We start from the raw sequence: 144,179 nt of genomic DNA on the forward strand, positions 1-144,179 counted from the left end.
TCTGAAGTGATATGCGGAACTTCTTCCTGGTGTTTAAGCATGCCATGCACTTGGACATTGAGAGTGGTGCCGTTGTATTTTTTATCGTGCCAGCGTATATGCTGCGCTGGCACGAGTAAGCCTATGTATACCTGCTCGTCGACGTCATGGTGTTTATGATGTCAGCCATATACTCATTCTTTTTCTATGACGCTCTGATCAGTCTTGCCTGTCCGTTTAGGATGACGTTCCTTTCCCTTTGGAGAGGTGCACTGTTTGAAGTGCTTTGCGCCAGAAGTTTGTTTCATGTTCCTTTTGGATGTTGTGAGCATATGCACAGAAGCGCGCACCTGCTCCGTTTCACAGAATGGCTACGTAGACATTGACGGCGCCCAGATACATTTTGTCCAAGTGCGGTGACTACTTCTCGTGAAAGGACGCTGAGAAAACGTCATCTTGGAGGCGTACGTGAGTGCCTGTCACAGCATCTTCTGTTGCTTTTATTGCCGTCCTTCAGGCTTCACCGCCTTTTTCCCTACCTCTTCATTGTCCGCTTTTTTGTTTAAAATATACGGGCTGTTCGTATGCCGGCGGCAGTGTCAATGCATGCAGCTCAAGGTTAGCTAATTGAGCCATGCCTGTGTTACAGTGTGAGCGCTTTGAGAGCTGCGCAGCCTGCACGTAATATTTCGACAGTGCGGAAGCGTACTGTTGGAGTGGCGTTTAGATGCAGCGAATGGCAGTCATCGCTGGCGTGCTTGGACTGCCACTGAATACAATTTAAATGTTCCTCGTTATCCTGCCTTAACGCCTCTTTAGCTACCCCTATGGCTTTGTTAAAGTGGCGTGAAGTAAAATAAAACATCGCGTATGTTCTTCGGAAGGCTGTATTTATTGGCAGTTTCGAATGAGCTTTTTAGTAACCTTTTTGTTTCTTCATTTAATAGGTGAAACCTTGCGGCAGAAATGAGGTGCTCCATGGAGGAGGGGTATATGGACCGGCGTTTCTTCCATCTGGGTTGGGTGGTCCCGAGAACGGGGCTGGAAAAAAGAATTTCATGCCTCCTTTTTTTTTTTTTTCTGAAGTATAGCAATGCATCCCAAAGCCGGAGTGAGTCGGTGGGTCTAATGTGGGATCGATGGCGAATCGATCCACTTCTGCAGGATGCCAGGTCTGCGCCCACGCAAGGAGTGAAGTGAATTCTCTTCCGGATCGTGCCGAACGCAGAGCAGCTCCACAGATAATGATCGACAGTGCCTTTGGCCGGGCGTGCCTAATTTCTGGTGACAGAAGCTGATCATTCTGAGCTCAGCCAAAAAGACCACCTCTATCCATCGCGGGATGTATCGGGTGGGCGGCTACCCAGATGCTGGAGAACGTTGCGGCAATACTGCGCGATGCCATGAGGCCCTGTCTACGGGGCGACGTTGTATGTGCATTTCATGGAGTTAAAATGCATAAAAAGGTGGCAGGAGGCCAGGATGCGGAAACTGCACTGAATCCAGGCAAAGAGGCGGAAAGAGCTGCTGCGCGCTCGACTTGTTGGGCCTTTTCGTTTACACTGGTCGTTTCTACTAGGGGCGAAAGCTGCTTGCTATTCAGAGCAGTAGGCGCAAAGGGCCGGACCCTTTCTTTCATCTATGCAGGTGATGGCAATATGTATGGCTATGTGCAGCTAGTAGAATCGGACGACTCCTTCATGGGCTAGCTTGGATGACGTTTTCGTGTGACGTTTGGAGGCAGCGGCTTTGTGTAATAATGACACTCAAGGTTTTCTGGTAATAATCGTCTACTTTTCTCATAGCGGTGAAGAAGATGACAGCGGCTGTAGATTTGCGACATTGTGACTGTCACGCGCTCGGTAATCACCGGAGGTCATCACCGAGACATGACAAAAGGGGGGGGGGGGGGGGTCGTTCTATGCCCGGCGTAGCCGGTAAGCAAACGTGGAGAATGAGACGAAGACGCGTTGACTTCAAGCAACAATAAGAAGAGGTTTATAGGCTCAGAATGAGAAATACACACAACGTTTAGAGGGCAGCAATTAACATTCTAAAAGGCAACGACATTAGTGAAGAAACAATCTAATTAAATACTTCGAATTACGTATACAGAGTCATGCTTTTCCGGGATGGAAGTAACGATTCAAGTAATAGTAAGGGAAAGAAAGTTCAGAGCAGTTTCGAACATACAATTGACCGGGGAGCGCGGTAGCAGTCCATCACTGAGACGACGTAGACGGGCGACACTCGAAGGCGACGGTCCTTCCGGTGCAGCGTGCGGTCTCGGAGAGATCTCGGAGAGCTATATCTAGGCGAAATCAAAGTGGGAGTGAACACGCCGTGGAGGATTACTGCTACCGTGAACAACTTGCCTTTTACCTTCAAGGTCGACACCGGCGCGGATGTGACTGCAATCGCACACGACCAGTACGACAGAACCGTCATGGGACCCATCAAGTCAACGCAATAGCTGTTGATAGGCCCAGGCCAGACAGCGATAGTCACTGTTGGCTACATCGATGCAACAGTCACCTGACGCAACACTGAAGTTCAAGAAGCAGTCTTCATCATCAAATGATTAAAAAACCGCTGCTCAGTCGACCAGCTATATAATCACTTGGGATTCTACATCGCCCTCTTGAGCTAGACGAAACCCTCGCACAATCAACTGATGTCCTCAACTTCTTGGCGTGATACCCAAAGCTAACGTCTGGGCTTGGAGTCATGAAGACTGAGTACCGCATCAAAGTCAAAAAGGATGCTGAGCCATAGGCAGTCAGTTATCCTAGGCGCGTGCCTCTTCCACTGCTTCCACTTGTGAAGAAAGAACTAGAAAGGATGGAAGACTTGGGAGTCATCCACAATAAGCTCGAGCGAGCAACCGAGTGGTGTTTTCTAATGGTTGTCGCACGAAAAAAGAACAATGAGCTGCGCATCTGCGTAGACTATGGTCAACTCAACCAAGAAATAATACGCGAACGTGTGCTCACGCCTACGGTGGATGAGTGTCTTGCAAAATTAGCAGGTGCAACAGTTTTCAGCTGCCTAGATGCACGAGCAGGGTACTGGCAGGTGCCACTGTCCAAGGACTCTCGCGAATACACAACCTTCATCACACCAGTTGGCAGGTTACAGTTCCTGAGGCTTCCCTCCGGAATCTCCACAGCGCCAGAGTTCTACCAACGAGAAATGCTCCGTGTGCTCGAAGGACTAGATGGTGTGAGTTGTCTACAAGATGACATCATTGTCTCAGGGAAGACAATGAACACGACACCAACCTACTGCTGGTGCTGAGGAAGCTGGAAGATGCAGGTGTTACCCTCAACATCGACAAGTGCTCCTTTCGACAAACAGAAGTAACATTCTTAGGACACGTCGTAAACTCAACAGGAGTCAGCGCCGACCCGGAAAAGGTCAGTGCCATATAGTCCAGCTCGACCCACCATGTGATGTGTCAGAAGTCAGGTCTTTGTTGGGCTCTGCAAACTATCTAGCGAAATTTCTTCCGGAGCTAGCAGACTTTACGAAGCCTCTCAGAGATTTGCTCCACCAATTAAGACGCCGACTGGCACTGGGGCCCAGCTCAGCAGCAGAGTTTTGACAAACTCAAGCAAGCTTTAAGCAGGACGCCGATTCTCACTCACTACGATGCTCAGTCGCCTCACATAGTGTCTGTGGATGCTTCCTCATACGGTCTTGGGGCTGTACTTCTACAGCAGTCGCACGAAAAGCTCCTACTTGTGGCATATGCATCACACTCCCTTACGGATACAGAACAAATTTGATATGCCCAAATCGAAAAGGAGGCACTGGCAATCACATGGGCTTGCGAAAATTTTCGCAAATACCTGCTGGGATCAACCTTTCACGTGGAAACGGACCACAAGCTGTTAATACCGCTGCTGACGACTAAGCGACTTGACAAGCTGAGTCCTCGCCTTCAACGTTTCAGGATGCGCCTTTTGGAGTACGACTACACCATGTCCCACACTCCCGGCAAAAAGCTGTACACAGCGGACCTTCTGTCCCGGAAGCCATCTGGGAAACCAGCAGACAAAGAAAGAACTCTCGACAGTGCAGTGCGCGAGTTTGAAGAATTAACACTTGAACAGCTCCATGCTTCAAACCAAATGCTGGACAGAATCCGGGCAAGCATTCAGTCAGACGAAACACATTCCAGGGTGGCTACCTTCTGCACTACATCATGGCCAACTGTGCATGGGCTGTCACCTGACCTGAAAAGGTATGTCGAGGTGGCTAGTGAGATTTCGCTCGTTGATGGTCTGCTATTCAAAGGCGACAGAATAATCATCCCGCCACACATCAGAGTAAAGGTTCTGGAAAAACTCCATGCAGGCCACTTGGGCACAACGAGGTGCCGAGCGAGGGCAAGAGAATGCATATGGTGGCCAGGCATAGGCAAGCACATTGAAGACTACGTGGAAAAGTGTCCAACTTGCAGAGAGCACAGAAAGCCAAAAACAGAACCCCTGCTTCTAACCCCATTGCCAGCACATCCTTGGGACACAGTCGGCATGGATCTCTTCACGCTGGAGGGGAAAGAGTATGTTGTAGTAGTAAACTACTACTACCGATTCTTCGAGCTAGAACAGCTGCCGAGGACAGCTCTAGCCTTGAAGCCAATGTTCCCACGGTACGGTGTTTCACGGACAATACGCACAGACAACGGCCCGCAGTTCACTTCCATAGAGTTCAAAGAACTAGTGCATCACTGGGGAGCCTCACACATAACCTCAAGCCTTTACTACCCACAGAGCAACGGTATGGCTGAGAGGGCTGTGCAGACAGCAAAACAGCTTTTGAGGAAGTCTTCCAACACGAAGCGCTGCTTGCCTACAGGGCCACATCCAGCGTGGAAGGGTTTTCACCAGGGGAACTCTTAATGGGTCGTCGTCTGAACACCACAGTACCAACCATTTCGAAGCTGATAGCCCCGAAGTGGGACGACATCGAATTCAGACAGAATAATGAAGCCTACATAGCTCGTGCAAAGCGATCATACGACACCCGGCACAAGGTACGGAGCAGAGAGCGCTTACCACCAGGCACAGCGGGGCGCATCCTCGCTGGAGCTGCATCACACGGCGTGGTAACGCAGCCAACATCAAAACCGAGGTCCTACGTTGTACAAACCGACAGAGGACAAGCAAGACGTACAGCAAGACACCTGCAACCGTTGCAGGACACGAGCACCACAAGAAGTGGACGTGTTTGTAAGCGACCAGAACGCCTGGCCCTGTGAGATCAAACCTTTCAAGAAAGGGGGGTGTTGTAGGCGCCACTGACGACAGCGCCCCAAGTGGCAAGCTAACCAGGCGGACCGCCGGGAGACCCTGGCATGGGCGACCGCGCCAAGGAGAGTGAAAACGGGTGCCATTACCTGACGTATAAATAAACAGTTTTGCTCGTTATACCGGCTACGTCTACCACACACGCACCATTATCCGCTGATAGCGAGCCGGTGGTGGTGGTGGTGGTGAAAACCTTAATGCAATGTTAGGAGCCTTAAGTGATTACATATTAATGACGGGTCGGCTTTTGGCTGCGTGTTGTGGCCGGAAGCTGGTGCTTCCCAGCGACACCCAAAGCCCAGTCCGTGCTCTTCATATGCTTTTGTAAGATTCCCAACATCCAGAACTTCATCAATTCTTCTATGAGAACTCGTCACCTTTGCGCTAGAAGCATAAAGAAGGTTCTTTCTAAGTCCCGAAGAGACATTGCTTCAAGTTTTTAAAGCTTAGCGTATTCACAGACGTTAAATCCCACAACCCACAGCCTACCCGCTTTTCAACGGCCGGGTCAGAGCTGGACACCGCAGCCTCCCATCGCTCGAGGTCGGAGAGTTGCCAAGTGGCATGGAGGGTGGAATTTCGAGCATTTGATCATGATGTGTTCAAAATCAGCTTTAGGTGCCCCACACAGGGTGCACTGCGGCGAGAACAGTCCTGGATAGATAAAAGCTAAGAAAGCAGGGGATGGGAATGTACCGGACTGAAGCTGGCGCCACGTCACCTGTTGTAGCTTAGTCAGATATTTATGAGGAGGAAGGTAGATGGTTCGTTGATCACGGTAATGGAGAGAGATTTCGTGATAGGATACCATGCGCTCGCGAGAATCTTCCAAGGCGGTGGCAGTCCCTGCTCGGCTGACGTATCGACTCGAACAAAAGAGCTGTTTCGTTGCCTGGGTGACCCTTATGAGCGGGCACTCATATTAATTGAATAGGGTGTTCGGGTGGGGGGAGGGAGGTTAGGAACCGGAAGGCTGGGCCAGAGATCCGACCGCGAGCGAAGTTCCGTACGGCGGATTTAGAGTCGCTAAATATGGTGGTGGCTCGGGTAGCAGCTATGGCGAGGGTAACCGCGCTGCCTCCTCCGCCTCCAGGAAAGTGAAGGCGAAAGTTGTACCGGCCGCGACCAGTCGCAAAGAGTTGGAGACAGCGTTGAAGGCGAGCGCAGGGCGGGAGGGGTATGAGGCAGCGTCTACGTAAACGGTCTCTGGCTGGAAGCCATAGTGTTTGTGAAGAGCCTCTGCGCGTGCCTTGCGGGGAGCGACATGGTGCTCTGGGTGCATATTACAGGGGAAGTGTAAGTTGTGTAGAACAGTGACCGGGAGGTGAGAGAAAAAAAAAACTGATTGATTGATTTATAGGAAGAGAAAGGCGCAATAACTGTCTCACTTGTTTGCTGTGGACACCTCAACCGCGCCGTAAGGGAAGAGAGGAAGGTGGGAGTGGAAAGAGAAAGAGGAGCCGTAGTGGAGGGATACGGAGCAATTTCGACCACCTGGGGATCTTTTATGTATGCTGAAATCATACAGACGGATGCGAGCAAGGATGTTCCGGCCGGTGAGGGTAGATGATAGTCGCTCCGCCGGTGAGGGTAGATGATAGTCGCTCCAACTGGGTGGGCTTCCGTGAGCTCAGCCAGGGAGAGCCCCCTCGCCGCCGCACAGGAAGAGGGGGGACCCCCTCCTCCTCTTTTTTGCATGGCGGCGACGGTGTCTCCAGTTTGCGCATTTTGCGGTGAACAGGAATCATTAGATCACTTTTTGTTTTGCCGCCGCTTCACTATGTTGAGAAGACAGTTAATGAATAGGCCACTGCAACAGCTTGGCCTCAGTTTAAGTAGCCCGATATTGTTATCATTTGGCGCCACCTTCCTTGGACACAGTCACAAGCAACGCTAATAGAACTAAGTTCTATTAACGTTGGTCACAAGTCTGTTTTCACCGCCATGCAAAATTTTTACTAGAATCAAATCGTTTGCCTTGCTAAATATTTAAACATCACTTGTTCTACAATTGCAGTGTTAAACTCCCTTGTGTGTTACCACTTTTCATTTTATATTGTTACTGAGCGGTGTTCGCTGGTCGTGCTGAGGATAAAGAAGTGCGACAGACTCCCAGAAGAAGACGTAGAAGAGTGCTGATCTGTGCTGTGCTGTGCGAGTCAGCGGAGGTGGCTCAGCCACAGAGCCAGTAGCAGGCCCGTGCATTTTCTTTTCCTTCTTCCTACAGCCACAACTACAACAACAACAAACATTACATGATGGAGCTTTCCGCTGAAAAAAAAAAAAACAAAAAAGAACAAAAAACACAGTCACATTTATCTGATCTCACGAACTTTCAGGCTCCGTTCCATACAACGCGCAGGCTGCCAGGTTTCGTGGCAGGACGAAGCTCAGCGACGCACGAAAATCCTGCTGTTTATCCTCTCAAGTGCTTGTGTGTTCTAAGGCAAGGGGCAATAATGGCTACAGTGCTGTCTTGTGTTGTAAATTTGTATGGACATCACCTGCCCGCAATGTTTTTTTTAAAGCGAAAACCTTTGCTACTCCCCTCTATAGCTCCTTTGCCGTGTGCGTGTTTGTCCTCGACAATTTAATTAACGGCAGCAGTCGTCATGTGTTGAAAAATAAACCAAAAGCAAAGCAAAGAAAGCCGCTACTCGTGCATGTCGTCTGGTAGAAGGCCGCCGGCGCTTGGGGCGCAGCGCATCGTCGGCGCGCGAGTGTTCTGCCGGCGGCTCTTCGTTTTTTTTTTTTTTTTCTTTTTGAAGTAGGAATTTGGAATCCGCGCAATTTGGCAGTTTGAAAGTAAGTAGATAAATAAAACAAAAACTAAGCCAGTGTGCAAAGCGCACCACTGGCTTTTCCCCTCGATCGGTGGCAGTGCATGTTTAGACGGCATATGTTCGACCCCCCAGAACCGAGAGCCGAGTACAGCTGGGCACCGTCAGTCAATGGAATCGCTCTTAAAAAAAAAAAAAAAAAAAAAAAAAAAAAAAAAAAAAGCTCTTTCGCAGGACAGGACGAGCCCACGTTGTATCTGGAGATGTGCCCTAAGGCGCCGGGCCATGTGTGCACGTGCTTTTCCGCCACTGCAGTTCTGCCGCAGTTTTTATTTTCTACTCGGTGCGTCGAAACGAGAGGTGACTTGTGACAGTGCAGTGCGCAGAAAAACAGGCATAGCTGAGCAAGCTCCGCAGCGCGTGCTGTTCTGAGCTGGCGATCCTAGAATGTTGAGACTTATTTTAAAAATAACTGCTTGGTGCGCGGTCAGAAACTGTACGAAGCCAGCACGTGTATGGAGTGCGCGAGGAACTAGAGGGGCCCTCGGATATCTTCGGAAAATGCGCGCCTTATACGATGTCAGCTTGGAGGTTAGTGTTATTCGGCCCTTTCGGCGTCTCTTCAGCACATGTCTAATTCTTTTTTTTTTTTTTTTTTTTATGTAGTTCTTGGCAAATTAACCCACGCAATATCACCAAGGCCAGTTGCATCTGCAAGGTCGGGGGCCACTGTTAACGAAGGGTCGCATCGCTCTCGTATGACTTCCAAGGAAACCGAAAACACTTTGATTTTCGGTTGCTTCCCGGCGGTTTTTTGATAACTATTAAGGCACCCATAAACACAGCAGTAAATCGAGCTGTAAGTCTTAAAGGTTTTCTCTTTGCGGAGAGCCGTGAACGCGTGGCAAGAGCGCGCACCCCTGCAATGTGCTTCGCTCTCGATGTCGCACTTCTTCAGGCTAGTCTTCCCAAAAACGAGCGCCGATAACAGCTGGAAACTATCATTACGAAGTCATTAAAAAAAAAAAAGAAAAAAACATCCCGCTGGGCAGGAAGACGTGCTGAGCACTGGTTCCAAGCATGCACGCATAGTACAACTCTTAGGGCTTCAGCTGAGTCCAGAAGAAAAAAAAAAAAATACTACCCTGTTTTTTTTTTTTGTTTTGTTTTTTGCATGCCGCGCGCTCGATGCAACCAAGGGATCGGTCGTGCGCATGCTTGAAAGAAACCTAGCGTGCAGTCCTGGGGAAAAAAAAAAAGAAAAAAAAAAGGGAAATGCCCAGCCGAAACGAAAAAATGGGTGCGATATCAGGTTGGAAATGACCATAATGACAACAGTAAGTAAAGGCTCTTGCTTCAGTCGGCGTTTATTTTTTATTCTTACGGGGAACCAGGAACAAATCGGAACACAGCGTAAGCGCTACCCACGGCTGCGGATACAGACAGCCGCCTTTCGCGACGGCGCCTCCCAGATGGCGCCACATGTACCTTTTACACTAATCGAGACACGGTAGTTCTCTTCCCAGCAATCTGCTTTGGAGCACTCGAGGTCAACTTAAATGCCCATTGGGGATGAAAGATGTCTTTGCACTTGTGAATTATGCACTTATGCAAGAAAAAAAGCTTAGGACAGGCCCTCACTATCCGAGCTGCACAGCAAAAATGTGGCAGAAGTCTCATGCTTTTCCTTGGTCAAGTGTCATCTGCGTCATCGATATCTACTTTGTTGATGACAAAACCAGCCGGGTAGAATTGGAAATTTACCTTTTTATGCAATCATTACATTTCGAAGAATATGCAAGGTTCTTGAGTGCCTGCCACGAGTGCTAGGTCCTCGTTATTATATGTTTAATTCCTTTGGCATGCTGTTGCAAGCGGTTTTGGAAGCCCCCGGGAGCTGTCGGTGGCCCAGTGCAATGCGAGATCGGTCGTGTACTTGCCCCCAACCTTTGCTACGCTAGATGCATGCCGAAACGCCATAGACATATGACCAACTGGCAAGCCCTAAAATCTGGGTTCAAAAAATGTGACGCAATGGTCTCTCCTAAATTCTTTCCTTCCTACATGACCCTCCCTGCATGTCTATCATTCAGTCGTATTCGCTGCAGCTACTTATCGAAAGTAATATCGTACACTCGTTCCTGCAAAGAGGTGCAAAGCCTGCCACACCACATACTGACCATGCAGGCCTGTTTAAAGCCATTCTCAACTTTGGCATAGGGACCACTGCTGCATCATCCAACTTCCCAGGCCTGCCAAGACACAGAACAGGCTACTGTAAAGTGAGGAGGTCTAATCGCCCAACTATATTTGCTACAAAAATGCAAGAACTAAGCATATACTTCATTACAATCTTTGAAAAAAACACCTACACACCAGGAGGCAACTGCAATGATTCTCTGCAACAAGCTTTAAATGAGACACAAGGAAAGGACAAGTTACCACCAGAAAACAAAACTTTTATTAAGCCACATACAGTACAGTACAATTTTTTTTTCATAAATTACTTTAACGCCTGACTTCCCATGGACACATTGCAAAAAAAAAAAAAAAAAGAGGATAAGACAAAAGGTGGTTTTAAGTGCAGACACATTCCCGCCTGCAAGAACCATTACAAGCAAACCGCCCCACAAAAAGCCCCAAGTGTGTGTGTGTGTGTGTTTGCTGCATGCACTAATTGCACTAGCCCACCATGATGCTGCGCAAAACGCCAATAATGAGCCTATACTGTGGTTTCTGAAGAGGGCAATCCCCACCTTTCCCAGCATGCACCAGATGAAGTGCTATTCGTGGGCCAAAGTAAACGCAAAACCACGCAACTTGAAAGAGCAATGAGGAAGGCAACAATAAGCCCAGAGCATATACGCCCAAGAAGAAAACAAACACACACTTTGAGGGCTACAGTTCCCCTCGCGGCTGAGAACAAAGGCTGCATATAGATTGTGTACATCTTTTCTTGTTTGTTTCTTAAGCTGTAGTGCATTGCATCGAAACAATAAAAAATAGTACAGCTATTCGACTCTATTATAATAACAACCGCCTCAAAACACATGGTATATAAATAATTGTTACGAGCTACAAAATAGGAAGGGAAAAATATCCGGAGAGGTCATCACTATTGCAAGCTGCTGTCTACAGCCACTTAAACGTCAGTTGTACCCCCCTCCTCCCATACTATGCCAAGCTCACAGCAGCTAAAAGCAAGAGATGTATAAATCTAAAGAAAAAAGAAAAACGGAACACCACCCATCAAACTCAAAAGCAATCACAACAAAGAACTCGATGCATACTTTCCAGATGTCAGGTGGATAACAGACAATTTTTTTTTTGGTCCGACAGCGACATAAAATGCACGCCAAAAAAAAGTTCCAAGTGGAAGAGGGGAAAAAAATAATAAAAAAAGACAAGTACTAGGGGCTCCCAAGGACGTATCACACCAACGCTCTCTCTCTCTCTCTCGTACAACGGCATTCACACCCCAAATTCAAGGTTTCCGCGCCTCAGTCCACATCTGTCTGTCAAGTCTGTGTATTGTTGTATGTCCACATGTGTGTTGAGTGCACGTGTCTGTTGTGCGCAGCAAGTGTTGGTCATCACCATGAGAAAGGCACAACAAACCTCAAGGACGTCACCTGCAGCACTGCTTCAAAAATATATAGTACGCAACTCTCCCATTTCCCTCCTTTCCATTCCAGCTGAGGGGAAGGACTGTGGGAAGGTGGGTTCGGGAGGGCCCAACAACTATGCCCCAAAAGGAACACTGCAGACACTGCACTGAGGAGGATTAATGACCGACACAAAAGGATGGACAGGCATCTAGCTAAAAATCTGTAGAACTACGTTAGGACGAAGAATTCGCAGCTGCACCGTCAGAAACAGCGCACGCAAAAGCGAGATGCAAATCAACTACACAATAGAGGCTTTCGTAGACAGAGAAACTGTCAATCCAACGAGAGTCAGAGGCAGCTTGCTCACGTGACATCTGGCACGAGCATTCCTTTTGGCAATTTATGTACAGGCCATGGGAATGGAGGGGCCGTGCTAGAGAGAGGATGATGGGAAAGTTAGAGAAGTTAAAAAATAAACAGAGAAAGAGTGTCTCTGCTTCACGAGGAGCAGGTTTGATCTCTTCAAAGAGGTTGACACCGCACTTGTTCGGTAGCATCTGCATGGCGCAGATGATTGCCTGTGTACCGCAACAGTGGGCACTCCCTCTAAATCAAAACCCAGGAATTAAAAATGGCGGAAGGAACAAAAAGGAAACCGAGAAAAGATATTTCCCGAGAGAGGCAAGCAAAATGTGGAACCAGTGCAGTTACAATGGGACTTAAATGAATATGAAGGAGAAAAGCAAGAAACAGACCAGATGCCACATCAGTATGCTTTCTTAGTCACTTTGATGTCTTTTAAACACCGGCAGAGCGAGCACAGTGCTCACAGTCGACTCTCCCACTATCCCACCTGTGTGTGAGTACAGGCCATACATATACATGCACAAAAAAGAAGAAGGGGGAAATCAATTTGTCAGTGCAACTAGCTTGATACAACATGCCTGAATTCTGCCGGAGAAATGTGTTCGCATCAATTTCATAGCACCTGCGTGTAGAGCTTGTCTTGTACTCCAGACGTGCAGATTCAAAAAGAAGACTTATTCATCCACACACTCGCATGTTGCAACCACACAGCGTTTCATCGAATAACATGCAATCATCGCTGTTGCAACCTTGGTACACTAAAGGTAACAGACAAACACAGAGGAACACCACGTAATTAAAACGACACAATGAGGAAAAAGGAAGGGCACTATAACGTGCAATGTATTTAAAGGCCTTTTCCAAGCTGTAAGAGTACATCATAAAAACAAGCTGCTGCCTTCGAACCCAAACTTTTTTTTTTACTTGCTTGCTTAGAGTGTATAAAGAAAAGAAAAACGTGATACTTGATAGAATTAACAGTCTAGAACAAACTTCATCGGAAGCAGCAAGCTGCAGGAACTCTCATAAAGCAATGATAAAAATGAATAAAGAGGCAGTTCCTACCCCATTTCAACAAAGCAACAAGTGGGCTAAACTAAATATGTATGCGTACTGAGCAACATTTTGGTGCAGAGACTTGACAGTTATCACCAGTCTGATAGGAAGGGGCAAGAGTGAGCTTAGGACAGAGAGAGAGGGGGAAGAGCAGACCAGAATGCAGTTTGATCCTCTAACGCGATTTGTTTTTTTGTTTTTTTTTTTTTTTTTTTTCACTGCTGCCATCTTTGGAAAGAAGCTGCATGCCATTTGCTGCACTACAAACTGCTGTCCACTGCTGCTGATATTTGGAAAGGACACAGTATGCACGTAGACGACGAAGAAGGTCCACGAGAATCGGAATACGAAGGCAAGGTGGGGAGAGACATAAAGTAGAAGCATAAGAAAATGAAGCACTGGAGGGACGAAGTGCGTGTAAACCCAGAAAGGAACACGATGCAAGCCCAATGCCTGGAGGCACATGACACTAAACAAGCAAGGCCCAGCGTCTCTGCTTTCTTCCTCTTCCTCCTCCTCTTGCCTCCCGCCTCTCCTCGATTTCTTGTGAGTGCTGGCAGCTGCAGTTGCGTGCACTTTGCGGCTGTGTGTTGTGTGTGTCCATGATCTGGGAAAGAAGGAGTGGGGGATGACAGGAGAAAGACATATGGAGCAGAGCAATTAACCAGCTGAATGTTGTGAACAAATGCTAACACCCAGACTAAAACGATTGTTTGGGCACAGGAGGAACGTTTGACGCGAGCAACATCCATTATGAAATGAAAAATTTAAATCTTTTTGGGTGCGCGCGTCCAGTCTCAATACATCAACATGTGCTGCAAACATGACTCCCAAGTACCATGTATGCACAGCAAGCATTCGACAATGGCACACATACAATATCCTCAGAACAAAACAAAATAAGAGAGGGAGGGGACACACAGCACCCCTAGAACCGGTGCAGTTTTGTATAGGGAAGTCCTCTGCAGTTATTAGACTAAATCTAGGCACAGTGCCCAGAGTGAGGGGTAGTGACACGAAATTGGTCTCGACCATGACCCCTAACTGGATGATGGACTGGGGGATTTAAGAACGTAGACTCACCTAAGCCTTTTCCACGGCTGCATTGGGAGGTTGGTAGACCATGCCACCGCCTCTGATAGCAGCTCCCACAGGTGCATGGGGAGCATGGGGCTGGCCGGCTCGGATTGGCTTGGCTGTGCAAAGAACACAGTGAAGCAACAATCAGTATAACCAGCAACAAACAAGAAGCAACCAAAGTTTTCATTATAAGGCCCTTCACACAAACTGTGAAGGCATTACATAAAACTGCTCACCACTGGCCTTGGGTTGAAATTTTAGGGGGCACTTTGGACCACTAAACTAAGATGAGGCAAAAGCCGCTATTGCGTGGTGGTCCGAAGCCCTCCACTACGGCACTTCTTGCTTATTTCACTCCCACCTTCCTCCTTTTCCTTCCGGCTCTGTTAAGGTGTCCGCAGAGAATTGTGACAGATACCGCGCCTTTTATTTCTTGTAAACCAATTTAAAATGCTGATACCTGCTGTACTGAGTCTGCTTCTGTATGCTGTGTGGTGTGAAGTTCGAAGAAAAGGCGTCGCACGGAAGCTTGGCATGCGCAGTGCGAGACCACTGCAAATGTGACTACTGGCTACTAGTGACTTGGCTACTGGCTAAAGTTTGCTACAGATACTGCACCTTTTCTTTCCCGTAAACCAATCTGAAACGCAGATGATGCCTGCTGTACTGAGTCTGCTTTTGTATGCTGTGTGGTGTGGTGTTCGAGGAAGCGCCAAATGAAAGGCGCCGCACTGACGCCTGGATCCGACGCCCGGGGGGGATCAGCTATGTTTATGCGTGAATCGCCTGGTGACGTCACGACCGGATGTGGCGTCATCATGACGTCAGTTCCGGTTATTAGACATGACCGGGTGTGACATCATGACGAGGTGACATCCAGTCAAGAGAACAAGTCTTGTCATGACGTCACCATGTGATGTCACAGTCAGTCATCTGTCATTATCATCATCACTGTCACTATCACTAACTACCACTGACCATCATTATCGATCACTATTTACCACTAACTAGAAGTGGCGGTCTCCATGGCAACCGCTCTGGCATGACGCTAGACAAGGAGAACTAAGATACATTTCTCATATGCCCGGCGTGGCTGTCAGGATGATTGACAGTTATAGTGGGGCAGGATGGATGACAGACATTGCATGATGCATTAAAGGCTTTAGCCTTAAAACATTGAGAGCACGTTGAAAGCTGCGCAGAAACTCCCGTTAATTGCAGGCAGCCCTTACCACTGATCAACACGACAACATCTTTCTCAGCTCCCTGACACTATTCATCTCTTGAAGATGCGAAGGTGGTCATTTTTATAGTGCTACATTTTCTCACCTATCCTCCTAGTTTTACAGTGTTGTACACAAGTACCAACTTGTTAGCGCCAATGCACAAAAACAGTGCCACCAACAGTGTTGCTGCACATGGTGCTGCAAAACTATGCTGCATAAGAAGTGGCGAGCATGGTCGTTTTCTATGCTTTTTGCAGATGAATTTAATGTACCTTGACAAATGAATTTAAACCTGAATGATGCAGGAGGCTCTCCCTTTTAAGACGAATTCGAAGGGACCATGAAAATGTGCCCCTTATATCAGAAGCCCATCGTGATAAATACATGCCCCAAGAAGAAGGTTGTGAGGATACTACGTGTGTCCAAAAAATGCTGCATGAAAAGAGTGAATCAAATTGCTTTACACAAGAGGATGACGGCAAATAAACCATATATGCCACTATGCATGAAATGGGCAGAAGAGTGAGGGCACGAAACAAGCTCACATAATAATGCTTGAAAATAACATTGCTGCGGTTTGTTTTTGCCCGCTCCCTCTCTTCAGCAGTGACTGCTATCAGAGGTTCTTTTTATTTGATTTTCATATATCTCCAGTCTAAGCATACCAGAGATGCCCTGTTTACTAGCCATGTGTGCATCGTTTTGGTAGCTATTACCTATACTAGCAGGTGGGTTGCATACCTTTTGTCTGACGCAGACAATGCGCATGTGGCATCAAGATGGGTGTCACCATGGCTTACATGCTTCTCAAGTGTAGTGCATCCCAAGTGACGTCCCTCCCCAGCGCATCTCGTGTTGGAGTTAGGCTCCAAGTGTTTACCCACAGGGAGGAGCTTGACATTACATGGAATACTGAACGTGGGAAGAAGAAATCTATGGTGCATGTTGGAAGGACCCTCCCCCTAACAGCAGAGCATTGGGTATGAAAAGGAGAGTGTACAAGCCCTGTTCACATCTCAGACACTGCTAGTCAGCGCAGCCTTCAAGGCTGCCTGCAATAGCAGCTACAAGGCAGCCTCGGCAGCAGACAAAAACCAATTATTGTACGTAGTCCATTCTGAAGAACAGGTTCCATGCATGCCTTTCTTCATGAAAATATGATGCTTTGCATGTGGTTTTTTCCATGGTGCCTTTAAGAATGCTTTAACGAAGTATTGCTCACAAAAATTCCTGCGCAAACTACTGTGCTGGTGACTATCGCCGAGAGGGATGGGAGGAACCGGGCTTTCAGATCAAAAAGCGGTATAGCGTGCTGAGGACTGTAAGTAAAAACTCGCCCATCAAAATCCCCTTTTACACGGCGCCAAATTAGAAACGAAGAGAAGACAAGATGTCAAAGTTTATGAATGTGAACAAGGCAGTCAATTACTACCTTAACACTTTCCTGCCCATGCCTATTCTTATTAAAAGTCCCCTGATGATAGTAAAAAATAATTCAAATTTTCCCGCTTTCAAACTGCCCCTGGACAACTAAAGCCATCGAGTGAGTAGTAGGGGGACTAATCTCTCAGTTTAATTTTCAGTTTCATCTTCCTGCTGCACAGCGGGATTTAAGACTTCTCCGGAGCCAGGTCAGGTAACACGCGTGTTATTTACATCATGGCGGCGGCACCGTGCACTGCTGCCCCGCAGAAACGACATGTTTGTTCCAAGTCTCATACCTCTAAGGACAAGTTTCCAGCGATGATAGCAACAGCCACACGGAAGACTGGGCACCTACCCCAACATTTCTAGTCTTGCCTCGTCTCGCCCTAGTGTTGCTGGCCTTACCGACGTTCGCGAAGTCATTTGTGAAGTCGTGCGCGAAGAGCTCAGGAGGCTGACAGCCTTGGTTCATCAGACAATCAAACCGGCCGAGAGCACCAACAAGTATCCGTCGATAAGTTTTCTTCTCTGAATCGTTTTGCAGCTGCTGCGCACTCATTTACAGATATCCTGCATGTTTAAGGTCAAAGTTCTTATCTGCAGAGGGTCAACATTTTCACGCACCATCAGAAGGGATTGTAGGCATAATGTCACCAATCAGAATACGCATTTGGGCTAGTGCTACCACCCGAGATCCTTGACAGCTAACTTGCAGTGTGATAAGGTTTGACAAATGGAGGAGATGGGAAGGTTTCTACTGGCATCTCTTACACAATTAAGAAAAAGCTTTTTGACGAAACAACTGCTTACATGGCTCTGGGCCAAAAGTGAAAGGACTACTAGCCCATGTGCCCCAGTCATTTTAGTCGTGTGCACAACAACCAATGGCTTTGCAATTTCCATAAACGCAATTTCAGTAGCACTGAGGGCTTGCCAGGTGCCTCTGCCCTTTAGAGTTTACTGAGTGAGAGTAGCTGTTGTAGCACTATACAGTGCGGCCATTAACAGCACGTCGGTGTGCTCTCCTGTAAAGCATTGCCAAGGCTCAGCAAAGAGCACTACATGATAAATTTCAGTGCAACAAAAGCAGTTTAGCATGTAAAAGCTTCATGGTCAGCTCACATTTGTGGTCTTCGATTGCTTAGCAGAATGGCACACATATACATAAGCTCACAGTCCCCTTAAAAGGTTCATGGAATGGTGGATTCAAAAGCATGCACACCTGAAAATCCCCCCCCTTTGTTTTCCGCTGAACTAGGTATATGTGCTGACTACTTGTATATTTGATGGCTGAGAAAGGACAGGCAGCACTGACGTTAACAAAAACAAAAAGAAAAAAAGAGAAAAGCAGCAATCAGTGCCAGAACATTTTCACATGCATGCAAATTGAATGCACTTCTGCTCAAAGTCAGCCCGACGTTTTATGCAAAGTGTAGTCATTAAAAACTTCAAGAGAAAAAGAATCAGTAAATGACTAATGCAGGTCTGATTCGTTAAAAAGTGGGTTTGACTGCTGCCAGCATACCACGAATGGCCCACTTCAGATTTCATACGAAACCACAGTGCATTGCAACGTCACAGGGAAGCAGGGAATTCGGTTGCACCCACCTATCTGTGCCATGTGAGTCCTCCTGGCGAGGTTCTTCTGCCTGACAGCCTCCTTGATGCGATCCACCTCATACTGGTAGCTGAAAAATTGATACACACACACACTTACACTTAGCCACCTTGCAAATGAACCTTGCAGGATCAGGGAAACACAAGGGTTGGTGGGGTTTTTCATAGTTGAAAAAGTTTCTTCAAGTAAAACTTAACCCAGTGCCTAAGGCAGCATTTCAGTACTCCTGTTCATATTCAGAAAAAAGCTAAGCTATATCCTCACCAGACCTGAGCAAAACTTTGAATAGAAATACTATTCTCCAGCTTGGGCAATTCCAAGACTTCAAACACAATTTTTGCATCCATAGGTCCAACAAGTTCTTTCCATAAGAGTTTTCTCCACGGTACCTGCTATGGGCCTCAGTGGCTTTAAAAATAAACAAAATGTTGTCTTGGCACATCTTTAGCATCATCATCATCAGCCAGACTATACCCACTGCAGGATGAAGGCCTCTCCCATTTTCCTCCAACTAACCCTGCCCTGTGCTAGCTGCATCCACTCAACCCCTGCAAATTTCCTAATCTCATCCACAGTGCTAATTTTCTGCCGCCCCCTGTTACCTTTACCTTCCCTTGGAATCTAATTGGTTACTCTTGAGATCCTCAGTTATCCATTTTGGAGCTGCTTTGGAGCAATGAAACCAGAATTTTGGAGTACTTGAACTATATTTTGGAGCAGGTTTCTAAGGTCAAACGCCTCTGATGATTGCAGTTTTCGCTTTCTGAAATACAAAACCTGCAACCTGCTTCCTTTTTATGCAAGTTCAATACCTTTCTAACTTCGCACTCACCTGACAGGACAAATGGCCAACAGTTAACTTGGAACAGACTAGCAGCAAAAGGAACGCTTCCTGGTGCACTTCATAACTGAACACCTAGCGTGACCTAAAGCATTTGCCTATTTTAACTTGACAGATTCTAATGTCGAGTTTAGCACTTTGATGTGCTTAAGCAGTGCTACTAATCTGGAGCTCAGATTAATGGGCACGACATTTCTGCTCCATCTTGTGCATATCCATTTTGATCCTATGCCTGTGCTGATAAATTCCTGAGCACTGGTCAGTAGTGCTTTCAGGAAAGATAGATAACACTGAAGGGTGGCCTTTTCATCCTTTAGCTTTTTTCACTTCACTGTCTCCTGCCAACAGTTCATCATTCTTTACTTAAGCAATGCTGGGGCTCATTTTTAACACCTTGACATAGGCCCTGTATGGCTTTCCAACACTCTTGAGAAGCTTTCTGGTGACTGACATCTTGGCGTACCAACCCATAAAGATTCAGGTATGGTTTTGTCTGCCGTAGGCCTGACAAGCTTGTCATTGCCAAAGAGGCTCGATGGCGAAGTCTTGTTTTCACACCAGAATCATTAGAACAACTCATGCAGTTATTGCAGTCGGACAAGTTTCCTAATGACTCACAGTAGTTTGCGCTATCTGCTCTGCTTGCTGCTCTCGCTTCTATCTCCACAGGGATTTCAGAAGCCTGGGAAGATGTGCTACATCACATGTACAGTGCAATTCTTTTTTTTTGGGAATTGTCAATCGCCGATGGCTCATACTAAATTTACTTGCAAGCAAATATATGCTCCATGCTTCCTTCCCTTACAAAAATTTCATTTGTATTAAGCCCAGTGCAAGATGTGTTATATCTTTGCTGTGCTGTGACATTGTTCCCCAGTCCGCTAAATTTGATGGCAGAACATCGAGGCAGCCAGTTTGGAATAGTTTTGGAGCAATATTTCATTTTGGAGCAGGATGAAGCAGGGAAAGCAGTTTGGAGCAGAATGGAGCCCATGGAGTAGCACTTCCACCTCTGCTTCTTGTTTACCCATTTTAGTCTTTGGTACTTTCAAATTGCTCGCCAATCCCTTCCTATGCCCTTTTTTGGCTCTACTTCCGGTTACGTGACGTCACATCCTGGACGTCACATTAATTCAGTTCTTGTTTACCCATTTTAGTCTTTGGTACTTTCAAATTGCTCGCCAATCCCTTTCTATGCCCTTTTTCGGCTCTACTTCCAGTTGCGTGACGTCACATCCTCTACGTCACATTAATTCACTTCTTCTTTACTCATTTTAGTCTTTGGTACTTTCAAATTGCGCTCCAATCCCTTCCTCTGCCTTTTTTTTTCTACTTCCGGTTGCGTGATGTCACATTAATTCAGCCTAATTATTTTTTTGGACACAACATTATGTCACCCTCCATCGATTGACACCACTCATTAACCTCGAACACTTCTCAATTACTCACAACTGCTGCGGACACGATTTTGCGGATGTGGTCTGCAGACAGAAATCTGTGAACATAGCGAAGTAATGCTTTTGCATTAAAATAATGCCGTTTTAATGTAGTTAAACTGAGTAGGACATGCAGAAAATGCAGAAAGAAAAGAGTCTATTGGCCCGTGATCTCAACAACTTGTTTTATAGTGCTAAGAGGTCAGTCTGCCTTTGTGTATTCCACTGCACGTATCAAACTTTGCAAAACGACTGGTCTGTCGGCGGTGACATGATGAGAGAGGCCAGGATCTCTTCTTCCCCATTTTTGGATGCTTTTTTGTGGTGGCTGACTTAGACTGTCATAGTTTCTTGCTTTACACGCTGTTTTTCAGACCCAACCCGCTCAAATGTAAGCGCACCATTGTAGTTTCCAGGTGCTTTATGCCCTTGCCCTAAAAAGCACTGCGAAAAAGCTGCTGCATTTTTCCTCTTTAGCTGCCTCCTTAAGGGGGGACACTGGTCTTAAAGCCATTTTCTTTAATTTTTGAACTAAAGTGATGAAACTTGGCACACGTGTGCAATTCCTGGTGCTGATTCCAAAAATATAATTAGTTTTTCTGTGGACCAATTAGGCGTTGAGATAATTAAGAACAATGGTGCACTTGCTGTGAAAACAATAGGAAAAAAACCACTTCACAAAAACTTCTTATTAGCATATAGCTATATACTAGAATGAATAAGGAACACAATGTTGCAAGCAGATTTTTGATTTAATGATTATTTTTCATTTTATTGCACATTGAAGTTTAGTAGTCGTAACATGGAAACACAGTGGTCACAAAAAGTGCCATTTTAAAAAAATTTTAAAGCAATAATTAAGAAATCTGCTTGCAACATTGTGTGCTCCACATATTTGGCTTAATGCTGAAACAAAAATCATTGCTGTATCTGCATTGGGTGTTGAGATATCGCATTCACCAACTTGACAGGAGACCAAAATTCACATCTTGAGAAAATGAGAAAAACAAACGGAAGTCATTTTTAATCACTAAAAGTAAAAAATATGTACATGTCAACTACCAGGCATTGTTAGTATGCCCCAGGGGCATAGTCATTTTGAGCACTACCACCTTTGTGGCGCTCTTTCAGAGCACGCTGCAAATTTTCTGCCGATGCACGCTTGCTTGTAGATGCAATGGACCGAAGCTTGTCCTTTTCTACCATACGCCGCACACTTCTCTGGCCAGGATTCAAACACAGTTCGTTCAAAATTCCTACCGAGGTCCTTTGGTACCCTATATTAAACTTCAAGACTGCTTCTGCAACTGCGGCCTCAACACTGAAGAGGGATGCGTGCCTTTCTTTTGATGCCAGTGCGCATATGAGAGAGTGCAGGCTCTCATTATTATTTTGGGTTTTTCCCCTTGCACATCGCTCAAGGAGCTTCTTGTCAGAGAGGCGCTCATAAATTGGTAGCAATGCCTTGCATACATGACTAGGAAGGCTGTAGCGGTGCCTTGGGGCTGGCTCTCCTTTGGCACTAGCAGCATTTTGCCGGCACCAGGAACTTGAACCTGTTGGGCAAAGGCTGTGATCCGACTCCTGATCATTTGATGTCACATGATAATAGGTAGCCATCACCGCTTTTGCCATTTCTTCTATGTTGCCACTATGGGACTTGAGTGCCCAGCCATAGTAAGAACTTAGCTTGTTGACTAGATCACCAGTTAGTCTGCCTCTACCACCAAGTGGTTCCGAGCCTGACCCTTTTTGTTTTGACAGCAGATTGCGGAGAGCTGTCCCCATCCGCTTTTGAACATGGTTAATGCAATCTTCTTTGGTGACCTCAACGTAGCCATACACTTGGTCATCTTTCAGGGCGAGGAAGGACCGACTGTCGCCGTCTGACAGCACCGTTGTATATCTGAGGTTGTGCTTCTGGAGCGATCTTCTAAATAGGATTAGGGCTGCTTCTACTTCCATCTCACCAGCCTTTTTATCAGTATTTTTCTGGCAGACGTGGCTTGCTCTCCATTCTTGGTACGTGGGGTCGTCCACTTTCGGTCCCCGCTCATAACCTGCGCAAAAATTGCTCAGGACAACGTAGTCTAGGACAAGCCCCGTAAAAAGCTCGATGACAGTGCCGACTCCGATGTGGGAAGAATGCCCACGAGTCATCCAAGTCCTATTGTAGGACACGGCTACGTTTCCAGGATTGTCAACGTTCAGTTCATCGTACAGCTTCCAGACTGACTCCGCGCATTCAACTGTCACTTTCTCGGCTGCACGCGTCGCGGCAGGAGTCAGCTTTTCTTTTACGTAGCTCTGCCACGTTTTCGTGTGCGGTCCACGATGGGAAATATTCATCGCGGCAAAGATGTCGTTGAATGCAGTCCGCCGGTTGCCGGTACTTTGCATCGCGCACGCAGCCAGAATGTTCACAGCGAAAGGATTTACACTTTGCTTTCCGTCCACACGCGGCGAACTCCACGCCGATGCCTTGTCACCGCACTTGACACATGTCAAGAAAAGCTTGACAGCGATCACCTCGGCCGATTTTAACACTCCCTCCACACGTTTTACACTTTGCACCGTCAAGAAGGCTGTTGATCGACTCGATGCAAATCACGGCGAAGCTCGTCTCATCAAGCGGGCAGATCGCGGCATCGCTGGCGGCAAAGTCAGTCTTACGTTTCGTTGCTGGTGTTGAATCCAACTCCCGCAGTTTGGCGTCGGCTTTTCTCTTTTCACTTGCCAGATCGGAAGGCGTCAGAAGCGTTGTATCGTGACGAACGCAGCTGACATCTGAAGCGTGCTCGCTTGACGGGCCCGCTAGGCCTAGCTGATCCGTAGGTTCGTCGACACGGTCACTGGACGCAGGAATCTGCTCGTTTTCGGCATCTCGCAACACCAAAGCACCTTTCTTAGCATTGCCGATCGACGACTTTTTCCTTTTTTTGCCGTATTTATGACGCATCGCAAACTTTCTCGTTGGCGTAGACATCGCTGCGAGATCTCCGAGGCGTTCGAGGCTGACAGCACTAGGCAAGATGGCGTCTAAGGGCACGGCTCTGACTGCCCTGACGCGCACAGCAGACGACGCGAGACGCGAACGGCCAATCACAGGGTCCCTTTTTGTCACATGCACCGAAGCAACGAATAGGAACGTGTGCTGTGGCTTTTTTTCTTTTCTTTGTTTGTATCGAACCAATGAGCGAAACGACGCGCAGGAGCGCGAAATTTGAAGGCGAAAAGCCACTCTTTCGAAAGAGACCAAGATCGCCGTGAGCGCGGCCGTGGAACGGAAGCTATACTTTTTTGAAAATGCGCTATTTTAGTGAAAACATCAGCTTGAAATGAGCCAGCCGACTTGTTATAAATTGATATTACGCCTCCAATATTGACACGAGAGGTGAGAAACTTGGTGGAGTCAGAGAATAATAGTTGTAGATTCTAATACTTCAGTTTTCTAAAAATTGATTTTTGGGCAATTTTTCCGCCTTCAAGACCCGTGTCCCCCCTTAAGGGTCAACCCACTGGTACCAAGTTAATGCAGTTTCGTTTTTTTTTTTTTGTATTTTGCCCCTCTGCATACAGGCACTGCAAAGAAGCTATTACTGCGAGTGATTGCAGTTTCATTTCATTTTCATGTCACATGTTGACTGGTATGTCTGCACGTGCCTCTGATTGCTAAACATATCACGCAACTGGAATTCATTGAAAATCCGAACCTGGTAGATAAGAAATGCTTTATCAGACAACAGATTAGCTGGAAGAAAAGAACTGAGACTCCATGCGGCACGTTAATGCCTGCGATTTTGAGCATGTGAGGCAGGAACGTATCAATGAGGTTCAACTTACATTAATCACATTGAAAAAAGGCAATCGTGTACAACCTCGCGCATCCAAATGTGCCCCTACCCTGGTAGTGCAGAGAATCTGTGCTAGCCTTCTCTATGAGCGCCACGACGAGCACAAACTAGTGCGAAACGTTAATTAGATATAGGAGCTCGCTCAACACATAGTTGCACCTAAGTGAGAGTCAATCAAACTCTTTACAAAAAAAAATAACTCTCTCTGCCTTCTGGCAAGCAGTGCAGATAAGCAGGAGCACAGGCCGAAAGGTGTGGTGGTGTTGGCTTAAACTCACCGCTTTCTGTCGCGCATGGCACTTTCCTTCGCTTCTTTCAGAGCACTCTCCAGAGCCTTTACTCGCTCCATGGTTGCTCGCAAGCGCTTTTCCAGCTTAGGCAGTTCACAGCGCAAGTCAGCGTTGTCACGCACCAACTGTGCCATCACACAAAAAGAGGACAGAGGAAAAAGAAAAGGTCAAGGTCACATATAGAAGTCCCTACATGAATGTCACATGCTCTCAAAAGTTAGTCACCTAGAGAGCAAGTCATCCCACCAATTCTAGTTTCACTCAAGGATATCCCAAATGTCACAGTAATCACCTAAACTTTGCCTTAAGCTGATGTCTATGTTTAGCTTTCATGTTTCAGGTCTGTTTATAGCAACAGTGTCACTAGCAACCGTGTCAATCCATCAACTTACTGCTAAGAAACAACAAGAAGAGTAGTGGGAAGTTGGCAAAGCTTAAAGACTGAAGGTATAAACGAAAGTGCATTTATGCATTTAATCAGAATATAGGTAGGACAGAAGAGAGTGAAACAAGAAACAATATACCCAAAGGGATATTCCCAAGGGCAGCATATTGCCTGAACAGAAACATAGTCACTTCGGTGTGGTATAACTAGCTTTCAGGGACTCGATGGCATGACTCCATATCTAGTGTACAAGTGCAAATGAGCAATAGACAGGAAGCAAAACATGCTTCCTATGAAGGATGATGCAGTTTAAGGGGGATGTGGTAATTTTCAAACATGGAAGTACGGGAGAGGAGCAACGTGTCGGGCTGGAAAGGGTCAGTAAGAGTCTAATTAGCCAATTGCAGAGGATAAGTGCAAGCAACAATCAATACTTTTTGTGGATGCAGAACTGAGCAACGAGGCAAGCAGTATGGACAGAGCTCAGTGCAATGCCAACCACTTGGGCCTTCTGCGAGAATTAACAATATGAGAAACACTGCAACAGTGTACAAGAGTGCTAACGTCAACAGCTTTCAAAGACATAAGCAGCGATGCCATGTAAGGCGCAGGAAAAAAAAAAAAGCTGAAAGCCTCTAATGGACTAGTCACATCATGCTGTGATGGGAGGACATGCAGACCTGCTTGTGGACCTTGGTAAGCTGGTCCAGGTTGTTCTCGAGGAAGGCAATCTTCTGCTTTTGGGCCAGGGAGCCACCGCCGCTGGCGTCCTCGGCATCCTCCCCTTGGTTGGCCTTCTTAACGCGGCTCTGCAGGTCCTGCACGAACAGCTTGCGCAAGTTGTGCAGTGTTTGCAGCTCCTTGGAGACTGTCTCCTCGAGCCCCTTGAGGTCCTGGCGCGCCTGCTCGCGACGTGCGTTGAGGAACTGCAGCTCCTGCAGCTTGTGGCTCTTCTCCTGCTCCTCCTGCTTGAGCCGATCATACTCCTGCTGTAGCCGCTCCTGGGCCAGCGACAGCTTCTGGTTGGCATCCTTCAAGGCGTCGATGTGGCCCATCTTGTCGGCAATCTCGTCCCGCAGCGAGCTCAGCTGCTTCTGGTGGGCGTCCCGGTGCTTCTCGATCTGCTGCTCCAGGGCCTCCTTCATCTTTTCTGCAGAGTCCTTCTCTTTCTCCTTCTCCCGGGAGGCCATGATGTGCATCTCCTCTGTAGCATGGAGTGCAATGGACACGAATCAGAGCAGTGCACAATGTCAAGTTTGCATGCACTTGTTTTTTTTCCATCTCAGATTCCATGTGAGCAACATTCAATTCCCACAAGAAGTGGCACTGGAAATGTGGCGTTAACATCTGCCAGCCCCCCAAAAAATGTCAGATACTGCATATGCATCGCAAAGAGAACAGTCTGAAAGGAAAGGTGCTACTTAAATTTAGAGTTGAATGCACCTTCATTTCGACAATGTGGACAGTAACGTAAGAAGAAGGACAAGGATATATTATATACTAGATGTAGCCTGCTTTGAATACCACTTCCAAGTGACCACAGCAGCTACTACTGGTGGTTTCATCTGCACCGTATCACTGATGCCGACGACAGCACCAGGTGACCCAAATGAAAATATGGACCCAATGCATAATTAGCATTTTGTATTTGGCCCCACCTCCACGAGGCCACGTGTTGAGTGGGGCTCAAGAAGGGCCTACCTGCTGCCTTGAGTTTGGAGCACTCCTCATTGAGCTCATCAAGCGACTCCTCCAGGGCACGCTTCTTGTTCTCAATGTCCTTCATCGACTCCTGAAGAGACCTCATCTTCGCCTCATACTGGCTAATCAGCAGGCGGCACTCGGCGAGGTCCTTTTCATTGGACTCTATCTTCTTGTTGCAGTCAGACTGGAATGACTCCAGTTGGTGGCAACGCTGCAGAGACAATGCAATGCACTGGTTAAACTATGCACATAACGATAGCGCATGAAGCATAGCAATGTGAGAGCTGGTTGAAATGAGCGTCTCGAAGTTCTTTATTCATTTACAATACCGTAAGTCCTTACAGGCTGTTACAGGGTAGGAAATGAAAATGCAGAAGAAAGGCAGGCACATTACAAGAAACGCAATTCTAGTTTTTTCTCGAAAACATCACCAGAGTTGGTGTAAAAAAAAAAAAAAAAACACGTGTGGATCCTCATTATTAAATTCAACAATGGTTTCCAGGAGGAACGAGTACTTAAGAAGGTCAACTCTAAATAAACACGGTGTAATGGCAAATGGGTGGTTAGTACGAGGAGATAACCGGCTTGAGTGTTAGACGTACAGAGCAGAGTCTAAGTTTACCTTATTTTTACGAAACATATAAACGAACTTGAGATGAAATATTTTTCTATTTTTAATGTGTTTTTCTATGTTTGGAAGCTTTGGCTACCTTCCGAAATGAAGCACCCACCGATGCTTCAGCTCCTTACCTGAGCCAGAGCCTTGACTTCAGACTTCATCTTGCTGATGTATAACCGAGCCACAGTAAACTCCTCTTCGATCTTGCCATTCACATCAGTACCGGGCTGTGAGGAGATGTGAAAGGTACCATGTTAGATCACAAGGGTAAGGTAGCGGCAAACAAGACAAGTACTGGGTACTTTTAGTAGGGCCTAAATACTACAAAATACAATTTATAAACACGATACCCCGCACTTAATTTCGAACAGGACAGGCACACAAATGCCAGTTCACGTTAAATGCAGTGGTGTGTGACTAGTTACAGTAGTGAACTGAAAAATTGTCATCAGCATGTTTTTACAGTCTATACCCCACAATCTGAAAGCATGTTATGAGCCCGTTACACTAAGTAGACGGTGTTTTCTGGATAGGCAACCGCTTTTGTTGAAATGGGGATCACTCTAATAAAATAAGTATGCTATCACTGTAGCTCATAGCAAACAGAGTACAGACAAGACAAGACAAAAGAAAAATAATGCTTCATTGCATTGGCTGTTGGACTGCTTGATATGCACATCATAATGAGCCCCTCATTTTACCTACCCTTGTCTGCTCAATTTACAAGTATCCTGCTACTTAATATGATACTAGTAATAGCATAATATTAAGTAATAGCGTGCTATAGTATAGTATACTTACTAGTAATGATATAGTAGTACTAGTAATATTAATATGACTCTAGTAGTAGTAGTAGTAGTAGTAGTAGTAGTAGTAGTAGTAGTAGTAGTAGTAGTAGTGTGTAATACAAATCACAGATGATGTATGTGCATTATGCATTTTGTCATTTACGATATTGTGCGGCCTATAAATTGCACCCCCTACAAATCATGATTTCTTTGAAAGAAAGAAAAAAATTGTACCCAAGTCACACTAGGAGCATAAGAAACACCTGCTCATTCGATAAGCACTGCAAACATGAGCTGGTGACCTTTTGATAGAGAGTGGGGGTAGAAATAAATGCTTGTGGTAGCTGCTATGCACAGACAATTTTTGGAGCCTTGCCCGGCATGCTTTCTCGCAGTTAGCTTTCTTTTTGTTGGCTTCACCAACCGGCAAGCTCTTGTGGCTTTGCGCCAGTGCTGGGCCATTTTTGTTTGTTTTTTTCCTCATGACGAACTGTCCACTTGTAGCCTGGTTCCCTTTCTCCATGTAACCCCACTGTTACATTCCTGGCTGCTGCGTTATAAGCAGCACGAGTCTTGTTGCAGCTGTTGCTGCAGTTACACTGGCACAGTGGTGCAAGCACTCAAAGCCAGACAAATGAAAATTAAACTATGCCACGGAAAACGAGGGCGGGGCTGTATGAGACACAGTCACGAAGGTCGACTCCGAGGCAAGTTACCGTCATCTTCCTTTGCTTTGTCACCAGCAGCTTGAAAATGCAATTTGCAGGTTACAGCAGATGAAGACCGTGTAGGATTAAAGTGGGTGCCGTAAAAACAGCACAGAAGTGCTTATGTACACCCAACTTTCATTTGCCCGCCTGCCTTGCTGCTATCTCCCTTCCAACGATAACTGCCGAAGCAGATGGAGAGCATCCCAAGGCATTTATAGGTTCTGTGCCCGCAAAAAATCACAAGAGTCGCAAAGTTTTGCAAATTGCAGCAGAAAACAATGCACATATTTTTCATGTTCACTTCCCGGCTACTGCTTCACATTTTTTGCCCCTTGCAGTCCTATGAAAGGCGTAACAGCTGTGCTCTATGTATTCATTTTAAAGCAGAGCGATATGTGAGACAAGTGGAAGAAACAAGGGATAACACGAGCGCTCGTGTTGTTCCTTGTTCCTTCCACTTCGTCTTGTACACTGCGCTGCTTTAAGAAGAATCCTTTCCAACTCGCCCAGTTTTCTGTTCTACTGTATCCTTTCTACGCTTCGCAAGTGGTGCTGCGTTAAGAAACAACAATGAACAATGCACGCTAAGCCAAGATAATGTGATGCTGAAATAAAAAATTCTGAGAATACGGCTGGGTTGGTTGGACCAAGTTGGAATGAATGGACAGTGGCCTGGGTGCTGGTGCTGGTGCACACTTAGGTTAGTTTTAACATACCGCGCAACCACTGCCACAAAACTGTGTGTGTGCTCATTACCAGTGCATGCCGAGTTCCGCGAAGGTCATACTAACCTCTGCAGTTGCGCAACAGGCGGTATGCTAAAGAATATCTTCTGGATTTTTTCGTTCCCACAAAGAATGCGAGGAGTCTCGAAATGAGACCTTTTGGTTGGAAAACAGGCCTTGCAGTGAGGCAGCCTGACAGAGGAATCCTGATTTAGTGTTTAGTGCACTGTTGTGGCAGCCTGCGATGTCCAGTCGCGGACAAAAGTGGTATACTCCACGCGAATCATAACGATTGCATTTTTTCAGTATAAAAAATGTGCCACACAAAATTGCTTGGACTAGATGGAAAGTATATCAAGGAGGGTACGTTATGCATATCTCAGAAATAACCGCTTCTCTGTCGAAAAAATCTGGCGGGCAATTTTCTCGCAGCGCGTGGAATATACCACTTTTGTCCGCGGGGGTACCTCCGTTATGCTTCGGCGGGGCCATTCTGTCATCACGCAAAAAAAGTGCCTTGCGAAAACGTTTGGAGCATGTCACAGAAAGCTAGCCGAGCATCTGTTACAGTGGTGTACAGTGAGCGGAAATGCTTGTTGTGATTGTGTCTTTGAAAACAAGCATTTCCGCTCACTCTTTTGCGAAATTAACGAAGTGAGATTGAAGGAAAGCATTAGAGGGGCACCGGCGAGAAAGTGTGGTGCGAAGCAGGTGCATAGGAAGAGAAGCAGAAGAAAGACGGAGGGAAAAGAGTATTGAAGAAGCGTAGCTCGTTGGGCCAGTTGATGCATGGTACGGGAAATAAATCAGCGGAAGAGAAGCATTCACAAGTATGGAAACTGAAAGAGAGGAAATGAGCGGCAGGTGCGTGGAGTGTGCACTTGTGTCGAGTCCTAAACATGTAGTGCCATGTGCTGTGCCACGCAAGAAAGCCCGGTGCCATGCAGGAAAGTGCACTTGATTTCTACGTTGTCATCGAGAGCACAATACCGCATACGCCCCACCGCATAATAAGCGGTATGGCTTTACATTGAGTTCTAAGGAAGGCAGGCTGGTGGCCAGCAAAAGCAGCAATATAATCGGTCCTGCACTATAAGCAGTTATGTTGTAAGTAGTCTACACTGTATGTCTACTAGGCAACACAAAAGATTATGTGTGGTTACATATCATTCTTTGGTATACTTAAGTTGCACCATTAAGAAGATGCAGTGACAAAATATTTAGCAAAAATAATGATAGCTATACAATAAAAATATAGAAGGCACCCTTAAATAAAACCTACCATTTCTTAAAGACCTGACCAGCACTTCAAAGGGTACACTTTTCTAACGACAGAGAAGAGGAAAGTAAGGGCCGCCCACAACCTTGGCATCTCCAGCATTCCCACCGAGGACCAGGCCGATCTCGGCAAGGTCCTTGAGCAGGGAGGTGAGCATCTCCGTGGTGCGCTTCTTTTGGTGCACGCTGTGGTCCTTCATCTGCTGCAGCTCATTCTGGGCTGAGTTGAGCTGGCAGAGTTTCTGGTTGAGCTCCTCGCCGAGGGACTCGCACTCGCGGTTCTTGGCATCCACCTCCTGTGACTTCTGATCGTAGTTGACAGCCAGCTCCTCCAGGGCCTGCAAAACCTCCTTCACCTCCTCTTTCGCGGACTCATTCTCCTGCTGAATGCGCAGCATCTCTTGCTGCAGGCCGCTGTAGTCACGCCGCGTGGTCGCAATCAGCTGCACACACAAATGTATCGACAGAACATGGCATCAATAATCAGCACACCAGAATTAGGGCACGCTACTTCTAGACAAGACAACGAAAAAACAGTCAAGCGACGAGGTGGGCTTTTGGCCCTTTAGGAGATGCTTCTGTACCTCTTAGGTGCCTCCAGTTTAAGGCTACAGCCACAGATGAAGACATGGTTGATTTTTCTCCAGTACCCGTGGCTATTTCTGACCTTGGAAGTCCTCTCCACATGCCACCAAAGTGTAACTGCCAAGCCCCTCTGCAGGCCCCCAAATGGCATCGAAGAACCTTCATGTGTAAGGAGCGACTAGTTGGTGATTACAGCTTCAAGTAATGGATCTTGTGCCTCCTTTCCCATGTTCTAGAATCTGAGGCCATAGCTAATCCCAAGCGGCGAAAGAATGATAAAAAAGTATGAGCACCCATGCACGGCTACAGTCTCCAGTACAAAGTAATTTTTAAGCCTGCTAACAATACAGTAGAAGCTCATTATAATGGCCCAAATTTAATTCACAAATCCGATTATTTGAACTGCCTGTGCAGTACTGGGAATCCCATGTAACTCTATGACAGTGGGCAGACACCCGCTAATTCAGATGCTACAAGTCTCTCACCAATTTATTCAAACAGGTTTCCAAGACAGACTTTACCCAGACGTGACAAATGCGGCAAGAGTCCGAAGTTCATCAATATAGCCCTACTCAAACCTGAACTGCATGCTGCGAAGTTTCCGCAGCAAGTCTGACGCTCACAGGATGGCAGGCATCACAATAAACAGATGGTCCCATCGAGAATATGCCTACTACATAGTTTTGCTTACACTTTTCCAGGCTTTTGGCAGCAGTTATCAGCCACCATCGACCAGCCAAACTGAGCTCAGCAGAGCGCCATTTTGGATGCTGATTAGTGCTGTTGAACATTTCTCTCGCTACCAGTGGAGTGTTTCTTCCATATTGCCGATACTGTGCGTGCATGTCAGGTGCCCGTCATTCTTTCTGCAATGAAGCCCTCTCACACCGACACAACTCCTGGTGTATTGACATTACAGTTTTTCAGCAACTTCGAAATTTTGAGAAATTTTGTATGTACATGTAAGAAATTGTTATGTGCATGTAAAAAGTATCCCCTCTGCATTTTCCACTGAAAGACTGAACTGGCCATCTTGCATCCTGGATGTGATATGTGGGCCAAAAATTACTCGCTTTGAATCAAAACGATAAATAGCACCTCAAAAGGCAAGCCAGCAGCCAAAACTAATTTCCAAGCTGTGTCTAAAGTGACCCAAACATCGTTTAAGTGTGCAGGAACTAACACTATCTCAATAAGCCCACAAGCAGCATATACTTCTTTTGTAAAGCATCAGCAGAGTACCACAGGGAATAATGAGTGCTGCCCAAGCTAAGGCAAGGAAGCGCAAAGAACTATTTTTAATTTTACCTTCATGTACACACAAAATAAAATATCTCCTCCAGCAGGATGGAAAGCCATGAAGCAGCCCTTCAGTCGAGGATAGAGCACACCTCATGAAAATGACATGCATCAATCATGCAAGGTATGCACACCTCCTCCTGCTCCATCATCTGCTCCTTGAGCTTCTCGATCAGCTGGCTCTGGCGGTCGATTTCATCATCCTTCTCATCCAGCTGGGCATACAAGCGTGTGCGCTCTTCTCCGACCAGCGGGTCTCCCTTGGGTGCTGTGGTGGCCGTAGCTGCCGTGGGTGTCGTGCCCCCAACTGACAGTGTGCTGGCTGATAGGTTGCCAGCTGAGGCTGTCTCAGACAGACTCATGGTGCTGGTCTCCAAGTCCTTGAGCTGCTCATCCGTCGGCACACTTTCACCTAATAGAAGAGGCATAGAACACAAAGGCGAAGTGAATCCATGAACAGAAACATGCCTGCATTCACTCTGTCCCATGTCTACCAAGTCCCTGCGGTCTGCTAGAGTCCAGGCACCGCATGAATCCATCCACGCACATCTGGGTTTCACGATTTTGGCTTCACGAAACATCTTAGTTTCCCCAAAAGAAGTCCCGTAACCAATGGGCCACACTACAAAGGGTCGCATACAAAAGGAGTTCATAGTAGATTGGTAGGGAACTTGGGCCACAGATCCACTGTTTAGTAGCTCTTGACTTTTATCTCATCGCAACCTTAAAGGCCTTGTAACGGGAGATAGTTCCCAGCCACTGCTGTCACGTAGCCTTAGATTGTCATTTTTGCCTTGATTACTGCAAGGACTGTCCCCGAGGATCACACTCTGACTGGCTAAGCAGCGCATGTAATTAATTGTGCCAGTTCTGCAATTAAAAATGCCGCCAGTCTATCTGCGCTACTTCCCTCACAACATACGAAGCCTGGAGCCCGCTGCTGTTGTGAATTGTAACATAAAATGTTCAGAGACCATGATCCTAGATAAAATGCGTTCATCAGCCAAATACTGCTAGTTAAAAAAAAAAATAATAAAGGGTCATTCATGCAACTAGACCTGTGTTCCTGCCGGCAAGTTTCAAATGTTATACAATGAGTTTCAATCATTCAGTGATCAAAGTGACCTGCCATCACCAATTATCCCACTTTGCTACTGGAATCACAAATCTTCCCAACCAGTGAGAAGTGAAACAACACCTGATGTTCAAACACAATGTGCACACAATGTGCACCCAATCTCTGCAATTAGTGCTTATTAAAACTTGCTCTGGCTACACGCCGTCATCTGCAAAATTTTTCCTGCACGAGGCACAGCATGAGACACTGCCTGGCAAGACTTGCCGAGTGCCTCTGGCAGTTGCCATATGCAAAACGAGGTCAGCAAATATGCCAACTGCATGGTCTCAATAGGGCACGCCCAAAATCAACCATTCCCACCAAAATGAAATAGAAAAGCACTCACCACTGCGCCAGCGGCTGAGCTCAAACTCCGCCCTACTCAGCTGGCCCTTGAGCTTGGCCACCTTCTCACGCTCCTTATCAAAACGCCGCTTCCATTCCTCAGCTGTCAACTCTTCATTGACAATGACCGTGTTCTTGATGGTCTTGGCCCTGTGTGTATCAGCAGTTGTAAAAATCACTCGCAAGAGCTCCCATGCACACGAGGAAAAAAACAGGAAGCTGCCAGCACTGCCTTTTCTGTTACAAAGTGAGAACCACAGGAAAGGTAACGCCAGAATGCTTTGCAGTGCTCGTTCTCATCCTTGTCCATTCTTTACAACTGCTAGCATGCAGCCTTAAGTATCTTTCACATTTGTTAGACACACCTAAAGTGTGATTACGTTTAATGGCACAAAAGTGGCTGAAGCTATCATGCACCAAATAAAAAAGGTAAGGTGAACAGAAAGAAAGCAGTTCTCTTAAAAATAGAACTTACTTGGAAGCTTAAATATCTTTAAGGAGCGTAAAAATAGGAGACAACAACAGTGTTTTCCCCTCGGAGCAAGCTCTATTCATCCCAAAATCAATACAAATGCTTTTTTTTTAGCGTGCATAAAATAAGACTTGGTGTGGTGACCACCGCTCTGCACGACTCGCATGTTGGTTTCACTTGTTTCGAGTGTACAAGGCTTTGTGTAAGGTATGTATTCTCAATGCAAACAACACAAAATCATCTCCGAGAGGCATTCCTAATGTGTGCATGACGTCCATTCCCCAGAGAAAGGCTTTATCAGGAGACTTATTATTTACTTCACTGGCGCTTCCCACAGCATAACATTTTTTTTCTTCCACAACTGAGACACAGCGTGGAGTAAGAGCTCTGATCTATCACAATTTTCCCTCACCATACACATTAAACTGCATTTAAAAAAAGAGGAGAGCAGTGTTGGCAACCCCACAGCCTTTTGCAGTGTGGGTAGCAAGCAGCGAAATGACAGCAATGCTCACAATGTACATTATGCACGATGTCTCCAAGCAACACAACTCCAATTCTATAGCTAAAACCTCCCAGTGTGCTTATAAAACCAGTGTATCTAATGCTCCTTTCAGCTTTCTCATTCATTATTTATTTATATATTATACTGATGGCATAATGCTTGGCTGTAAAATTGTTGCATACTGCATAGGCCTTGACGTTTCCCCCCCAGTCTAGACACAATTCCTCATAGGTCTCATACGTCCAGTCTAGTCTAGTCCATATCAGCTTCCTCAGGCACTTTGTGTCTACTGATAAGTGCATGTGGCCTCATTCTTTACTAATAAAGCACAGCCAGTTATCTCCCATATCTTCACCAGATAGCGAAAATTGTTAGCAAATCTACTAGTGCGGAGGAAATGTAACAACGCTTCATGGCAACATGTAGCCATTAGGAGAATCAGAAAAGCCTCCATCTCTTTTCAAAGTCATTATCTCCTTCAGATGACAAAGCTGCTTTTCACTTTCCTTGCTCAGAGCATTGCTCACAAACAAGATCAAGTACTAAACAATAAAATATGCCAACAATGTTGTCAACTGTACTAATGCTAAAGGGCAAAGTATGAAGAGGGCAAGGTCTCTTGCTGACACACATATTGTTTACCAAAGAAAGGTTGAAAACTGCTTGTGCTGGGAAAAATGTAGTTAGCATTGTCTCGCAACCCAGTCACCAACGAATGGAGCATACGTGTCCATTTACCTTTTTCAAGCATTTATTGCGATTGGTTAGCGCAACCTTGTCAAAATTAACTTTTTTTCCTGCGAGTGTCCATCTCATGAGCTTTTCCTGCCAACCGCATATGCAGAGTGTAGTAAAAGTAGGTGGGTGGCCAGGGCAGCAGTGTTTTTCTTTTTTGACATAAGCACATTGACATTAACATCGGCATACAGTTACTTCTCAACGTGCATCAACTTATCATTTAACAAACACGGGAATAGATGCAAGGTGACAACAGAAGTGCACACTGCCCTCCCTCATACCCTCATACTTGAGCAACATGCCAAACCAATTGTCCCCTTCACCCCTTTTACTTTTTGATATCTCTTCTGTAAAGCAATAAATGCAAGTCTCAGAAAAATATAATGGTCAAGACAGCCACTAATAGATAAGTCATAAATAAAGATAAAGGAAAGAATGCAACAATGTGCCAAAGCCACTTCCTTTTGACATCGAACACTTACGTCAATTACATGGCTTCAGTGTACAGCCTAAAATGCAAACACAAATGGCAAAGGAAGGCACATGAAAACACCTTCCCTCTTGGTGTGGAATTTGGCAGTTAAGTCCACAATATTCAAATGTGACCAGGCGCTCACCTCTTGCCAAACTCGAGGGTAGACTTAGTCTCGCATTCATTGAAGGAAGCCGGCGAGCAGCAGATGATGATTGTTGTCCTAGAGTTGCCTCCAAGACTTTCCTGCAGGATTCTCGTCAGCTTGCTGTCTCGGTACGGGATGTGCGATTTCTGGGATTGGGCAAGAGGCCACAACAAAATTGAAGAGAAAACCAGCGACTCTACAAAGCCATCAGATATTTTGCGGCCATTTCCGAGGAAGAGAGGGTAAATGTACTGAGGCCCCTAGACAATATTTTTTTCCTCAAAAGAGGAAGATGACACAAGTTGCGGGAATAACACTGGTTAAGTCTGACTAGAAAGAAAGAGCCGATATACAATGTCTAATCTTGGCGTTGTTGCTTTTCTTTACTCCTACGGGACAAGAAAAAGAAGGTTTGCCTGCCTCCAGCTCAATAATGAAGCAAACAACACAAATCAGTCCAATGCAGCTTTTGAACTTCTGCTTTGACATGCCAGATAATTATCTTGGCCTAAGAGCACATTCGAAAAATCTGAAAACCTACATTCCCATCGGCAAGAGCTGCAATCACGTTGCCCAGTGCAGACAGGGACTTGTTAATATTTTTTGCTTCGTCCAGGACCATGCCCTCAGCTCCGGTTTTGCTGACCTGAAAAAGTGATCGCCACCAATCAGTTTCAGTACAACATGAAAAAATTCACTAAATATTTCATCACTGTCCCCAGTGCGAACAGAGGCATGATTATGCTGTAAACAACCAAGCTTTGCCCAGGGCTTTTGAACGCAGAAAAACAGAAGGCACCTTACACTGCATGACATCCATTTGCATAGCAAGGAAACATTACACTAACCACATGGCCAACCCTGTATAAAATATCTTGAAAAATGATGTGGTAATCACGGCAGCGACAACCTCCGAGCCAAATGAATGTGGTCGTTCCAAGCGCTACAGGCAAATGGCTATATCACATGCAAAGAGTAACCAGTGTCTATAAATCTTGCTGGCAACAGCAAAACGTATTTAGGCTTCACCTAACAGGGGAGGCACTGTTTTCTTAGAGGGGGACTGTTCGCTTAGGGCTGTTTTTCGGCCAAGCTAATAAAATAATCCTTTTTGCCGATTCGTGACCTATTGATCTATTCTTTGCCACCTAGACAATTCTGTTTCATTTTGACCTTGAAAAAAAGATAGAGAGAAAAGAAAAGTGGTGTAATTTTATTTACTCTTGTTATTAACACGAGGACAGAGCAGAAAATGATATTCCAAGTAACTTGCAGCCACCGAAAGGAGGATGCAAGGGTTTAACATTATCGTCAGCTCAAACCCGGATGCCATTTTGCAACATAGTGTCCAAAATAGCACAACAGGAAGTTACACAACATTCACTGCCCGCACACAGGTACGTGCCAAAACTTGGATTCCATATCACAGGCTAGCAGCTATGCTGAACTCTGATATCACAAAATGACATTCAACAAGAAAAAAAAGGACTGAATCAAATCATGATGACTGTTCCTTCTTTGACCAATGTCTAGCTAATGCTTCACTATAACATCTTTGCATGAAGTGAAACATCCAGATAAAGCTAACACATGCACAGTGCATTAAGAAGTATGCAGAAATGAACATACTTTTTCACTGCCAGCAAGATCCACTAGGTACAGCTTGCCACTGAGCTTCTTCTGGTCGTCGAGGTTCTCCTGCTTGACATTGATTAGGAACACGCTGTGGCTTCTGGAGCTGTGCTCGTTCATGTCTGCAGGAATGACATCAGGGGTCAAGTGAGACAATATCAACATGCCATAAGCCATATTATGAGAAATTGTAAGAAAAAGTTCCCCTCAGCCAGTGCACATCTGCCTCACTCAACATATATGCTACATGGCTCGAACCAACTCCATGCTCATCAACCTTTTCCACAGGAGAAAAAATCAAGCACTTCTAGTATAAACACAAATCAGTGTGTGACACTTAATGACACGAAGTTGCATGTGAGCTATAAGCGAAGTCATAATAGACAGCTATATATTATTCTCAAACCTCTGAGGATTTTAAGCATGCATCAATACTGCCCAGCAAACAGTTGTTTTGCAAGTTGCCTACATCTATATGCATCCACTGTTTACGAGATTCAACCCCTGACCCCAGATTGTACCCCAATGTCAAATCCACTGAGCCACTACAAGTATTATTAAGAGCAGCTTACTTGTAACAGCGATGTGTCGGTTTGCCTTTCCCTCGTCAATGACTTCCATCACCTCTTCAGGGCTGGTGACAAACCTTTCGGTAGCACCCTGGAAGAAACAAAGAGCACAGAAAGATGCCATTTCAATTATATCATTACACACCAGAACAGACTGGTCTGCCAAGACTGGCATATCACAGATCATGCATCAACATGTTGAATTTAAAATCTGCAAAAGAAAGAAAAGGCCCTAGAACAGTTATTTAAGCCTGCTCAACGTTGCACACCTTTTGCTGGGTCTCCTTTTCCTAGCATCCAAAAGACTATGTGATACCAATGTGGTAAGAACTTAAGATGTAAGATACTAACATCAATGGTTAAACTCAAATAACTGTCTGAGCAATGAAAAGAATGCCTGCCGTTTTATGCAAATTTATACAATGGTTCATGTATAAGCACATAACCAAAACAACTGCAACTGTTCAATCACTTAAATACTGACAAAAAAAGCCAAGAACATACAGCTTTACTGCACATTCATAATATGACCCATGAAAATACTATTGCTTCTATTTAATGGTTTGAATACTCTGCACATTTTCCTTGCAGCAGCCAGCATATTTTGAAACAATGAAGTGTGCAGATAAGACAACCTTATTTTAAGCAGTGTGCATAAAACTGGAAGAACATACGTGAGAAGGTTTCATAGAAAACATCTAAGCTTTCATGTCAGAGGATGACAGTACTGATGCATACCTTGACGAAGGGAACTCTGTTTTTGTCCTCATGCACTGACAAGTTTGTCTTTGTTACTGAAAAGGAAGGCAAAGCCTGTTCACAAAATTGTTCTCTTAAACACCACTACAGTGATCACCAACAAATAAACAGAAAAATGCACAAAAGCAAAGCAATACATTCAAAATGTCTCACCATCGAGGAGATCACGAATCTTGTCAAGATAAATTTCAAAATAAGACACCTGCAAAAGAAGTAAGAAAGTTGGAAATAACAACCATATAACTACAAGCAAGTGAAAGCATGTAGTGATACTTTACCAGATCAAGCAGCACAGTAGTACTCATAGCTAAACTTTGACCATAGCTCATAGCATCGCTAACTATGCTAAATTTTGAATAAGCAGGGGGGAAAAAAAAAAAGAAAAAAAATGGATGTCAATACCCAAGGAATATATGCTCTGACAGTGCTGCTGCAGAAGCTAAACAAATCATCGGACAGCATTATTTTGGGACTGGCCAGAGTGTTTTCCAAGCGGGTGTTCGGAAGCACCAATCTCTGAATGCAATATCTCTCATATTTGGAACAGATGCAAGAAGGTTGGTTCCTTGACACACACACCACAGCCCGCTGGCTATTGAGCAGAAGTTAGGCTCAGTCAAGAAAAAATAAAGTAGAGAAGCCAGGGGCATGGTAAAACTGTGTTACCGTTAAATTAAATAGCACAGTGCATTTTCAGTTACCTTTTCTTTACCTTACATAGCCCACCCACCAAACAAGTACCAGCGTAGCGTTGCTCTCGTCGCCGGTGCTTACTAGGTCAAGGGCACCTTTTTCTGCTACATGCATAAACGTCATGCATCAGCGTCGCCCTGTTCTGTCTACTGTCATGATTAAGCAGCAGTGCTTTCACTTGTGGGGTTCAGTTCTATGCTTGAGCGGCAGCAAGCAGACCATGCAATGCCTCACCTTCTCGCTGGGCCTAGTGCAACAACCAAACGATAATATGGCAAGCCAGATTTTAGCAATAAGCTTAACACTTGCGGTTCTGCGTGCAAGTTTCTTCTGCTGCTTTCTTAAAGCCCAAAATCGCTTCCTTCAACATGAACAGCTGTATGCACAACAATATGCGCACTGATTTAGTAAACTGACTGCTTGTGCTGAAAAAATGGCCAAACTATACATTTAGAGATAGTGATTTTCGACCACACAGGATTACTACGTTACATCCGGCCCACCCTCAGGCACACATGCACGCACGCACACATGCACTGAGAAGGGGGGGAGGGGGGGGACAGACAGGAACCGCATTAAGAAATGAAAACCGAAAAAAATTAGCCAAATTCTTAAAATAAAGACAGAGAAGTCTATCCTTTATACTGATTAGATTACCTCACTTCGTTTTTAATCTCCCAAACAGCATATAGTTCAGCAGCCAAGAATCATGCTGTGCTCCAGTTCAACAAGGGGCAGAAAGGCCAATTCACAGTATTAAATTTCACGGTATCAGGCACAGTGCCACACAACATGCGGCTGTTAATTGTATTGTAGCCTTCCAGAAAGAAACAGGAGTTAGAAAAATATGCAACACAATTTTGTCAAAATCTGTCACAAGCAAAATGAGAGCAGTCTTATTAAAACACTGGCATGCCAGTGCAAGAATATGTTAAGGTCCAATAAGTGGCCACTCTAAAAGTTGGTTGCACAAACAAAAGTGCAGCTCATGGAAGACACGGTCAGTACAAACCTTTATGTGGAACTCAATATTTTCATCCATTGAATAAATGTGATTAAAAATATCGTTAATGATCCGAGGGATGATGCCTTGGCTGTAGGGGTCTCCCAGAACGCCCTGAAAACATTAGTAGAGAGCACATGAGCAATGAAGATAGCTGTGACATTCAAAAGCTTTACTTTTTTTATCACTTTAATGCAATAAGTTTCAGAGGTTCAACATCTCCATGAACTCTATGCAGTAATAATTTGCCACACATGACATGCAGTTATACAATAAACCAGGTTGTTTATAGCTTTAAACATTACATAGCTACAACCTTAAACAGCTTTAGTTCCCTTAGCTTTAGGTATTTAAACCAACCTGAACTAGGCATTGTGCAGGCTATATTCAGTACCTTTTTCACAAAGAAAAAAAAAAAAAAAGCTTTTATCATTTTCCGCTTTAACACACATTCAACTTGCACGTATTTGCTACCAATATTTTGCAGCATGTAGTAAAACAAACTTATTTACCGCCAATACAACTTAACTCGCAGTTTCTAGTGTTACAATAAGCGTTTTCTGGCAACAACACCTGCGAATTCATTTACCCACACAATTTAGGTGTTGGAAGAAAAATAATGTCAACCTAAAAGCCCAAACATAAATTTCGTTCAAATTATCAGAAACTTTCCCGCTGCACATTCAAGCACGTTCTTGACTATTTGGATTTTCGCGTCTGTCCTCGGCAGTGCGCCAACAGTGCCAGTCTAGGGGCAGAACCCGTACAGAAAACGAAATTCAACGCAGGATGCCCTCACTTCAGTGTTTATTGGGACACACACGCCGCAGGTCAGCGTATTGGTCTGGGTGCGTGCAATAGTGGGCGGAGGATGGTGGAGGCCAGACACAGAGTGCGATCTAAGCATGTCCGCCTGCCTGACCCCTGCAGAGGCACCCTGCACCCCCACGGCCGAAAAAACAACAACAAAAAAATGAATAAAATAAAATAAAAACAACAACAAATAAATAAAATAAAGAAAAAAACGAACAGGCAGCAGTAAAGAGTGTGCCCACCTCCATTGTGTGCGTCTTCCCGCTGGAAGTCTGGCCGTAGGCAAATATGGTTCCATTGTAGCCCATGAGCACATCTGCAAAGAGAAGAAACAATCGGCACACTCATGAGCGGGGGGCGTCCCGAGCTGCTGCTGCTGCTGCCGCTCGCCCTCCAGGCAATAAATGGGAAGGGGGGCAATTAGAGCGACAACAAAAGGGCATTCAATGCGAGACAAGAATAAGAGCGTCCGTTGCACATAAGCGCGGCGCTTTGACGAAAGGCCGAAACGGGCGCGTCGCGAAGACAATGCGCACTGCAAGCCGCGGAGCACCATGCGTCACGGACTGTTCGTCGGCTGTCCATCACGGCGCGCAAGTCCGAAAGGCGTCGGAAACGACGAAGCTCCTGCACTCGTCGCCTCTGCGGCACATGAAACCCGTAGAGGCGATACAGAGCTCCAGACGTGTATATGCCCAAGTTAGCGATCGTGGCTGCGATGAGTGGCCAGAATGACAGCCACGGCAGCATTACAAAGGCAAGTTGCCTGGGCGTCGGCACCAGTGGCGATGGCACGCAGTGTGTACAGTCGTGTACAGTTCGGCACTACTGGATGCGAATTCAAAAATAAAATAAAAAAATATGGAACAATTAAGCCACCTTTAAGCGTACGACACAACAGTCTGATGACCTTGTGGATCCTCGTCCGCACATACGCACTTTGCTCGCTTGCTTAAACGCTGACTCCTTGAATTAAGCCACCTTTAAAGGCCCACTGTCCACCCTCGAGTCGAAAATATTTTCTTCCCGGTGACTGTGAGACTTCGCCCCCAGAACGCAAGGCCGCAAAATGTTTTTGAAAAGAATAATTATTGACGCAGTTACAGCCACCACAATCATCCGATTCTGACGTGTTTCTCTCCTCCCATTCCCTTGCAAAGGTTTTTCACTCTCCTGCCCGGTCGTCTAGCCTCCGCAGGACAAATTCCCCTTCCTCCTCCGCGTTTGGCGGGAGGCGGGGCGTGGTAGTCGGCGCCCCACCTCCCGCCATTCCTTGAATTAAACCACCTTTAAGCGTACGACGCGACAGTCTGATGCTGCTCTTGTGGATCCTCGTTCACGTCCACGCACTTTGCTCGCTTAAACGCTGATTCCTTGAATTAAGACATCTTTAAGCGTACGGCACGACAGTCTGATGCTGCCCTTGTGGATCCTCGTCCGCGCACACGCACTTTGCTCGCTTAAACAGATTCCTTGAATTGCTATTCCGTTATCTCACATCTACAATTTAGCATACATCCGTAAGCTGGCTACCACATTATATGAGACCACCCGACGTAGATATATGAAGTCCCGCTTCATAACCACGCGGTACAAACGTGCCCGCATGGCGTGCCTGACTCGGTATCCGAGTATATCGGCTCCGATTTCAATCTCACTTTCCTATCTCACAGTGGTTCCGTGACGTCACATAGCCGGCACACCAATCAGTGACCATTCATGTCACCTGGCAGACTAAGAGTGTCCGCGACTTTATGTAATCAACGCGGACAAAGCCGACGCCGAACTACCTGCGTAACGGGGCGCGTGAGAAATTACTCCTGGGTAATTGTATTCCTACAACCAGCCAGCGGCAGTTGTTCCAGCCGATGGAACACGCAAGTCCAATATATATCATGCTCCTGTGCTTTTCATTTGCCTGCGTTGTTTTCCTGCACCACGCAGAATGACATCCTTTAGAAAAGGGGCACTAAACAACTGGAAATACTGCACGGCCTTCTCTCATGATATCCACTGTTTTTGAGCGTGGAATGCTTTTAGCGTCCGTTGTAACCGCGCCACCTGGGGAGAACGCGGCGCCGAACCGGTGAAGAGCTCGATGGAAAACCAAAATAAAAAATTACCGACGATTACGTTACTTCCTAATGCGAAATTTGAGCGCAGCAAATAAGCTATTTCACCTTTTCGATAGACTGAGGCAAATCCGCCGCCACCGATCTGGCTCTCTGATTGCCACCGCACAGGGGTTGCATTGGAGGAGGAGCGAAGAAAGGAATTAAGTTCGAGCCGGCGCTTTGACTCACTTTGCTCGCTTAAACAGATTCCTTGAATTGCTATTCCGTTATCTCACATCTACAATTTAGCATACATCCGTAAGCTGGCTACCACATTATATGAGACCACCCGACGTAGATATATGAAGTCCCGCTTCATAACCACGCGGTACAAACGTGCCACGCTTTGACAACCGGAGACTCGCAGGAAGAGGGGGGAGGGGGGCGGCGTGTACACCCAGCGGACAACGCGATAAAGGGAGGAGGGAAGAGATAGCAGCGACTGACTGATGCTGCTGACGCCGATAGTGAGTCAACCCCAGCTGCGGAGTTGGTTTCAGGGACAACGCCGCCGATGCCGACGCAAACAATATGATACCCTCGCTTCCGCAGCGCCAAGAACCAGGTCTAGCCGTGGGAAGGTGGTCACGTATTCGTCGACGTGCCGGGGCCTACGTGAAATAACCGGCGCGTCGGCAACTGAAGAGCACCCTATCCGCCACACAGGAACAGGGGGGGGGGGGGGGGGGGGGACCCTCCCCTCCTCTTTCTGCATGGCGGCGACGGTGTTCTATGCAGTCTCGTTATCTTGACTCTCTAGCGGCGTCAGCGGCATCCAGCGGTATCAGTCGGTCGCTGCTAGCGCTGGGGGGATGAAATGGGGGCGGAGCTGGTTACGAGGCCGACGACGACGCCGACGCGAAACCCAGGAACGGACGCCAAAGAGCTGCGCTCTAAAACACGGAGGCGGATCGAAAGGAGAACACGAAGGGGAACCTAAAAGAATTGGTGTCGTTCTACACTGGCCTACATGATGCGCTCCTTCCTTCACGAGTTATCCGTAGCCCAAAACAGATTAAGGTGCAAAACTTAAATTCTCTGGAGACATCTAAAACGCGTTGTCACAAGGGAGACGTGCGGAAGCAGAAATGAGACACCTTCAGCGCGGTCCGCTTTTTCCACAATCAACTTCATGCTCACATCTACTGACGACGGCAGTATCCAGTCTTTTTTTTTTTTTTTTTTTGTCGTTCTTCGTTGACTGAACCGCCTTCACACCACAGGCAGACAGTAACACATCCGACTGCGCGCAAGGTGAACGACCTCCTTTGCCGGCATCGCGATACATGCAAGCCATCTTATTGATCCCCACAGATGAAGGGATCAATGACCGGAGGTCGCAACCATGACCAGCCGCAATCTTGAAATCGAAGCCCCCCCCCCCTACAGCCAGCTGTCAAACGTAGCGCCATCCTAAGCCGCTCACCAGGATTGCCTGCTCACATTCGGCCTACTTTGCTACAACTAGTAAACGAAATTACTTTTTTGAAACTTTACCGCACACCAAATAATCCGGGGACATCAAATTTATTGAAATTATAGTTTGGTTGGATGTTTTAATTTGGTCTTACAATTTGGTAACCAGAAAAGCGAGCAGCAGCCTAATTTCTGTCACGGAGGAATTTTGTGCGGCGGTAACTGCTGACGAGTTGTCTAGAAGACATTGGCTGGTTCAGTTGGCGTAATCCTTCCACCCAGCCGGTGATCAATGTTAGATCATGATGTAGTGGTGGTGAGAATCCTTACAAAAGAAGACGCACCACGCCCCGACCGCGATAGAATGGAAAAAAAAAAAATGTAAAAGTGAAGCAAAAAAAATGAGGGGGAGGGAAAACGAAAAAACGCGGAACAAGCATTGCATCATGCGTGCTGCCACGCCCAGCTTCTTCAGTCGGGAGAACGCGTGCACCGCTATGCCAAAAGACAAAGGTTTGTGAGGAACCCTGCGCTGTACTGCTCGCCAAGGAGGCACACCTTGCATACATCAGTGAAGCGGACCATGAAACACGGCTCAGGAAAGATGCAGCAGGAGCTGTCGCTCACAAAAAAAAAAAAAAAAAAAAAATACAGAGACACTTCGATACAACTAAAGTTGACGAAATTGTGTGCTCGAGCGCCCTTTACACGAGTCGGAGCAGGAGCTTTTGCAGTGCGATTCTGTCGCGGTGGCCAAGTGCGACTATTGAGTAGGGAGATTTGCCTATGCAGTGTGGGAGGTCGATGCGCGTTACAAAAGTTGCCCCAATTGGTCGAAATTATGCGGAAATCTCCACTATACGGCGTCCCTCATGGCCTGTGCCGCTTATACTTTGTCTCACAAGGTGTAAGCAGCACTGCGAAACGAAGAGGCACCCCGGTCCAATCAGGATCAGGCGCACTAAAATAGGCAATTGTGCTCCTACGCGCCTCTCGCCCCCAAATTGGCGGTAGTGACAGTAGGAGCACAATTCTCTATTGTGCGCAAGAGTGAGTGGCACATAGGAGTACAATTGCAAGGGCTCCTCTGCCTTTCGCAGTGCTGCAGATATCTTGGGAGACTAAGTACAGGGAAGTTAAACGCCATACACCTAACCTAACCGGATCTTTCGCTCATTGTCGAGCAATCAAGCAGCGCCCACCGCCGCTCAAGGTGCCGCGAGCAAACGCAACGAGGTTCGAGATCGGAACGCTTCCCCAAGAGCGCGCGAAACACTGCCCTCGATCGCGAATGCCAAGCACACCACTTGCCCGTAAATCAATCGCTTTTATAGCGTATCAATAATGAAGTAGTATATACACAAAGGCGCGTCGGAGCTGCGAAGTGCTCGTACATCATAATGACGGACGATTATATCGGCTCCTCCTCGTATACACGCGTGCGGGGCGACGACAAGCTAGGCCAACAACGATTTCTCACCTCTCACGGCGCGTATAACAACGGCGTTCATTGACCCGTTTTTTTTTTTTCTCTCTCTCTCTCTATCCCTTTCGGCTCATTTCGCTAAGCTTGGAAGCCGCGCGGCGCCCAACAGAGGATGCAGACGCTACAGCAGCAACCATTCCGACTCACGCACGCTAAATCGCCCGAGAACGCGCTTCCCAAAACGAGCACACACTCTTCACCGGCGAAGGCGCGCACCCGACCCACATTATACGCTTACAGAATGTGTTCACACATGCATCCGTATACACACAATCGGCGCAAAAAATCCCTCGGACGATTCTGGGCGGGCGCCAATCAGAACGCGGAGAATAAGTGCCGCTCTGGCGCGCCGGCCAGAAACACGAGAGAGCTTTGCGACGGCCGCGCTCTGCCGCTTAAACAGGGATCTGCAGATTAGAGTGAGAAAGAGAGCCAATGCATACAATGTGAAAAAGTGGCGTGCGAAAGGAAAGACGAGACTCTCGTGAAAGCCTATCGCCTTCTGCAGGAAGAACGAGCAACGAACGAAATTGGTTTAAGCGGGCCGCGCAGCGCCCGCTTCCGTATAATGAACTGCCGAATTAGGTATACAGATGCATGTTGTGCACTGAGTTCACAGGGTTGAGGGGGCTGCGGGTATAGGTCTGGACGCCAGCGACGGACCGGGCTATAATAGAACGGGGCTCAGCAGGCTTCGCACGTCGTTATGAGCTAGTTTCGAGTGGTTGGTATAGATAACACTTTAACGGGGTACACGTTTAGTGCGGTCCGTGCGCGTCCAAGCGCTCGTTCCCGAGAGAAAAGCGCCTCCGACGAGCCCCTACGTACAGATCCCCATTCCTTCAATCAGGGGCGAGATACGATGCACGAGCGAGATAGCTAAGGCCTTGCGCTAGAAACCAGCGCTCGTATCTGGCTTACAGACGTATACTATAGACGCTCGTCCACGAAGACGGGGCCGTGTTTTCTCCGGACCGCAAATTATAACGCAAACGAGAGAAATGCGCGAAAAGGTCACCAACCGTCTATCATAAGATGCGGATATGGCAAAACTAGTGGTTGTTGTTGTCGTTGTTGTTGTTGTTGTGGCTGTAGGAAGAAGGAAAAAATGCACGGGCCTGTTTCTAGCTCTGTAGCTGAGCCACCTCCGCTGCCTAGTGCAGACAGCAGAGAAAATAGACAATAAAGGAAAAAAAAAAAAAAGAGGGAGAGAAAGACGCGCGCCGCAACAACAGCCGTCGTCCACGACCGAAGCAGTGGCGGGTGCAATGACGGTCTACAACAGATAAAATTAGGTGGCTGGCTAGCCCCGCCGCAAGCGCCGTTGACCTACCGTCCCAGCCCCGTAGGGCCAGGAACCCTTCACTACTTTCCATGCATGCCATATGATCAAGAACGGTAAACGCTGAAAACTATCGATACAACACGTCTTCTTGCTTGCGACACGCAGCACGACACCGAGGAGACGTAAGAGAGCGCTCGTGTTCGTCTTTCCCAGTTTCGCGCGCGCACGGGCTCTAAAATTATGGGGAATTATGGGGGACTAAAGTAGTGAAAGGCGAAAGCCCGAGTACCGCATTCTGCTACGCAACTGGCACTAATCAGCAGTTAATTAATTAGTCAGCAGTTAAATAGGCAATTGATTAATTACTTATTTGGTTAGTTAGTAATCAGTTAATGAATTACTTGATTAGTCCTTAATTTGTAATTGATCATTGATTGGAATATGGCCATATAAGGCACGCATTCGCGCAAACTGTGGTGGTGCTGTGTGATTGGTCGAGACCTCTATGACGTCATCCCGCCTCGACTAATCAGAGCCGCCGCAAAAGCGGAAAATTTTGTCCACGACATCATGAGCCGCCTTATTACACAGCGATGCATCAAGAGCGACGTCATCGACCGACATGCATTCCCGGTTATTTAACGCGGCGTGTTTCACGCCAGCCTCGGTGTTTGTCCAGGGGCGTTTGCTGACCCTCCCTCATGAACGGCAAGGTCAACAACCCAATATAGAATGACATGCATGTGCAATAAAAATAAATAGAAACTATCAACTATACTTATGCGTCGGTGTACGCGTTAGCATCAGAGCTGTTTGCATGCCCTGTGGAGCTGCTAGACGACCCATTTGTATATTCGAATTTCCTTTCACCGTAGGCTTATGGTATCGGCAAACTTATAGAGATGGGTGGAGGCTTTACAGATTGGAGGTCGGCTGGTAGGTAGGTGAACGCTCGCAGGCGGAGGCTTCACACGTCAACGCCGACATTTACTGCGATAATGGGCGTTTTAATGCTGACGCATTAAACGTGCACTGCAATGGGATGAACCAATTCAAGAGCTCAATCGCCAGCCCCAATCAGTAGAGTGCTATACAGACGAGAAGCCTCCCTTTCTTATTCAGGTCACCTGGATGGAATGCAATGAATTTTAATTAGACCTCCAGACGATGATTCTTCCAACGTTCTCCCGGGCTTTTAAACTACTTTCACCGTGTTAAAAACCAACACAGCTAGGCTGTTCTTATATATCAAAAGCACCTCACAGATCCCCGTGCAGGTCTCGTGCACTGGCGGCTGGAGGGTCTTGCACGTAGTGGTGCGCTTTGTCGTCTCCCTTGTCCATCGACGACAGCAACAGCACTAGAAGCGCTAAGCTGCAGCGTTATACGCACTGTTTTGCGAGCGAATGTCGCAGCTTCCTCAGACAGATTTCCCACGCCACACTTCCTTCTGTTTATTTTTCGACATTTACAACATTACACTCAATTACATAATATTCTACCGGTATGCGGTTCCTTTAAATCAGCTGCACCAACGCTTAGGAGTACTGTTTGCATATGGCTCATTTATCAAAAGGCTGCGAGGCCTGCTGGCGAACAGCCTCCCTCCTTCATTATAACCTCAGGTCCATCACTCAGCTGGAGCAACTTCCAGATTCAGATCGCCCTGTTGCATTTTTTTTTTTTTCCCAAGTCCAAATCGCACCGCCCGATAAGAAAAAGGCAAGACCTGCGGTCAGACAGACCGACGGGGGTGCCGATGAGGAGCACCGCAGACTAGAGTTACTGTATATATGCTACCCAACCACCCCGCGAACAGTGGGCGCAGCTGGAGAGGAACCGCGTCACGGGCGCGTTACAACACCGCCACACACACGCACGGCGAGACGACGTCATTAGAAACTTGCGACAACGGAGGGGCGAGCGGGCCGCTTCGCTAAGACAAAGGGAAAGACTGCTGTTCAGAGACGCAGAAAGGCGGAAACGACGACGCCCCTCACTCGAGTTGCAAAACGGGTCCCCCTGCTTCCTCACGAAACCCGCGAGAGAGCAGCCTGTAGTAGTAGTATGTATAGTAGTAGCAGCAGCAGCAGCACGTGTTCTCGAACTCAGAATCACACCGGTGAACTAGAGCAAATACGAACGAAAGCTTACGGTCGTAAAGAAAAAAAAAAGAAAAAAAAGAGGGGGGGGGAGCGAGCAAAGCACTCGTCAAGCTAAGGGGAGGAGAGGACAGTCGCTGCGTAATCGGGCTTGCGCAAGCCGGGTGCTCTGTGCCAGAGGTGTGCGCTCCGCAGTCCTCGCGCGCGGCGGCAAGCCAGCGACTCGCACGCGATGCGTCTCTGGCTTCAAGCGCAGGTGGGGCACGTCCGGCGGGGCTCACAGCACGAGGCCGCCGCGCATGGAACAGCGTATACGAGGCGAGATTACCGCGCATAAGGCTGTTCGACGCACAAGAGAACGCCTCTGAGGGTTGCATAACCATAATCCGGTTGGATGAATGAACATCCTTGGTGGTAAGAATAAGAGAACATTTATTCGCACTTCGATTAAGGTCGCGCGACAGAAACGACAAAAAAAAAAAAAAAATCCACTTTTCTTCAACGCGCACAGGTCCGGCACACTCAGCTACAGCAGTATTACTTGCAGTCACATTGGAAAGTGCCGATGGAGGGCTAGCTACATCTCTCAAAATTCACCGATACACGCAGGCGCTATTTGAGCTTATCTTATCGCGCCCCACTATCGGTGATACGATAATTGGGCTTCACACTGACAATGTCGCGAAGGAGGACACTACCACACCTGCCGCCCTTCACCAGAACGAAGAAATGACAGCTGCCAGGTAGCCCTCCCCACCGCAGAAGCTTCACCCAACGTCAGTTCCGCGCGCGATCTGGTACCACGTGACCAGGCACGGCACATTCTCTACACGTCGTGCCCTCAGGCGCAACGTCCCGCTGCATTAAGCCCACATGGGACAAACATTTCTAGACGACGACGACGACGACGCCGCCGAAAAGAGCCCATTGTCGAAGGTTCTCGCCACTCCTTACGGTTACCGCAGCTATAAAAAACACTGTTATAGCCAAGAGCTCTGTCTAACGTTATTTGATCAGGCCGAATGAATAGTCCCATTTGGGCATCGCTCCGCCAGTGCCAGACGAGAGTCGTCGACGCGTCCTCCACCTACCAAGCACTAACCTCTGTTCCGGAGGGTGCCCAAGACGCGCCGGGAAAGCAGGGGAGGGGGGGGGGGGGGGGCACAGACGGCGGGACACCCCGGGGCGAGGGAGCGCCAAGGGCAGACACGGCGGAGCAAGGCTATAGCCCTCACCCATCGCCCTCACCTCCACTAGGAATCGATCGCACCGCCTCCGCTGCCGCTGCCGCTGCTCGGGGTCCCGTTCCCGTCCCTTGGGCGCGGTTCGAACCCGACGCCGACGCGTCGGCGGCTGCCCTGCCCTGCACAACTGCCGGTCGATGCACCGGGCACGCCGGACGGCCTCCACCCCTCCGAGTAGCAGCCTCCGACGCCTGTGCAGAGGCGTACGGGCGCGGCATCCTAAATAGAAGAGGTCCCGCCGGGAGCGGCACGGGCAAAGGGCCATACGCGCGGGCCCCATCCGAGCGGCCATGGCCGTTCTTTCGTAAAACTGCCCCTCTATAGCTATGCCACTGGCTCTCAGAATATGCCCGCATAAGTGTCCTCGTTAGCTCCACTCCCAGCTATTTATTGCAACAGAAATGCAACAAAGGGATGGGAATGTCTGTCGTCTGACGAAAGGAGGCCGCGGCAAAGGTGCCCAGCACCACTTTTGGAGTTCAAAACAGAGGAAGAGAGAAAAATCGCCTTCCGCTGCCCTGTTTGTCACTATTACTGACGCCGTAAATGAAACAGCGAAAATTGTCGCTGAACCACCTCCCGTAGTAAATACCAAGAAATTCGTGACAAACAAAAATAAAAAGGGAACTTCAGAAGGGACGCTTTCTCCGGCTTCATGTGTGAGTTTCTTCCGTGCGTCAATAAGCGCGCAAGCCAGAACAGACCCCTAGGGCGCTTCATTACCAAGAAGGACTGAAGCCGACTGGGATTGATAAAAGTTTCCCACCCTTCACGACCGCGAAAGACGTAAGCGAGACGGATGGAGGCGGACGCCGGCGACGGTCCAGTGTCCGCCGTATACACAACCTGCGAGTAATCGGCAGGGATTTTAAAGCCGCACCCAGCATAGCGGCTAACTTCAATCTAGAAACGCCAACAAACCGTAAGACGAGTAGGGACATAATAGCGGACCAGCGACGCCTAAATTTACGAAGACCACAACCCGTTTGATTTCGGACTTTCAGCAATCGTCGAGGTGTGAGCGAACCGCACCATCTAAGCTTGAAGGTCACGCGGAAGCGTATTCCCCTCCCGAGTGTCCTCTGCGGGTCGAAACATGCGGGAACCATCAACAAGGTCACGTCCAGTGTTGGGGCAAGCACAGAGAGCTTTCAGTGCATTCCGTTAGACGTAAAGAAAAAAAAAAAAAGCAGAGCGTAACGGTAATGCATACAGCGGGTGCATGAGGTATAGCGGAACGCCTTTGTTTTACACGCAGTAGAATGGTTTAGTGTGGTTTATGGGATGCAACGTCCAAAGCGACTCAGGCTATGAAAGACGCCGTAGTGAAGGGCTCCGTGAATGGCTCCGCACGTTTCCTTACACGCAGTGGAATGGTTCAGTGTGGCCTATGGGATGCAACGTCCAAAGCGACTCATGCTATGAAAGACGCCGTAGTGAAGGGCTCCGTGAATGGCTCCGCACGTTTCCTTACACGTAGTGGAATGGTTTAGTGTGGTTTATGGGATGCAACGTCCAAAGCGACTCAGGCGATGAAAGACGCCGTAGTGAAGGGCTCCGTGAATGGCTCCGCACGTTTCCTTACACGTAGTGGAATGGTTTAGTGTGGCTTATAGGATGCAACGTCCAAAGCGACTCAAGCTATGAAAGACGCCGTAGAGAAGGGCTCCGCCTCCTCGCACACAACAGTCGAGCTCCTTAACCACTGCACCACCGCTGCGAGGCATGCGCAATGGAACGCGCATAATTTGCAGTTCAAGGAGTCTGGAAATGACAATGCTGACTCCAGCAGGCCTTGGCGCCGCCGAAAGCAGAACCTGTACTAATGATGCACGCCTCCAAGGTGGCGGCGCTCACCGACCGAGACTAAAACCGTTCGCAACGCATGGACGCACGGCGCGTTAGGGCCCCGACGTCCAGCTGTTCACTGTTCAAGGTATACTGCGTTATACACCCGTATCAAATCAAGGACAAGTTAGGTGCGCCCAAGGCGAAGGTTACCGCTGAAACTACGTTCTTCCGAGCGTATCCGAGTCGTGCGCAACAAGTAAAGGCGGATAGGAATATGCAAAACTAGCATTCATGTGCGCTACTTCAACAGGTGACTGAAATGGCATAAAAAAGACCACGATAGGTTTCCGACGCTCTGCCCGGAACTATACCGAGAGGCGGCAGCTATACCGGCTTCTCCGACTGGTCTCGAGGCTGGACGGTGACATCTACATCGACCATGTGCTGACTGACAAGCAAGACGCCTAAAGCTGCTAGCCGCATGCAGTGTAAACTCTATTTCAGTCGCGTCCCAGTCGCGACAGCAGCAAATAGCGACCAATGGAACGCCTCCAATGGAAAACAGAAACCGATGGAAAAACGGACCAATGGTGCGCCTAGCATAGGGGGTCCCGCACGGTACGCCGTCAGATGTTTTACCGAAAGCGCTTTCCACGCAGCGTCCCGCACTCCCGCTACGCTGGTCGTGGGAGCCGAATGGTACGCCGTTGCCACCAAGGAAAGTAACAGCCCAGCCCTGACAAGCCGGCCGCATATACTGCGTGGCCGACGTCACCACCCTCTTCCCCACTGTCTCCGTTATATACAGCCAAGAAAAAAAAAAAAAAACACGTAAGCACAATGATTACCCGCAGAGCCATCAACGGCGTCCAGCGGTACGCAGGTTCCGAATGCAAGGGATGAACCGAACGACGCCGCTGCTCCGACCGTTTTGATGCACCGTTTCGAGTCACGTGATGGCCAAACGCCACGTCGAGGCTTGAAAGGAGAGATAAAAAAAAAGCCAAGATGAAGAATAACAACAACAAAAAAAAAAAAGGCATTAAAAAGCAACTGCGAAGTATCCGCCAATGGGCCGTTCCGGGGGAGAGGGATGTGCACCGTGCCTTTTGTTTTCGCCTCCCCGCATTCGCTTCACATCCATCTGCACCGCGCGCGGCTTCGATTTTTCGATCACGACGCGAACGCACGTTCGTAGTCATCAGCTGAATCGGCGGCGGCGTAGCGGGCGCCACACCACGGAAGCAGCTGCGCCAGCTAGAGGACCGCGCGGGCGAAACGGTGGACTCCTCGAGAACGCGATGTAGCATGCAGCGACCTGCTGCACGACAAGCCTTGAACGACCGCGAAAGCGGACTGTAAGGCCCGCGCGGAATGATAGAGGAAAGATAGGGGAGAAGGTTAAAAAACGCGGTCACTCACGCAGTATGCCCATGCAGCTAACGGACTCCCCTGATGCCTATAGGCAACACCACCTTGACTCCACCTGGACAGGTCGGTAGCGAGGGATGAGGGACTCGGTGACGGACGGGCTTAAAGGCTTACGAAAAAATGACGATCACTGCGGACCCGCCATATTTATAGCCTCGAAAACGTTGCTTTCTGGTCAGCCGCAGCTACCACGCCCCAACCTTGTTTTGCGGCCGGGACACGAATGGCACGCAAGCAGCGATCCGACGATGCGTGGACGGCCCCAGTAAAGACTGAAACGCCGAGCATGGGACTCTGCGATCGAGAGGGCCGATCGATCGATAGACACGCGGTGGTAGAAGGGAGGTCGGCAAATTCGTATGAAGGACGCGTATAATACAGCGCGTATCTAGGCCCCTCCTTAATTGAATGATGGTCGGAAGCGGCCGTTGGTCGCTCAGGTGGCCCCTGTGTCCGCGCTGATAGCGCGGACAAGCGATGGACAACAATGTTCGGACAAGAGAACAATGGGAGCAGCCGAGATATAAACGATATAAACATTACACTCGAATCACGATATACACGACGTCACGCGGGACGCTCATGCCAAGATGGACACAGCGGCAGACCGAGACACCAACAGGAGGAGGATCAAGTTCCGCGGAGACCGGCCACACGCGGGGTATCGAGACGGGCGCATATTAACCGGAAAACCGCGCATGCCGAGCCGGCAATTTTCTCGCATTTGGGGCGCCATCAGAAAGTTGCGATTGCATACATACACTTCTCCCGTCCCAATTACGGGAAGAGTGTCGCACTATAGACTAGGCAGGGCAGTTGCGCGGCTACTGACGTATACGACAGCGAATCGACGAAATGACAGAGAGCTGATGCAGATGGTGTGATACATAGGCGTGCTCCATTTCCACCCGCAGCGGCTGCGGACCGCGCGGCTAAATCTTTTATTCTTTTTTTTTTTTTTTACTTCCCTACCGCCGGTCGTTACACGAGCGGCAACCGAAGGGATAGACCATTGTGCGGGGATGTAACACGGCACGCAGTCACGGAGAGGCCATCACGCGGCGCCGATGGTGTCGCTCGATCGCCCTCTCTGAGATACGAGGGCGATGCATGCAGAAAAAGAATCGCCCGCCGCCACTGCGCGACGCGAGAACGGGAAGACTAGACATGCACGGCCCAGAGTCTCTCTCTCTCTCTCTCTTACCCGCACCGGAGGCCAAATAGCAAACAGCAAACCGCTGACAAGTGACGAACGGCAGCCGATGACGACTACAAGAGAGGAATGGAGTCCAAAGAAAAGGACGAGTCGGAACTGCTCCAGCAAGGAGTGGCACTTTGCCGATACCGCTGCAGGGAACGCCGTTGGAGGAATACCGTGCAGGTTAGCAGGTTAGCCTCATCGCCTGCATGGACCTTCCATCACGTACACTGAAACATCGCAACACACCTACGACAGCCCGGAAACTGTCGATACTGCGTCCGCATCACAATGCGCCCATCACCTGCGCCAGATGTATACATGCGCAGTCGTCTCCAGTTGCTAGCTGTATAGAAGGCACAGGTGGGCACTCAAAAAGTCCAACCTCACCTCAACCTCAATAAAAATTTCCTGACCTCACTCAACCTCAACCTCACGCATTGAGGTTGAGGTTTGCCTAGGCGGTCTCACCACAATTTTTGTGAGGCCACCATTGACCTCACTCAACCTCACCTCAACGACCTTAACCTCAGTCGTTTTGAGGTTAAGGTTGACCTCATGAGGCATGCCCACCTCCGATAAAAGGCAATGGTTCGCATCGCGGTAAATTATACTAGAGAAAGCCACAACAGTTTCTGAGCCGTCCTCGAAGAAAACCAGCTTTAACCAGGCAAGCATGCGTTTCACTCTGCAAAAGTGCGCGCACAAGGACTTCGAGCTGAACAGCCGGCATCCCATATGCGGTCCTTCCCGAAGATTGAACTGGTGCACCGGCCTAGTGAAGAACTACACAGCATTGGATCGCTTTTGGAGCGACGCCGCTTAGCATGACAAAAACAATTATATATTATATAAGACGAACTCCCGCCTCTGTTATGCATGAGCGCGGGTAATGAAAAGTGCGTGCACCATTCTTCGCTTTGCAATTTAGCCGGCGCACTTCACGGGCATCGGGAGACACGAAGTAAACGCAGATTAAACGACGGCGCAGGTACGAGCACAAACTCGCGCCTCGACGCCAGTGCGTCCAGATCGATAGGCGCAATTTTTCTTCTTCAGCGCGACCTTCCCCTCACCCCCTGGGAGCAGGCGCATAAATGCGCAATGACGCTCAGCGATTAATGAGGCAGTCGGGGGAGAGAGATCCATTAGAGACCGCAGCGAACTGCACACCCCTAGAGTCGCCCCGCATAGGCGGAGTAGAAACCTCGCTCAATCTGCCAAATGGATAGCAGCAGCGGCACGGAGTCGCACGTCCACATCCTGTACCTTGCGCGAAAGCACTCGTAGGGCTCCAAGATTCACGTGCGAGACGTCGACTGGTACTAATGTCAAGGTGCTAAATTTCACCGTACATACCCAATGCAAAGGTTGCAAGGGACGGATGGAACACGTAGGAATTCTTTCGTGCATTGTGCTCCTAAAGCTACGGTTAATACGCGGCAAAAGCTCGCGTGTGGCCATGCAATAGGCTAAAAAAATAGCGCGGCGGTTTAGCTTGGTTATGCAGAAGCTCGGCAAGAACTGATTGCTTTATGGCTCTATTACCTCACGCAAACTGATTAGCGTACAGTCGTAGGCTATCGCTAAATGGGAGATGATGATAAAAACGACGTAATCTGAAGCGCGGCGCGAAAGACTGGCAAATTAGTTGTTGAGGAAACAGACTACCCGGGAAGCGCAGTGGTCCTTCAGTAAGAACTCTGCTGATATATTTGCCTATAGGCCTGGGTTCCAAAATCCACTGACGACGAGACATTTTCTTTACAGTGGTTGCTCGAAGTAGGCTCCACGTGGAGAAATTCAAGAATGCGACTAGTATAATGATTTTGCATTAAAATTACAACTAGACTACACTTAGTGGTCAGTTTACACGGGGATGACACACGCACGCACGCACGCGCACACACCCACGCGCGCGCGCACACACACACACGCACACCCACACAATACTAGTAAGATACACCGCCTAACCCTGATGACATGCTATTGTATCACGCCAGCGCAACGTTTACCGAGTGTCTCGGCGTAATACGCTGACGTGGTCCCAAAGCCACCGCTGTAAGCACAACAGTGGAATGTTCCAAACACCTATAGGAGGCCATGTCGTACCGAGTGACGTCCACCCTGCGCGAAAGGCTGCGTCACACCGGCAATTCCAAACACGTAACCGTCTTTGCCAAAAGTAACCAGGCTGCGTGTTCCGCTTCTCAGTCGGTTAGTAGAGAATTTGTACCACTTCTGAAGCTGTAAATTTATGCAAAGTAAAGGCGAGCTCCTGTTCTCACTTCTTAACAAGTTGTGATCCTCTGGGAATCCATGTTGGCTTTAGAATACAAGCGAGAAGCAAAGCATGCAGCCTGGTTACTTTTGGCAAAGACGGTACATTACATGAAAGACAGTATGTTATTCCGAGCGCTAATTGTTTTAATCACGCGGAATGAAATTCCTTTTTTTTTTTTCTACAACCGGAGAACTTCTACGCACTGACGCGCATTCGTTTTGTCGCTGTAGAACTTTCTAATTGAAACAGCGCCAGCAGTTTAAATGCTGGTTAATAACGCGAACGGTCCTACAGTTATTTCGAAAAGCACGAAAACACACGCCTGTTTGATTTACATAGGCGATCGCCAAACTGATTTATCATACCTGGGTATTGCATTTTTTTTTTTTTTTTACCACGGACTACACTTAGCATGGTCACCATTCACACGAACTTGCAATTCAGTTCAGTTTCATTTCTCGTTTTAATGAATAACTTTCGCGACTGCCCCTGCAGACCTCGCCAGAAGTCGTTCAAAGCAAACGGGCACACATCGCCGCCAAAATATGCACAACCTAAAACAACGCCGCTTGAATCGGCGATGAGGCCCGCTCGCTGCAGACATCGCGGCCATCCTCCCTCCACGCGTGTCCTCAGCGACTCAATCAAATTTACATTTACGGCCTCGGGAAGGAAAACAAACTCATCTCCCGTTCCCTCGACGACAGCGAGAGCGACGAGCCGCCCGCCGCAGCACCGTCGCAAAGAATGAGCCGAGGAAAAAACAAACGACGCCAAGAGAATAGGCGAAAGCCTCGCGAAATCCGCCTTCCGCGGCGGCGTCCCCGTTCTAGCCGCAGAGCCCAGCTTTACCTACTTCTACGTATTCGTTCGCTCTCCGCTTACTGGTCCTCATTTTTTTCTTCCCCCTTTTTTTTTTATTTTTTTTTTTTTATTTAAGACGTCTCAGCTTGCCGCATACAGGGCACAACTTCATTTTTCCAGCCGCAGTACGCACCAACATTCGACTCGGGGCACACACGGGACCGCTAGAACAACGCCGACACCACGACCTGTGCGTCAGCGGCCGCGGAGCGGAGACGTCGTCCCTCGTTCCAGTACGGGGTTGTCTCCCGCCTCCGCGCCTGGAGGCAACAGCTGCGGCGGCTTAGGTGCAGCTCGCTCTTCTTTTGTTTCTCGCTACGCCGAGAAGCGACATCAGCGGGGGCCCGCAGCGAAGGCGGACGCGCTGCGCAAGGCGAAGAAGGCCGCCGTATATACGCACAGCTAAGTTTTTCCTCCCTCCCTTTCTGCTCTTCCACGTCCACGGTATCTGCGACGCCACGCGAACGCACAAGTCGGATGAGCGAGCGTTTTCCCCCAGTCTTCTACAAACAGCTGATGATGGGGAGAATATGCGACCCTTCGAAATCACGGAGCGCGAACGTATATCCGAAGAACACGCGGAACACACACAATGCCTGCCAGTATAAGCAATAAGCATACACAGCACTTTCGCAACGACTGGAAGCTTTTTCTTCGCTAAGTGTCCGAGCAATTAGGGCCACGCGGCTCTTACTTCTCTATCTCGACGGCGGCAGCGAAGACGGTGTCGCAATAGCCAAACTCGCGCGCCTCCGGTCAAAGGCCTCGCACGATTCGCTTCCGTGTGGCGCGCATTCGGCCACGCGCACAACAAACGCCGACAGCTCTAGCGCGCAGCCACTGCAAGTCGATGGCGGGTTGGAGAATGGAAACGATCCTCCGCGCATGCGAGCACACACGCACGCACTTCGAACACTGTCATTAAGCCAGACGAGCGCATAGCACGGAACACCCGCGCAGCCGGGCTTATGCGGCCCTTAACATACAACACTGTCGCAGAGGAAAGGAAGCGACCGACAACCATGCGATGACGACTCATGGGAGCCATCCCGCGGGCGAAACCGCAGCCGTAACAGCGAGCATTTAATAGCGACATCGCGCACATCGCAATGGATTAGCACAGCAGAGGCCGTGTGCGAAAACGATTGCTCCCCATGCGCAGTGGCCAGAGGATGAGGAGGAGTAGGAAAGAGCACCTGCTATGGCGCATGCGCAGCAGACACTTGGGATAAAGCCACGTTAAAGTGTGACACCAAGTAGCCCGCGGAATCACACAGCAGTACGCTATCAAATACGGTATTACGCCGTGCAAGATTTCATTTCGACAGAGCTATTTCCGACAGGCAAACCAAAGCAAGCACGTGTGGGCCGTACGCAAATACAAGAACGTGGAGTTCTGTAACAGCTGGAAGCCGCGCATGCAGCTTCGAAAGGCGACGAAAAAAAAACAAAAAAAAAAAAAAAAAACAGGAAAAACAACAACAACAAAGACACATAGGATAGACAGCGTCAAGTCCGAGCTGTCATGCAAACAGCTGCAGAAAAGAAAAACAGACCACAGGGCCGAGACAAACAATCGATACAAGACGGGCGAGGACTGCAAACAATGAAGGCAATCGCGAAACACCGAAACAAGAAAACCTGTGTCGCTAAGGCGATAGAGAAGGAAAACTAAGAAAGAAAAAAAGAAAAGCAACAACTACCACAATTACATTCGTCAGCTTTAAGTGTTTATTTTTAAAATTTAAAAACTAAAAAGGTTAGTTATCACCGAAGTTAAAGCACTGCATCCCTTTAAAAATATATGGCTGACGACAAACACGCACGAAGAAAGGATTGAGAAAGGACTGCGCTCGATGAAACATCACAGCTCACCATTTCTTCACGTAACAATGAAAAAAAAAAAAGATAATTAAAAAAGGCTGCCTAAGCATTACCGCATTAGCGCATTACCGGCCGCCAGCAGCTTTCGTTTTGTTTTCTTTGGTTTGTGGGGTTTAACGTCCCAAAGCGACTCGGTCTATGACAGACGCCGTAGTGGAGGGCTCCGAAAATGTCGACCACCTGGGGTTATTTAATGCACACTGGCGTCGCACAGCACTTCATCTACCCGCCTGCTTTTCGCCTCCAACAAAAAGCAGCGGCAGCGGCCGGGATTCGATTCCACATCCTTGGGCACAGCAGTCGAGAACCCTAACCACTTCACCACAGCGGCGGGGCCCGCGAGCAGTTTCGTGCCGGCTGCAGTTGTGAACTCGCACCTTAAAGAATGCGTGCACCACCTCCAAATCTCGCTCGACACAGCAGCCTCAACCACAAAGGGGTGATGAACAAAGAAAAAAAAAAGCCATAAAAACGCCCTCGTAAAATAAGCCAAATTAAAGCAAAACACAGATTACTGCCTCGTCACTAACTCAGGAGAGGAAGCTTATCGAACGCGACAACGTAGGAATAGTCGCCGAAATGAGCGTACGGAAAGAGACCGCGGACGCCCACCAGACGATCCTGTCCGCGCCACCAACGTTCTTTTATAGCCCAAGTAACTAGTAAAAGCGTTCACTTTATGCAAAACACACGCAAGGAGAAACGTACTGTAAGGCAGCCGTACCATCGCTGCCGATGAGGAGACGAACCCACGAGTACTACAAAACTCCCCAAATGAATTGCCTGCACGGGCGCACCGTATACGACCCACAGGGCAAATTGCATCCGTGACAAAGCAATTACAGCGAATGAAGAGGGGAGGGTTAATTTGCCCGTCCGCGCCATACCTTCCCCCCTCCTCCACTCGTTCGTGGCTCTCGTCACATATACTCCCACGCCGACCAGAAACCGCGCCGTCTTAATTGAGCGCCCACTTCCGTTCTTGATCACTCGACGCCGCCAGCTAGCAAATCGTTCGAACGGTTTGATTAATTACAGTTGCAAAGCAATTCATTAAGCGCACGACGTTCAATTAGACTCAACCCCGTGGCTTCCGCACGTTAATCGCGCGCCGGCATGGACAGGCGGCGCTACTCTTTCAACCGTTCCCCTTTCTCCTAACTTTTTCTCCTTCGCCCGAACGAACACGAGACAGCCCGCAGGATTCCGACTCCCGAGTATATTCGTTTCTTCAACGCTCCGTAAACCGGAGCTTCTTCAATATGCATAACGCATAAACGAAATAGATGTTTATGCGCAGTGATTTCTTTTTCGTGCCTTCAAGGATATATAAAAAAAAAAAAAAAATATTGAAAAAGCTAACTTTTTTTTTTTTTTTTTTTTTTTTAGAGTTCCAAACATCTCGGACGCAAAGTGAGAAGGAAATAGGAGAACAGAAGCCACCGGGTGAAGAAAAACAAAAGTAAAGAAGGCCAAAAGCGTCCGCAACGACGACGACGACTAAAGAGAGATTCGCGAAGCCCGCAGTTCCTATATATTCGCGCCGGTTCCCAGAAGACAAACGCCGACGCTCGCAGCGGCGCTTGCTTGCACCTGAGCCGCATCGTGACACGCCACGCCGCTTCCACTCGCTCGCGTCTTATACCGTACACACAAGCATCTCTACCGTAGACGAGTCTCAAAGAAACGCCGTCCAAGAGCAGGAGCACGGACGCGACAAAGAGCGGCGCGCCGGCAGCCTCGCCCCACGCATTAGGCCGGCCGTTTCTCTGCACCACCTACTTTTTGGCGATCGCCCTTGTCCTCGTTCGCGCACCCTTTCTAGGGCTATGAACTAACCAACAAACCGACCAGACTTCTGTTTCACTCGCAACAAACTGGAGCAGACACAGTACTCGCAAGGCCGCCTCGATCAACTCGTTGCATCTCGTCTGTCACGAGTAATCGGCAACGTCTACTTCGCAGTCACCGCACGAGCGCCCGCACAGCTGAAATGCAATAGAGACACTCACAGGCAGAGCAACAGACATTTGTTTCTTTTCGATTAAGAAAATCTCAATGCGAGATGGGTGTATAAATTAGACAACGCGGCGCCTAGCGGACTCCTCAACCCCAGATATAACATTTATGCGCGATTAGTACAACCGCCACTAGCAGCTGCAGCCGATTTTCCTGTTCATCCGAAAGCGCGGATCAGCGTCCTTGCAACGAGCACGACGAACCGCGTATCCCAAGTGCGCGACGCAAGCATGCAAGGCGTGTTAAAAGGCAGCGACGTAGCGCCAACGTCTCAAAGCAGTTTCGTTGCTCGTGTATAAGTTATGCTTGCCAACTACGACTGCGAACGATACAATCCTGTCGAAACAAACAAAATGTCGTTATACTCGGCGTAGACGACATTTCAGAGGAGGTAGTAAAGACTAAAGCGACTTCGTGGTAACCACCATGCACTCGTCTTAATTGGGTCGAGTAACAAGCTGAACCGCTGCTTATTGCTGTGAGATGGGCAGGAGCGACAAAATGTGCTCCCTCGACCTGCAGCACCATGCATGCATATGGGCGAACTAATTAGGGAGCTGCACGAGGAGCTAAGTGCGTGTCGATTAAAATCGAAGCGCTCCTCCACGTTCGTGCCGCTTCAGATTCAAACGCTGTATAAAGTCCTAACTCCGGCACCAGACCCTCGGGGTGAGTTCTGACCGTCCCGACAGACCCGGGCTGTTGCAGAATGTCAATAGCACAGCGCCGAACCAACCCCGAGTTAAACAGAATGTGAAAGAAAATAACGCGAAGCTTCGCCACAAGTGAGATAACGCGATGACAAGTTCATAGCACCGGCGAAAGATGACAAAAAAAAAAAAAAAGTGGCATGTCATAGGTCCTTTGTTTTGGGAGAGGAGCGCTCGGCAAAACCAAGCAGCGCAAAGCATCGAATACGTAAGACCACTACTTTGGTCAATGTCTTACACTTCCGGCGTTCCGCGAACACAGGAAAGCTACGACCCTCAAGCGACTCTGCGAGGACAAAGAACGGCCACGGTTCGGTGAGCAAAAATATTTTTGCAACGCTATTATCATAATTAGAAGCTTCGCAACTCCTACTCCGCTTTAAACGTACCTTTTCTTTTTTACCGCACGTGCTGATGGTGTCAAGAGTGCGAGAACCTCTCCGACCACTGAACTAAACCGAGAAACCGCGAACCACAATTAAATGCGCGCGAGTTCCCGAATAGACCAAAGCCGCGCGTGGCGCCCATGCATGCACGGGGGCAAGCGAGCGTGGTCACCTTTGACGATGGCCTTGGCTGCTTCGCTGTAGACCTTTTCTTGCGTGGCGTTCGGCTTGAACACCTTGTCGTACACGTACACCTTGCCCTGCAAGGAGAGAATGGCGAAAGAAACGTCACCTCCTGCTCGGACAACACGAGCGTTGCACAAGAACACGAGAGCAGACCTCGGCAACGAATGTACACGCCTACGGCTCTACATCGCTGCTCGCAGGCTCTCCCGTTTCGAGAACGGCGATGAAACGAAGAGGAAGGAAAAAAAAAAAAAAAAAAGGACAAGGCGGGCGACGTAGAGCACACAAAGGTATCACAAAGCTCGGTCCTAAGGTGTCCAGCCGTTGCACTCTCAGCAAACCAACAACCCTGTAGTCACAGCGTGCGCACTTTCCTTCCGCAACACACCGACAATGAGTACAATAAATTTTTGAGGCAGCACAGCCAAATGGAGTAGAGTTAGTTGTTGGGCTGGTTGGTATTCTAGATTTAAGGACATAGGTCTCAGCGCAAAGGTACGCGGCCAAAAGAAGAAAGAAGAAAGACTAGGGACGAACACAGCGCTTCGTCCCTAGTCTTCCTTCTTTCATTTGACCGCGTGCCTTTGCGCTAAGAACTATGTCCTTAAATCACAAATGGAGTACTTGACAGTAGAGCGAGTCCCAAACTCATTTGGTTAGAATAAAGTTTTCTCCATCCATAGAGCTACAACAACGAAGGGTTAAACTTCCTCCCTGCGCCTTATTTTAATACAGAAAACGATGCACCCTCGAAGCTAGTGCACGCCAGTGAAGTCGCGCGTGACGTCCGCTGAGCCTTGCATTGAATCGCGTTGGCCATCTTCGCAATACCGACCACGGTGGTCGCTAGCATGCGACAGTTCTCGACAACGCCTTTGTATGTACACGCCCACGTCGAACATGACTTGATGATCGGGAGCCGGCCAGCAGCAGCACAGTGCTCATAAAACGAATACGAACTATGCGCAACTCAAGGGTACAAACCCCAAAGTGCCATCCCCCCCCCCCCCTTTCAATACACACACAAAACGAATAAAAAACCACAGGTGGCTGGCTAGTCTCGACCGTCACTACGGTCTAGCTGTGTGGGATACAAGGCTTCATTCAGCGAGACAGGCAGATAATTGGCGAACTTTAAACAGAAACACAAGCCGCGAAAACAAAACATCGCACGGGTACAACGCTAGACTTCCGAATACTGAAACGAACACCCGGGACCGAAGAGAAACTGATCACTGAATTCAACTTTCTTTCAAAATGAAACGGAACTGCTGATCTCTGGGACTGATCGTTGCATTTTGAGACTCTTCATTTGCTGCCACCCTGTTTATACAGTGTAAATCCTACCACAAGAGTGGTTGGAATATTCCCCATCCATCGTCAGGTCACACGTTACGTAAAGCTCTGTTCTATTCAGTCCAACCAGAGCACCTGTATGGCGCAGGATCTTAGACGGAAGCAAGAAACTCTGGACGAATCACTTCTTCCTTTTTTTTCAAAGAAATGGTGACCTCGTTTACGCAATGTCGCGAGAACAAAAAAAAAAAAAAAAAAAAAAAAAAAAAAAAAAAAAAAACGCGCGAAAATCGAGGCACAGGCGGAGTATAGGGCAATTCCTTCGCGAAGGCAGCGCCCGTGTGAAGCTTGATTACTATACAAGGTTTGAAAGCGCCTACATCGTATATTCCCCCATTCTCCCACGGTTACTCATTTTTCACCGTCACGCGGCTCGGCAAGCTGCACGTAATAAAGTGCACGCGGTAAGCAGAAATGACGTACCCAAGGTGCCCTCCATTTCCCCGACCGCTATAAGGGCGGCCTTCGGGACCCAGCCGGCAGCAGCGTGTGTGTACCAGGATGTTTCCCATCTACAGCGTATAAACGCCGCTGCTTTTGTTTTCTCCTCCCATCGCCAACGTGGCGGCAACACGAGGTGCGGGTTATCCGTCGTCCACGCCAGACGAGCGGCGCACGCAAAAGACCTGCCCGCGCTCCCATTCCGTGCTAACGCGAGGCAAGGCCGCCTTCCTGTTAGCGCAACTAGACAGGCAGCGAGCGCTGTGGTGCTCCGCGCGACTGTGCGTGCTCCTGGTCACGCACTGCAGAACCGTTCGTAGTATTCTGACTACCGTTCCTTCTCTTAACAGCAATAAAGCCAATGGCATCGAACGAAAATAAAGTGGCCGCAAGAAATGTCGATGGGAAATCCCCCGAAACGAGAAAGAACATGCACCTAAAGGCTCCGTTTGCTTGCCAAAGGTATACGTTGTTAAAGGCCCACTGTCCACCCTCCGGTCGAAAATATTTTCTTCCCCGGTGACTGTGAGACTTCGCCCCTGGAACGCAAGGCCGCAAAATGTTTTTGAAAAGAGTAACTAATAACGCAGTTACAGCCACCGCAATCACCCGATTCTATCCTGCCTCTCTCCTTCCGTTCCCTGGCAAAGGTTTTTCACTCTCCTGCCCGAGGTCGTCTAGCCTCCGCAATGCAAATTCCCCTTCCTCCTCGGCGTTTGGCGGGAGGTGGGGCGTGGCTCCCCGCGAGCGCGAAAAAAAAAAAAAAAAAAAAAAAAAAAAAAAAAAAAAAAAAAACGGTCGAGGGAGCGCGCGCCGCTGGATTCAGTCTGGCCGTGGCGAGGGAAAAGCACGCTGCGAGCGGTAGACACCCATCCTTCTCCCGTCAGTCAGCTAGACGGACCAATGGACGTCGTTCCCGATACGTACGTCGTTATCGGGGCCCATCGGGCCAGCGCAGGGAGCGGTGAAGCTGGCTTCTCAAAGGAGAGCATGAGGGAGCTTTGAATTGTATTTTCGATGCTTTGCGGCGCGCGTGTCGCTGTAGAATTTTGCACAGACTATCTCCGGTATCTGATCGAAACACTGGGCTCCTTTTCTTAAAAGGGCCTTCCCTGGACAGTGGCCCTTTAAGAGGTTAGGGCACTGAGTCCCATAAGAACATGCGCACCCATCGAGCCTTAGGCACACGGTGATGACATAAAAGTGTTTGACACCCCTCGGGTAAACCTCAAAAAACACGCGGTTTTGCCTTCATTTCCGCTCCATAATCATGATGCGCTCAGGGCGAAGGGCGCAGGACCAGCCCCCGATGGCCGCGTCCAGGCCCCCTCCTCACACTGAACCAGCCGCCTGTGTTTGAGTGCGCGCGTATTACCTCTGCTATAATGCGCACGCTTTCAAGACCCACGCGCCGAAGGGCCTACAGCATTCTGAAGGCGCCCCGGAAGAGGGATGCGCGGACAGGTTTTCTCAACCCGGAAAAATAAAAGGAAGAAAGAGCCCGCAATCAAGACGATAACCCGCGCATCGCCGGCATTTCAAAGGCTAGGGTAAGCCAGGGCTCGTGGGCCCTGCCCAGATTTTTCCAGCGATGCCGCCGCCGTCGCTCTTCGCCTGTAGCCCCTTGTTTACGCACTTCTTTCGCGCATGCCGGAAGACGGAGAAGCGCGCGCAAACTGCTCCTCGCCGCCCGGTGCCGACGCATCGCCGTCACCCCAGCAGGCATCCGACGAAGGCGACCCCGGAGAAACCACACCGGCTGATTGAACGATCGCTCGCCCACCAACCGCAGGTGGTCGGATCCACGCAGAAAAGTACGCGCCGGAGAAGGCTACAGTAAAAACGAGCGACATCGCTGCTGTCTTAGGCTGCAGAGCCACGAACAAAGGAGAGAGCTCCCATGAAGGCGACAGCACGAGACTGGATGAAAATTTCACCTCACTTGATACGGAAAAATTGCTCGGGAGCGGCCAATCATGGCCGACAAATAACAGCAGGACCGCAGCGATGTGGAACGGAATGCTCATAGGTTCGAGCCGGGCGGGTAATGGGTCCCGGTAATCCGGTAAAGGCTCACGATTACCCTCACTTCCCTCAAAATGAATAAACCGTCCGAGCTCTTCAAGTACGACGATAAATGGTCAAGCGGATAGCGTCACGGTAAACGCACCGCTCTTGCTCATTACGAGCCACGCTTAATTAGAGAGACTAAAACAGAGACAAAGTTTTCAACAAACAGGACGGATTTCCGCGAGTATGTCCTCACAAAGGCGGGGTCTGTCTTTAAAAGCCGCCCGTACACGCGCCGCCATTCGGTCGACCCGAGATAACGGACGACAAACAAGGGGGCTGAGCGTGCACCTGTAGTAATGGAGACCGACACGGCACTATACGCAGTGCATACATAAGCGAGACGACTGCGTTAACACTTTGTGGCAAGGGGGTAACAGCAGGCCGACGCGCAATCAGCGGATTACCCGCGAACACAGCAGCTGACAGAGCTAGCGGGGCTAAAAGCTCAGCAACACAGCACGCAGGCAGAGAAGTGATCGGTGCATACGCCCACATACGAATTAAAACACCGTCCAGAAACGTGTGACGGAACGCGCTGCGTCGAAAGCACGCCGGAAAGGGCCAATCAGAATGCTTCCGTCATGGCGATGCTTATTATATGTACGCCAACGCGCAGCTCCTCTACCTCTGAACATTTGCGGTGGCTCGAGTTGAAACCTCGAAACGAAGAAACACGCTGCTTATAAACGAGACAGATGATCGCGAGAGAAGTAATCGTAACCATAGGCGCTGTCATTTGAAAACAAATTATATCTACACAGCAGTAATGAAGCTCCGTCAAACAAGCACATTTGCGTGCTATTTATAACCGCCCGATGACGAACGCGAACGCTGCTTTTATAACAAAAGGAAACAAACGCTTTTTTTTCGCCCCTTTCTCGGAAGATTACAAAGCTCAGAAACGGGGGAAATCCCCGCCGCAGGCCTCTTCCGGCATAAAGAGGCAAGGGGAAGGGAACTTGCCAGTGCGCCGGTCCTAAAATAGTCGCAGGACTGAGGCGATAAAATAAAAGGTATTACCCATAAACATCAAAACCTTACATACACACAAGCGCGGGGTAACGTATTGCGCGCTTCGCAGGTTCGGCATTCCCCGCGTGCACACTTCAAGCAGCGGGACAGTCAAGCCAAACCAAGCAAAGGACGAATAGAGAGCGTCGCGCAGCTCCCGGGCTTCCGACGACGCGCATTCTCGGGAGCGAGGCAGGCAGGAAGGAAAGGGAAGGGGGGCAAGAACAAGAGCTCACGCGGAACACGGCAGCGGGGGCGGCAGCATGCAGCGTCGAAGGTCACGCAACAGAGGCACGCGAGGATGTGCAGAGACAGAGTACACACCGCCAACAGAAAAGGGCGACGCGCTCTTCTTCTAAAAGGGGCAAGTTCACGAGGGGAAGAAGAGTTGAGAGACAGAGCGGACGCGCCCTCTCTGCCCCCGCGGAGCTTGGGCGGCGTCGGAAGCCCAGGAGGCGCCGTCGGGGGCAGGAACCTTTTAAAGGAGCCGGGACCCCGGAGTTGATGGCCTTCTTAGCGGAGCGCAAGCTACCATCGAGACCGGAAATAGAACAGGCGCCCTCTTTTTCGCCCCCCGACGCCGAGATAGCGAGCGCGGAGAAGAAAGGCCCGGCAGCTCGTTCCTTATTCAATGCGCGCGGTCTCTTGGATGGACTGACCCCTTTGGGAGAATGTGGACAACTACAGACTGCTGGCACCGTGCTGCTCGCGTCGCGTAGGAAGACGTTACGCTCAAACAACGACAAGCCCGAGCTGCGCTACTGTGCCCGACCATTCCCATGGGCTCGAAGGGCGGCACGCGCGTACGATCATCGTCCGCCGGTGCACATAGCAGCGGTGGTTTTTCACACAATCGCCAGCCGATGAGTAGCTCTCGAGTCCCCTCATATACTCCAGAGAGTACTATTCGGCGTCATCCACGATATTGAATCTTCAGTTCCTCTTTATTTGGCCTACGTACACTCACACGAACTCACGGAGCCCCTACGGGTTTCCATTAAAGAATCCTTCTACTCCATCTTTGCACGGCCTGAGAGGACGCACTGTAACTCTTCGGTGAATTCCCGGCCATATGGGGATCACTGGGAATGAGCTGGAGCTCGCCCGCGAAATTTCTGACCGGGCGCCAGTGATCCCCTGGTCAAGTCCAGCGACAGTGTGGACTACGGGATGGTCATCAAGAAAGCCGTCAAGCTACACTTCACACGCATGACTAATTATCAAATTGTCGTATGAAAAATTGTCATTTTTAAGACCCGAATAAGCTAGTCAGATGGATTTTTTTTTTTTTTTAGTTTTTAATCTAAACAAAAACGGGACTGGGCACCTCAGAAATTGCTTGGAGGGTCAGAGAGCAGCTTTTTAGCATGTCGTCCTATCCACGCTATGGGCGATAGCGTATGGCTTTCGAACAGTCTTTCCTGGACGAAGGCTGCAGGGACTTCAATGCCAAGTGGGCTGCCAACAAATTCCTACCACGCTCTCGCACTCAACCATGGGTTGTCCCCGCTCCAAGAGAAGATAACTTGGGACCCATGCAGGAGCCCTCGCTAGGAACTTTGTCACCACTTCCCCCGTGGCCGACCCAAGGTGCAGCCCTCCGCTGTACACGTCCAGGAAGTCACTGTTGCAATCACAGTCGCGAGAAGCCGAGGAAAAAAAAAAAAAGAAAAAAAAAAAGAATACACGGAAACCGTGGCCGAGAAGTGAAATTAACACGCGTGGACCCATCGTCAATCACTTGCGTGGCGAGCGTGCGAGATATCGACGCACGGCATCGCGCAGCAGCCCACAGAGCACGCAACGTCTTCATCAAACACCGTGATCGTTCAAGGAAGAAGCCACGGCAGGTCCCGACCGTCGCTACCGCAGCAGAAGGCTAGATGTGGCAGCGAGCGCTACACGCCGCGGCTTCGTTTGATCATAAACGTGTACAGGCGCAACCGTTTCGGCGGCCGGACCCATCAATCAGCTCTCTATTGGGGCAAGGGACGCTGATTAGCGACAGCCCCTCCGCTAATGGTCGCACGAGCTCAGCGTGCTCCGCCAATGCGTCGTCGCTTGCCGACGCCGCGGGCTAATTTAATTGCCTGCGGTGCACGCGCCACGCTCCACAGCGTCGACGAAGAGGAGTCCGCGTCCTATTCCTGCCAAGGTATATCTACCTTGTTCCTGCCGTGCGGCTTCGGTCGAAACACCGCTCATTCGCACGTTTCCATGGGCCACTAAAACAATGCCAATTGCGTGTCCTGTGCATATGATTGGCTGTCAAGACGCACAATTAAGTGAATTCTGGATTGACGGACCAGTCTTGCCCCGGTGCTTTCGCGTTCCCACTGGAGCCACGTAACGACCGAGGCTAGCCTCTCCGTCAATCCATGCAGGGCACTCGGGAGGCATGCAGTAGTCGCAACAACGCATCCACGCTGGGAGAATTCCCTTTGTTTGAATAAAGTTTTTCATTCAATCATTCAGTTCGGTACCTTGGCGGCTGCCCCAACAACCTACTCAAACCGTTCAACGCAATAAGTTTGAGACAGAAGCGTCTGCGTATATGGGCCAGCGGAGAGGGAGATGGGACAAAATAGCACTGCAGTACGCCCAGAGGCACAACAGCTCAACTGCCATACAAATGCAAAACGCGTGGCTGTTACTCGCGCGACACGCACTTTCACGAACCGCGCAGACCTTGGAAGGCGCTGTACGGAACACCCGACGGCAAGGCCACGCCCACGAAGCCACCCCTGCGAGTCTCATTGGCAATGCTAACCTAAACGGCACGCATAAATTCGGCTCCTAACATGTGCTCACCAAACGCTATCTATACTCATAAAGCGGTCAACACAAGCGATGCCATGCAACTAAGACTGTCACCGAGAAAGACGGATGCTCGCTAAACAGACAGGAATATTTTATTTTTTTTTTTTTAACCCAGCCTCGACATATCCAGTGCATGGCCTCTAGGGAAGAAGGATCGCTCTTTCTCAGCTGCGGGCTTAACCACCTTCGACCTACTTTTGTTCCCACTCACTACTGAGCGTTTGTAAAAGAAAAAACAAACAAACAAACTAGCCAGCTAATAATAATAATAATAATAATAATAATAATAATAATAATAATAATAATAATAATAATAATAATAATAATAATAATAATAATAATAATAATAATAAAGAACATTGAAAAGCACGTAAAGCGTCTAGTCAAAATATTGAAAGAGAAGCCATCTTCGCAGCGCTCAGATACGAACGGTCGGTCGTTCGAACCGGATGGAGAATCGGAGATTTCGGTGGCGGCAAGAGAGAAACAGCGCACACAGCCGCTCGGGGTTGTTAATTATTCTGAAGCTATTTCCACCCTTCCGCGCGCATATATCCCCCGAAAGTGGCAGCTAGCAAATGGGTCGGCACGTATACGTAGGCTGGCGCATATCTAAACGATATTTATGGACCGCAATTCGCGACAGGTTGGCGTGCGCCTATACCAGAAAGCGGCCGACACCCGCGGCTTCCTCGTGGCTGTTAGATATAAGTATCCGTTGAGATTTTTCGTACACGGGATGTTCACAGTGTCAAAAAGGTGTGCTGGCTTACAGCGCAGTTGCAATCACAGTGCATGGAGTCCAGGAACTCGGTGACTTTCCATGGCTCGTGCTCTTAATGTCATGGACAGTTAAAGCGTTTTGATTTTGGATTGGAAAACACTATTTCGTCAAAATGCAGATGCAGACGGTCCGCTCTAGATGACCTCCAGTCCATGGCTGGCGGCGACCTTAGTGGCCCACTCGGAGGCCAAGGCTTGAATGCCCGGGTCCGAGCTGACCAGAACGGCCTCCCATCGCTCAAGAGAAGGAATTTGTACTAGATCTTCCGGTGGAGGTTCTTCTTTACATTGCCATAGTATGTGATCATACGTGGCTGTTTCGTCACAGAACCTGTACGCGGGGTTAAAGAAATGCGGCTCCGCGAAAAAAAAAAAAAAAAAAAAAAAAAAAGAGAAGTCGCCGCATTTCCTCGGTACCCATGCAGACAGCCGATATTGGTTTCGACGGACAACGTATCCCCTTCATGCTTCAAGGCTTTATGCTTAAAAAAAAAAAATAAAAAAATGAACTGCCCAACCGCATGTCGTTAAGTCCTGTCCGCGACTATACGAGAACCACGTTTGTGCGCGCTGTATGTATCTGACGAAGGCGCGTTCTTCAATGCCTTCCCGTGAGTAAACTCACGTGCAGCTGACACCTACATTCGTAGCAGCGAAACAGAATGCGGACCTCGAGAATACAGAGGAGAAAGTAAGGGAGAGGTGGAGAAGGAGAACAGACGCAATCAACCCTTTCCCGCCGCAGATATGCGATCAGAAAACGCGTGCGTGCATCCGCGAGGAAGGACAAAGAGCCGCTTTGCCGACGGACGGGGTGCTCTGGACGGTTTCAGGCGCACCCAAGGACTTCTTAGAGGCCGCGATAATAGCACATCTCCCACGAGGAGGAGGATGAGATGAGAGAAATAACCAGACAAAAAACAAAAGCTAACGCAGTTCGGATCACTGTCTACTGCCACGCTTCAAATTGCGAGCTGCCAAACGCCCTTCTAAAAAACAGAGAGAGAGGGGGAGATAGCGTAGATGTAAAGGACTCCCGACATTTATGCTCTCTGCTTCATCGACGAAGAGAGAGAGAGAGAGAGAGAGAGAGAGAGAAGCAAGAGCTGCAGACGTCGGGTCTATAAATTCCATCCCGGAAGTTGTGCACACATTTGTTTTTTAATTTCAATGCTTTTCACCCTCAAGAGCAATGGATGGCCTGAAGCAAGCTGATCAAAGGCGAGTCGGACTACCTGGGAAAGAGGAACGCAGCTTAGTATAATCGGGAGGAGATCAAAACGAGTCCGTAATGCCGCGCCCCCCTTTCGAGAAGCCAACATTTCGGGGTCTTTCCCTGACGCAGAACCAAGTCATGGTACCGTGTCAGCCGTAGCTGACGCAACGACTACTTGGTTCGAGCTTCCGGTTTAATTTTATTTCCAACACCGCGTAACTCTTGTGAGTTTTCGATCGTCTCTGAGTTATTCAAATATTCTACGCGGCAGCAAGCACCATATACTCACTGCGAGATATGGGGGGGGGGGGGGGGGGGGGGCTAAAATGACGCATCGAAAGGAGCAAGGAACAGCCCGCAGATGTGGACCTCTTCACAGACTGATGATATACGAGTACTTAATCCTTCCACGGACGAGCGCACAAAGCTGCCCCTTGTTCCGTTCAAAACCGGACCAACGCGGAAGAGCTGGCTGCGTCTGTCTGGCCACACACGCGCGTACAGGGCCGCGTCTTTAATACATCCACAAAGGGGAGCTGTTTTGTTCAACAGGGCTGCCGAGGACTTGCCTACAAAAGGACGCGTTCGTAAGTCCCGCGGGACCTCTAACCATACCAGCATGTAACCAACCACCTGATATCCAGAACAGAGCACGTATATATATATGGCAGCAAACCGGTCAAAGCGGGCAGCGGAATGCATGCCATGCAGCTTCGTCTTTCACGACTGCTCCATCAGGAATCACGCTCGATTACGCGCGTAGATGGCCGTTGTTCGCGAAGGCAGGAAACGGAACGAAGAAAAGGGGGTTTAGATTTTTTATTTATTTATTTATTTATTTATTTATTTTTTTGACAGCCGATGCCCAGCATGACACAGAGGCTGTCTGACTCGGAGGCCAACCACGGCCACCGCTCAGGGATCTGCTGATTCCCGCCCGGCGGTGCGGACGCGAGGAGAATGCAGCAAGTTGGTCCTTTTATGCGGCGGACATGACCACGAATATGTAGAATACATCGCACAAAATAAGCGGGGTTCAACGTTCCGAACCTGCTCGCAGGCTATGTACAACAGATAAAAATTCGGTGGCTGGCTAGCCCCCGCCGCGAGCGGCGTTGGCCCACCGTCCCAACCCCGTAGGGCCAGGAACTGCCACCAGGGCACGTTAAAGATCCCCAGGTGGTCGAAATTACTCCGCAGCCCTCCACTACGACTCCCCTTTCTCTCTTTCCACTTTCACTCCCACCTTCCTCCCTTTCCTTACGGAGCGGCTAAGGTGTCCACAGAGCAAGTGTGACAGATATTGCGCCTTGCCCTTCCTGTGAACCAATTATTATTATTCGTCGCCTGGACGTTTTTGCGACCCAATGGGCCGCACACGTACGAGTAGGCGTAGGGTCGCGCAGGCGGACCCAGAAGAAGCGTTCTTTCCAATCTGCGACCACGGTGTAGCCGGAGCGCCCCTTACAAACCGGGCGAACAGCGGATCGTCCAGGAGCAGGGAACCCTCATCGAAGCAAAACAGCCAGCGAGGAAGTAGGTACGGTGTGCGATCGAACCGCGGCTCGGATACCGGCTCGGCGGCGGCAGAGTTCAATGACACCATGCTCCGACACGCAACGCCCGTCTAAGTGGCGGCGGCGGCAGCGGCGTATGACGCACTGTCGTCTGTACGCACTCAGAGGGGCGATTCCCGTGAGCGGAGGAAGAACCAGAGCGCCACCCGCGCACGCGGAAAGACGGCAACACCCCGAGAGAAAAAGAAGCTGCTGGAGGAAGTGACGGCGGAGAGGAAAAGAAGACGGCTGCTGAGCCAGCTGACCGGAACTCTCGCTGCCGCGCCGTCATGGCGGCGGAAGACAAAGGACTGCGCTCGGCCAACGCAGCGGAACGCGCATTGGAGACGAGGAAAAAAGAATGGAAATAGGCCCCGTCGCGGTGGCCGTCACCGGCACGCGTATGCGCACCAGAGAACGGATGTCCTCCCGCACGCTTCTTATGCACGCGAGCAGGCGCAAGAAGAGACGAGTCGCGGAGCTTCGCGGGAGGTCCCGCCTTGTCTTCGACGAGTCGCTTTGTCCTGAACAGACCGGCAAAGAAGGGGAAGTGGTACGCAGCTGCTTAATGCTCAAAGAATAAAAAAGTAAAAAGAAAATTGGACTAAAATTTCGTGTGCGTGCGCTCCTCTTCTGATGGAAACATTTTCTGTATTAATCCACGGCGACTGCATTTCAACATGCGTATCGAGCTCGTTAAGAACAATAAATAACCTCAAATGATCGCACTGAATAAAAAAAAAATGCCAAGTAGCGGTACCTGCTCCGAATTCGAATCAAACAGTTTTGCACACACCGTACGGCAAGCACGTGACTACCCTGCTTCAGCCGGCTGAATCGATACTGCCCTGGATCCGAGCATGCGTTCGTAATAAACGAACGAGGCCCTCGCACCCACTCAAACGGACTGCATCTAAGGTCATAACTGCAGGATAGGAAGCAGGCGAATGCAGCACTGAGCGGAGTTATCACGTAATAACCCGGCCCTTCCTCAGAAGGCACCGCGCGCGTTAACATACAGGGGTAACGGCAGCCGGTCGACACAAGCTGCACGAGTCGCCGCCCGGCCAGCCAACGGAAGCGAGAAATGGCGGCGCAAAAAAAAAAAAAAATAAATAAAAATAAGAAAAGCCACGCCAGAAGCCGGTAATTTACATCGACACACGCGCCAGAGGCACGCTTTCCTAACCGCACGGCGGCGCGACTGCATCCCGCGGGGCGCTGCCTGACCCGGTCGTCCTCTGCACCAGCAGTGGGCGCCGATATAGAATTACACCGGTTGTCCCGACTTCGGGGAACGTTAGGCGGGGGAAAAAAACAAAAGGCCTAAGCTCCCCGCCGCAATTCGTCGAAAGGGGCTCGTGCGCGGGAGCCCCGAAGCGCACCAAACTGGCCGCGGTGGGAATAAAAACACGCAAAAGAGAAACAATATATCAGCAGCACCGATGAATGAATGCGCCGCGCATAGCGAGCGCAGCGAATTAAGCTGGTTCCGTTATTCGCAACGCGCGATGCGGCACCCCCGCCTCTCTGCTGCGCTCGTTATCTGCCCATACGTAAGGAAGCAAAGGAGGGGAGCTGCGTGAAGGGCAAGGTAAGATGGAGATGGCTCGGAGGTTGGAACGCGCCGGCGAAGGGCAAGCTCAAGAGCGCGCCGGCGGCAAGTGCGTACGCGGCCTTTTAATGGGCAGCGCTCTCTCTCCCTGTCTGCATAACAAATCGGACCTAGACAGCGGCCTGACTTGCTCAGGCATCGCCACGCGGCCGTTGCGGCTCTCTCTACGTGCCGAACCGGCCCCAAGGTCAGCCGAAGAAAAGGCCGGAGTGGGGATGAGGAGGCTTCAAGTTCGCGCGAAATCAGATGGACCAGTCGTACGATCTACGTGCACGGCTTTCTTGGAACACGAAGGGCTGCTAAAGCAGTCGTGAAAGCACCCCGGATTGAATTACGACCGTGCTTACGGCGTTTGCGAGCACGCCCGCCTGAAGAACAGAGGCTGTGTCGGGGACCTGCAGACTGCAGCATCACCACTCTTCTGTCACCGACATTGAGTGGGTAGTGAGGACGGAGAGACACGAGCCGGGTGACAAGGAGCTCGGATTCTGATTCCCAAGCAGATTACTGCAAGCCTGCTCTCAGGTCTTGGGAAATGGCTGCGGGCTGGTCATGTTCTCGCCCAAGCTCTAATAAAAGAGCAAGGCCACTGGCATGGTGTAGCGATGGGTTCGCAGATCGGTCAGAGATCGGTTAAACAACACCGTCCGGAGTACGTGGAACGGTGTTCCAGTGACATGTATGTTCCACATAAAACCCTTACAATTTAACAGGAACGTTGTTTCACATAAACGGTTTACTTTTATCTGGAACACTGCCCCACATATATAAGCGGACCTTGTTTTAAAAACGTTCCGCCTACTAACTGGAGCATTATGTGGAACCAGATTAAGAGTGTAGGGATGACGACTGCCTCGAGGCATTCCTCAACAGCTACGTCTCTGGTCCGTCTACTCACATCGCATACACACACACTACAAGAGTTACGAACTGCCCTAAGACGCTCTCTAGCTGAAATTTTCCGCCTTTATTTTGATCCTGAGCCCCAAGTGCGTCACCAGTGGTGTTGGCGGTAAATTGCCATTGAGGCGGGCCTGTTTTCGCTTCCTGTGCGAAAGGAGAGCGCCTTTACCTGTGCAAGATTACAAGAAGAGCGAAATCTTCACGCTTGCGTTTCACTGTAACATATCGAGCTACGTGCGGTAGAGCCTGAACACTCGGGGGAAATCCTAGGAAAGAAATTATTGGGGCAAAACCGTGGGAACAAACCTTAGGAACAAACCTTGGGAATAGGTTACTTCCGGCACTTATAACCCCGCCCAGGGTGCCTGATCTGTAAAAACGATGTTGAGGCCGACATTCACCACTTGCTGTGGGACTGCCCAGAAACCAGCACGAATCCGGCACCTGAGGATAGCTGGCCTTTCAGCAACCAATCCTGTCTCATATGTCGCTTGGACGCAGGGACCTCATTATCGTTCACTCCTGGACTCCATAAAATCAGCCAACATTTTTCCATTCATTTAACCATTCATTCATCCATCTCATACCCTACTGATGCCCTGAGGCAATAAATATCGATTAAAAAAAAATAATCCTCGACCTTAAGAACCATTCATTCATCCATCTCATACCCTACTGATGCCCTGAGGCAATAAATATCGATTTAAAAAAAAAAAAAAAACCTTGACCTTAAGAGCAAACCTTGGGGGACGGGCGACCCCAAGGGAGAAAACAACGCACCGAACTTGTGAGGCGACTGGCCAATTATTGCTAGTTGAGCCTACTTCTCCTTCCAAACCGGCCCGGGGATGCGGGATCGAATAACGGACACGGACGCGGCGGCCGCTTTTCGATGGTGGCGAAAAGCAAGGCGCCCGTGTGTTGCGTGATGTGAGTGCACGTAGAACTCCAGGTGGTAGAAGTTTCCGGAGCCATCCAGTACGGCGTCTATCATAGCCTGAATCGCTTTAGGACATTATACCTCATTAACCAAACCAAGTCAAACCTTCTGGTTTGGTGAGTGGTTATGACGCCCAACGGTTCGCTATTTGCAATTGAGTTTGCGCCAGCCAAAGAGAGCTGTTGCGGTCTTCCTCTCGTGATTTTATTTTTTCCAAGAGCGAAGGAAACCGCTGTAACAATGACCGTGTCTTGGGCGCTCAGCAATACCTCTTCGGCCGCCACATACCCGGAAGTCGAAACCACCTACTACGCAACTTCCTGCCGGACTCTCGGCCGAGTGCGTGCGCCTGCGAGCAGTGAGCACGCGCGCGCGCGCTCATCAGGCAGGGCATTTTCTGCAAACCTGTTTCGACGGAAACGGGGGCGATTGCGCGACGGCGGACGACGAGGATGACGATGATGATGCCGGGACGGCAGCGGACAATGGCGGCTACCGGCCGTCTTCCTTCCATCAGCGCTCTTGATATGCACCACAAATCAACCCCCCCCCCCCCCCCCCCCCCCCCTCCAACACCGACACACACGCAACAAGCGCGCGCGCGCGCCCGGCGATGTGGAGTGGCAAGAACGGCGTTAGTACGGAAGAGAGGGGAGACGCCCTACGAGACGCGACAGCAGCGATTATGCCGACAGAAGAGGCTACTTTTTAAGGGATGCGAAAGGTAACTCTATACACGGAAATGCTGTAGATTAAAAAAAAAAAAATCTGTTCCCTCTGTCTTTTCAGGCTACGTTCACATTAGTCGGGCAGCGAGACACACACATGCTGAAAAAAAAAAAAATAAATAAAAAATAAAACGATCTAAATGTATTTTCGCCACCTGATTCAGACTAATGACGCCACTAAGAAAGTGAGAAAAAAAAAATCGCGTTGCCGCGGTGAACAGCGGTGCAGCGACAGCCCCGCAGATATGCGCCCAAAAATCGGCATCAATGCAGGCATTTTACTTGCGATGTCCGGCCGGTATAGCGACTCATATATTTCGTTTTAAGGCTGCGTTTTCGATGAGAACGGTTGCTGTGTGATTATTAGATCGCCGTATACCATGTCGCTACAGGCAGACTGTTCTGAGTGTCATTTCTAAAAAGAAAAACACGTGCGCAGCTTTGAGCAGTACGGGGGAGGCGGGGGATCAGGCATAATATTCACGTAACCAACAACTGCTCCCCGGCAAAGGGTTTCCATTGTTTTTCCTAACGCCCATCCGAAAACAACACTACAACACTGCAGGACGGCACGCAGAGCATCGAATCAGAGTTTTACGCGCGCTTCGGGTTTTCCTGTGAGGTTGAGATCGATAAAAGAGGGCATCTCCCGCACACCACTGATGTGTACCGGGCTGCATATGAGGACTGGATAATGGAAGGAGATAACAACTGAAGGGCTTTTCCAAAAACAGGCCCTGTGACAGGTGAAGTGAAGGCTCCTTCCTGCATCATGGCTGAAGAGCAAACAAAGGGGTCTCCACGCATCTACACGCCGAAGAAGACAAACGTGTCGCCTATTGCCCCATAAAAATGACGGCTCAGGATGGACGACAAGAAACGGCCAACTAGCCTCACGTATAACCTATGCAGCAACCGCACCGGACATAAAGCGACGAGGTGACACGCTTTTCCGCACCGTATACTCTACTGCACGAGAAGCGATGGACGTTAGCAGAAGCTACAGGAGTGGAAACAGGGAGAAATAATATGTGAGAAGGGGAGCAGGCACACCATCGCGTCAAAGCTTAACGGGATCGAAGGCAGGCCAAAAGTGGGCAGATATTAAAAAAATAAAAAATAAGAAGACAAGGGAGAAAATAAATGGCGGCCCTCAAAGAAGGCCAAACTTTTCCCAGCTGACGTGCGCACCAATGGACAACTGATCGACCTACGTTAGCGGCGTCGCTAGGCACGGAAGGGGTATACGAGTGTAGATATATATATATATAAAACGTCAGTGCCGCCCCCCCCCCCCCCCTTCCTTCATTTACAGGCGGACATGCAGCTGTCGCCGGGGCAACGGCACTGGCCTAGATATCTGCACACCGCCGGCAAACGCGCGTGCAGCCAACCCGTTTCGCCGCAGTGACGGACAACCGAAAGAGCCAAAACCGCCCGAAGCTGAAGCTCCGTTTTCGCCGCCACAGAAGCAAAAAAAGACAGAGGTCCTCCGTAGGGCAGCACGTCTATTTTGCATGCGAGACAAGCGAAATGGACCACCCAATGCCAAGAGATGTCTTATACGTAGTCCATGTGTTTGATATAGAAGGCGGCGGTGAAGCATAGAAAGCGAATGCATTTTTTTTCGGTAGCCGACGGACGGACCGAGGAAACGGCACTGGCGGCTGCTGCAAGCAAGGATTGCTCGAGTTTCCTTACCGCCAAATATGCCGCCATCAGCTGCTTAAGTGTTAAGCCTTCGTCCGCGGCGCACGTACGTGAAACAGCCCTCACACGGGCGTTGGGGGATGTAGCCAGCCAGTAGTAGTTTAGGGCTCGAATGCACGAATATTTGTAACAGAACTGGCATTGTTCGAAAATGTGTAACATTCAATACGGTTTTTCGCCTCGATCGCCGCAAAAACGAACGATCGAGGAAGCATATGTGCCGGTGGCTTTTCTCTTATGTTTTGCACAGTATGGCTGAGAACCGGTGTCGCAAACCTAGTTGCCACGATCCGCACCCGTTCTCGTACCTAATGAACGACAGCGGACGTCGAAGCAGTTTCTGCTGTACGGATCGAAGAGTCAGTTCAAAACGGCGACCACGGATTCCTTTCTGTGGGATTGATGAGTCGAGTTTTAATTGAGTGACGGGGAAAAAACGAAGTGCAACTTTCTCAGCAACAAATACGTCTTTTTGCTGTCGGACAAACATTCGCATTCGCAGAAAAAGTAAGTTATTTAAAAGTTATCTAAAAAAATAAAGACTAGAAAGAAAAAGTGGGTTTCAAAACTTTTCGCCACACGCAACAAGTTCCTGATGCCTCCTCCAAACGAAAAACATGGGCGAGAACAACAATGTGGTCACCTCGCCCGCGTCAGCAGTTCCGAAGCGTGAACAAGCTTAGGCATCGCAAAATGTCGGAAGGTTTCCGCCAACTGTGTCGAGAGCTAAATTTTTCCCTCTTCACAAAAGGCCCCCATTTCCTTCCTCCTCCATCGATCAGAGTGTCCAACAACAGCTGGTCAGAGCAGGCGTCATTTGTGCACGCTTTTTCCAGCCAGAGACAACGCAAGCAGAACGAAACGAAGGCGAACTCGCGCCGAGGCGTCTGCGAGAAAGGTAAACGGAGAGGGAAGGCGAAGGGGAGGCTCAAGAACAACAGCGGATACCGGTGCGAATCCACATCGGAACGGAGGCAGGGCAAAAAAGCCCGCTGACAGCGGTGGTAGACCCCCAGGAACAAACAAACAAGAGGGCCTCGCGGGAGCGCAACGCGGTTGGAGCCGACCGACCGCAGGCGAAGCCAGCTGTTGGGACACCGCCAAGGTCGACGCGCGCCGCAACTCACCAAACCCTTTCCCCTCCCTCGGAGGAAGGGACGGAACAATAACACAAAGGACTCTGAAAGAGCATCGCGCAACGCTCCAGCGGCAACCGCGTATGAATAATAACGGAGCACGAGGGGGGGCCGGAAGGAGCTGTGTACGGGAGACGCGGCCAAGTGACAGTGGGGCACTTCGCTTACGCTCAAAAATCGGGCTTAATAGTTATGCGTGTGCTAGGAACCCGAGGAAACAAACTTCACGGGGATGAAATTTTCTAGATCCCGGTTATGATGATGATCATGAAAGGCATTTATTCAAAAATATGTAGTAAGTGACTTAAACGAAAAGGAGAAAAACAAGAAGGGGGATAGAAGGGGGGGGGGGGGGGGCGTTTCCCTTGTAGGTGGTAAGCAAATAGCTGCAATCAGGTTAAGGAAGAAACACACGTTTCCCTCCATTTCGCTGCATAGGGGCTCAGCCGTGCAATTCATCATCATCAGCTGGGTTATACCTACTGCAGGGCGAAGACCTCTCCCATATTACCCGCACTAACCTGGTCCTGTGTTAGCTGCATCCACTTAACCCCTGCGAACTCCTTAACCTCGTCCATCCACCAAAATTTCTGCCTCCCCTGCTCAACATTTCTTCCCTTGGAATACAATTTGTTACCATTCGCGAAGTCATATCTCGGTCGGCAGACGGGTATTTCGACGAGAAGCTGCTGAGCTGCCTGAATTTCTCCGATACGAACGGTGCGCGCCCTGAGAATTTCGACCAAGCCAGGTATGGGCGATACATAACAGAACCGTTAAGGATGCAGAACGAACACGTGGACCCCCACCCCCTCTCCCGCGCAGGCGCACGCACACACACACACACACACACACACACACACACACACACACACACACACACACACACACACACACACACACACACACACACACACACACACACACACACACACACACACACACACACACACACACACGCACGCACGCACGCACACACGCACACACCGTACACGACGAGAGAAACATCATGCATCTTCAAGATTAGTGAGCATGAACGCAATCGCTTGAACCAGAATTTGAGCGAGACAACATCCGTGCAGCGCGTGAGGCCTAATGTTAGGCGACGGGCGAGACAGTCGAGGCAGCGCTTGGGGAGTGGCCGCGCGCAGCGTGAAAACCGCGCCATTTTTTTTTTTTTTGTGCAAAACCCAAAGCGGCGCCGTGAGAAAGAGTCTGATGAGGTGAAGACCGTGGCGTCGCGTGCTCGTCTCGAACGTCGCTCGTTGGCGCCGGCGCGACTTAATTACTTCGCAAGCGGTCGACCTCGCACCGGCGTAGAGGCGCCGCCTCCAAAGACCACGCCTGAGTGTGCCCGCTCCCAACGTGGCACCGTGCACAGCTAGCTCGCGTCAGGTCGGGCTGTCGGTTGAACAGCAAAAGACCACATACTGTTTGCGACGATTGTTCACACACACCGTGCACACTTGCGACTAGCAGCGGTCGCGCCACCGTTTTGGTCGGAAAGCGACAGTCGCAAATGGTCGCATCGGTCAAAAAGCGACTGCCGCGGGCCGTCGGGCACTGCTCGATTTACAGTCGCGCGACTGCTGGTCGCAAACCGTTAAACCAATCAGCGGCTCAGCTGACGTGAACGTAAGTTAGCTTCACTCTATGTGGTGAACCGTCAAGGTAGCCACGATGTGGAAAGCAACCCGCAAGTCGCATTCGCAAGTGTGAACATCAAACCAAACGAAGGCAGCAATGAGGCATCTATGAACTTCGCGTATGCAAGCGTAGACGCACAGTGACGGAAGGGGCGAAATTCAGGCGCGGTCGACGAGCCGGCACGACGCGCAGCGCGCTTCACAAACATTCGCGCAGGTTACGCAGGCAGTTTAATAGAGGCGAGTAGAACTCAATGGGAACCACTCGGAAGATGCGGGCGAGAAGGCCCGGGCGCTTCTTTAGCTACTAGCACCGGCGTAAATGACAAGTCTGAGACCTCTCGCACGGTTGAAATAGAAACAGCTGCACAGATCCCGATACGTCGCGTTACCCTGTGATGAGGTCACTGTCACACCCCACAACACCGCAGCGTTCTGCTTTCCCATTCGATATAGACGTGCTCATGCCTATAGACACGCCGCCTTAGGGCGGGTTATTAATTGATGCTCGCTCGGCTCCCCTTCGTATAGTACCGCCACCGAATATGGGGCCCATCTCAGACGATGTGAAGCGGGACCCAGACAGTTCGTGTCATGGCGGGACAATATAGTATAAAGGAGCGCGGCAACGTTCTCCGACGGATGCAGTTTCATTAAAAGCCCGTGTTCGCTTCGCCCCGTCGCCTTAGGAAATTAAAAAAAAAAAAGGCAACTTCGCCGGCGACAGCACGGACCTAAACTGGAGATCGTGAGAACCGCGCACCGGCGCTACAACCTCCAATTAACGGCCCGCTGTGACGGGACAAATGAGGGGAAAGCGAAGATGGGCACAGAGAGGGAGCGCGCAGTGGATACACAGGTGTGCGCAAAACAGCGTGCGGCCGACACCGCGCCTCCCTCGCTGCCATGCCTATGCGATCGCGAGCGAAGAGGCGCCTACACGGAGGGACGTAACGACTGATTGGCGGCATCAAACACAGAAGAGAGACGGGCGAGGCTGACGCGCAGCGGGAAATTGGACAGAGAGAGCGCTACGTCCCCGCAACAGCCAGCGCGACACATGCGCCGGTCTCAAGAGAGGCCCTATTCCCGAGCTGAGAGAAAGGAAGCACTGAAGCGAAACCCTGCTCCAAAGAATAAGCTTTTAGTAGGTCAAGTGGGAGGAGGGGGAAGGTTCTCGCGCGAAGCAGGCCCAGAGGAACACAGCCTGGTTTCCATTTCAGGCACGCAAGATCGAAGATTTTCTGATTGCTTCTATTGGTTGTACAGTTACATAGCAGTGATTATGCTGTGTTCAGGAAATACATTTACATTTAGTCGCCTGTGAAGTATGCGATGGAACAGCATTGCAGGACTTATAATGCGGGAAGTAGCACGAAAAGCGGTGACAAGGGTTCGATGAAATGGGACAATGTGAAAAAGCATAAAGCTTGCCACCGAACGCGAATGATGTGAAACGTACGAGCTACCCTAAGATGGTATGCAGTGCGACGAGTGGATGTGTACAAATGAGCGATAAAGGGACGAAAACTCCTGCGTGGCCTAGGGGTAACGCACGTGAATGCTAGGGTTCTGGCAGGATGATTCTGATATCACAGGCTGTTATATGAAATAAGAGACACGAGTTGGGCCAAATTTAACGTCAGGCAACAGAGCCAACGCCGGATTTTTGAGAAGGAAATGGAAAAAAAAGAGGATGTGCGACTACCGGCTAGCGTGCACCTCCGCTCTCTCTTTCGAGAAATCTTGCATGGGTGAAAAATACGACATTCGTAGGATAAAAAAAGAAAAAAAGAAGCCTACTGTACCGGGGCCCTTCTCCAGTTGGCTCAAGGCTTTCGCACCGGCGTCGGGGAAAAAAAAAAAAAAGAACAGCAAATGTTCACTGTTCTGATTTCGCAACATGTGGATTCCTCGCGTTTGAGCGGCGCTAACAAAATTTCAGCATTGGATTCTGAACGTGGGCACATAACCTAGCCCAACGTCGTAAGCGGTGGTCGTCTTTTTTCCAGTCCTTGAAAATTTCAGCATTCAGGCTTTAGCATCTATACCCCCGCGATGCTCTTTAATGTGAGCTTGTTCAATAAGCGTTTTTATCATCAACGCACATTGACGTCGGACAGAGGTGTTTTGCTTCATCAAAGATTGAATTTATGCGTTTCTCGGCCCAGCTTTATTATACTTAAAGCGAGACCTACCGCGGTGAAAGAAAACAGTTTCACGGCGAAGACACCAACTGGCCCCGCAGCGCATGTGAAGTGTCGCTGATCACCGAGCAGTTTCCACTATTGTTCCTGTTTTTTTTTTTTTTTTTTTAGAAGTTCAAGGCTTCCGCGCACAGTTCCGAGGAGAAGCGTGAGTACAGCTAAACAAAGGAAACACGAATATGAACATGCTATGACCTAAAATGCCCGCACACGGCACCTGTGCGCCAAAAAAAAAAAACAAAAACACACAAGCACAGGTAATCATGCGCCATTTAGGAATGTTTATCTCGGCCGCCCGTCTCTGACCGTCAGTCATAGCAGCGAAACAACCGCCAATGTAAACAAAACAAGAGAGAAAAAGAGCAGCACAGGTAAGGTTGGACGACGCACGCGTGCTCTTATGCACGTATTCGCACAGCAGGGAGAGAGACTAGTGGGGCGTCACTTTCCTTTCTTTCTCGCGTCTGCTCCTAAATATGCTCTAAATATACCGGCGCGATAGGACAGAAGAAAGCGAAGAGAATGGCGCGATGGCGAAGGGAAGGTCCATTTTGCAACACAAAGGAGACGACACTGCACGGGACGCAAGAGGCCGCACGCGCTCGCCGTCTCCGGACGAGGCAACGCAAGAGTGGGTGACGAGTGTCGCTCTCTACGCTGCGGACAGCGCGAGAAATATGACGCCTCTTCGCGAGGAGAGGCAGCGAGGAGCCAACGCATCCAGTGCGCGTACAGAGGGAATGAAAGAAGCAGCAGTCGCCAGGACAGAGATGGGCGAGAGGAGGAAAGAAAGGCGTCCGAGTTTTGCATGTCGCCGCACGCGCGCACAAAGGGAGAAAACGAACCGCCCCAGAAATAAGGAAGCCATCCTAGTCGAGTACAACAGAGGCGTAAGCAACAATGGCGTGACATTATTATGTACTACGTACCAGGACGCAAACAACAAACGGGGAGCGTGTGCGCTGGTGGGTGGAGGGGGGCAGGGGTGAGGTCCATACCCGTGAAAATAAAAGAACAGAACAGCCCCCCCCCCCCCCAAAGAATCTTTGCATGCATTCACGCACGACTCCCTTTTCTCGCCACTGTATAAGGTAACGAAGGACGAGCGGGATGCTGCTCCAGATACGCTCCGAATGTGGGTTAACGCGCGCGAAGACGACCACGTCCACCGCGCAAGGAGGGTCCGCTTGCGCCGTTGATCCACGCGGAGAGCGCTCTTACATTTTTTTTTTTTTCTCTGCCCCTCTTCTAATGCGGGTTTCTCGGGGTCGAGGGTGATGCCGCAGCGGTCGTGGTACAGGCGCCGCCAACCACAGAGACGTGCGATCAAAACACCACGGGGGCGCGGTGCGTACTCGCTTGCCTCTTCCTAACTATTACAGGCGCAGCCAGACGGGTCGGGTCTTATCTTTTTCCCATTCGCCTCGCGTCGACTTTTCGGCTTGGCATGGAGCTGTGCTTCGGCAGACCTTCGACCTCCATCTTCTTTTTTTCACCGCGCTACACACACTCTTTTCGCAGCTGCGAAAGAGGAGACGGAGGCGTTCTTTGTTCGAGTACACTTGCGCTCCGCCCCATTTACCGCAGACTGGATAACATTCAGATAAAATACTGGACCGTACCGGTGTTCGCCTCGTTTGTTCAGCGACGTGGCCCGATTATTAGAGAGATTTAGCTTGCCGGAGACGTACTGACGTAGACGTATACACCGGTTTACCGTACCCCTCCCATGCAGGGGGGGGGGGGGGGGGACCCGTCGATGTCAGTACGTCTCCGGCAAGCTAAATCTATTAGTGCAGCGCGTACCGAACGTCACCGTGGAGGTGACCCTGCTGTCTCTGGGGGAGAGCGTATTCGAGATGGCCTGGCATTACCCTGGGTCCAAAGAGCTTGTGAAATGAATTCCGCCGACTGCACGAGTACAGCTTCTTTGGTTCGCGCGCCACGCTTGCGTTACGATGCGAGACCAAGGTGTGCACAGAACAAGAAAGCGCCGAGAAAGGCGCTTAGCCACGCTACATAGATGTACATATATTATGGTGAGGCTACCCCCCAAAAATATAAAATAATATGCCTCTGCCCGTGCCACTAGGTATAACGGGCTTACGCTACACATACAGTAAATGGAAAAGAAGTTCCAATGAAGGGAACGCAGCTGCGAGAGAAGTCACGTCCCTTGCCGCCTTCTGAGGAAGCGTGCTGCAGCAGGACATGTCTTGCACTGGCGTATCAATGCTGCAGCTGCGTGCCTAGTCGGGAACGCAGCGATACCTGCAGGACTATACAGTGGCCTCATAGTGCAATCAGTTATAGTTGCGGGAAGCCATGGGCGCTGGTAATACGCGGGCTAAAACACATTCCACCGCGACCACGATACATATATATATACCAGGAGGAAAATGCACGAAAAGTTTCGGTACTCTACTGGGTGTATTCCGACGGAATCGAGGATTTAGCTCGCATGCCGCGTTGTCAGCGCTCCGGATCAGTTCACACGTTGCGCCCGATAGGGAAAGGGCAGGAATTTTAAGCGCGCGAAAGCCGTTCCTACGACTCTTCGCACTCATTTTGTCGCTTTTTCACTCATTTCCTTTTGCCTTCTCTTTTGCTCCGTTTTCTATTTCTGCTTTGTTCTCTTTTCACTCTTCTTACTTTCACTTCTTTGGTTGTTGCTTTTTTCTTTACTGGCTTTATCAGGCCACTTCCCAGAAATATGGACCCTGTCAATCATAGCGGCGGAAGGAATGCCAGAGCTAAAACCCTTCACAAACACCTGAACACAAAACATTTTGTGGTGCACGTCGACGCAGCGAGGTACAAAGGCAGAGAGGCGACCGCAGCCGCGGTCACTGACCCACGAGGCAAGCTCATATACCTAACAAGTATACGAACCGAATGAATCCGTACAGCGGAAAAGGTGAATAGCCCTAGCACTCTCGGAAGCAAACCAAAGGGACAGTATTGGACTCGCAAGCCGCCTGTCGAGCCTTCCAAAACAACAGAATTCAAACAAGTTCCTAGCCAGCCGGTCAGAAGGAACAGACCCAAGTAGGCAACACACGATTGTTTGGGTCCCCGACGCTGGGGTGGAAGGTAACATCAGAGTAGATGCCGTCGTCCGAGGTTTCACTAGCCGGGCGGCGGAGCCATCGGTGCACGGAGCTTTCCACAACACCCGCAGAAACATACGGTGAAACAATACGAGCGTGTAGGGAGAGGCGTAGAAAATACGCACTTCCACATGACACGCTAAGCCGAGAACAAGCCACCACACTTAGGCGGCTACAAACAAATACAATACAAAAGCGAATGTGTTTGACGTGGAGACACTGCTACACTACCACACAACATGGGGATGTAGGGCTAGCCCCATAATGCCTAAAATAGATAGCCCTAGTCCTGAGCAGTGGGAGGACCTTCTAGCCGATTCGGACGCGCAGCATCAGCTCATGCTGGTGCAGCGCGAGCCAGAACCGCTGCTGAGGCCAACGAACTCCTGGACAGAGGACTGCCGACCACTGCTCTTTCCTAACCCACTACTTCTAACCCCCAATTTCCCCCAATAAAGTTGATTTATCAATCAATCGTTTGTCTCTTTTATTACTTCTTTTCTTCTTTCACTATTGACTGTTTTCGATGACGTAACGCAATGATGAGACCTGATATTAAGCTTTGCAACGTTTTTGCACAATTTCGCCGTCACTAGCTATTTTGACGTCGAATTGACTATTCCGGATCTAAATAATTTACTAATTACTCCACATGAACGAAATTTTGCACACATTATTTTAACCCTCTATCTCATACATACTATCTTTTACTCACCAATCAGTTTCTCGACAATGACTGTGTGACACCCTCGGCGGACGCGCAAATCCTGTCCACACTCATGAGCCTATAAAGACTTTCGCCTTAAAAAAAAAAAAAAAAGAAAAAAAAAAGAGAGAAAACGAAGCGTCGAGGGAACAACAGGCAGCAGTTCCACGGTGCTGTCCGGCGTTCTCTTCGTTGTTGCTCGCTTCCCTCAAATAAATAGTCCCCCATAGTTCATTTCAGGACACTGTCTACCCGGGCGGCAAACCGGTATTCTTTCCCGCAGGACTCAGATCTGGAATACAGATAGTGACAGAAGAGTGACTATTATCTGTTACGTGTGGTTGTGTGTGACTGACTTGTGAACACTGTAATTTAAGTGGCGCTACTGCGGAGCAATTTCTGGCAGATATTGCAAGGTTAATCCCAAAACGAAGGTGAAAAGAACACGACGCTGACTAGCAACTCACCTTTAATACAGGGCGCAAAAGTAAAGGGGAAAGGGAGAGGGAGTGAGGGGCGTGTTTTTCGGTTAGGCTGCAGTTCAACCTTTGAAATGAACCAACTAGCTCTGATCCAGATCGTCCTAATCCCACATTAGTCAGCAACAACCCCAACCTCTCTCTTCCTTGTCTTTTTCCAACATCTTCCCTGAACCTGCAATGTCTTGACAGTTGGCATGAGCCCGTAATACAAATAGCATCTCAAGACTAAGCGCCGCTTCTAGTCCCAGGCGGGCGGTACACGTTTATCGCGCTAAACAGGAATGGGTTGAAGTGGAAGTGGCTCCGATTTTCACCGACCTCAATACGCACTCAACATGCGCGGACGGACCGGAAGGAAAACGGAGGAAGGAAGCCAACCTCTTCCTCCTCTTCTGATGACCCGCTCCGCACAAGCCGCGGCGACGGGACGGAGGAACAAACGACGATCCGTCCGTGCCAATTGAGAATTCCCCCACCCTCCACATCGTCCCGATGACGCGACGGGAAGCGGGGCATCCAGAAATAGCCGACGACAGTACGCCTCCGACTCTCCCATTCGTTCACCCCTAGCCGCAAGCCTGGGCAAATTGCATCACAGTTGGGAAACAGATTAGAAAAAACAAACAAACAAAGAGTCAAACAAAGAGCCGACCGCGAAAAGCGTTGAAAATAGCCACCACGCGCGTCAGTCACTTTCGGGGAGGCAGTCGTGACAGCTGATTCTCCGCTACAACGGCTCGGCGTAGCCCCGAATGCTGAAAGAATGACGGAGCAAGAAGTGGCGCACCCACTGCAAAAGCAGCCAAAATTCCTTCTGGCAAAGGCAGAGATGTGGCGCAAAGCGACATAGCGTGCGGTTCGCACACACCCTCTGTCGAGCGATCACCGTGGTGGTGGTGAAAAACTTTTATTTGCGACGTTTCGTGCAACTTGCTCGCTGTCGAGCGCGAACTACAAAGGTATACCTACAGCCTCCACGAGAGCGCATGCATGGTCTCAAGCGCTCGCCAGCCGCACAGGTGCCTAAAGCTGTCCGCTAGCTCTCGTAACTTCCGCTCAAGCATCAGCATATCGCAAGGCGGTTTATAAGATCGTAGGTACAGATACGGTCTCAGCCCTTGCAACGTCAGAGTCGTAAATTTGTAAATTTCCAGAAGGTGAGAGGAACTCCAAGTCCTCGCTCCACCGAATCCCCGAATTCGAGTCAGAACTTCCGAATCCCCCTTCCACCGAATCCGAACTTCCACAGGTGCTTAAGCTTAAAGAATCTTGACCACGCGGACTTCGCTTACACATTACAGTTAAAGGGACCAGAGGTATACCGCAACCAAGAAGGGGGAGGAAGGTGAAAACACAAACACAGATCTTGAGTGAACTAACCAAAAGCTTAACTTTCTATAGTGCCACACAAGAGTTTGAGCTTTAGTGACACAAACTACATTAGCGAAACAGTACCGAAACCGTTAAACTCCGCGACACGTGACCGAAAAGTGGTGGCACGTGCCTATAGGCACCCTACTGCCGACAGCGTCCCACGCGTTGCTTTTTCCGGCGAGCGCACCTGTCGGCGGTGCCAAGAGCCTCGTGCGCGGCACATTCCCGGACGCTTAATCGACGCCCACTTGTCGCAACATGGTCGATTACATTGCGTTCCATGTCCCGCGGTCTTTTACGCCACGCGCGAGGAGCGAATTGGTCCCCGATGACGTCAACACTAGGCTCTTGCCACGCCGCGTGTGGCCACGGTGTCCGGCGAGGAAGGACGTGTCACAGACAAGCAGGCAAACAGCACGAAGGGATGTTCTCGTCCTGTAGAGTATACTGCTTGGTGTAGCAAGAACGCAGGCCGCGACTTGGTAAGTACGTGGCCCCAGCCAGCGTAAACACTGGCGCCCCGTGGCGCGCTGGTCGACAGCACGCACCTCTTGTCCCGAACCCACAGGCAACGAGCTCCTTTCCACCGCTACGCTTGGGCTGGAGGAACACGCAGCGCTGCCTCTACTTGTGCGCGCGCCGTCGCACGTGTTTTCCCAAGAGACAGCGCCGTGGAGTCACGCGTCCTTGCACTTTACTGTGCCAGGTTACGATGAACACGGGTGTGCATAAAAATAACGTTGCGGAGCCCTTCTTCAGCCCTTCCCCCATGCCGCGGACCACTTTTAGCGACGTCGTTAAATACCGTCCCCAATCAATTACACGAGGCGCAGGAAAGCCAACAACGGGGAGCAGAAGACGAACGCTCAAGGTCAACGACGAATCGCCACCCTCCGGCTACAGGGGGCGTGCAGTGCCAATAAGAGCCCATTACTATACGTTGTACGCGAGCCGCGCGGCTAGACGGCGAAAACAAAGTGATCACGCCATCCTTCTCATTCCGCCGGTACACCCTCTCGCACTCTCCCGTCGTCGGCAGCGGGCGGCGAAAGCTGGCTGCCACCGCGAACCTGCCGTAAACACAGGCACGCCGCTGAACCCACCACGGGGTGTACAATCAGCGCCGGCTTCACTAAGGCATCTTAGCCCACTCACCCCCTCCTGCCGCCGTCGTTGCCAGAAAGTATTTAGAGGCATAAGCGGCTGGCGCGGGGGGAATCGAAGAGGGGAAAAAAAAAAAAAATAGAGAAGGCCAGGGAACACGAGACAATCGACGGCGGCACCGCGCTAATGAAGTCGCGCGAAGATCACTAACCCAGATGCGATTGCATAACCGCCCGCTCATTTGTCTTCTGCGAAGCCGCGGTGCACGCGGGAGGAAGAGCGCAGCTTGCAGCCATTCCTGAGTGAGCACCAGCTCAGAGCAAGACGTTTCACCCCCCCCCCCCCCCCCCCCCCCCCCCCCCCCCCCCTCCTTTTCACACACAACCAAGTTTTCAATCAGGCTATTTCCAGAGGCATGCGTTTAAAAAGCAAGTATGCAAAGAACAAAAACAAAACAAGGACAGCACCGGCATCCAACAAATACCGAGAGAAACACTACACCATAAAATTATTAACAGGGCCATGCAGACAGAAATGCAAGCCAGCCAGGCAAAAATGTGTACGATTGGCTCGACTGTGATTGATTAGTGCAAGTGATTCCAGTTGCACACAACTTGTGAATTACATAATATATGAAAGTATTAATTACTGCAACAAAATAATTTAAGATCGAGTGCATGCTTATGTTCCTCTTATGTGGTTGATATGAACAGTCTCATAAGAGCATCTTTAATGTCTTAAGAAATTAGACAAAACAGACGTAAAAAAAAAAAAAAAAAGTTCCACTCTGCATATTCCAAACTGCTACTACTAAGTATTGCCAGCAGCCTACGTAGTAATATAATGTAGCAATGACTGCACATGTCTTCGTAATGGGAGAGGGGAATTTCAACCAAACACTCATTATCTAGATTATTTTAGTTTATTTTTTTTTCTCTCTCCTCTATCTGTCGGAATCCAGCAACAAAAGCGAGCAACACGCACGCGCAGCAAGTATCCAGCACGTAACGACCCTCTCAAGATCTTTAAAACGCATATTCATGTACACGTTTTACGCTTAGTCTCTATAAACAAAACAAAAAGTTCCAGTGCCGGCGCAGTTCAAAACTGCGTCCAGCAAGGCTCACATTCACTACGCAAGGCAAAGTAACAAAGTCAACGAGCGAAGACAGTTGGCAATGCGTTCAGGCTTTCTTTACTTCTCCCACCGCGGTAGCGCAGTGGTTATAGGGCTAATAAGGTCCCGTTAGGGAGCTATAGACTGCCCAAGGATGCGAGATAGAATCACGGCTGTGGTGGATGTTTTTAGTTGGAAGCGAAAAGCTAGGCGTTCGTGAACAGTGCGATGTCAGTGCACGTTAAAGAACCCCAGGTGGTCGAAATTTCCGCAGTCCTCCACTATGGTGTCTCTCAAAGCATGAATTCTTTGGGACATTAAACCCCATAAATCAACCAACCAACCTTCTTTACTTCGTTATTCCTTCCTGAATGACTACAGTTGCTCTGTCTGGTTACTTCTGCTATCCTAATTACCTTGTCCATACTGATGTCACATGCCCTCCTTGGCACTTCGCGTATACATCCAATTTTTGCCTATGCTTAGTTTGACCCCTTCCAGGCTAACTCCTCTCTTTGGGCATGTTCGATAACGCTTATTACAGCTTTAGTGGCTTTGCCAGTTTTATTTTGTCTGCTGAGTCAAATTTTTCGTCCCTTCAGATAGCTCACCAACATCGTGCCCGTCCACTTGCATTGCGTACTCCGTAATGATATCCGAGATTGTCATTCATTGCTCGTGCAATACGGCGGCCGTCTTAGGTTAACGCTGAATACCTGTTCTGCAACGAGGTCCTGAGTTATTCTATTTGCCCCTTTACCGCTCAATAGTTACGCGGTCGCTTCTAACTTTTTTTTTCTAGTTGTCTGTTTCTAGTGTAGCCAATTCGAGACAACGCCATAATCATCCATCGCACATATTCCCGACCTCCCCCATCCTGCAGCACGATGCCACGGTGAGCACGCTGTACAGTCTCCATTCTTTTTTTAGCCTCGCCATTCGTACGCTACCACGTAAAATCTTTTACACCCTTAAAGGTGCAACGCTGTCCCCAGGCTAACACCCTACATAAGTAGAGCAGCACTGCTTCACCGTGGAACATCCTTTGTTGTGCAAACGTCCTTTGTTTCGCGTCGAAAAGCGGATGCTGTGTTCTGCTGAAGCCGCAGCGCGCGGCAGCCCTCACAGTGATCAAAACACTGCTGCAGCGGTGCTTTCAAACCGCATTTCTTACTTGTGCATTTTCTAATGCGCTCCTCTTACATTTTGCACAACGCAGGTAGCCAACCGGAAGGCCCTGATTGTTAACCGCCGTGCCATTCCCCTGCCTTGCGGTTTTTCACGTAGGGTGTTAGCCCGGGGACACTAGAGCCCCCTTTTTGCACCCAAAAATGGTGTAAAAATGTTCAGTGTGTACGGTGCTCCCGTTTGCGCCCACACACCAGTCCATACATCCATCATGGCTCGGGCCCCCGAGGCAAATCACGCGAAATGAACGAAAAACACACGCCAGGAACAATGACAAACACGCAAAGCTGTTTGCCCAAGAGTGCCAAGAGCAGCCCAGCCCATCCGGACAAGCAGTGGGCGCTATATTCATACAACGAAGCCGAACGACCCCCCTGGCTGTCCAGCCACCGGCGCTATCGGCGCTGCGGCGAAAGCAGGATGCGATACGGTATACGCAGGGAGCGGCAGCCGCCGATAAAATCGTGGCCGCCACGCTGGCGTGTGTCACCAGCCGAAGGGCGCGCCCGCTTATCGCAAGAGCAACGCCGAAACGACACCACGCGACGACGGGTGTAGGATTCCATTTCCGCGGAGTAAGAAGACTGCTTGCACTCATTCCGGGCGCACTGTCCTCAAGGATGCCGCGTCACGTGTATAGACGCACACGAATCTCATGCCTTTACCCGCAGCCTTCCTATACCTGTTTGTCCACAATCATATCAGAAAAAAAAAAAAAAAAAGAAAAAGAAAATCAACAACAAAAACGCGATGCGGCAAATACCCCTCGACTGAGGTCCTCACTTCAGCCAATGACTTCTATCTAATGTGATTTGTTCAGAAATTGGAGTTGGTCACCCTGACACTGCCGCTGGCAGGTACCGCATCACAGTATTAAGTGGAAGGCAGCTGACTCGTTTAAGCGCGAACAAATGTTGAATTTTCCCTTTTCGTGGCCTCGATCTTCGTGACATGTACGGGCAGTACTCTGTTCGCGGCGTTACGAACACTTATCCGACCACGATTTGGTTTGATTATGGAGTTCAACGTCCCAAGCGACTCAGGCTGGGCGAGACACCGTAGTGGAGGGCTCCGGAAAGTTCGACCTTCTGGAGATATCTAACGTGCACTGGCATCGCACAGCGCATCGGCGCCTAGCTTTTCACTTCCACCGAAAAGCGGCCACCGTGTCCGGGATTCGATCCCGCATATCCCTTAGCACATGAGTGTAGCGCGCTAACCATGCACTACTGTACAACAGCGGCAGGGCTTACCCGGCCACGCGGTTACTCCGTCCGCGCTTCCTGAAGGACAAATGGTCGGGCTCGTTTTCGGGAACTCGGACGTTTCAAGAATGGCAACATCACTCAAGGCTTCCAGTTTAGGCACTCTCGGGCAACCAGCCCGTGCTGTAAACTACATTCCGGAGCAACCGTGACGCCGTATCAAGGTCCGCCGAGCACCACGATATAGTTCCGGTATCAGCTCCATATTGGCTGCCGTTTTGATTATAGGAGGTATTCACGTGACGTCATCCGCTAGGGGCGCTAGCGGCCAGCGCAGAATTCGCCATACGCGTAGTCGTGCATGGGTCGTGTGTGTGGGCGCCGCACCCAGCCGCAGTATTCAACTCGTTCTGATCCGTGGGGCAAGCCTTTCGCGCCTTTACAGAATTTCTGCGTGCGCCAGCGAAAACCATGCGAGCGAGTGGATATACCCGTGGACTTCGTGGAACAAGAAAACCGACAGTCTGGACAAAATGTTTGACTTTGTGAAAACACCGGCTCGTACGACCGCGGTAACTTCGTCGAGGTGTGTCGTGTACTACAAGACCACTGCTTCGCGTTGAATTCCCTGACATCGGTGCCTGCCACGTGAAGTGCGGTCTGAAGTTTTGCGACAGGTGAAGAAATTAAAACGTACTAAGCCACGAACGTGTTTTAATTTTTGGCAAGAAAGCGAGGCCAAGAGCCACACGTGCTTGAGGGTGTCGATGACCGGCGTGCCGTTTTTAGAGGTGAGCACATTGCGACGTGTCTGTTCGCTCAGCTAACGCTGTCACCTCCTCCGACTTGCAAGTAACAAGTTACAACTTTATCAAGCGTTATCGCTGCACATCGCGTTGTTGCGAACCTAGGTTCCATGGGTTATGTGCATTTCGAGCAGAGCTACGTAGCCGATACTAAATTTGTAAAACATGCTCTCTGGGTGGGCCGTTTATCCTGCGAGGACATGACAGTACATTTTTTTTCTCGACCTTCTGTCACCCAAATTAAGCAACTGCATTGATTCGCTTTGCTGCTGGAACAGCGCCTGTGGAAGCTTCGGCAGTTTGCCGACTACCGCCACTAGAAGTGTATGTTTCGCTGCCATGCCAGCTTTGGAATTGGAGAATTTAATGCGCTCGCTGTCTTTTCACGATGTGTTCTGCCTCAGTGGCAGCCAACAACGGGTTTAACGAGCTGCAAGTCGTTTTTCGCTAAATGGGTAACCGGCCACTTTTGCTGTCGAGCTGTTGCACAGGTGATGCCTGGTGCAACACTGAACAGCGTGCTATGTCCCGGAGCATCAAAATATCGCTGCAAACTCCGTGCCCATAAAGGGCTCAACAAAGAAAAGTGTATGTGGACGTATTTACCAGCTTGATAAAACTTTGCGGATCACTTCCAATATACTGTAACGAAGTGTTCGCACGTTGAACTTTCTTGACGGCACGACGGCTCCGCCGCATTGAAGAAAGGGACCAGGCGATTTCGTTTGATAACACAAGTTAACTGAATTTAATAAAGATGAACTCAAACAATAATTAAAGCGAATACAGTAGTACCAAATAAACAACTAATTCAAATTAATAACACATCAGTCCGCCAACGCGACATCTTCCGAGCAGGGGTCCCGAGCAGCAGCTCGGATGGTCGCCGTCCTCCCTTACTTGCCGCCAAAACCCCTCTGTCCACGTTCTTCAGGATTCTCCAGGCAGTGTTTGTTAACAGGCGGAAATGCGCTTATCGGAGCCAATGAGACGACTTTCTTTACAGCTGAGAAACCAATAGGACGCCGGTGCCCGCGAGGTTGTTTCCTGGCGAGCACCGCGTGAATTTCTAGAAGACGCGGCGCATCTCCGCCTGGCACCCAAACACACAAAAGGTAAACCAAAAACACATGGGCCGCAAGGACGCAGACGGCACAAAACACAAAGCTCCGTCCGTGCTCTCAGCCGTCGCCCCCAAGCCCTCAGGCGTTAACCGGTTGGGACGCGAGCTTTCAACAGCTCGCCTCCTTCACAGCCGTTAACCATTTTCCGAACGGCGTACATCGTGAATACCCCCCCAAGAAGAAGGGGAAAGCACAGCGACGCCGTGCAAAAGAAAAAAAGGACCGCTCCCCGGCTGTGCACGGGTCCGGAAAACGGCGCGCGACATAGGCATAGCTCGCTATGCGACACCTCCCCCCTATGAAAAAGAGTGTCCCACTCGGTCACAATCATGCCCGTACAAATAAACCGCAAGGAAATGCTATGAATAACTATGTACAAGGTTCAAAAATGAAATTACGTCTACTGGATAGGACCACACAACAATACCAAAATTGAATAAAATATACGCAATGCCGAAAAAACGAGAAAATATAAATGTCAGGTGAAACAGATTACAACCAGGAAGGTAGAGAAGAACACTTACACGCAATAAAACATTGGCATATCAGTCAAAATGTTACAGGGCACACTCAAAATGTCCACTTGCACGTATTCACACAAAACACAAAACATTCGGGAGTATATACAAAGTCACGGCGGATTAATTAACACTTCCGTCCGCGCTGTAATACATCTCGGTATCACTGTCATAATCGGTCCTTACTCCTTTGGGGTTGGTGCGAGTTCCCGTGGGTCTACACTGAAATGTTGATTCGGAGTATGAATATGTCTCAGTCGCACTTCCAGCAGAGGTACCGCGATCACTGTTTTTCACGGTCGAGGCCGCTACACGTTTTGGCCTTGCGGAGACACGAACACAGCGCTCAAACGCATGCACACCATCACCACGATCACCGTTTGCTGACTCGTCGTCGGCGTCCTCATCAGAAGCAAGCCGTGGGTGGTAGTGTTTCAGACGTTCAGCGTTGACGACATCCCGCTTTCGGCCGGTGCGATCGATGACCTCCCAGTTATTTTCTGATACCTTCCGGAGCAGACGGAACGGCCCGTGGTATCTGTGGAGCAGTTTGGTGGTCTTTCCTTTCGATCGAGAAGGCGTCCACAGGTACACAAGGTCTCCCGGATAGAAAACAGCATCCCGTCGTTTGGAGTCGTATGCCCTTTTGTTCTTTTCTTGCCGGTCTTTCTCACGCTGAGCTACGACTTGGCGCGCCTGGCGAAGCCGGTGCACCACCTTGTGAGCATCCACTTCGTCACAGTCGCCCTGCGCGACACCGAGGGCCACCTCAACAGGAAGCGTTGGCTCGTGTCCGTGAAGAAGAAAAAACGGTGAAAAACCTGTCGTTTCGTGTTGCGACGAATTATAGGCGAAAAGAACATAAGGCAGGAATTCGTCCCAGTCCCGATGATGCGAGGAGACATACATGCTGAGCATGTCGGCAAGCGTGCGGTTGAAACGTTCGCACAAGCCATTGGTTTGCGGGTGGTACGCTGTTGTTTTCACGTGGTCTGTACCCATGGCTTTAAATATTTCCTCAATCAAGGAAGCAACAAAATGTTGTCCGCGGTCCGTAATGATGCGGCCTGGTGCCCCGTGGCGTAGGACGATCTCTCGCACAAAGCCCTGCGCGGCCTCAGCAGCTGTAGCCGCCGGGCATGCTACTGCTTCGACCCACTTCGTGTGGTAATCAGTCATCACGAGGATGTAGCGTTTTCCGGATTGACTCTTCGTAAATGGTCCCAAAAAGTCCATTCCAACCTGTTTAAAAGGCATTCCCACCGGGGGAAGAGGCTGGAGAAACCCGATTGGTTTGCCCGGTGGGGCTTTGCGCGTCTGGCAGTCAGGGCAAGACAGCACGTAGTTTGACACCTGCGCGAACATCTTAGGCCAGAAGTAACGCCTACGTATCTTCTCCCATGTGCGCTTGACCCCGAGGTGTCCCGCCGTGAGATCATCGTGGCAGCCCCTCAGCACCTCTGACCGCAAACATTTTGGTACAACCAGTGCGTCGTAGTCTGACTCGAAACCTTTCGCTCGCCTGTGCAACACACCGTTGATCATTCGAAAACACCGTGCCGTTTTTTTCAGTGTTCTGGCAACGGGTGAATCCGGGTTCTCCAGGTGTCCTATCACTTCCCTCATCCAAGGGTCTTCCCTCTGCTTCATGCCTACATCCACGCGACCTAGCACAAGCAGCGGTGCAAAGTTATCTTCACTAACCGGTGCCGGCTCGCGTGGCAGGCGAGAAAGGGTGTCTGCATCTGCGTTCTTCAAACCTGGGCGGTGTTTGAGAGTCAGGTCAAACTCATGCAACAGCAGGGACCATCTCATGAGGCGTCCATTCGGATTCTTGACATTCATCAGCCATGCGAGGCTGGCTTGATCTGTGATCACGGTGAAGTTACTGCCGAATATATAAGGTCGAAACTGCCTACAGGCGTAAACGACAGCCAGACATTCCTTTTCTGTGGTGCTGTAATTAGCTTCCGCTTTGTTGAGATGACGGCTGGCGTAGGCGATGACATGTTCCCGACCCTCGTCTTTTTGAACCAGCACAGCACCAAGACCGTAGTCACAGGCATCCGTATGGATTTCGATGGGCTTGCCTGGCTCGAATTGACGCAGAACTGGCGCCGTAGTCAGCTTCTCTTTGAGCGCTTGCATGGCCGCCTCGCATGCCGTGTCCCACTCAAACGAAACATTCTTTCTTGTCAAATTAGTCAAAGGTCGGGAGATTAGGGAGAAATCCTTGATGAAACGCCGATAATAATTGCAGATACCCAGGAAACTCTGAACTCCTTTCTTGTTTTTTGGCGCTGGGAGCTTTTCGATCGCGGCTATTTTGTCCGGATCTGGTCTGATGTTCTCTCCAGTCAGCACGTGCCCGAGATACCTGATTTCTTGTTGCGCGAAGCTGCATTTTTCCGGCTTCAGACGCAAGTTGGCTTCATCAAGAGCGCTTAACACCTTTTCCAAGTCCTCTAGGTGAGTTTTCATGGTCTTCGAGAAAATGACAATGTCATCCAAATAGGCCAAACACACCCTCCAGAGAAGACCACTCAAAACTTTGTTGATCATCCTCTGGAATGTCGCGGGAGCATTGCACAGACCGAAAGGAACGACATTGAACTCGTACAGACCGGAGCCGCATGCGAATGCTGTCTTCGACTTGTCCTCTTCGCGGATTCCTACCTGCCAATAGCCTGAAGTGAGGTCAAGCGTCGTGAAATATCGAGAACCCTGCAGCAGATCCAAAATGTCATCGATTCGCGGTAATGGGTGCACGTCTTTCTTGGTAACCGCGTTCACCCTTCGGAAATCAACGCAGAAACGCCAACCTCCCTGCGGCTTTTTCACGAGAACGACGGGCGATGACCAGGGACTGTGCGACTCTCTGATCACTCCGTCACGAAGCATCTCTTCCACTTGCGCTTTAATGACCTCCCTCTCGAAGGGTGAGTGGCGGTACGGATGTTGACAAATGGGTGCTGAGCTGCCCGTGTTTATAGTATGCTCCGTTACGTGAGTGCGCTGAATCGGATTGTGCTCGCCGGTAAACAGGTGACGAAACTTATGAATAACGGACAAGAGCTCATCCCTCTCAGATGGCGTCAGGTGTGGCCCAGTTTGGACGTCAAAGTCCTCTGTCGCAGTGGGGTCGTGTGGCACGGCGAGTCCGAGTTGCGCCTCATGAAGTGATGTGGCCCAGCCGATCTTCGCGTCGCGATGTACCACTATCGGCAGCAAGGTAGGGTTTGCAACACGGACGATTCCGATCCCACCAACCACGTTCACGACGGTCCGCGCCACCTGCAGTCCACTTCTAAGGGTTGACTTTGGCTCGACAAGCTGAATTCCGTCTCTCGGTATGTGTACCCTTAAAATGGCTTCCGTACGAGGCTCGATGGAAACTTGGTCTTTACTTCGTGCAGTGACCACATTTGACTGTGATTGCACGCTAGTATTGAGGTGCAGCTGGTACACTTCACTCCCTATTTTTAGTTGTTTACGGAGGAAGTCAATCAGCAGGTTTGCCTGCCGGCAAAATGGGAGCCCTCCTATCAACTCATAAGAGCAGTCCTTGAGGACAATGAATCTTACGCTGAATCTGGTCGATCCGAATTGAAGCACTACTTCTGTTTCTCCTACAGGTGCTAATAAGTCTCCGCTGATTCCTTTGATAAAAGCAGTGCCCTCAGTTAGTTCGACTTTTGAAGCAATTTTAGCCGCGAAGCTGGAAGAAATGATGTTTACGGAGGCGCCAGTGTCGATGAGAAGGGTGGTCTTCAAATTATTTGCCTCGACTTGGACCGTGAGGAGTTGGTCTTCGGTCATCACGCTCACAGATCGGCCAGGCTGACCACCTAAGCCCGGCCGTTCCCGTTTCCCGGATTGGGAGCCTGCTCGTCGCGCGCATTTCTCGGTTCGCGGTCCTCGTCTCTCCATCGCTGGCGACAATTCCGAGCTATGTGACCGCTTCGGTCACAGTAGTGGCATCGCGGCCGTCCGTCGTCGTCACGCGAGGTTCTCTGGGGCAATGGCGCGCGCCTACGAAAAATTTCTTCTTCCATTGTCTTTAGACGTCCGGATAATGATTCTAGAGAGGCGGCGATCGCCTTGAAATCTTGCTCACCTGCGAGCCTTTGTTGTTGATCATGGAAGGCAGCAGTGTAGGTGGGAAGTAGGTGGTGCTGCCCAGATCCTGGCACAGTCAACGGACGAGGCTCGTTGTTAGCGCTGCCAGCTGTTGGCAAGATGTCCGAACTACAAACACAGGGTCCCGTTGCCAGGTAGGTGGTGTTTGCTGCGGTGGCCGGCAGCACCCGGGAAGTGAAACCCATCAGCGCGGCCCGACTGAGGCGTTGCAGTGTCTGCAGGAAGTCGGCGCAGCTGGACGGATCGGATATTATCATCTTCTCCATTGTCGCCGGTTGCAGGCCCCGCAGCAGATGACGCAATTTGTCTTCTTCCGGCATTTTGCGGTCGACCCTAGCGCACAGCTGCAGCACATCATAAAAATATTGCTCCGGAGTCTCCGACGGCAGGTGTATTCGATTCTGCAGCCGAAGGTGAGCGATTTCCGTCGCGTGGCGGCTGCTGAAGCAGGTCTTGAGCTTCGCCGCCCAGTCACTCCACGAAATCGGCGCACCGGTAAGCAGCTGTGTGGTGTGCCACTTCTTCGCATCGCCATCAAGGGCAAGGTACAAAAATTTCACCTTTGTGTCGTCGTCCCAAGCGTTCAACGATGATACGTGCTCGTAGCAGGTCAGCCATTCCGCCACGGACTCCTCAGGTGTTCCCTTAAAAACAGGAGGGGGGATGGACATCCTCTGTTGAGAGCTCGTCATCGTAGCGAAGTCAGCTGTCGCCTGCATGTCCGGATCACTCCTGAGATGGGGGCGCATCTCCGGTAGAGCGGGGTCGTCGTTACCACGCACCTTCCACCACTTGTAACGAAGTGTTCGCACGTTGAACTTTCTTGACGGCACGACGGCTCCGCCGCATTGAAGAAAGGGACCAGGCGATTTCGTTTGATAACACAAGTTAACTGAATTTAATAAAGATGAACTCAAACAATAATTAAAGCGAATACAGTAGTACCAAATAAACAACTAATTCAAATTAATAACACATCAGTCCGCCAACGCGACATCTTCCGAGCAGGGGTCCCGAGCAGCAGCTCGGATGGTCGCCGTCCTCCCTTACTTGCCGCCAAAACCCCTCTGTCCACGTTCTTCAGGATTCTCCAGGCAGTGTTTGTTAACAGGCGGAAATGCGCTTATCGGAGCCAATGAGACGACTTTCTTTACAGCTGAGAAACCAATAGGACGCCGGTGCCCGCGAGGTTGTTTCCTGGCGAGCACCGCGTGAATTTCTAGAAGACGCGGCGCATCTCCGCCTGGCACCCAAACACACAAAAGGTAAACCAAAAACACATGGGCCGCAAGGACGCAGACGGCACAAAACACAAAGCTCCGTCCGTGCTCTCAGCCGTCGCCCCCAAGCCCTCAGGCGTTAACCGGTTGGGACGCGAGCTTTCAACAGCTCGCCTCCTTCACAGCCGTTAACCATTTTCCGAACGGCGTACATCGTGAATACCCCCCCAAGAAGAAGGGGAAAGCACAGCGACGCCGTGCAAAAGAAAAAAAGGACCGCTCCCCGGCTGTGCACGGGTCCGGAAAACGGCGCGCGACATAGGCATAGCTCGCTATGCGACAATACGGCGGGCACCTGACAGCGAACCTGAAACAGCGCGAGCCGACGCGCGCCGATGCCACCGGCGACCTCCGACATGGCGGACGAGGCGGGACGATGCTCGCGCCATCTGGTAGTACGACCTCAGTGAATACCTCCTATAATAATTGGCAAATTTTCCCCGCCGGGGTGGTGCAGTGGTAAGACGCCCGGCTACTGCGCCGAGATCCCAACCGCGGCGAAGGCGAAACGAAGAGGTGTCCGTGTGCTGTGCGATGTCAGCGCACGTTAAAGATCCCCAGATAGTCGAAATTACTCCGTAGCTCACCACTACGGCTCCTCTTTCTCTCTTTCCACTTTCACTCCCACCTTCCTCCCGTTCCTTACGGCGCGGTTCAGGTGTCCACAGAGAACAAGTGTGACAGATACTGCGTCTTTCCCTTCCTGTGAACCAATGATTATTATTATTATTATTATTATTATTATTATTATTATTATTATTATTATTATTAAAGGTCAAGTGGAGCGAATTTCCGGCGGAAAACTGGCGAACGGCTGCCCGGCGACGTGCTTCCGGTGGCCGTTCTCAGCGCCGTCGGACGGCATTCGAAACAGTCCCTATTTTATGTGTTGCTCTTGAAATGCGATTTATTGCGAAACGTGCCGGCCAACTGGTGCGCTTTTCTCACTCGGGCGCCGACGCGCCGCCTGGCCGTGGCGGCATCCGCCTGCTATATTCGCTGCAAGGCGACGGTACGCCACGCTGGTGCTGGCTGCAAGAAATTCGCCGAGCATGTTCACTTCATGCCAGTAGCTCTTAAATGTCTCACGCTGGACACATAATGCGCGCCGGGAAGGAAAGCAGAAAGAAGAGGACGGAAGGGAGGTAGTGGAGGGCTCCCGAGTTAGACCACCTGGAGTCCTTTAGCTGCACTTATACCGCACGGCACACGGACTTATTTCCTCTAAAAACAATTTGTAGCTAGACAATCTTCTATCTTTAATATAATATGCTCAAGATAAAAAAAAAAAAAAACAGAAACGAACGCGTCCTTGTTTTACCAGCTTCAGTCCGAGTGACATCACAACGCATAAATCAGACGTATGAAAAGTAGCTGTGCATACCAAAGCTGCGTGCCGCCCCCCGCCACCTGCAAGATGCAACCAGCCCTGGACTTAGCAAGACCAAAGCGGCCGCCGCACCGAAACGCAATTCCCAGCCGTAGTCCGCCCGGTGGTATGAGAACGCGAGGCCGCCCGCAGTTGCAGCGAAACGCGGCACTGGCCCACGCCGCAGATGCAAAAATCCCATTCTGCGCTGCTGCCGCTACTCCTCCGCTCTGTTTCCCCGCGTCACGGGAAACCAGCGGAGCGTGCACGTCCTACCCCGAGAAAAACAAGGCGCCGGCCCAGTAAAGCGCCAACAGAGCGGCGCTGCGGCCAACTGCAGTAGAACCACCACAGCAGCAGAAGGAACAACGGCAGCAATTTTCCACCACAGTGGCTCAACAATGGCGAGCCCGGCTTCCGTTTCGCCGCTCAGTTGTTGCAACAGAGACTCCATCAGCGAAACGGATAGGAGGAGGAGGAAGATTAGCAAGAGTCTTAAAGCAGCACCTAAACTACTCTAAACCGCGTCCAAAATAAAGGCACTACAACCGCAAAACTCAATAACGAGGGAGAGCAGAAGCGGCCAGTGCCGCCTCTCTCTCGCCTCCGAATTGGTGCCTCCAGATCAAATTTTCGCTTTCTAATTCGGCGCGCCCAGTCAACTCCGAATCACCATTCTTTTTTCTTCACATTGTGGTGGCTGGGTAATAGGGCCGATAGTCGAACATCAGGCGCCGCAGGCTGAACGGGGTGCTGTTGATGAATGACCCGGCGAGTAGCGAGTGAGTCACCCGACAGAGAGGAGACGCCAGGGAGGGAGGCGGCGACAGCCTTGAAAACGCGCGGGCATTTGTGTTGTCGTCCGGAGAGGATGCGGGGGAGAAGGCGGTGGGAAGACATTAGGTCTCTTTCCCTCTCTCCTTTTTATTTTTCTTCCGCAACGACAGCAGGTGCACGTTTCTCTGCAGCAGCAGCAGCACAAGCAGACAACGTGTCAAGGACGCCCTTATGCCGATCGCCGGCTACATGTGCGCGGCCGCCGGTCCTCACAAAGTGGAGAAATGGACGCGAGAAGAGCGAATACAAATGGACAAGTGCCGCCAGCGGTGGACACGACACCACGCCGCCGAAGGCAGTGCGAGCATTTGAAAACTTACGCAAGGCTGACACAAGCCGGAGGCAGACACTCGCCGACGACCACGTCAGCAGTCGCGTCTTGGAAAAAAACGAGCTGAATACCTCGCAGACCTGAATACATATTCGGAGTTTGCTTCGTTATCGAAAGTGTCGCTGTCTCCTTGACCTCAAGTCATCTTATTGGAGCAAACGCCGGAACCGGAAGTGGTGGAAAGCAAACTTACATCCGGTTTCGGCGTCTGCACCAATCAGATGACTCGAGGTCACGGAGATAGCGACACTCCAAATATGGACCCTGTCAGTCCGTCAACTTTACGTAAATAGCGGCCTCGACGAATCCGGACACCGCGTGAAATACACGTGCACTTGACTCATCGCGCACTGCCGACTGAACCCCCCCCCCCCCCCTTTTACAGGGGATTAAATAACTACAGGCTTAGGATTACCAAATAAAACCCATTAAAAACAATATCGAAGTGTCACGGCAATACAATTGTTATAACCGAGTTATGAAAAAGAAAAAAGGGACAAGCTTCCAAACTTCAGAGCTTTTACTTAACAGTGTCAATTCCTGCACTGAAAAAAAAAAAAAAATCAGTATCAGCCAGTTTTGACTGTTTCTCGGTACACTTCGTGCCCACCTCTCTGCAAACTGCACATGCCCATGTGAAGCATGTGCATGTCCACTCAGATGGACATCTGGCCACTTTTCGCCGTCGCTGCCAGCACAGGTGACTGAGAGGATCAATCACCTCGATGGTGAAACGGCAATTTCTCGCAACTGCATCGCAACCATGCAAAAATGATTCAGTCTTGACATACCGCCGTTGCCATATTACGCCGGTGAGAGCTTCTTGAACCTTCGCGTCACTGACTTTCCGAAGCCCGCTTTCCAGAAGTAATCCTTCAGAGGAAAGCCGATCAGGTTACGGACCAAGGGAACAATGATGGCAGAAAGGTAAAAGAAAACCGTGCTCGCAAGGCGCGTGCACCTCAGTGACTGACGGATCCACGATAGAACGAGAGATAAGATGGCTACACAGTATGAAAGAGCAGTGAGGCTTCCCCTCAGCCCTTGTTCACTGCTCTTTCATTCAGTGAATGACGTAGTTACGCAAGGCGCATGTTGCCTGTGCAGCGGAGCATCCGTGCTGCAGGCACTTCTTCGAAAACATTATTAATGGACTACTGCAATCAAAGGAGACTTCAGAAATTCTCAGCCATTTCTTCCCTTCTGTGCCGCCGTGGCATGTCAAGCGACGTTGCACAACGTTTGTGTGCACGGGTCGATCCGTCGCTCGGCTCTGCCGGCTTCTCATGCGCGCCTATTCGCATTGTGAGCGTGGTTTGGCTGAAGTGATTGTTGCGTTACCGTGCTTCCGTCTCATTTAAGGTAATTAGTTCTCAGTGAGAAAATTAAATTGCCACAACCGATTATGCCCTATGGCAACATTGTTATAAGCGGTTTTGTTTTAACATAGAAGACGTGAAAAGCTGACGGTGCCGCAGTAGTCCACCGTTATGTCAGATATATTGGCCCAACCGTTATTGTTAAAAGTGGGGTTGACACTGCACTTGTTAATAGGCAGTTTTAGACTAGGGTCTGAGCGAGTGCGGGGACGCCGCTAACCGCGCCACCATCCCTCATCGTACTTTCTGAGTAACATTCCGCGCATGCGCATTTGCGCCCCGCTGTTCCCCTATATCCACCTAACCCTATTCTAAAGCTCGCTATTTCTACGCAGCCACAGGTTCCCGTGCCGAGCATTCCGCCAAAATTCTAGCTTCAAACGAGAGCGACGAAGGAGGCGGATTCGATCCGGGCCGCTCTTCGATGGAGGCAAAATGCAAGGCACCCGTGCACTTGCGCGACGTCGGTGCACGTTAAGGAACCTCAGGTGGTCGAAAACAATCCGGAGATTTCCCTCCACGACGACATCCCTCAGAGCCCGAGTCGATTTGCGACGTTAAAACAAACGAAATCAATTCACATTCAGTAATGAACACAACACGAAAGCGCGGCAGAGCAGACACGGACTACGCGACGAGTGCCCAAATGTAAACATTGCTCCGCGGAATGTGACGAGCCCCGCCAAGCTATGCGCCCATCTCGTCCTAGAAGCGGCTGATAGCCAAGATGAGTGTCAATATCATAAAAGAGGCACACAGCGTCACGCAATGCTCCGATAAACGCTTTATCGGACAACTCCGAGAGAAACGGTAACGATTACTCATCGGCCTTTTTTCACACGCATCGACGAGAAGGAAGAAGGAAAAACCGCTGACGCTCAAGGAAGCGTCGCTTCCTCTCTCAGTAACATCCGTGAAAGACTGCAAAGCAGGAAGCGGCAAAGCTGTCTCTTGGGCTACTCGGTGGAGTTTGCTCATCTGGGCGAAGTCTGAAGCGCAGAATAGACGGGGACGTGTCCTGTATCTGCCTTTATCTCGCGCTTCAGACTTCGGCAAAATGAGCAGGGAGGGCGACGTGGTGAAGGGTGGCTGTTCCTGGCCCTACGGGGCTGGGACAGAAGGTGAACGCCGCTTTTGGCGGGGGCTAGCCAGTCGTTCAATTTTATCTGTTGTAGGCCGTCATTGCACCCGCCACCGCTTAGGTGGTGGACGACGGCTGTTGCGGTGCGCGTCTTTCTTTCCCTCTTTTTTTTTTTCTCTACTTTCTCTCTTCTGTCTGCACGAAGCAGCGGAAGTTGAGGTGTCCACAGAAAACAAGTGAGACAGTTACCGCGCCTTTCCCTTCCTATAAATCAATCAATCAAGTCAACCCGACCTCGGCGGCTGCGTTTCGATGGAGGCGAAACGAAGAGGCGTCCGTGTGCTGTGCGATGTCAGCGCACGTTAAAGATCCCCAGGTGGTCGAAATTACTCCGTAGCCCTCCACTACGGCTCCTCTTTCTCTTTTTTCACTCCCACCTTCCTCCCTTCCCTTACGGCGCGGTTGCGGTGTCCACAGAGAACAAAAGAGACAGTTACCGCGCCTTTTCCCTTCCTATAAATCAATCAGTTGGGAGGTGGCTCAGCTACAGAGCCAGTAGCAGGCCGGTGCATTTTCTTTTCCTACTTCCTACAGCCACAACAAAATGAGCAGGACGCAGGAATGCAAATGCACAAGGAAAAAAGCAGCCGCAGCTTCGGGACCAACTGTCCTATAGTGGCTGTGTCCTTAGTACAATACGCACTCAATGCAGCTACAGCTACTGGTTTGGCTTGAGGATATAATAATAATAATAATAATAATAATAATAATAATAATAATAATAATAATAATAATAATAATAATTGGCTCACAGGAAGGGAAAGGCGCACAGCACACGGACGCCACTTCGTTTCGGCGTCCGTGTGCTGTGCGATGTCAGCGCACGTTAAAGATCCCCAGGTGGTCCAAATTACTCCGTAGCCCTCCACCTACGACTCCCTTTCTCTCTTTCCATGTCCGCTAATTTTTCTTCATTGCAATCTCGTACATCGGGCAAGCGCAAGAAGTGATTGCGGTAAGCGTATTTAGCAAAAGGTTTCCCGTCTTCTTGTTCCTTGGAACGAAACTACAAGATTGATTCAACTTCGCATACAGCCTATAGCGATCAAGGAGGCAGCCCATTCTGGATACTATACAGCTTCTACGACATCACCAAGCGCTTTGCAGCATGACGGAAAGACACATCGTGCAGTGTCCATACTAGTCCCGAGCTGGGCACTTTGAGAAAGCAGACGTGTGCGTATGGCGAATTTCGGTGGTGGTGGAAAGCATTTATTACAAAAGGAGAGGTTACTTGGAGAGCCACCCCTAGTGGGACGCTCCCCTTACAATACTAGGTGGCCCCCTTCTCGATAGCAGCAGCTGGGTTCCGTCCCACTGGAACCAAATTTCACTTTTACAAAAATGTGGACAAATGCGGCAGCCGTGGCCGGGAGTCCAACCTGCGGTTCCGGGCTGGTAAGCAGCCGCGGAAAGGTGAGGAACTGCTTGCCAAACACATGAAAATTGATCCCAGTTCAAAAAAAAAAAAAAAGGGGGGGGGGGGGGGGGGTAAGCGTAACCATATATTTTCGTTCGCTTCAGGATAGCTTCACTCTAGCAAATGCACTCTAAGACTACCGTTGACAATGGCTTCTGAAGCGCATATAGTGACGAATTTGTTTGGAGTCGATATGAAGGTTGGATAAACGCATTTCCAAAATTCAAATGTTCAAGTGGGTGTTCAAATGGGACCGGCGTTGGTCCGGCGATGTGCGACCACGATGAGTGGTATGTGTGCGTGCTCCCCGTTTCGATGAAGGTGAAACAAACGTAAGGCATCCGCGTACTGTGCGTTGTCAGTGAGCGTAAAGGGGCCACATGGTCGAAATTTCCGCAACTAAGGCGTCCTTCGTTGCCGACGTCGCTTTGAGATGTTAAAAGCCCTATAACACGAACGAAGCCAACCATAACGACGATAAATAATTTACAGGCAATCCAGATACGCCGCTCAAACCGTTCAACGTCGAAAGAAAGGGTGACAAGGTGGGCTAGGCAAGTCCGCAAGATGCGACGTCATCGTCCAACCGACACGGCGCAGCGAAGAGAACAGGACCTCATATAAGAATGTTTTTTGAAGTGGAAAATTTCATTAAATCAAATAAAGTGACAATTTATTTCCTTTACACGCAGGCATCATCCTTTCTTGGCCGAATATAAATTAGATTCAATCGTACTAACCAGAGTATCTGGCTACAAAAACATTAGCGCTTACTTACATTACCCTACTAGAGTTACATTACCCTACTAGATGGCCAGCAGGTCAAGCCGGTTGGAGACCTCATAGGAGCGCTTGAGGATGCTGATTTTTTTAAGACGATATTTTAAATGGGCAGCTTTAAAAGTTAGACAGCTTGTATCTATGTCCGGCAATAATGGAGTATGATTGTGTTGTTTTGCATCGGCGAATTTTAAATTTGACAGCATTAATACCGTTTCTTGGGCTAGTTGGTTCATATTTGTACTATAAAAACTGCGCCGAAATAAACACACCACAAGAAAGAAGACGGGACAAGCGCCTTTGTCCCGTCTTCTTTCTTGTGGTGTGTTTATTTCGGCGCAGTTTTTCACAGTATAAATTTGACAGACATGCTGGAACGTGCACACAACTGTGCTGCTCGATTTGTTAACCATAACTAGGACTACAACAGTAGTGTTACGAAACTAACACTGGGATGGGTGGTTTTGCCTACACGGAGAGCAAACGTTCGATCTGAAATGCTACGTAAAATTTACCACATAAAATAAAGACAAACAAAAACGTTTATTTGCTTCCACCGCATTTCCAGTCAAGCAGACTTTACCGCGGATGGAAAATGAGAGAAATTAAGTGCAAAGCTAACACTTATCAAAGCGCTTTTTTTTTTTTTTTTTTTTTTTGTTCACAACCAATTCACGACTGGAACCGGCTACCTCAACAGATCGTCTAGTGCAGGTCTGAGTCAATGTTCCTTTATCGAAACCTTGTTATCGGATGTTTAGAAGTTCGCAGTGGTCTTCATTCTGTACCAGCCTATGATTCCCTATATATATATTTGTGTTTGTTTACTGATTTGTTTATTCTGTATTCTCCCCTGCAATAATATCTACGGGCGCTGCTCGTATTTTCGATAAATAAATAAGACCCGTATAGTAGTGCGCAGACAGTTTCAAATTGCGGTAGGTGTCTGGTAGCCTTGCCAGCGCTCTATCCTATGCGGCGCCGCATGACTACTAAAACTTTCCAATTCGCTTTAACAACCTTCACCAAGCGTCCGAGTTCGACACCTCAAATACAACTTCGGAATGCGATGCTGTCTGCGCGACAAATTCAAAAAGCGGGACAATGCTTCCAGTTAATACTCGCCCAAAGGTGAGGAGAGGGGGAAGGAGCGCTTAGATTACGGCGCACCAACACCACGGCAGCAGCATACATTTGTCACGAGAGGGAGGCTCTTAGTTCCGTGAAAACAGAGCGACTGGAGAATGAAGCAGTGAGTCATAGGACTTGACCATGAAACGTCATTTCACATATCGACTACTCCCACCGTCTCCTAAACAGAGGAAGAAAGTGCAAGAAAAATACCACTGTTTTTAACAGTCTAGCGAAGAGTATTGAATAGCCCGGCATGGAGTGCGGAGCGGAAAACAGGTGCATGAAACGCACAGCTGTGCCCCATAACTTGAGCTGCACCAATTTAACGCATCCTACTACTCTCCTTAATATGGGGCTTCGCTTAGGTTTCAAACTGCCAGCTACTAACACACAAACACACCAGCTAAAGCTATGCCTCAAAACACGTCCTCGTCGCCACTGATCAGCCGGGGAAAATACACGTGGATCTTTCTAAAGCTGTATCGTGCAGTATCAGCGGTCTAGGAATGGAAAGTTTTCCGATGGAGACGAAACAGAGCTGCTGTCAACAGAAATTCCTAGATAGCAACTGACTTGCATTTCTTCGTTTGCCTTCGATATCTGTTTAGCCGAACAACAAGTGAAAGTTTGCACGACGAAGAGCCGATAGCCGCTGCAATGACGATGAAAGCCAGAAGTGTAGTCCCCCAGGGTGCCATGTCAGACTGCGTCACGGTCAGCGATCAGACACGCGCGTCACAATGCGAAACTCCGCTTGCGACAGCTATGCTGAGATCTACCTGCCTGGCTTGCTGCGTAAGCCGCGGGTGGTGTGTAGCAGTCACTAGCTCGCGTGACACCGCTACAGATTTTTATTCGATTGAAGTAGCCCTACTAGCACCCTTTCTATCGCACAGTACAGAACGTCTCGCAAAGTGATTCAGCGACTGCCCACATCTGTGTGTGACGTTTCGCGCGTGGCAATATTTGACCATGATAGCCTGATCGCACTAGAATGTTTACACACACTTCAAGTGCTCTCAAGTGACAGTGAACAAAATAGACTTTGACGAATACTATTTCCGCCGCACAAGTCCTGTAGCAAGCACAGATGTGATGTGCGCCCTCGGCAGTGCGGAGTAATGAAACAAACCATTGTTTTAAAAGTATCACGAAAAGCTAGCCGTTAGAACTGCCAAAACGGAAAAGCTGAGATCTAAACAACATTATTCTGCTGGTAGCTTTCGCAGTATGTGGAAAAGTGTGGCGAAAAAAAAAAAAAAGAAAAAAGATCTGTACCCGTGTGTCCTGTAGCGACCGAGTCGGGGCAACGCCTAGGGGGATACGGGCAGCCGCTACAGAGAATCAATGAAAAAAATTTTGCTCGCTAGTGTGTGGCGCACGTAACTATTACAAGAGCTTGTGGGTGTCTTTAGGCACCGAAAAACAGACACGGCACTCACCGCAATCGACACACAATCCTCCGAACCCGAAGGAAACTTGACGATGAACTTGCTGCCGGCACGCTCTTCGGCATCGTTGAGCGGCCTGAACCGGCAGACGACTTTGATGTTGCACTCTGCCGGAGGTGCCTCCGGTGCATTGGGGGCTTGCTGCATGGCGTACTTTTTTTTTTAGATAAACACACAGCTGAGAACTAGATAAAGAGCATGACCGCACGATGCTCGCAGCGTATCGATCCCACTAGCTTTAGGCCTACGCGACAGTCTCCATGATCCGCACAGGCTACGCACGTCAGCTGAACATCTGGCCGGTCAGCGGTCGCCCTGGGAGCCTGAAGCAGGCGTGCAGCGGTGAAGCACAATGGCTGAGCACGGTCGACGCGTCCGTCTTGAGCACGGCATCCAAAGAAGGAAGAACAAAGGGAATGACCACAGCACAGGGCGATCACTGGGAACGTCGACCGGCCATGCTCAGCCAGCCGCGAGGGGTACGACGGGAGTCGCTCGAGCTGACGTCAGACCCGCCGAGCATTCCCGATGCCGCTCCACGCTCGCCGCGGTAATTTAGTGCCATCTCGGCTCAAAAGGCCGAGTTACGGCGTAACTTCGCGGTCTTCGCGGTGGCGGTCCCTGCAGACGAAATCCCGAACCCTGGCAATGAATGGGATCGACCGCGTAACCGCGTAACCGCGCGAAATTCATTCATGCCTCCGCTACTGCTACCGCGCAGCAGTACTCTCTTCATTTTTTTTTTTTTGTTCAACTCACAAATCGCGTTCGCTGTGTTGTATCCAAGTTTGAAAGAAGCGCGGTGTTAGAGTGACCAAAACATGCATTGACGCGCACGCGTGATTGTGCGTTGTTCTGCTTCAAAGCGAAACCAGCATGAACACGCGCGAACGAACGCGCACACACACGCGTGGGCGCGCGCGTGCCCACGCAGTGAGATAAGCCTGGCTTCATCGAAGTGGGGTCTCAGGGATTCGAGCACTAGGTTACAGTGCCATGTAAATAGTTGGAGAGGCGAAAATCAAGAGGAACAAAGATTAAGCCTGGTTAAGCACCTGGCGACCACTCAATCGTGAATCAATCAAAATCAAGAGGAACAAAGATTAAGCCTGGTTAAGCACCTGGCGACCACTCAATCGTGAATCAATCAACCAAGAGCATTGGTAGTTTTATACAAATGGGAGAAATAACTTTTTAAAAGCGATTTCTAGCTCATTTTATGATACAGACCTGAAACATGCGATCCGCCACTCTCATGGTATTTGATCGACGGCAGGTGACGTAAAACATCTCACATTAAAACGAAGCGTCGGCCCTCCTAATGTATGTAATTTAATACACGAAATCTTTATTTAATAGTACTCGTGACATCTAGGATAAAGGTAATGTTTATGTGCAGCTATGCAGGCTGTAAAAATGAATAAATGCAAATAAAAAATTTGAAAATAAATGTGGTCTAATTATTTCCGTACAAGAAAGATTTAATTATACTTAAAACAAAAAGGCAACGAAGAAGAGAAAATATAGTAAACAGTAAAATTTCGGGCACACTTATATCAACTATGCATATACATACAACTTAATTTGCTACTCGCTTAATCTTTAATCCTCAGATTTGTGCATTACCTTGAGCATATTTATCAGCATACAGTTGTAAGCTACCTAATTACTTGAAAGACCACCCACAATGTGTGTATATTAAACCAAGCTGTACGGATGCACCTGTGCATGGCCTAATAGTGTGTCTTATTCCTCACACATGGGTCCTTCTCACCTCACCACCCATTTCAAAGGAGAAGGAATCTGCAGGCAAACCAGTGCTTGGCCATGTTACCTGCCATCTACCACTTGCTAGAGCCACGGCCATGATTTCTTTTTTTTTTTTGTAATGCTGTAAAGCTCATATAGCCAGCTTTTCTGCACAGCGGAGCTTTAAGGCTATTGTGTTAAAATTTGCTCTGCAATTAAGTGAAGAAAGAAAATATTATTAAAAATGTTACAACCATAACATTGGTGGTCTGCTCGACAGGATCTGTTTTGGCTTCATGCTATAAAGAAATGTATTATTCACGCAGAGCCTACATTCTAGAACAGAGGGAGAAACGTACAACCATTTTTAGTTACTTGCCGTGCTACAGGATGACAGTTACTTCAAAATATCTATGATACAGGGTGTGGCAAAGTCTATGTTTTGATTGCATTATCAAAAAATAATGCACAATGTGAGCAGCAAATATAGTGCAGCATTGAGTGAGTAGAAGTGGAAGCGCTCTCTTTTAAAAATGGCATCAAATGCCGTGAGTCTTGTATTAAAGAATGGCACACATGAGTGTTTTTTAACATGGTGTTTTGCTGTCTTACTTTCCTTCACATATATAAATAATTTTCTTGCAAACAAAATGCCACGGTCTGTAAACTATATTCAGTTGCTAACATATATGTTAGTAGAAACTGGAAAGTTTTTCATCAGGGGCATTTTGAAGAGCAGTGAGGCTACTTAAGTTACATTATTGTTCAGAGAGTTTTCACACTGTGTTGTCAATATTTGAACCTAGATATCCATGCTACTGAGCCTAATCTAAGAAAGAATGGTTATGCAGTCGATGAGGGAGTCTAATTTCCATTGCAAACAATTTGTGAAGGAAGACACAAGGGTTGAAGCCAAACCAAGAACTACTAGGGAAGCGTCATCGTAGTGCAGGAACAACTGTAGCCTCAATAAGGGTAATGCTATGGCATATTTTCATGAAAACAGCCTCCCAAACATATGTTCCAAAAGTAATAAAACTCAAGTTTCAGAGTTTATGGTTGCCTGCACTTCAGAGCAAATGCATTCATGACAGGACACAGAACACCAGTTAATCAATGAACAACTGTACTGATGCCACTACCCTAAAATATATGGCGAGACTGACACCATTGAAAATGCCACTTGTGGCACTGCGGTTTGCTTCCTCAGCTACCTCTACATGACGAATGTTTACACAAAATGGAGGAAGCAGAGAAGAAAACTGGCAAGCAAATATTTGGACAGCAGCAGGGGGCCCAGCCAGGAATTATCGGTAAAAAAAAATGGTTAAAGAAACAGAGAGGACTCTATGGAAAACAGGGATGCAGACCAAATCAGCACTAGAAATGTACAGGACATTCAAGGTGGAAACAGCTAAAGATAAAATCAAAATCTATGATAATTCTTGGGGCTGCTCATTGTTGTTCATGGCTAGGACAGGAGTACTGCAGACTAAGTTGGCTTCAAGTCAATCACGAAGAGATAGACACGCTATGCGGTGCGTGTGGAGAGGAGAAGGCAATGGTTGAACACTTTATAATTCCCTTTAAAGGGCTCCTCTGCCCTATAGTTGAAAGCAACGGAGCAGATTTAGCTAAAGCATTGTGGATTAAGAATAGTGGAAGCATTATAAATTGAATGGGTAGAAATAACCAAACAGAGGTTACCAAATTGGTGGCCAAAATCAAGGCAGGAGTAAGTACATAAATACATATTATTAAAGGCTAGGTGGCGTATGCCACAACCACGCGATTCAAAGGTCCAGCCTTAACTATCCATCCATCCTAGGCGGAAGAAAGTATTATATACTGTTCTGAAATATTTTACAGCACAGTACATATATTTCTCAACCACCTTGATACAAAGCGTATTGAGAAGGCAGAGCTCTGCAGCTCCTGAAAGAATGAGGAACAACAGTTAAGAATGGCTTGGAGAAAGTGCAAAGAAAGCAAAAAAAAAAAAAAACACATTCTCCTGACCACTGTTGTAAAAACTGAAACATAAAACAGTAGTTCTTTTTAATCATTTTTTTTTTCAAATGTTTTCACCTTTAATGTACATTTTCAGAGAATTGCTCATCTCACTATGCTAAAATTTGATGCGATTATATTGCAATATATAGTCATAGTATGAATATAAAACTCAAACAAAGTAATATCGTCATAAGTGAGAAAAAATTAATAGTAATTCTCTTCAATGGTTGAAAAGAAGTGACATCATTGTTTTTCTACGTGCTGCAAGTAACAACCAATAGCTTTTTAGGTTCAGTAGCATATTATTATTATTAAATAATGATAATGGCAGTACAATATATTTGAGCATATTAAGCACGGCTTTTATTTAACAGAATCAAGTGATGCACACTCCTGAGAAAAAAAAAATAACAAATTCAGGCACAGATTGAAAGTGAAAACAAGCACTGTCTAATCAGACGTGAAAAACGTTTCTTCTGTGAGATGCCTCTCAGGGAGTAGTGCGTTTTCATTTACTGTCCTTCGGTTTCTCTCCAGACGCATTGAGAGCTCCTCTGCTTCTCATCGCACTCTGCATTCGCTTTGAGAAGCGAGTAGGGTTATTATGGAACTCCTTGAACAGCTCCACTATTAAGATCGTCTTTTTGTCGCGGTGAACAGCAGCCCTCAAATTCCTGCACCAGGTTTCTGGGCTGCCCCCGCAGCTTTCGATTATCTGAGCCGCGAGACATTCGGCACTAGCATGCATGACCGCTTTTCTGTCTTCCATCCTGCTGATGGTGTCGACTTGAGCACCCGCAGTAATTAAGAGCTTCCTGCAGCGTTCTTCCAACACGGCACCCTTCGCCTCTTCCTTTTGCACTGTAGCTGCTCCGTCCCCACCGCGCAGTCTAGCGTTGGCTGAAGATTCAGCTGCGAGCGACTTGCAGTTATTCTGTTGCAATGCGAGCGTGCTGCGAAGACGGGAAATGGCGTTCAGGACATCGTCGAAGCGCAATTGGTATGTTTTTTTAGAGTCCTCAACGTTGCACAGCCGGTCATTTTGACCTAGCAGTTGACGCACACTGTCCAATCGCTTGTTGAAGCTTGCCAACAACTTGAGTATATCTGAACAGACGCGGGCGTCTTTCGCATCAAGCCGTGCTGATAGGAGCACGCGCTCGGCCAAATCTTTCGGAAGTTTTCCAGTCTTTGGCGATACACACGACTTTTCGAAGTTGTCCCCATCGCCCAGCAATGTGCTAACACGTTCCTCAATAAGACGTGGAAGGGCAGCATGCAAGGCGCTGAGCTTGTTCAGGTCGAGTTCTTTCGGTGCTTTGGGATATGCTACATCTTGTGAACTGGACATAGTGGTGGTCCACACATTCAAATCGAGAGCGGCAAGGCCGTCGCCAGACAAAGCGGAAACAAGCTCTGCACAAAGACTGACTTGACCCTGTGCGATGAACTCATCGTTCCCGCCCACCAGGATGGCAGCAATGAGACGATTAATACTGTTGTCAACGCCTGCTGTTGAGTGAACACCAGCGCTTTCCCTGAAGTGCATTCGGCGTAGTGAAGTGGCTCTAGCGTGTTTACTGAGTTTTTCGCATAGACTTCTTTCAGCCTTTAGGCGGATCAGCAGCTCACCTACGTTGAGGAACTTATCGGTCCCATCGGTGGATCTGCGAGCGACCAGTCCGAGCTTCTGTGTCACTTCAGCGACGACAGCAGCAGTCGTTTCGTGCACTTCCTTCAAGCAATCATCGCAAGCTGCTAGCCGGGACAGCTCCGCTTCTGCCCTGCTAATCGCAGAATCTAAATTGTAACGCTCAGTTGTCATCCCACTTTGTGACAGCGCACACGATGCGCATTCGATTCGGGAACAAAGTTAACGAAGTTCAAAGCGTTCAAAGCCGGCTGTTGTTTATTGGCTGGATTGGATTGCTTTGGATTTACAAGATTTAGATATGCGGCTGCCTTTTTGTCACGGCTATTCACGGCTCTTTGTGGTTAATTCACAGGTTCCCTACAATCTCTTTGTCTTCACAGAGATTTATTTTTACGGCTCGAGTGGTCGTTTGGTTGTTTCGATCGTTGCTTCGTGGCAGTGTCTTTCCTGCGTCACCAGTAGAAAGAGAAGCGGAAAAGGCATGGAGGAAGGAAACAACTAGTCTATAATTCCAGCCATATTCGCTCGCCGCATTTCGCACACCACTCGTATAACTCAGGCTTCGAAACGAGGAGTGCGTCTTGTCGGAACTGACGTAAAATATTCCCCTGTGTGGTTGTGTGGTATGTGCCACGAAATTAGAGAACGACAAGTGCGCTGGCTTGATCTGTCTCGTTGCGTTCCGAGCCGCTGAAACCCGTTCGCGCAGTTTACCACAGCTTAAGTTTGTACCTTCCAGGCTGCACAAAACTGGTAGGGGCGCCTCAAATCTGGCTTCTGATCTGCGTGCTCCTTTCTTCCATCTCGAGGACACAATTAGTATGGGTAGTGTTTTGCAGCTGGTTCACCCAGTTAACGCTCTTTGAGGACCAGCCGATGTCCCTTGCACCGCGTTCGCTGTGTGCACAGTCGATTGAATCCCATGTGAAAATGTCCAATTTCGATCTTGAATTAATGGTTCTGGTTCAAACGGGTTATTGGGTCATTTCCTGTAGCTCTGGCCTCAGTATGACAGTGAAATTAGCTGCCCTGGTAGCACGAACAATATTGCTTTGGATAAACCATACGTAATTGTACGTGAATGCGATCGTTTATCCAATACCCTGAAAAGTTAGAGAACTGTAAAAAATGTGAATTTCTGAACGTTAAGCGCATTAAAAAATTTAAGAAAAACATAAGACAAAGTCTGTCACCCTGGCAGCTTTAAACCCAGCAAGAATGCCAACAAAAATCAAGATGTATTGCAATACACACAACCGAAGTGAGGAATTTATATACACCCAGGTGAAAATTTCCTGCTAATTTCCTCCCATGAAGCACTTCTTCATACTGGTTCCAGCAGGATGCTTACTGGTCTTCTGGTCCTAGCAGGCAACTTGCTTTCTGCGCTGCATCCTGCAGTATGCTTACCAGTTTCTTGCTAGCCCCAGCAGGCAAACTGTTGGTTGTGCTGGCTTTAGCTAGGTGCTTACTGGTTACCTAAACTGTTTCCAACAGGATGCTGGTTCCCTCCTGGGATCCTGCTGGAACCAGCAGGTAACTTGCAGGTAACCTGTTGGATCCACATCGTTAGCCCAAGCAGTGGCAAATGTTTTGACAATGGAATGGAGTGAGCATCTAACTTTCTTACAGCAATTAAGTCAAACATACATGACACACAGTGGTTCAGTTACACTATGAACTGGAAGAGGTCATGCAGTGCTTATATGCTAAGTTCACATACGCATGTAGCAGCTATAGCTAGCTGCAAGTCCAGAATGGAGCTTCAGCCAATGGCGTCGGTTCTCCTTGCTGCTTCCCTTCCAAAAAGAGGGACACCAGTCTTTCTTTGTCTATGTCTCTCTAGGCTGGGCAGTTGCTTTCTTTCCTTTATTCTGGGGATTGAACACATCACTAGCATCGAGCGGAAATATCTTTTTTTTTTTGTGCCTCAATTGCTTGGAGCTAGTTCTCCTCTGTTGATTGCCATTGGCTGGAGCTTTTTCTGAGAAATTTCACCACTGCATTCTTGACCTGTAACAGACGTGACCTCACTTGTTACAGCTTTCGACTGCTGAACACAAGGGCTATTGCCCTCCTTGCATATCCGAAACATGAGGCCCTCCAGTTAGTGTCTGTAGTGCTTGCAAGTTGAGTGCACTTCTCATTTAGTCACAAACCTGTCATGACAAAAATGAGGAATCCGGTTAATGCATTATGTTTGACATATTATTGGAAAAACGCCCACTTCTGTTTTGCTCAAACATTACGTAAATGATTTGGGTAGTAAGGAATGTCCTTCTGAAGAATGCGTCCATTCATAGGGCTTTTTTGGTGGTTGCACTGCAGAATGTCATTTCAATAGACAATTATGTGCCACATGCAGCAGAGTTGTGTACTTGTGTACAGCAAGCCTATCTAATTTATGTTTAATTGTGAATGTTCACAGGAGGTCACCTGTCTCCATCTTAGTGATGTGCCCAAGGTGACATTGTCTTATATTTCTTCATTCGAGAACAGCTCGTAAAGAAAAGGTTTCCATTTCGACGAAAGGTTTCCATTGTAACCAGAAATTGCATACAGCTGGAACCTTGGTTGATTCCAGCTAGCTCTGGCTCATAATTCACACAAAATTTAATGCTAAGTGGTTGTTGGATGCTGCTGATGTTTATTTAGTTGGGTTAAGTCAGTTGAAAATCCAGTTATTCTATTCTGTTCCCAGATTGATTCTGTGCAGGCATTTTTGCACAATGTAGTTTTTGATGGCTGCAACAATCATCTACCCAACTGTATAAGCACATAGAATGAATAAAGAGTAAAGTGTTTCATAGTTATGGAAAGCACAGTATCTGTCACACTTATACGTGGACACCTGAACCACACCATAAAGGAAGGAAAGTGGGATTAAAAGGAGAAAAAGGTGCCGTAGTGGAGGGATCTGGAATAATGAATACCACCTGGGGATCTTTCATGTGCACTGACAGCATAGCATTTGCGTTTTGCCCCCATCGAAACCCAGCTGCTGTGGTCGGGTTCGAATCCGGGAACTCTGATTCAGTAGTTGAGTGTGTTAAACATGTACTGAGCCTCCACTTTCCACAGGCCTTCATGGGGATATCCTTTTTCTTGGGGTGGCATAAAAGCACCACTGAAGATGAAACGCACATAGAAAATATAAGCTAAAATTCTACAGGAGGATGAGGGGGGAGGGAATCCCTTTCCAGACACATAGTTTTGTCCTACGGATCATCACCCAACACTGCACTGTCACCTTTTGAATCAAGGATATTTTACTATGCAGAATGCATGTTGTTCCACCATTTGCTGTATAGCGTTCTGCTGCAGTGAACCGCAAAAATTACTCCCAGATACTTTCCTGTGCTGGCCTGTGATGAATTTGTGCTGCACTGTGTTATTAAGCCACAAAGGCCTGCGGGGTGAAGACTGCATTTTGCCAAAAACTAAAGTTTGAGCATGTTCTACAGGGTCCCCTATACACACGTTACAGATCTGTTCTTTATGGTGCATCAACATTGGACATTAATTAATTTCCCTGTGGGAAGCTGCATTCTTACCTTTCCCTTTCAATATGCTGAACATATTTTAAGACATATTAGAAAGCAACAGTATGCCTTTAGCAAATGGCAGGAAGCCAATAACTTAATTGAGTATGCAGCCTAGTTTTCATGCCTCATTTAAAATAGCAAGGACACAAATATTTTATTGTCTCTTTCTGAGGCAAACTGAAGATGCAAAACCATCCTCTCATCTTCTCAACAAGATCATGTGCTTTTGCCAATCACATGATGCCTGCGATGATTGTGACTGCAAGAAGAAAAACAAACATAAAAGAAAAAAAAAAGAGGGCCATCTGTTTAAGAACAGTTATGTACAAGCTTTATTTGCAAAGACAATCGTCTTGACCCAACTTCCAAACATGGCAGCAAGACATTTCGTAAACATGGTCAGTGCTGGTAAAATATACATATTCTATGTACAGTGTGCACAGTTATCTGCCGAACCCAATAGATGACAAAGGTATAGATGTCCTATAAGCTACAGGAAAAAAAAAAAAATTATTAAAATACCCTAAAGCTGCACAGCTTTCGCCCCTTCGAGCATTTTTAAAAAGGAAGGCACTGACTTCAGGGGTTCCCTCCTTGTTTTGGCAGCTCAGCATGATAAATGCACAGAGACGGATCAGGAACTGGAGTCAAGGTGCAGCTAAACATCCACACACCTCCTTGACTGACACAAACTGTTTGGCAGCAAGCAAAGTAACTTGGGTACCCCCAATAGCTGTTGAAACATTTGCATAAGCTCATATGACAAAGGGCAATATTGTACGATTTGCAGCATGAAAAATAAATCACTGCACTTAATGGAGTGGACACCGAGTAATGCATGCAAAATTAACTTAGTAAAAGTTATCCGAGCATGACTCAAGCTGATCAAGAGTGAGCCTCTCTCTGATAAAGCAATGTTGTCACAAAACTGCCTTTCCTGCGCCACTTTTGTGCAAGATTGCATTGGGCCCACATTGCTACCATATCATATATGCACAGGTACGTCTCCTCTGCTCCAACAGCTTTGTCCCACACAGATGGTCTCCACTGCGCGTCTTGTCACACTTGTTCACGACTAGAAGAGAGCCAACCAAGCGCGCCTCTGTCAGAAAGATGCCGCATTTAGCATAAATAAGTCTCAATAAACCTCTCTGCATGGCTAATTGCATAGAGTACCCTGGGTGGCAAAAATGTAAAAAATATCGCAGTCTTTCCAAAAAGCAATGACAAAGTTACTCTGCCTATGCTACTTATCTACATGATGTGCGATGTGCAATTCTCCGGAGCACTATTTATTCCCCTGCCTGTGCTTTACTGCATCCGTGTAAAAAAAGAAAAAAAAAAAAGAAAAGAAAAAAGAAAAGAGAGAGAGGCATTGTGCGCTACCTAATCCCACCAACCCCATAAGCGGTATGTCAGCAATGGCTGTCGTTGCTCAGACCAAACTGCTTATGCAAGTTGTCAAGTCTGTCGACAAACTCCCTCAAGCTAGATGTTGGTGTGCTTGGACCAGGCCGCGCAGGTGATCTGTGATGGTAGAAACAAAAGAGAAGGCCAAGTTAAAGATGACCGCAATCCACATCAAAGTTGAGTTGGATGGTTTCTGCTTTCTCAGACTGACACAGTGCAGAAGTTTAACAGACAGCATGTGAGGAGAATAGGACTGGGATGGAGCGCATTTGGCAAGCACTCCCAGATTATGACTAGCAGCTTACCGGTATCGCTCAAGAGGAAAGTATACAACAGCTGCATCTTACTTGTACTTACCTATGGGGCTGAAACGTGGAAGCTAACAAAGAGGGTTCTACTTAAGTTGAGGACAACACAGAGGGCTATGGAAAGAAAAATGGTAGGGATAACGTTAAGAGATAGGAAATGTGCAGAGTGGGTCAAAGAAATAACTGAAGTCACTGACATTCTAGTGGAAATCAAGAAGAAATGGGTTGGGCAGGACATGTAGTGTGAAGAAAGGATAACCGATGGTCGCTTGGGGTAACAAACTGGATTCCAAGGGAAGGAAAGCGTAGCAGGTGGCGGCAGAAAATTAGGTGGGCGGATGAGGTTAGGAAGTTCGCAGGTGTCAAGTGGATGCAGCTTGCACAGACCGGGTTAATTGGAGGAATATGGGAGAGGCCTTCGCCCTGCAGTGGGTATAGTCAGGATGATGATGATGATGGTCTCATGAAAAGGGCTGCTCTTGATAAGACTTCTGGTCAAAAAGCTATTCGTTTTTAATGGAATAGACACACTACATTTAACCCACTGAGGCACATTAGTTACACTTGGTTAAAAGAAGGCCATGCATGTTTTGTCTGACAGTGTCCGTGTTTGCTAAGTGATATACGCAAAAAAAGGGCCCCGGGTGGCTGAAGGGACCTATTAAAGCCATCTTGTCATACCTTAAAGCAAGGCTTATGCATCTCTTGAATTCTTTTTACAGCTTACAAGTTTTTACAGTTTTTACACTTTTTTTACAGTTAGAGGCTTACTCAGCTCAGACCATATCTTGTGCCCTTTGAGGAACTAGTTTTAATTTGAAAAACTTGACTGTGATACCTATCAAGTAGAAGTGTGAATGTCGAATTTTTCAAACTGGCATTGTACTACATGTCATCGCAACCGTCATTCTGGTAAAATTCTGGCACTGTCACCGTACGAGTAGGAGTACACGATTAGGCTAATGGCACCAAAAGAGTCTAAAGAATATGAATGCAATAAATCTTTCTCGCATGCAGAATAACTCCTTTATCCATGAGCTGCAATAAAGCTGTCATTTGGGGGTAGGAAAGCAAACCCAACTGTTTCCACGGAAACAAGGCAGAACAGTACCGCAGAATATGCAACATGAGGCATTTGAATAAAGCAATGTGTGCAATGCACTAAATAAGGATGTATTAAAACAAGGTGTGAAGATGAACGATGCAATGATGGTTGTAATTAGACAGAAAAGCTTGGCATGGCGATGCTTGATAAGTTGACAAAGTTGTGTTTTATAGTGACAGCAGAATATGCACTTCCCCAGGGTAAACTGTGATAGGTGCATTCTACCCACACTACCTACCTAGGCGATGGGGGAAACTGCAATCTCCGGCACAAGACTGTGGCCGCTGATGCTTGGCTTGCATTGCCGGATAGTACAGATGTCTGGGATGACTTTGCTGTGGCCGTCGAGAAGCCTGAACCGGTTGATGCTCCCAACTTCCAAGGGCCACCTGGAAACGTAACTCCACTTACTGCTTCTGCTCCTCTGGCAAAAATTCAAATGTTTTCGAGACCTTTAAGAGCATGGACAACCTAAAATATGTCCTTGCAAAGTAGAAAAAAAAAAGCAAATGACTTGACTGAAATGAAAAATTACACACAGATAACTTTTTCCTTTCCAGTTCGATCACTCTCTCCCAACTATTTCAGGATACGTACTCTAGCAGATATCATTCTCAAAAATGGTTTAATGAGGGAAACAGATAAATCGCGAGTGCGAACCACAAAATATTTTCTTTTAAGCAGATCAATTTTCTTTAGGTGAGTCTATCGGGAGCCGACCAATGGTGGCACACTGGTCTAACGTTGTAAGAAGAAGTGGGGGAGGCATCTGGAATATCACAACCATCACCTTATGCCTCTCAAATAATTCATCCAGTCACTCCATTTCTCCTGCTTTCAGAGAAGGATGTAGAAAAGTCTTGCCATACACTGCCTCTCATACAAGTCCCTCGAAGTCTTCTTGTCTGAGCGTTAGTGGTTGTATTTGGGTTGCGTGTGCTGCAAAACACTGATGTATTACTACCAACTGAATCCCACTCATTGCACTTTATTCTTTTTTTTTTTTTTAATTTGGTGCAGTTAAAATGAAACTTGGGGTATACTTTAGTAGTGTAGCACGGGAGTGGGGAAGGGGGTCTAAATGTGCATTAGCCGAGGGCCCCAATTTTCTTAATGTGGCCCTGGGCACAGCACAGTCCATGTTACTGCACATTTGCTTTTTTTCCTCTCATCATGTGCTCTTGTCGATGAGTCTGTGAAAGATACCGCTGTACTACACACATAGCATCCACTAATTAAGACCATAAACTGCTCATTCTAGTAACTTATTTTTCTGGCATCCTCAAATTTCAACACACCTTGGAAATATCTGAGATTTTGAATAGCGCTATAGTTGAACCCGGATAATCCAAATTTTGGTTATATCGAAATCATGGAATATCCCCTTGAAAATTCCATGTAAGAGTATAGGAAAGCTGCGTCGTATATTGAACTCCAATTTCACCAGTCGTTCGATATACTGAACTCAGCACCACGCACTGGAAGGTGCGCCTTCCCCAAAGTAGATCGCATCACCCTCGGCCGTTTGCCGAGTGACGTTTTCAAGCCACACACGGAAGGAATGAGAGAGAACAGTTTGGCGAGAGCTGGTCTAGAGCAGCGCTGCGCCCTTTTCCCAAAGGCGCGCATCTGCGGCGATCATTTGCAAGCCATGTGTGCGAAGGAATGAGAGGGAACGGGTTTGGCAATGGCTATGGTGTTCGGAAGAGGGGAAACAAGCGATAGAGCGAAGCGCAAAGGTGTGCCCATTCTTCTGCCGAGCTCTCTCTCTCCCCTTCCTCTCTTTCCCAGTCTTTGCAGCAGCACGCACTACACATGCGCCGACAAGCCAGCTCAGCCACTGGCAGACAGAACGTCGGACGCTTCCTCTAGTGTGTGTTGTGAGCCCTCTGTGCGATGCCCATCTTGTGTCACTGTGTATGGCGGCTGCAGACATTAAGAAGCGGCAGATTTATTTATGCCCCGCCGGGGTGGTGCAGTGGTTATGGCGCTCGACTACTGTGCCCAAGGAAGCGGGATCGAATCCCGGCCCCAACGGCTGCGTTTCGATGGAGGCGAAACGGAGTAGTATCCATGTGCTGTGCGATGTCAGTGCACGTTAAAGAACCCCAGGTGGTCGAAATTTCCGGAGTCCTCCACTACGGCGTCTTTCATAGCCTGACTCGCTTTGGGACGTTAAACCCCACAAACCAAACCAACCAGATTTATTTATTTTATTTTTTTTTTTGTGAGAGCCGTCCACCCTTGTCGTCATGCTGGATATGCGGCATAGCGTAGCTATGGCGGCTGCAGAAATTAAAGGCAGTTTTGTTTTTGTTTTGTTGCGAAAGTCGTCCATCCTTGCATCTATGAATCAATGAAAGCACTTTGTCAGCTGCGATCATGAAACCGGCTCCTAGCATTGTTCGCTTCAAACGGCATTTGCAGCTATCATGCTTTCCAATGGTTTTGTGGCAGTGGACTCTGCCCGCCCCAAGCTAGGAGTGAAAACTGAACCAGGCTTGAGCAATCAAGCCATCATGGGCACTCTGCCAAGTTTGCTCCCTGCCACCACAGGAACCAACATCACAAAGTACAGTCAAACAATAAACACCCCCTACATTATCGCTGCGCAGCATATTGGCGTGCTGCCAATAAATGAGTTGTGGACGCAATGACCGAAACGGAGGAACGCGCCGCTGACTAACGTTTTCTTTTTTTCTTTTCAAATTCTTGGCGGCAAAAGTGGAGGGTGGGTTCGTTATGCGAGTGGGTTAATTACACGACATATATGGCATCATTTTTAATGACCCTGTATATCGAATTATCGATATATCAAACTATATCGAACTATTTCGTGATCCCCTTCGAGTTCAATATACATATATGGGTTTGACTGCATTTGCTTCGAAGCCTGAAGCGAATGCATATTGCATTATTCGCCTTGATGATTGAACGTTTTAATATCAATACAGCCCTAGTTAAATGGCATGAATTTTGACTAGTATTCTCTCTCTGAATCAGTGACAAGAGTTGCACAATGCCAACAGAACAAATGGCAAGAGAGATTGAGTAGACGAGAAGTGCAGTGACCAGTAGTTGTGCATACTGCATGGCAGAAGTCCACCTAAAGGTCGTTTGTCTGCTTGGCCATAGGCAAGGCCAGTGTGCGGAAGAACAACACAGCTTTAATTAACTTGAGCAGTATGATGGCAAGCTATGTGTATGGATTTTAAGGTTGCAAAAGTTAAAGCACCCATGATAGCAAGTTGCCACACAGTTTGCACGTTCAAAGTTCAGAAAAAAATTAAAGCAATGCTTCATACTAAGCTCTCAGTAGGTACTGAATAATTAGCCAAGCTCTAATAATGAATAATATGTTGCATATGCAGATGTTGCTCATTACCATTTCTTCCATAACGTCTTAATGAAAGCACTCACCGGAGGGCACTGACCGCACTGCCAGCTCCACTTTGTGAAGAAGCACAGGCGTTGGAGGCACGCATGCTGCTAGCCGCCACTTGTGCACCAGGTGCTGCATGCGGTGGAGGGCCACCAGGGCCTGCACCGCTGATCGAAAGCGGAATCTTGCCGACACAGGGTGCGACGATGCGAAGCCCGATGATCCATCAGCCGACGAATGGGACGACGAGCCTGAGGGCAGGGGAACCTCGTCGACTGAGCCTTGCCGCCCTCGCGACTGGTAGGCCAGCAGGTGCTGGAAGTGGCCACGGCCACTAGAGGAATCGGCGGCATGCAAGCGGAAGCCCTGTTGCTTGGGGTGTGCATCGTCCTCGCTAGACGTTGCTATGCCATCAATGTGGTGCAAGGGCGGGGATGACGGAGGCTGTCGCCGGGTGCCAGCCATCAGTCGCAGGGCCATGTCTTCAGTGGCCTGGAAGCCCTGGAGGAGGCTGAGCAGGTACTGCTTCTGGTAGACAAGAGCCTTACGCAAGCTGTCAGCCTTGCGGTACTTCCAGTACAGCTTGTGCAGCAGGCGACAGGTGCCGGGTGACGGAGTGCCGTCTGCCGCTGGTCGGCTCAGGAGGTCCTGGCTCAGCGCCAGTTGCCGCAGCCGCGAGATCTCCTCTTCTGCCTTCAGCAGCGATTGGCTCAGGCTCAGTTTCTCCTGGGCACACGTGTAGTGGCTGCTGCGACTGGCAGCGTCCTCTCCGTCAAATTGCACAGAGCTGTCCAGGAGAGTTGCGCTTGACGGGGGTCCTCCACGCATCCTCTCTATGTCGCTGATCTGTACCTGTCGTGGAGTAGACGGTGCGAAGGAGCTTGCTTTGAGTTCGCGGATGAGTCGCAAGTCCTGTTGGTGAGTCATGGCACCGTGGCACCTCTCCAACTCCAGGGTGGCTTGCAGCTGGTTAAAGTGCGCCCGTTCAGCGTTGACTGCATTCAGCATGTTCTGTGCGTGTAGTTTCTCTACCTCCAAAGAACTCCTGTGGAAGAAAATGGCCAACGACCTCTGTTTTCAAAACAGCTTTTTGTTTAAATCACAAAAGTGCTTTTACTTTTTACTCACTGCTCTAACACCACCCAGTAAAAATGCATCAAACCATGTTGCTCAAGTCTCCAGTTGTCATATAAAGCGTGCCTGTTCTCTATTTGATGCTTGCTAATACAGTAAAATCTTGTTAATTCGAACATCACGAGACCGGGAAAAAGGTTTGCATTATCCGCTGTTCGAATTATCGAATGGCCTAAAAAAAACTGATAAGGATCATTTGTACTATGGTAAATGTACTGTATTTAGTCGCATATTGAACTCACTAGCATAATGAATCCACGCAGCCCGGATATGTGCCTACGAATCTGACAAAAAAAAAAAAAAAAAGGATAATAATAATAAAAAAAAGGCGTCGGTCGTTAGCGGGTTTCTTTGTTTCGCGCTGTCATGGTCCACAACACAGTTGCGGTTTACCTTTTCACTTTAGCTCCAGCAGGGGGAAGGGGGGGAGCGAACTTGGCAAAGTGAAGTGCCAGCGCTTGTCCGGTTGTGCAAGCCTCCTTTTCAGCATGTTCGCTTTATCATGCTATGAACAACTGGGGAAGGCGCCGTCTACTGTCACTCCAATCATTGGAACGCGCGATAGCAGCAAGCGGCTTTTGAAACGTCATGATTGCGGCTGACTCGCGTGCTTCCGTTGACGACTGATGGGTGGAAGGATGGACGGATGTCGAAAAAAAAAAAAAAAAGAAAAAAAAAAAAGTGCTCGTCTGAGATCATAGCCTTTCATGGGCGTTGGCTAGGACCGACAGGGCTGGAATTAACGAGTACTTAGTTGCGAGCTACGGAGGTTGTGCAGAAGAGAGAGCAGGCAGCCGCCGCTGCGAACACTGACCTTGTCGCGGCCGCCATCCCCTCCTTCCAATGCAGCCGGCCGCTGTGCCGGTTATGGCGCCATTCAGGTTTTACCCACTTTTTCATGGTTTTACCTTGGTTCTATCTTCTGTCCCCGTTTTGGACGTGCACAGCCTCTAATTATGCCTTCCTATTGCGGAGCTGTTTCTTTACTTTTTTTTTTTTTTTTTTGCCGCGTGATGTGCGCTAAGCCGCCCAGATGCGGCGGCCCATAGTTCGAATTATCCATAGCAGAACTGACTCGCGTTCGAATTAACGCGCTTTTTAATACGCAGATCTCTATGGAGCTTGGCCGGACCAAGTAGTGCAGTTCGAATTATTTGAAAATTCGAATTATTGAGGTTTGAATTAACGAGCTTTCACAGTCTTCTATTCAAATGCAGCAAGCTTCCACTGACCTGAACATGACAAAAGTAAACTTTAACCACGCATCCATGAGGGCTGCAAGAACACGTTCTGGTGCAGTCCCTAGCAAACAAGCCAGGGTGCTAAGGTGAAAAGAGGAAGGAGAAACGAGGGTAAGGGAAGTGTACTCACTTAAAGTGCAGGACTTCTTGCTTGAGGGAGAGTATCTGGCGATTAGCGTCGGCAAGGTCAGCCCGGCAGTTGGCTAGTGCCATTTCCAGTTCCAGGCATGAGGATCGCTGGCTGTTGAGCTGTGTGAGCAGCTCCAGCGTCTTGGCCTGCTCGGCATCCAGTCGCTGCTTGAGCTCCTCCGCTCGTGACCGTTCCTGCCGCAGCTGGCAATCTAGCCCTTCCACTTGGGAAAGGAGAAACACAGCAGTTGATCAGAAAGGACAATGCTAGTTAAAATTTTCACTGACCGACCATACAACTTTTGCACTAGGAGGCCTCAGAAGGAAACTTGGTGCAGGTGGCAAAAACTGTTGTGTCACGCGAAAAATAAGTGATAAATTTGTGCACGCTGCTGATAAGCAGCTAAGACACTGCATCAGCAACTCTTGTAACAAGATGCGAGTCAGCTCAACTTGTTAAGCGAAGCGGTATATAAACCAAGCATTAAAGAAAAATGTGTGGTACAGAACTGCAATGAGATCAACAAGCCAATTACTATTTACATTGCATTGCCTTGCATGCCAATCTCAAAAAGCGAAACTGCACTAGCCTCCAAATAAATGCACCGCAGAAGGATAAGAAGCAAGGTACTGAATTTCTTTTGGCATTATTCTGTCCAGACTTAACAGTTTGTGATAAGGGGACATAAGGATTCTTCAGTGTGTAGTGTTCCTCGATGAATTCCTTATAATGACTATCCTACATTTCTGGATTACTTTCCCATTTTTTTTTTCTCAAAATGATGATAGGGATGCAAGTGTGCATATCGTGTTCCGTGTAGAAAAAAAATTAGCCCCATAAAAATATTTCGAGGCCAGAATTCTGCAAGTTTTGGAGCTGAACACATATCAGTGAAATTTAGTAGGCATGCAAATTTCATCATTCTGCACCAAGAAATGAAATTCTGGTGTGTGTGGTGGTGGTGAGATGCATCACACATCATGATGCATCTTAGTACCACCATGAAAAGGAGAGATCAAGAAGATCAGAACTTCTGTAGGTTGCAAGGCCGCATTTTTCTGACAGAAAGCAAAATCATAACGGGTGATTAACAAGGCAAATGCAGGAATAAACGTACAGTCGAACCCTGCAATAAAGAAACTGCCTGGGAAGGAAGTCTTTTTTGTTCTCATGAGAATTTCGCTGTTGCAAAAATGGTCGAAAATGGACACATAAGCACACTACGTCCGAGAACAAAAATTTAATGAAAAAAGTAGCTTATTTTGCCCTGCTTCGTCTTGCTGTGCATGAGTTTCATGACTCTGGCCTTGCAGTTTTATAGGCTTTTTATGGCTTTGCTGCCATTGTGGATGCCAAGGGAATTCCGTGTGACGTCGAAAGTATCGTTGCTATTGCTTTGTGTTGGGTTTAATGGCATATAAGCAATTGAGGCTATTATGCGCCAAACACGAGATGTATTGTGTTTATGTTAGGAATACGAACTACAGATATCAAGGACATTACAACTTGTTTAGGAGCATTGCTTCTTTAAGAGAATTTAAAAACACTGGATGTATCGACAATGCATCTTCTCCGAGGAGCAAGGCAGGGTGAAATGCAATTTGCTCTCTGTAGAAGTGTGTAAAATATTTTTCTCTCAGTTTCTCGAACTTTATGCAGGAGAATAAAATGTGGTTTATAGTGACTTCTTTTTCACATCCTTCACATATCGGCCTTTCTTTTTTCCTAAGAATGAAGCTGTGCGTCAGATGGGCATGTTCGATACGGAGGCGACAAAATTATTTCAAATAAGCGCTTCTGATGGTTACACGACTTCCATTCCTCGAGGTTTGGTTTGATGGCATGCAGTTTGTTGTTTGCTTCATTGTCCCATGAAGCTTGCCATTTTCTTCTCAGCTCTGTTTGTACAAATTTTTTTGCACCCCGATATGGTATACTTTTTTTCTGAATTTCTACATTGCAGGCAGCTGCAGCAATTGCATTGGCTCTCTCATTGCCTCTGATCCCTATGTGGCTTGGTATCCAGCAGAACTTTATTTCCTGCCCCCGTGTTTCTGCTGAAATTATGGTATGTATTATGTCTCTCACTAAGGGCTCTACTGCTTTACTGCGATTTAGAGCTGTAAGCACTGAGGGAATCAATGAAGATTATGCTCTTTTCTATGTTTTTTTTCAGTATCAAGCACACCACGCGAGCTTGCTTGCTCTTCTTGCGCTCGGCTTTTGCCAGCCTTGTCGTCACTCTCTCTCTTTGTATGCACTGTCGATGATAGCGTTGTCACTGAACTCCTCATGCACGGTTAAGTCAGCAATGAATGCAGACTTCTCCTGAAGAGTGAAATACAGTCGAACCCGGCTATATCGAACTCGAAAGGGATCGCGAAATAGTTCGATATATCGATAATTCGATATACAGAAATCGGCTTGTGACGGTACCCTAGCAAAAAAGACCAATAGGGTGCGTTATTGGTTTTATAAGAATAGGTATTGGTTCTGTAGGTATTCTATGTGTTTTATCTGCATTTCTATGAGACTTATTCAGAAACTCATAAATCTTATAGACTGGTACATATTTGTCCTATAGGCAATAGTATTGGTTTCATAGGTTTATCGGTGGGTTGTATAAGAAAAGTATCAGACCAGTGCAGAAACCCATACATCTTATAGGCTGATACATGCTTGTCTTGTAGACTACTACATATTGGTTCATGTGTCTGATACATCAGTATGCCTTTGTTTATGGGTCTTGCATGCAGGATCAGTACGTTGGAGATTTTAGGTCTTTGTCATTGTTTCCTTTTCCATCTCGGACACATCCCCAAAACTCACGCATTCATCCCGTTTATTGAGTGTTGCCGTAACGTACAATATTAGCCGCAATAACAATTGAGAGCGCTGCGCGCGGTCTCAACAAACTACGTACGGTTGGAGCCGCAAGACGCTGTTGCTACTGGATCACTGAATGGAGATGGGAAAGCACGCGGATATAGCACGGTTCTGTCGGGGCCCAGCTCAGTCACAATCACCTATACATGTAGAGAGGCGCGCGTCCAAGCAACTGCAACGCTGCAACCGCCGCCGAAGCGAGAGGAGTCGACATCGAGCACGCGACGAGTATGGCTCGAGCTGCCGACGCGGTAGCGCGATGCCGGCGGCGCTTCGCAGCGGAGAGGTAGGTTTTCTTTCTCTCACTCCCACTCCCGCGCAAGCGTTCCCGTGCTGGCCTCTCTCATCCTCCTTTCCACCTCTCCTCTGGGCGCGCATGCGCAGCTCCGTAGAGGCATTGGCGCTGGCGCGATCGCTGATCGGGCGGCAGTTCGGTCGGTGCCCTGTGTTTATAAGTTTTCGCCAATTTTCGGGGTGCTTCTCGAGGATATCAACGTTCCAGCGCACGTTCAGCTTTTGATCAGGTGCGTGTGCATCACTTGCAACTTCGGGCTGACGTTTATACTTTGTCAGTGTATGATGTGGCTTTGCGTTGCAGAATGCCGTTGCCTGCACGCCAACAAAGGAATTTGAATCGCGCGGTGGGATATAACGCAGCGCCGAGTTTGAAAGTTGTCGGCACGACTTCTTGAAAGTATTGATGGAATGTCATGCGCACTGTGTTCAAGTGGCAGAACCTGTGGTGAGGCGCAAGGCGGAATGTTGGTTCAGCAGCTACCTCGGCGTTCAGTAATGGCGGCGCCTCTCTAACTGCCTCCGCATGAATACGCGCGCAATCGCGGTTGCCGGTATATGTGTGGACCGATTTTTTGAAGTCATGGTGGTGTCGCGTTCTTGAAATCGCTTATTTTTCAAGCTGTAACGCAATTTTTTATTTCTTTCAGGTGCCTTAGCATTCGAGAGACTACATCATCGGGCCGAAATCCGCAATCTTGGAATCGAGGGCTACCTGGATGCAGTCAATGTTTGGATTATGTGCCAGTATGCGTTGCCGCTGTCATTGTGGATTAAAATGTGTATACATGCACCTGCTGCGTAACTCATCCCTAGAAAATGGAACATAGCTGCCCTCTCCTTTCAGGTGTCCGGAGAGGTAAAACACCCGCAGCTACTCGATGAGACCAATATTCCATAGGGCCTACAAAACCAATAGGAAGCCTACTGGTTTTGTAGGTCTATCAGATTATTGACAGCTATGGGTGTACTAGCATTACAGACCTATCAGTTTATCAGATGCCATAGGACCGATAAAACCATAGCTTATACGACCAGTAAACAATTGACCTATAAAACCAATACTCCAGTAGACCTATAAAACCAATCGGCTAGGATACCAATAAGACCAATACTCTGGCAGACCTATAAAACCAATATCAATAATCTGATAGGCTATTAGTTTTCTATCGGATTTTTTTGCTAGGGTACTTACGATGCGAAAAAACGATACCGTATTTGTTGCGTAATCAACCCACTCGCATAATGAACCCACCCTCCACTTTTGCACCCAAGAATTTAAAAATAAAAAATAAAAATGCGTTAAGGCCAGCTCGCTCACATGCAAGTGACTGAGCGATCTCAGCGACGAGCAGCAGCGACAGAGCGAAAATTTTTAATCTTGTTGGAACTGCGTCCCTCTCGCCGCTCGAGCCACAGCGGCAGCTCAAAACAAGGTTTTTGTGTCACCGCGGCGGCAGAAATCGCGAGCATTTTCGCTTGCATGTCGATGGCGTGCGTCAGTCCGTTTCGGTCGTCTCATCCACAGCTCATTGGCAGCGTGCCAAGATGCTGCGCAGCGATAACGTCAGGGCGCGTTTATTTTTTGATAGCTCCTGCGGTGGCGGGGAGCGAACTTGGCAGAGTGCCCGTGATGGCTTGATTGCACAAGCCTGGTTCGATTTATCACGCCGCGCTTGGGGCGGGCGTCATGATAGCAGCAGCTGACCGCATGCTTTTGCTGATTCATACATGCAAGGAGAAACGATAAAAAATATATACAGTCGAACCCGGTTATATCGAACTCGGACATATCGAATTCTGGTTATATCGAACTCACGGAATATCCCCTTGAAAATCCCATGTAAAAGTATAGGAAAGCCGCGTCAATATCGAACTCAATTTTGCCGGTCGTTCAATATATCGAACTCCGCACTACGCACTGGAAAGTGTACCTTCCCCAAAGACGATCGCATCACTCTTGGCCGTTTGCCGCGTGACGTTTTCAAGCCACGCGAAGGAATGAGAAGGGACAGTTCTGGACAGCGCCGCGCCCATTCGCCAAAGGCGCGCGCATCTGCAGTTATCGTTTCCCGCGCGCCTTGCAAGCCATGTGCGTGAGTGTGCCCATTCTTTTGCCGAGCTCTCTCCTTCAGCACGCGCTACGCATGCGCCAAGCCAGCTCAGCTCGTTTTCAGACAGACGTGGGACGCTTTCTCCAGCGTGTGTTGCGAACCCTCTGCGCGCGGCGGCTGACGTGGCTATGGCACCTGCGGACGTTAAGAAACGGCAGCTCTCCGTTTTTTTTTTCCTTTTTCTTTTTTTTCTTTTTTTTGCAAGAGTCATTCTTTCTTATCGTTGTGCTGTACGCGCGACGTAGCGTAAGATATGGCGGCTGCGGACGTTAAGAAGCAGCAGGCTTTTTTTTTTTTTTTTTTAATAAGCGTGATAAATCGAACCAGGCTTGTGCAATCAATCCATTACGGGCACTCTGCCAGGTTCGCTCCCCACCACCGGAGGAGCTATAAAAAGATAAATACGCCCTGACGTTATCGCTGCGCAACATCTTGGCGCGCTGCCAAGAAATGAGCTGTGGATGAGATGACTGAAACGGAGTGACGCGCGCCATCGGCATGCAAGCGAAAACGCTTGCGATTTTCTGCCACAGCAACACAGAAACCTTGTTTTGAGTTGCCGCGGTGGCTCGAGCGGCGAGCGGGACGCAGTTCCAACAAGTTGGAAATTTTTCGCTCTGTCGCTGCCGAGAGTCGCTGAGGTCGCTCAATCGCTTGCATATGAGCGAGCTGGCCTTAAAGCATTTTTTTTTTTCAAATTCTCGGGCGCAAAAGTGGAGAGAGGGTTCATTATGCGAGTGGGTTGATTACGCGGCAAATACGGTATCGTTTTTTCGCATCGTAAGTGCCGTCACAAGCCAATTTCTGTATATCGAATTATCGATATATCGAACTTTTTCGCGATCCCCTACGAGTTCGATATATCCGGATTCGACAGTATATATATATAAAAAATAAACATCCCCGCAAAAAAAAAAAAGAAAAAAAAAAAAGAAATCCTGCTGCTTACCGTCCGCAGCCACCATATCTTGCGCTAGGCCGCGCGTACAGCACAACGATAAGAAAGGATGACTCTCGCAAAAAAAAAAAAAAGGGGAGAGAGTTGCCGCTTCTTAACATCCGCAGGTGCCATAGCCACGTCCGCCGCTGCACGCAGAGGGTTCGCAACACATGCTGGAGAAAGCGTCCGACGTCTGTCTGAAAACGGGCTGAGCTGGCTTGGCGCATGCGTTGCGCGTGCTGAAGGAGAGAGATAGCTCGGCAAAAGAATGGTCACACCCACGCACATGGCTTGCAAACGTCGTGTTGGCGCGCAGGAAACGACAACTGCAGATGCGCACGCCTTGGGGAATGGGCGCGGCGCTGCCCAGACCAGCCGTCGCCGAACTGTCCCCTCTCATTCCTTCCGCGTGTGGCTTGAAAACGTCACGTGGCAAACGGCCAAGGGTGATGCGATCGTTTTTGGCGAAAGCACACTTTCCAGTGCGTGGTGCGGAGTTCGATATATCGAACGACCGGTGAAATTGAGTCCGATATATGACGCGGCTTTCCTATACTTTTACATGGGATTTTCAAGGGGATATTTCGTGAGTTCGATATTACCGAAATTCGATATATCCGGGTTCAATATAACCGGGTTCGACTTTACTATCGCTTTTTAACAGGTGGCAGACAGTGAGGTCATATACTCGCAAACAGTGCCTGCAAACAGTGACAGCAGGCACTGTTTGCGGCCAGCGGCTCGGGTTGTGTCACGTGATGGATGTGTCACATGACCAAGCTGTTGCACAAAAAGCTACATGACTGTGCTAAAGGTGGTTACATTTCAAGCACGAATAAAGGAAATACTTTTGACTGCCACATGTACCTTTAGCCCTGAGTTTCAGCTCCTTCTGGTCCTGCTGTGCCCTGGCCCGCTCCATTTGCTCCTGGAGCTCGTCCAGTGCCTTCTTGTGGCCCAGCCGCTCTTCCTTCAGCAGTGAACGCAGCTGCTCCATTTCATCTGTCACAGCCAAGGCAGCAACCTGAATGAGAGAAGAAAACATTCACGACCAGTTGTAAAGCAAGCACCCAACTACCACTTTCTATGATGTGCCTTCTTCCATTTTTAGTTTTGAGTCCTTTACGTTCAGTGAATATCCATCATTCTCCCTTGCCCATCTCGACATTCTCCGCTGAGTTCTGCCTTTTGTGCTTGTCTATGTTGTTCCCCTCTTTCGAGCTTGTGTTTGCTATAGGTAAGGTATTTGAGATACTAGCATAAATATGTATCATGTACAGGCACTGTATTTTTTTTAAGTAGCAAGCACTTCTTTCATTATTCTTTGCAATGACATGATGAGCACAACTTTGGCTCTCTTATGTCTGCCACTAACTTCTCAAGGTCTTGGCTGACAAAGGTCAGCAGGCTCACAAACACTGCAAGTCTTACTTATCCTGTGCGGAACTGCAACCGTCCTACTATGTTACTCAAAACTATTTACTTTAGTTCTATACACATTACAACTGAATGCTTGAGTGTTCCTTCCTTTACTTCTTAAACTATTTGAAGCCATGCAGGCCAAAGCTTTGAGAGTGTGCCTTGGTCTTCCAAAGAACACTTCCACAGTGGGCACTCTGGCGGAGAGCAGACGTCTATCTGTAACCGTGCTGATACCGCAGGAGCTGCTTCGCGCCCAGCTGCGCTTTGCACGTGAACCTACCCACCCGTTTTCAGAGGAAAGTATGACATCACTCTCCCATCTACTGCCAGCGCAATATCAACGCGCAGTACCGTCATCTTTCCCACTATGGAGGTTTGCTTCATGGCAAATTTGGACAACTATACCTGGCATCAAAAGAAAAGCCCACACTCCAGGACCCGCACTTAAATACTTCGCCCTTGAGCACATCTGTGCACGCTACAGTCATCATTGCCACATCGATACTGATGGCTCTGTCACAGCTATTTCTTCATCCATCGGCGTGTGGATACCATCAATGCACACCACAATCTCGGCAACACTCAGTCATCGCACTTCAACTGTGGCTACTGAGTTAACAGCTCTGAGAGAAGCAATTATATATATTCTACAACAACACCCTGCAGCATGGGTTATTTTCAGCGATTGTCGCGCTGCACTACAATTGCTTAAATCATCAAGAATTCAGGAAGAGCTTGTCATTGACATAAATAAGCTACACACAGAGGCCTATGACCTGAGTCACAGCATTGTGCTACAGTGGTTACCTGCCCACTGCGGCATCGCGGGCAATGACTTCGCCGACGCCGCTGCAAAAGAACTAAAAGATTCCACAAGGACAATTTCAGTACCATTCTCACGAAGAGATGCAGCAAGACTTGTAGCAACTGAATCATGGCGATTGCAACGCTCTCTGTGGTGTGACCCGAACCATCAATATCGACCTCTGCACCGAATAGATCCCACTTGCGTCTTTCGAATTCCTCACAATCTGAACAGGTGGCATCGAAACTGTCTACACCGAATCCGCTTGAATGTGTCATACACAAACTACTTCCTAGATAAAATAGGCATAGCAAGCAGGCCTCTGTGCTCTACATGTGATGTGCGTGAAAATTTTGAACATTTGGTAACCTCCTGTCAACGGTTTACTGCACATCGCAGGACACTGCGCAATAATTTAAGCTTACCTAAAGACACAACCTTGCGCCTTGAACATGTCCTGGGTCCTTGGTGCGACGGATCGTCTGCTGCGCGAGCTACCAAGGCCTTACTAACTTTTCTGAAGGACACAGGGTTGATTAATACCCTTTAAAACTCATCTGTGTGTGATTATGTGTGTGTGAAAGTTAACTTTTCTTAAAGACACAGGGTTGATCAATACCCTTTAAAACTCATCTGTGTGTGATTATGTGCGTGTGAAAGTGTGCGACACCGATTCTCTTTTTTTTCTCATTTATTTCCCCTTCCCCTCCCACACTCTGTCACCCTCATCCCTCAACCCTCATCAGGAGTAGCATGCTAGGCTTTCCACCAGGCAGACATCTCCTGTTGCCATTAAAATATATCTCTCTCTCTCTTCCTTCACTTCTTCACTCAATCCTGGGGCAAAGCCGATGTGATCCACTGCTGTTCGCTTTAGGAACAGACGTAAAAACAAGAGGCCAGGACCCAGAATGTGAATTAGAAAACACTCTGATAGCTCGGTGCAGAATTTTACATGCCAGACCCTTGGCTTGCACCTCAATACAGCCGCCGACAGATTTTTTAAACTCTGTGGAGCATGAGAAATGGTCAAAATAATTGACTAGTTCAACAATAACACTTGCTGCAAAAAACTGCTTTCAAAAATTGCTACCCTCATCAATTCTCATGTTCTGTTCAAGTAATAATGTTGTAGATGTGCACGATCATAAGGAATTTTACGAATCTAATAATCTTGTTATTCAATTTGTATTTGATTCGAAAAACTGGTACTCGAAATTTTTTAATTTGAGAATTACCGAATACACCAAATATTTTCCAACTGACAGTACTGCATGTTTTGGAGCAGGGTCTACTGCTACCGCGTTGCACAGCAAAAAGGGTTGTGGAGGTCTTCCCGACAGTGTGCACAAAGTGAAGCACTTGACCAAATACGAGAAAAAAACGTCATTCTCACTTCGGAAAAAATAGGACGTTCTCAAATGCAGGCAGCCACCGTGCTCATCAGATAAAATTACTGCGATGCAAACAGCGTTTGGCAGTTTTTTCAGGCCCATTCGATAATTCGAGCTTTTCGTTAATTCTAACATATTTTATGATCCCTCAAAGCAAAATTAACGAGAATTTACTCCATTCAGCAGCAATATAACAGCTCCACCCAGTTTCGTACAGGTCTCCATCCTGTGCAGTAAACCGGTATATATAGAATCCTGTACAAAACTTATACTGGATTTTTCAGTGCGGCACATACTTCCCTGCAATTTGAGTTCAATTTTATTTGAAAATATCACGTGAATTCTAAAATAAACAAGAAAAAAATGTTTGCTATATTTTAATTTTCTATTTATTTTCAGTGATCAGATACTGTATCTTATACGCCCCATGCAACGCCCATGGGGGCACTACTGAAAGCCGCCTAGCGGTCGTTTGTTTAAAAGTCTTTCCGGGATATGAGTTGCCGTGGTTCAAGTGTCGCTGTGCGAATTTCTGACGTCAGCGGCGCCGTTTTTTTTTTTTTCAGCTCCCGTCCATTTCTTTCGAAGTGGACTGAAGCATAAAGTTTAGGTACCCCTTTGTGTAGGAGCAAAAACATTGATGATGGTGCAGTCATCAGGGAAAAAAATGTGTACACATGCCAGGTGCCTCATACAAACAAGCGCTATATCACCAGCTGAAATGTTGGGCTCCGCTTTATTAAGGGTATGCTGCATCGGCTGATCAATTACTTCAACGAAATATTCGCTGCTTTTCGTTTTTTCATTTACCCTGACTCTTCGCTTTGCAAGCTAATTTGGTTTGGTTTGTGGGGTTTAACGTCCCAAAGCGACTCAGGCTATGAGAGACGCCGTAGTGGAGGACTCCGGAAATTTCGACCACCTGGGGTTCTTTAACGTGCACTGACATCGCACAGCACACGGGCGTCTTGCTTTTCGCCTCCAGCGAAAAGCGGCCGCCGAGGCCGGGATTCGATCCCGCGTCCTTGGGAACAGTAGTCGAGCGCCGTAACCACTGCGCCACCCCGGTGCAAGCTAATTTCATATGTGCTCATGTTGATGCGCCTCACCCCAATATATGCCATGTTTAAAGCATCGATTAGCCATGGCAATGTATTGAATTGTGGCAATGACATGTTTCATAGAATATACAGTCGGAAATGGGTGAAATAAGAAAAAGTGAGCGCTAACAACCATCTACGCTTCATAAAGCTCATGCGCTTAGGTAGAGAGGAAAATATTTAGAGGTACAGCTGTCAACAAGCACTGAGGCCATTAAATGCATGTACCATGTGCTTGGAGCACCGTTTCATTCATTAAATCTTGTATCTGGCACTCAATATATTTTACTTTGCTCTCAGCACTTATGAAATGACTTGAAAAATTAAGCACCCCAAAATATGCAGCACTGTAATAAATAAATGAACTATTACAGGTTTACGCAGCAACCAACATGTACCTAACAACGAATGGTAACAATTGTCAGGAAATTCACAATGATGCGGCAATTATGTTTCGAGTGATTTGGCTTGTTAACAAAAAGTGAACTCAAACTGCACGCTTTCGGTCATACTGCTTGCCGAGCCAGGACGAGAATGCAATCTCCAGCGCGCTTTTACAGCCTTTCAACCTTTACCAAAGGAAAACCATTTGCTGGAGAAGACCCATTAGCTTGTTTCGTAGTGCACTGGCAGCAGATGCTGTTTATGCAACAATGAAAACGCTGTGAGGGAACGAGTTCATGACACGACGACTGCATAGAAACACATGGCTAGCAGAAGACGTGGCCGGCTCCACTCCCGGATGTACTTATGAACTTCGCCACCAGCGCCGTGGCTGTCGTT

The 144,179-nt window shown here is 48.7% G+C and overlaps 2 protein-coding genes and 1 long non-coding RNA gene across 20 annotated transcripts in view; 1 reads left to right on the forward strand and 2 right to left on the reverse strand.

The window, feature by feature from the left end:
- Window positions 1-13,288: 13,288 nt before the first annotated feature.
- Khc (kinesin heavy chain) lies at window positions 13,289-115,272 on the reverse strand. The gene is made up of 20 exons (XM_084594853.1): window positions 114,762-115,272; window positions 64,620-64,707; window positions 42,476-42,549; window positions 41,430-41,534; window positions 39,878-39,926; window positions 39,704-39,759; window positions 38,969-39,056; window positions 38,394-38,518; window positions 37,306-37,410; window positions 36,762-36,910; window positions 34,431-34,579; window positions 33,102-33,379; window positions 31,170-31,526; window positions 27,714-27,809; window positions 26,961-27,174; window positions 25,940-26,463; window positions 24,863-24,999; window positions 18,444-18,523; window positions 14,188-14,300; window positions 13,289-13,711 (listed from the first exon to the last, which is right to left on the reverse strand). Exons 1-19 carry the CDS (start codon window positions 114,915-114,917, stop codon window positions 14,188-14,190), a joined length of 2,943 nt encoding a protein of 980 aa, XP_084450979.1. The 5' UTR covers window positions 114,918-115,272; the 3' UTR covers window positions 13,289-13,711.
- An 8,767-nt stretch (window positions 115,273-124,039) lies between these two features.
- The window catches only part of LOC146199400 (uncharacterized), a 269,488-nt gene continuing 249,348 nt past the window's right edge, over window positions 124,040-144,179 (reverse strand). For all 18 annotated transcript variants that reach the window (XM_084594862.1, XM_084594875.1, XM_084594861.1 and 15 more), the window contains 5 exons: window positions 139,543-139,699; window positions 132,442-132,664; window positions 129,975-130,981; window positions 126,793-126,943; window positions 124,040-125,258 (listed from right to left, as the gene is read on the reverse strand). In XM_084594862.1, coding sequence (XP_084450988.1) covers window positions 125,147-125,258; window positions 126,793-126,943; window positions 129,975-130,981; window positions 132,442-132,664; window positions 139,543-139,699 — 1,650 coding nt within the window. In that variant the 3' untranslated portion in view covers window positions 124,040-125,146. The remainder of the gene's footprint in view (window positions 125,259-126,792; window positions 126,944-129,974; window positions 130,982-132,441; window positions 132,665-139,542; window positions 139,700-144,179) is intronic.
- Window positions 135,629-136,414, forward strand: LOC146199401 (uncharacterized). Its single transcript, XR_014705070.1, has 2 exons — window positions 135,629-135,851; window positions 136,272-136,414. It is a non-coding gene; the product is annotated as an uncharacterized LOC146199401 (long non-coding RNA).

The sequence above is a fragment of the Amblyomma maculatum genome, chromosome 2 (genome assembly GCF_055883805.1).
Source record: "Amblyomma maculatum isolate TAMU_Amacu chromosome 2, ASM5588380v1, whole genome shotgun sequence".
Classification (NCBI taxonomy): Eukaryota; Metazoa; Arthropoda; class Arachnida; order Ixodida; family Ixodidae; genus Amblyomma; species Amblyomma maculatum.

What these genes read in the sequence shown, in the direction of transcription:
- Khc (XM_084594853.1), bottom strand. Translation starts at nt 114,917, where the DNA reads ATGCAGCAAGCCCCCAATGCACCGGAGGCACCTCCGGCAGAGTGCAAC. An exon ending in AGATGATGGAGCAGGAGGAG is followed by an intron (nt 31,527 to 33,101) that starts GTGTGCATACCT and finishes TTGTGTGTGCAG; the next exon opens with CTGATTGCGACCACGCGGCG. An exon ending in GGAATGCTGGAGATGCCAAG is followed by an intron (nt 27,810 to 31,169) that starts GTTGTGGGCGGC and finishes ATCTCCTCACAG; the next exon opens with CCCGGTACTGATGTGAATGG.